The 144179-nt window shown below is 38.1% G+C and overlaps 2 protein-coding genes across 7 annotated transcripts; both read left to right on the top strand.

Annotated features, from left to right (window-relative positions):
* Nucleotides 1-18292: 18292 nt before the first annotated feature.
* On the top strand, nt 18293-24729 carry NDUFAF4 (NADH:ubiquinone oxidoreductase complex assembly factor 4). Of its 2 annotated transcripts, none has more exons than XM_019743421.2 (3): nt 18293-18787; nt 19314-19408; nt 22675-24729. In XM_019743421.2, exons 1-3 carry the CDS (start codon nt 18652-18654, stop codon nt 22957-22959), a joined length of 516 nt encoding a protein of 171 aa, XP_019598980.2. In that variant the 5' UTR covers nt 18293-18651; the 3' UTR covers nt 22960-24729. The 2 variants fall into 2 exon arrangements, with proteins under 2 accessions (XP_019598980.2, XP_019598981.1); XM_019743422.2 differs by having other exon boundaries at nt 18773-19039.
* A 40895-nt stretch (nt 24730-65624) lies between these two features.
* Nucleotides 65625-128553, top strand: GPR63 (G protein-coupled receptor 63). Of its 5 annotated transcripts, none has more exons than XR_012496686.1 (5): nt 65625-65868; nt 106557-107932; nt 112935-113008; nt 115521-115679; nt 127746-128553. XR_012496686.1 is itself a non-coding variant. In XM_074333318.1 (4 exons), exons 2-4 carry the CDS (start codon nt 106707-106709, stop codon nt 115543-115545), a joined length of 516 nt encoding a protein of 171 aa, XP_074189419.1. In that variant the 5' UTR covers nt 65625-65868; nt 106557-106706; the 3' UTR covers nt 115546-117405. The 5 variants fall into 5 exon arrangements, 3 of the variants coding, with proteins under 3 accessions (XP_074189419.1, XP_019598982.1, XP_019598984.1); XR_012496687.1 differs by lacking the exon at nt 127746-128553 and adding an exon at nt 120798-123550; XM_074333318.1 differs by lacking the exon at nt 127746-128553 and having other exon boundaries at nt 106557-107123; nt 115521-117405.
* The last annotated feature ends 15626 nt before the right edge of the window (nt 128554-144179 follow it).

The following is a 144179-nucleotide window of genomic DNA, read 5'->3' as shown; positions in this document are numbered from 1 at the left end:
TTAGGTGATGGGTGGATAGATGAATGGATGGATCTGAGTTAAGAAGCAGTGAAATGCAAAACAGCATTAGGTACCATTGTGATGGAATTATACGCTTCAGTAGAGGAATACTGAGAAATACCTTCAGTAAAGCAGATTGGGCAAAATTATGGGAAGCTAGGGATGCCAAGCTTTTGTACTTTAGTCAGGAGACACAGGTGACATTCATTGTTTCTCTTTAGAGGTGTTGATCTTCCTAAAGGTGTGGAGGAAGGGTTACTGTAATTGTCTAGGATTTAGGTGCTAGGAACATGGCACACAGAGGGGGCTGCGGAAACGGAAAGGAGAGGACTAGTGTGAGGGCTGTGACTAGTTCAATCTGCTTCTCCCTCATGAGGGGTATGATGCAGGGTGATTGGGTTGGGACCCTGCCAAATGGGCACTGGTGCAGGGAGTTAGCCAAATCAGTCTATTTGGGAAAGCCAGGTTCCAAATGCCAGCAAAACCAAGTACCACCCAGACCAAAGGGCCACAGGTAGAATGACAGGCAGTAAAGGTTGCAGAGCCAAGGATGTGGAGACCACTGGATAAGGAGCCAAAGGTAAGCAGGCCCTTAGCAAGTGAAGAGAGAGACCTTGGTAGTGCTTACTAGTGATACCCCCTTGCATTAGTTTCCTATTGCTGCATAACACATGAGCACAAATATAGAGGCTTGAAGCCACACAGATGTATTTATTCTCTTACAGGGCTGTAGTTTGGAGGTCCAGCACTGGTCTCACTGGGCTAATCTAAAGCTGTCACAGGGCTGAGTTCCCTTCTGGAGGCACTAGGAAAGAATCTGTGTCCTTGCTCTCCACCAGTTTCTAGCTGCAATCCACATTCCTCTGCTCGTGGGCCCTTCCACCCTCCTCAAATCTAGGAACCTCCATCTAAATCCTTTTCATGCTGCCCTCTCTCTGGTTCACTCTTATCTCTCTCTTCTACTTTTAAAAGCCCCGGTGATTACATGCAGCCCCCTGGATAATCCAGCATACTCTCCCTGTTTTGAAGTCAGCTGATCAGCACCCTTAATTCCATCTGCACCCTTTACTCCCCTTTGTCATGTAAGGTAACATCGATTATGGGGATTAGGACATGCACACCTTTGGGGGCCACAATTCTGCCTACTACACCCTTTCCCCTGGGGACAGTGTCAGACAGACCTGGCCTGCAGGATAAGAGCCCTAGATGCTGCAGTGCACAGAAGCCACGGGAAAGCCTGCAGGTCCTCTGAGGCAGGCCATGCCCAAAATCACCATTTTCTCTCAGAATTTGTTTCCAGTCATCAGCAGTTAACTCTTACGTCCTTAAGAGGAATAGTTACTCATGAAAATAAAGTTCACACAAGTCCCTGTACCTACCCATCCAGAATGTGCTGTGTGGGAACCAGATTGTACCACTTGCAAAAAGTTATTGTTACATTTGCAGGAAGTTGACAACATCAGGTTGACATCAGCCAAGGTAGGACTATTTACACCATGGAAATGAAAAAACACTTCAAATAGGAGCCTTTCCCCTTGGGACAGCTTGGTTTTATACATTTGCTATGCTACAGGGTGTACATAAATTTAAAAGTGCGTGCCAGCCACAGTCGGGCTGAGACCCACATTACACTTCAAAGATAGTGGCTAGCCATTGCAATTAGTCTGAGTCTCCCAGACAAATGCTGAGACCAAATAGATCACAATTTTGTTTAAATAGCCTCTGCCCTGAAGTAGAACATGCAGGATTCGGTTTATTAGTTGCTGGGGTATTGCCAAAGCTAATCAGAATTATGATGAACCTAAACGGGGCAGGCACGTCGGGAAGGCCACACTTCATTAATAACACTTGCTAATCCTAGCAAGATAAGAGTTAGCCACAGATCAGTGCTTGATGAGGGCTCCAGCACTTCAGAGCTGGTCCAGGAAGTGGAGAATTAGCAGAAGCAGATAGCAGTAACATGCTGGGCTAATGTTACATCCATATTCTTGCAGTCAATAAAAAATTTTGAGCTTCTACAAGGAATACAGAATGCTACTGTATAATACAGTATGGTTCCTGCTCTCACAGGGCTCACAAACTATCTTGGTGGAAGTAAGTGTGTGTGTGTGAGTGTGTGTGCGTGCACATGTGTGTGTGTGCACACTTGTGTGTGTGCGCGCACACGTGTGTGTGTGTGTGTGTGTGTGTGTGTGTGTGCGCGCGTGCGTGCAGGTGGTGGGGAAAACACAAAACAGACAAATGAACAAGCAATTACAATGCAGGGTGACTGGTTCATGGAGATACTTAGGAGGACACCTTACTGAGATTTCCCACATCCAGAAAGGTGTCCTGAATGAAGTGACATATACACTGAGTCCGACAAATAACACTAATAATAGCTAATGTGTATTGAGTACCTTCCACATTTCAACCTAAGTCCTAAGCACTTAAACACACTTTGTTTTATTTAGTTCTTCTGACATCCAGGAGTTAGGTGTTATTATTGTCCCCATTGTACCGTGAGGAAACTGAAGTACAGCTAAGTTAAATAAACTTGCCCAGGGCCTCACAGTGAGAAGTAGAGCTGGGAGGGTAGGAGGTAGCCTTTTTAAGAGATAATAGACAGAAGAGTGTTCCAGGAAAGGGAAGAGCGTATGAAAAATCAGAGTGGGTTCCAGGAAATAAGGACGATTCTTTGACTAAAGATGCAAGTGGAGGGTGACGGAATATGGATGCTGTGGAGAAAAGCGCAGACTGGATTGTGAGGGATCTGGTAAGCAGCATTGATTTGTTTGGTTGTTAATCAGGGTCATGAGCAAGGTAGCTTATTTATTTATGTTTTATTTTTAAAGAAAACTTTTATTATAGAAAAATTTCAAACATTATATTTATTAATGATGGGATGTGCTACTATGTGCCATAATACTCATCAACCTTTGCTCAAGTTTGTTTCAAATATACTCTCCTGTGCAAGCCCTTTCGGGAGTGTGTGGAACAAATTCTAAATATACATCATTAACCGTCACCCTGTAAATATTTTGGATTTGGATCTCTCTCAGTGATGGGGGTTCTTTTTCTTTCTTTCTTTCTTTTTGAAAGCCTAACTACAGTACCATTATCACATCTGAGCAAAATTAACAGAGTTGCTGCATCATTGGTATGGAAGCAGAGGGAGGAAAGCCAGCGAGGAGGGTGTGATCTGGGAAGGACAGAAGAGGGACCCAGCATGGCCGAGGCACAGGGGGTAAGATTAGGGCGCTGCCCAGGTTTCTGCCTTGGAGTTCTGGGAAGATGGTGGTGTCCATCGCTTAGATGGGGGAACACAGGAGGAAGAGCAGGTTTGTGGGGAAGATAGAGTTCAGGTTCAGACTATTACATCTGAATGGCTTGTAGGACAGCTGGGAGGCGGTGTCTAGGAAGCAGGTGGCTCTCTGGGTTTGGTGCTAAGGAGGCTGGAGTGACAGATTTAAGAATCATCATAACAAGGATGAAAATCGAAGATAGCAAATGGGATGAGATTACCCCGGGCGAGGGTATAGAATGACCAGAGCAAAGAGCTTCGGGCAAAGCACTGAGGAAATCTATATTTAAGGGGGAGATGGAGGAGCGGGCACCACAAGGAAATGAAGGAAAGAAAAGAGCATCCTCACAAGGAGGGCATGGCCAACAGTGTCAAATGCTGCAGGAGTCAAGTAAGACAAGGAGAGAAAAGGTTTTGGTAGGGTTAGTAGTTTGGGGCTCTGTGGTGTGCTTGGCAGTAGTTTCATTGAAGTGGTAGAAATGGGAGCCTGATGGCCAGGGGTGAGGCATAAATAAGAGGCATGGTAGTGGAAAGAGGAAATGCAAACAACTCTTTTAAGAAATTTGACTTTGACCAGAGAAGAGATACAGGGCAGAAAGTGGGGGACACAGTGTTGAGATTGTTTATTTGTTTGTTTTCAAATTGGAGAAGTCTTGCCCACATTTAAATGCTGGTGGAAAAGAGATTGGAGTAAGAGAGCTTAAAGAGTAGACAACGGATGGAGAATCGTTACAAGCAAGGAGAGTTAAGGCTAGTGAGAAGAGAACCAGGGGGGAGGTCGAAAGCACTTGAGAGGCTTGAGGACTCTGAGGAAGTGGGGAGGGTCAGGCTGCAGGACTGGTGGGCGGGATACCTCAAGAACATTTTTTCTTCACAAAAGACACTAAGATCTTCTATCAGGAAGGTGGATGACATAAGAAACCGCACTGCAGTTCAGAGGGTATAAGCTTGTGAAGACATAGTGCCTCTAGCTTGAAAGACAAGTGTCTCAGCCTGGCAGGGATGGAGGCTTCATGAACCCTGTCTGTATCTAGAAGCTGTCCTCATGGCATGAGCCCTGCATCCTTGCCAGAACCACCTTCATCTGGGAGGGACAACTGATGGAGCCAGAAACACCATAAAGGCAGAGGTTTTCAATCAGGGGGCTCAGAACTTAGATGCTGTCATTTCAAAATGAACATCGGGTTTTACAAACATCACATACATTCCCTCTTTCTCCCTCTTTATCCCCCAGAACATCATTAGAAATAAACACGAAGCTGATAGGAATCTATTTTCAGACACAAACACTCTCCTTACAAAGATCCCTTTTTTTGAAGTCAGAGGGAAGGTGATAGAACCAGATTTTGTATCACAACACTGCAAAAACCTTCAGCATAAAAGAAAAGCTGGTGCCAGCCATTGCTACGCTATAGTCTTCACTAATGTTGGTACAATATTGTTGGAAGGTGTTGGAAACATTTGGTCTCATCTCTCAGCATATGGAAGCAACAGTGGTGTGGAAAAGGCTTTGACTAATGCTCATCTGTGAGTGCAGTGTTGGCGGTGTCACCCGGCCCTCTGCAAGCTGTGAGTAAGGGAAGCCGGACACTGTCATTCTCTAGGGTGCAGGCACAGCTTCTCCATCACCCATTTGTTCCTTCCTGGTGGCAAAGGACCCAGTATAGAAGCCCCCAGCAGAGGTGCCACATCCCTCTGACCTGCCGTAAAGAGGAGGAGGACTGACCGGGCAGCTGAGGCTTTCTAAGTAAGTTAGAGGCTGTCCCAAGCTGCACAGTGTGTCAAAAGCAGAGGAATGTTCAGAGCTAAGCACTAAGTGGGACTCTAAAGTCAGTGACTCACAGAAAGGTCCCCATAGAAACACAAATCCAGAGGAGAAGCAGTCATCAAAAGCCAGCAATGGATGTCAGGATCTGAAAGATAGCTGATGAGAGCAGGAAGCAATGGCCCCAGTAAGTGGAGGACAGCTGGCTGAATACTGGAGAGAAGCTACTCTTGGGGGAGAATGGTTCTACTTGTTTCCACCAGTGAGGTGTGGAGGAAGATGCCAACAGACTTGATATATCACTGAGTTGTTTATATCAGAGGCACATATACAAGATAAACAAGAACCACAGGGAAACAACATACCAGCTTTTCTAACATTTGATCAAGTGCCCTAGGAACCTCAATGCAGGGGCAAAAATGCATTTGAGCACAGGCTCAGTCTTAAGGCTAAACTGAGGCATCCTATGTCTCCTCCCCTGAATCTGACTCTTTGACTCCCAAGCCCCAAGCATAAGACCTCACCATTAGCTGAAAGAAAGCCCACGCATCTGGGCCAGGGGGCCTTACTGTCAGCAGAGACCCTGGTAAAAACCAACCATTCCCTTCTCTCCAGTGCACTGTGACTGGTAAGCATGAAGCTCAGGCCCAGAAGCAGCAGTGCCTGCAAGGAGCTTTTGACTCCATCACTAAAACTGAAATACGAATGAATGCATGATGAAAGGGAATCAGCCAGCTGCCTCTTGGCCAGGCCCGCCCGCTCCAGAAAGAAGACCAGGGCCTTTGGGACGTATGTTTTCAGGATGGCAGTTAGAAGTACAAGGGAAAGAAGATGGTCCAGGCCTGGAGTCTGCCTTTAGGGCCTCATAACCTCACCCACAAGGATGTGGCCTAAAGAATGTTTACCAGATTACATTAGTCATTCATCCTGCTTTGGGAGAGACTATACATGGGGTGGAAAGAAAGGTTCACCTTCTCTGCCATAGGTAAGGAGGAGAATCAGCCCCACTTCCCCAAAAGGAAAAATGAATTGGGATTTGATTTGAAGAAATAAATCATTTAGTTAGACATAAAGAAAAATGTGTGATGGGTTGAACAGTGTCCCCCCAAAATGCATATGTTGAATTCCTAGCTCCCAGTACCTCAGAATGTGACCGTATTTGGAAATAGGGTCATTGTAGATGTAGCTGGTTAAGGTAAGGTCATACCAGTACAGAGTAGACTCCTAATCTAACATGACTGGTGTTCTTAGCAAAAGGGGAAATTTGGACCTAGGCACATAGGGAGAAAGCCATGTGAAGATGAAGGAGAGATGGGGCACTTCTACTGCCAAGGAACCAAAGATTGTCAGCGACCCACCAGAAACCAGGCGAGAGCCCTGGGACATATTCTCTCCCACAGTCTCAGAAAGAAGCAACCCTGCCAACACCTTGACCTTAGATTTCTAATCTCCAGAACTGTAAGACAGTAAGTTTCTGTTGTGTAAGCCAGTATGTGACTCTTCATTACGGCAGCCCAAGCAAACTCATCTGGAATGCCAAAGCACTATCTGTAGGGTTTTAAAAAGATATTTAAAATACAGTTGTGTCTTATTGTACTATTTATGTAATTTACCGTATTCATTTTATAATACATATTCACGTAGAACTAGCCATATATAATGTGTAAATAACTAAAATTTTCATAAATACTAGTATTTTAAATAAAATAAGCAATTATTTATCCAGGACAACATCTGCCTGAGAATCAAAGCTCGAGTCTCTTCTAACTTTATGTCTCTCTAATTTTATGAAGAAACTGTGTGCCAAATCTAATTCCTTCATGGTAATCCAGATTAAAATCCTATTTCTATTAATACTGAGGATTTACCTAAAAGGCTTAAGGGATTACATGTGAAAATGCAGCAAAGATTGAGAAATAAATCAATAACTTCCATTAAGATACAACTGATTTTTAAAGTAAAAATTGTAAACTTACATTTTATTATCAGCAACAAACATTTATTATGCATGTACTGTTTGCAAATCACCATATAAAGTGCTGTGGATATACGGAGGGGAGTGATAAAGATACTGCCCCAGGGCCCCATAAAAATAGTTGAGAAAGGCAGTACAACAGTCAAAACGATAAACAACATGTCCCCACGAAAGACTGTAGGTCCTGTTTACATTTTCTCTCATAAATAACGATAGCCAATCTTCACTGTAGCATATAAACACCTCCTTGGATATTCTCCTTTGAGAATTCTCTCTTAGCCATAAAAGAGGAAAATCTTGTTTATTTTTTGTGTTATCTTCTCTTGGAATGTTTCTCTTCTCCATGGACCAGGGTTATTAAAAACAGGGAGGTCCTAGGTGTGGGACTCCTCAGGTGCCACTCTGGTTTCAAAGGAGGGACTCTATGGAAGGGGCGTTTTGTGGGTAGCGGAGAAGTCTGTTGTGGATACAGAAACCTGTGTAGCTCTTCAGCCCCAAAGTGGGAGGCTTTTGTCATTGGGTCTAGAAAAAGTGCCATCTCATAACAGCGAGGCAGGAAACGGTAACCTGGCTGTGTGTGCTCATCTCTGAACTCCTGGCATGAACCTCCAGGCCTCCCACTGCCACTTCTCCCTTCCCACCATCACAGATATGGAAAAGCGCAAAGTCCTCTAAACCTTTCATTTCAGAACTACCGTCCATCTTCTTAATACTTACACAATCCCAGCAGTGACTATTTTCCTTTTCTGGTTAGCTCTCAAACCCCGGACTGAAAATAATTCCATGCAGCACGAAAGGACACTGGGTGGGAAATCAGTATACTTGGAAGCTAGTTATGAACCTGCCCATACCCATCTGTAGGATCTCGAGTTAGTCACCATCTCTCCTGATTTGGTTTCTTCTCAGCTTTTCCATTATGGAGCTAAGAGATGGGACTGTCCTAGCCAAAGAGGGACCCAGAACAAGGGTGAGCAGGGTAGCAGTGGATCTGCCTTTTTTAAAAATGTGGGATAAGCTAGTTTGCAAAGCATAGGCCAGAACCCAAAGCAAGACAAGGATGTATGATTTTTCTACAAAGCACTTATTGCTATATATCAATTTTATACATATTTGTGCATTGGAAGAGTGAAGTATAGATCTTCTGTTCCTTAAAACAGGAATAAAAGGCATGGGATCTAGTGCAGCTATACCTCAACTTGGCCGTGTTATCTTGGGCAGGGCAGTAAAGACCGCTTGCATTAGTTTCCTATGGTCGTTGTACCAAAGTACAACACAGTTGGTGGCTTAAAATCACACATATCTATTTTTCACAGTTCTGAAGGTCAGAAGTCTGAAATCAGTTTAACTGAGCCAAAATTGCGGAGTCTTCAGGGCCACGTTCTCTCTGGAATCTCTAAGGGAGAAGCTGTTTCCTTGACTTTTCCAGCATCCCTTGACTCAATGGCCTCTTCCTCCATCTTCAAAGCCAGCACAGTAACACCTTGCTTCAGTAATCACATCACTTATTTCTGTGTCAAATCTTCCTCTGCCTCCCTCATAAGGACCCTTGTGACTGCATTTAGGGTCCACCAGGATAATCTCCTCATCTCAAGAGCCTTAACTTATTCACACCTGCAAAGTCTCTTTTGCCATAGAAGGTACTTTCACAGACCTGGATGTATTTGGGGCCATTATTCAGCCCACCACATCTCTAGATCTCAATTGTCCTGTGCGTTAAGTTTAGGAATTTTGCTGCATGATCTACCATTCTTGAGTATTTAAATCTTCTGTCTGTTCTATTGGAGTCGGAGTTGGAAGATGAAAAATTAACCACTCGCATGCAAAGTACAGGTATTAGTTGTTCATCTGGGGCACTAACCAGAACCCTGATTTGCAGGGTGGAGATGGGGACTGGTAAGGGAGCAGGGATGGGCTGTTGTTTACATGAATCATAGTTCATTTGTCATCTGGCTCAATCAACCAGGTAAAAACAAAAACGGCCTTGTCGTAGGAATTGGTACAGAAATGAGCTGGGTGAGTTCAGTGTGAGCATCTTTAGATTACAGAGTCACTTTTCTGATGAACAGTAAACACTCCAGTATTTTAGAGGGAGGTAAGCCAGTGAAATGGAAGCCTGTGGGCAGTGAAGTATGCAGAGAGGGTGAGACACCATTTCAAGAGCTTCTTGTGCATGAAATGTTTAACAGCCATATTATGACTTTATTGCTCAAGTTCACTGAAAACAAATAATAATAAATTACCAAATATAAACCTATCCAAAAGTCTCTACCTTTTCTCATCACCACTCTTTTAAAAAGACTACGATTATTTTATGGTTATGCTTTAAAAGAGTAGCCCTGGAAGATGCCTTTAGAATGATAAGACATATAGGATTTGCTTCAAAGTAACTGCGGGGAGGGAGGAAAATGGGAAGATAAAGGATATAGAAAAAATTAGATTGGCCATGAATTGGTGATTATTGATACTGGGTGAAGGGTACATGGTGAGTCATTACACTAAACTCTGTACATTTAAATATGTTTGAAATTTTCATAATCAAATATTATTTTAAAAAGGGCTACCACGAGTTTTCTAACAAAGCTACACTGTTAGTAACAAGATGCTCGCTTACTGGTATAAACATTTACAATTTCATACAGAAAACGTATTTAAACTCCTTATCAAAGAGTAGCTAGCTAGGTACATGCATTATTTATTTATTTATTTTTTTACGAAAACAGAAACCTCATATACTAGTTTTCTAAATCACATTGCTTAGATCTGTAGACAGAAGTGATATTTTTAGCTTTCTCTGGAAGTATAAGCACTACTGAGCCTGTGGCCATGGCTTAGGAACCTTCCAGTCCACAGGATTGCACCAGAACATTCTGAGCTTCTGTTCAACCCAAGGCCCTGAAAAAGACAAACTACACCACGAGTGGCATGAGAATATTAAAACAGATAACTTCATGCTCCAGCCTCTGAATTTCAAATCCCACTGTCTAGGTTGCTGTTTATTCATCTAGCTTAAATGGAAAATATGTCTAAAAAAGATCTCTTATTAAATAGATATTCATAAGAAAACTGGACAAAAAAGCTTACCTCCCACATGGACAATAGTTACAGCATCTTACCTGGTTTTTCTCTTCCAAACCATCCTTTATGTAGATGTCAATCATTTTTCTAAAATAGCTCTATGACTCTCACCTTCACACCTAGAGATTAATGAACTCTATATTTCATCATTTAAAGACCGCTACCAGCTGACTTCAACAATAGCTTTATCCCATTCTTCTGTCTGTCTTCTCTCTCTCTCTCTCCCCCCTAAATTCCTGATGGCATGTTTTTTTTATTCTTTTAACTGTTTGTAAATCTCTAGTTCCCTCATTTAGAGTTAAACAAAACTACTGACATGTTTTTATATTTGTATGAGTCATGATATTCCCCTTCTACTGGCTAGCTCTTTGTGTATCTTCATGGATGATTACCCCTACCCTCTTGTGTTTTTGTTCCTAGTACGTTCTTTCTGTTAATAGTCCCATGTGATAACACTGCCTTACAATATTGTCTCTCCTGGATACAAGGATTTGATTTTGTTTTTGTCCCTAGTGCTTCATTCAGTGCTTTGGCATGTTGTTAGGCACTTGATATGCTGCATGAGATGTGAGGGGAGGGTGCAATCCTTGAGCTCTCCTGGGTTTGTAGGTTCAAGGGTCAGGGGCACATCTTACTCTGGCTTTATGATTCCCAGGGTCCCCTGCCACCCGCTTCATAACCAACCTTACTCTCAGACTACCTGCTATATACTTTTTTTAAATTAAAATTTATGGGGGTGATGATGGTTAGTAAAATTACATAAGTTTCAAGTGTACAATTCTGTAATACATCATCTATACATCACATTGTGTGTTCACCACCTTTTTGTATTGCTTCATAACTAGTCACCACAAGCTTAGAGGCTTAAAACAGTATCCATTTGTTATCTCATTGTTATGTAGGTCAGAAGTCCAGGCAGGCTTGTCTGGGTTATCTGCTTAGGGAAGCTAGGGGTCATAGAATTCTGCCTCTCTGTCTTGGCAAACAGTATCACATCCAACAGAGATGAGACTCAGTAGGGGTTGTGTGTACTAAAGTTTAGGGAGGTGTGCAATTCCTAGCGACAGAGGAAGGGAGAAGCTAGCAAAAGGGGAGACTATTGGAAGAGCTGGCCTGCAAAGGCATGGACTGACAGGAAGAAACTTCTTCCAAAAGTCAATAGACAAGGGCATTTCATATACTTTCTAGGGTATCCACTATTGTAAAAACAACATCAGGCATCTAAATGCTTCTTCTGAAATATCTATAATATGAATAAAATACTAGAGCATTGCAATAATATATTAATGAAATAATGGATCTGAAAATACTAATTTCTAAACTCTGCAGTGCTAACCAACTTGGTTATTACTATTAAGATATTTCATATTATATTAATAGTTTGTTATATAAAAGAATAACTAACACCTTGAATGTTTACTGTATGCCAAGTCCTATGCCTTCGCATGCATTATATTTCATAACAACCCTATCAGGTAAGTAGTATTGGTATTTCCATTGTACAGATGAGGAAACTGAGTACCAGAAAATTTCAGGGATTTACCCCAAAATCATACAGTCAGGAAAATAGAACTAAGATTCAGTGCAGGTCTGTTTGGTGCTAAGCCTATTTGTAATCACTATTTTGTACTAAGGCTGTTGAGGAAAGAGTCAGAGAGACAGTTACAATCAAACAGGACCAGACCTGAAGACAGACAGACAGAGAGAACAAACAGAGATCCTAGCTCTGGAGTTATTGAAATGGGTTTACTAGCAAATATAAATTGTTCTAGTTATAATTTGCTTTTCAGAGCTATTCTGGAGTCCTTCTGGAATTCTCTGTTTCATATTCCCTGTTTCCCTAAGTCTTGTCTTGAAATGAAAATTGGTTCTTGAATATTTGCTTGTTCTTTATAAATTTTCACATTTTTTTTCCTTGCCAAACTACGGGGTACCTTCTATAGCTGGTGCCAAGATGGAGAATTATTGTACTGATTAAATTGCTATGAACAGAACAAAATTACGTCATTGGAATCAAACCAAAACAAAGCCATAATGAAATGTTCCTTACTTCTATAAAAAGCAAGAATGTGGGGATGTGGAGGGACAAATAAATTACGAAAGCTTATGTGATGCAGGGAAAACTGGAGAGAAGAAAGGAGATGAGGAACCAAGTGACAAATTGGAAAGGAGAGCAAGGGTAAATGGCAGATGGGTCAATAAATGTGGTTGAAAATTTGGCTCTCTGTTCGAGGTTGGGAGGAGTTAGATTCTTATATCATCATAGGGTGATTTTAAATGTCACTCTACACGTAATTAGATCTGTCTTATCACTGTCATATTTACTGATATATTTACCTATTACTGGATCAATATTACACTGTAAAGTTTTAAATTGCATTCTAATATCTTACAGGGCAAGTACTTCCTCATGGTTGTTTCAAAAATTAGTTACCTACTTTTTCATTTTCTCTTCCAGATGAACTTTAGTATCCATTGTCATTTTTCACTTTACAATTTCAATTGAAAGCATCTCAAATTTATGGATTAATTTGTGAAAGAATTGACATTTTTGCATTCTTGACTCTTTGCATCAAGGAACCTGGTAGATCTAGCCATGTGTTTCTTTTTCTATTTTCCTAGATTTTGTGGTTTATTTGATTTGGGTTTTGCAAATTTTTGCAAGTTTATTTCTAGGATCGTGGCCATAATCAATGGAATTGTTTTGGGGCCATTATGCTTTCTAACCGATGTGTAGGACAGCTGTCTCATTGAATTGTTTTATAAGTTCTAATAGTAATAGTTCTTTGAATGATTTTCTCAAATTTTCTAGGAATACAGAGGTACTGATTTTGCAAAAGAATGAATCATTCTTACTTCCTCTTCTTGTTCTTTTAGCTAGGACCTTTAGCAAAAGGTTGAATAAGGTCAATAGTGGACAGCACTGACTTTTTCCTAGGCCTGAATCTAACATTTCACCATTTAATATGGTATTTGCTATAATTTGTTGATATGTACTCTTTATCAAGTAAAGACATTTTCCTTCTATTCTTAGCGGGTTAAGTCTATTATTAGTAATGGGTGTTGAATTTAAGCAACTATATTTTGTGAATCAATTGAAATGATTATACAGTATTGATGGGGCTATATTACTTGCTAGAGTTCGGAGTCCTTTTCCAGGCTCATGTGGCTGTTGGCAAAATTCAGTTCCTTGTGGTTGTGGGATCGAGATACCCATTTCCTTCTAGCTGTCACCTGGGGGCTGCTCTCATGTCCTAAATGCCCCTGAAGTTCCATGCCACGTGGCCTCTTTGCAGGCTCTCTGAAAGACCTGGTAACAACATGGCAGCTTGCTTCATCAAGACCAGTAGGAGACTCTGTCGTGTCTCCTAAGATGGAGTCTTATCTGACATAAGATAATCATGAGGGTGACCACATTCTATTCTATGTTGTATTCTGTCCTATATCTATGCTCTATTCTATTCTATTCTATTCTATTCTATTCTATTCTATTCTATTCTATTCTATTCTATTCACACTTGCTATATTCTATTGGTTAGAAACAAGTCACTCAAGGAGGGGAGATATATATTAAAGTTGTATATAAACTTGTATATATCATTTTCTTTCAATTAAAAAAAGACTCTCTGAATTTGTGATCATGTTCTTTCCAAAAATATTCGAAGGGGTTTTACTTGTGCCTTGTTTTTTACTTGGATCTGTCAGATTTTATATTTCCAAAGAACTATGGTAATGGGGTTTTTTCTATGTAATTAATTTCTGATTTATCTTCAATCCTTTAAACATTTTTTTTTTCGGATTTCTTTTGATACACTTTTTCTCGTGTTTTGACATGAATGCCTAATTCAAATTCATTTACCTTTAATCGTTCCAGTATTCTAACAAATGTATTTAACAGAAAGACACATATATTTTCTTCCAATAGTGCTTTGACTGTATTCCACAGGTTTTGATAATTATTTCTTTCAATGATGTTCATTTTTAAATAGTTTGTACAAGGAGAATGTCAACAGAAGAAGCTGTAGGGAGAGGAGCTGGGTAAGGAGCCTCCTTAGCTATAGATGCCCTTTTCTGCCTCTGACTCTATTCTCTTGTTCCTTTTTTCCTATCTCTCTCATCTCCCATTTTTCCCCAATAGCTTCTACTTTCCCCCTCTCTCTTCCCCTTTTCAGGCAGCCATCTTCTTCCAGTCCATGAGTTCAGAAAACTGATAAACTCTTCCACAAATGGCTTGCTTTCCCCAGGAGTACTTTCCTTTTAAAGGTGGATACAGTCAGAGAAGAGGAAAACAATCTTAACACAAAGATATGAATGGGTGGGTGATTGTAAAATTCTAAGCCAAGAGGAAAATAATGGAGAGGGAAGAAGAGTAAGAAAAGTGGTAGGCTTCTGGTATGTCTAAGATGCCGTAATTAGGGAAACTAGTCATGCTGCTCTATACACAAGGGAGATTCACACTCTTGCTCACTGAGGCTTCTCAGATACAGGTGCTCCAGGAGGATGAGAGGTTGGGGATATAGGAAGAATTGCCTCCCTGTGCAGTAGCAACAATTTACTAGTGAGCTACTATGGCTCTTAGGCAAAGCCTGAAACACTATTGCCCAAGCAAGACGGTTTTATTCTTTGAACAATTAGGTAGTTTCATTGGAAGATAAGCTCCATGGGGCTGAATGAAGAATAGTAGGCATTCTCTCCATCACCCTTTCTTTGAATTTTACTACATATCATCGCTACACTGATAGATATGAGTTTCTCAAGATGATGACTGTGGTGGGCAGAATAATGCCCCTCTAAAAACATTTCCCTCTTAATCCCCAAAACCTGCAAAAAGTATTTTGTAGATGTGATTAAGGTAAGGATCTTGAGATGGGGAGATTATCCTGGATTTATGTTAGGTCCAATGTAATCACAAGAGTATTATAAGGGAAACAGGGAGACAGAAGAGTCATAGTCAGAAAAGAAGACATGACAGTGAAGCTATACAATTACTGGCTGCCAAGATGTGTTGTAGACCTCTAGAAGCCAAAAAACAAAACAGAACTAACAGAAAAAAACAAAGCAAAACCCAAGGAATTTTCTCCTTGGGATTCTAGGAGGAAGACAATTCTGCAGACATTTTGATTTTAGCCTCCTAAGACCCATTTTGGACTTTTGACATCCAGAAATATAAGGTAATAATTTTGTTCTGTTTTGAGGCACTATTTCGCAGTAATTTGTTAGCATTAATGGGAAACTCATACAATGACAAAAGTCATGAGTGCAATAGCCACAAAGCAGGCATGTGGGTATAAATTGCTGACTGATAATTCTTATCTATGAGACCCGGTGTCTTTCAATATGAATACTGGATCTGCCCAAAGCCTAGTCTGTTTTGGTTTGGGATTTTGGGTTTTTGTCCCCCAAATATTCCACAAACCTATAACTCTGACCACTATGGAACTAACTGGTCAAGCTTGGGAACTTTGTAAATGACCTCAGTTGAACTTTCACTCATTCCTGGTTCCTGAGCTTGAGTCCAGGCCCTCGCTCTCTCTGCCAGGATGAGTCATTCCTCCCCGATCTGCTCCTCTGCCCACTAGTAGCTGGGGTTTGGTCAGTGAAATCTCTAGGGGCTGTCCTGGGCTCCTTGAGTCACCAGTCACCTGGGTTTAGTGATTGCAATTCTTTGGAGAATACAGAATGCTGTTGAATTATGTTCAAGGGAAGGAGTGTGCAAAGGTCACAGTGTAAGCACAGAGAGAAAGATTGAGGAGGGAGGGAAGCGCGGAGGGGACTGGCTAGGGACTATTTCTGCTGCCAATGCCAGATAAGAGCAGGTGGCATTTTGTGCCCCTGAGCTAATAATTCCCACCCAAATTCTGACCTTCATGAGCCCAGCAATGCACCATGTGCAGAGCACACAAATTAGTATATAAAAATCAAATTTGGGATACTTATTTTTAAATTAAATTCTTAAAGAACATGGGTCTTACTTTACTTTCAGATATTTAAGTATTTTATCCCTTTCATTCAGCTATAGACCAGGGTGTCACAATATATTTGGTTCTTTTTCAAACTTCTCTCTGCTCCTCTGGAAAATAGAAACCAATACAAATACGGAATATCATATTGAGGTAGGCACTGTAGTAGACACTTTATCTTTTAAATGGTGTGAAACCCATTACGTAATTAAAACTAACATCCCAATTTTAAGATGAGGAAAGTATGTTCAACGGTGACAGTCACAAGGATTCACTTCTGGTGGAGGGGCTGGTATTCAGCGTCTGGACTCCAGCTCAGAGGCCGGGCTGGTCTTCGGGTTTATCTGACTTACTTGACATTTGTTTAGTTCCTATTGGGTACCAACCACTGTTCAATGTGATGGAGACAGCAGTGAACAAAGCAAATTTTCCTTTTCTCATAGAATTTAGATTCTAGTGTGTTGGCAAGACCCTGGGTTTATTTGTACCCTAAGATATTCAGCAATCTGTACCCATCATAACACTCTGCTCAGAGAGACGCTTGATTTTGAGCAGCATTCTAGTTATACGTTCCGTGGGGACCTGACTTCAACCCTTAACATAAGCGCAGGAGGAGTTCTGAATTCAGACTTCCTGTTAATTCACATGCTTTGACAAGAAGAGCTAGAATTATGCATTTGTGGTTCAGGGTTTAGTTCCATGATGATTCCCAAGGGGTGACAGCCAATTGTGTATTTCTGGTGGAGTATGTTGCCTTCTGTTCTGTTCTTTGCAGGCTTGAGCAGCACCAGGCAGGACCAGGCAAAGCAGCTGGCACGGGTTGGATGTTCCATGAATATGGAATCCAAACTCTACCTAAATGTGGGAATCTATGGAATTCTTTCATGCAGTAATCCCCACAGCAACCTACATTTCCTGTAACTTCTATCTAACATTATTTTTTCATGCTGCCAGAAGTGTGGTGGAATTTCTATGAAAATGAGTTTTTCAGTTTCAAAGTATTTTAATAGGCAGTGAGTGGAATTATTACCATAATTTTTGAAGCTCACGGACATAATGAGGCAGATAAAAATTTCTTGGCACCTGTGGAAACCTAAGCTAAAAAAGCACCAAGTTAGGAGCATGTCTGTCTGAGATGGAAATCTTGGAGTAGCCTGCCACCTTCAGGATAACTTCCCGACTAACTACCAGAGAACACTGGTTTTAGCCTCTGTAAAATCCAAACACCTAGCCCAATAAAAACGTTTCAGATGATCAACGGGGGAAGCAATTCTCCTTGTAATACTTTTGCTGTGATTAAATATGTTTACTGATTGTATTAGTTTTCTTTAAATAAAACTGCCCTTTCTTTACTTTGGTTCTTTTAAAAAATATGTTACTTTGATTATCTTTACATGGACTCTTTTCTTGCTTTTAAGTAATTAAAAACAAACAACCAACTTCATTTTGCTAAGCAGATCTAGGAACACTAAAAACCAATTTGCAGCCACAATCTGTGAAAAATATTGTAACTTTGGAAACCCCGCTACTTCCTGGTATTATGGATTAATGACAATATTTCTAAACAATCTTAAATAAAATCAGAAACACAGTAATCCATTCAGAATTTTTTTTTTTTGGGGGGGGGGGACAATAAGAGAAAAAACGAGAGAACAACTCGGTATTTTTGGTTTGTTTTTTTAATGTCATACTGGCTATTCCTTTCATTAAGTTATACGGAGGTCTCCCTGGCCTAAAAGGAATGAGGAAGGCAGGAAAGATGGGAATGACGCGGTGATTTAGTACTTACTAGTGTGAAGAAATAACACAAATTAGTACCAAAAACAAAGGGAAAGGAAAGGGCAGCATAACTAAAATCGATAAAATTAGGTCAAATGAGTTATGACCGCGGGATGTAAAAGATCTAGGAAAAAAGGAACACCGTGGCTCAGAAATGAAGCAGGAGAGGGGACAAGAAAATAAGGGGCATTTAAATAACAGAGTGACAGAGAACAAATACTCATCGAAAATGAATACATTTCATTGCGTTCCTTTCACAAGAGCAGGAAAGAGCAATTTTCGAACCTTCATGTATCCTGATGCAATTCCATTTTTGCTGGCTTCCTCTTTGGCTGCATGGACCCGTGAAAGGACTTCAAGGTCAGTTTCCTTTACGACTTTCCCTACTCAGCCTGCAACTTTGGAATCACGTGGGAAGCCTGAACCAATGCAGGGCCTCACGCCAGAAGCATTAAATCAGAAAGTCCGCATGGCAGGTAACTGTTTTAAAGCCCCCCCTGCTGACTCAATGAGTCTCCAGAGGTGACAGCATCCGTGGATTTGAGCCCTGAGCCACCCTCCAGCCTCCGTCAGTAACCGCACGCGAGAACTCGTCGCTGGACCCGGAGGCAGGACGCCCTCGGATCCAGTCTGGGCGGCGATGCGGCGTGTGCCCTCCCGACCGCTAGGGGGCAAACGGCGCGCATGTAGCGCCTGTTTCCGGCGCGCGACCCGCTCGACCCCAGGCGTGCGCATGCTCGGTTCGTGACGGAGGGCGCCCACACGGCTGTTTTCCCACGTGCGTTGTTAACTGAGGGCATCATGTTGTGAGGAGATGGGGGCGTCGGTGGCTCGCGCAATTAGGAACTTCAACCTAGAGAACCGGGCGGAACGGGAAATCAGCAAGATGAAGCCCTCTCCCGCTCCCAGGCACCCCTCCACCAAGAGCCTCCTGCGAGAGCAAATGAAGTGTGAGTGGTGCGAGGGCGCGTCGGCGCCGGGCGAGCGGGGTCTCTGTGCCGGCGGGGCGGTTCCCCGCGGGTGGCCGTCGGTGCAGAGGTCGGGGTGACCCGGGACGGCCGCTGGGCCTCGGTCAGCCGAGCGCGGGAAGGTGGAGCCACCAGGCCGGTGACATTGAGCCAGCCCCCTAGCGCTCGCCATGGAGTCGGCGGCTCTGCTTTCCTGGTCGTCCCGGAGATGCAGCCCTGTGCCCCTGCTGTCCGGTGCAGGCCTGCTTTTTGCCTTTAACGCTTAGCTACTTGACACTGGGAATCAAAATTAGAAGGGATCATGTGCAGCGGAAATTTTCTTTAGGTGCCTTCACAGAACGATGGAGGCCGAGGCAGAATTAGTATTTTGATTTATTGTGAAATGTCTTTTCCATACTGCCCAAACGATAGTTTGTTTAAAAAGTAAAAGTGTCGTGTATTAAGTGTTTAGGATCTTAGAAGAATTTTCGTTGGTTTTAATACTGTGACATTCTTTTTCTTTCCTTAGCTCATCCAGATATTAAGGGAGACATTGTTAGAAAAGATGACAAACTGCTGTCATTACTAAAAGACGTATATGTTGATTCCAAAGATCCTGTGCAGGTAATGTGTACTTTAATTAAGAAAATAAGTAATTTAACTTTTGGGGGCTCCAGGAAAATGGTCAAGAAAAGTGTGGCAAATAGTAAAAGAGCGAGATGCCCTGCAAGTGTAAACATGTCAGTGTAGTTGTAACCAGAACAGTGATGTAAGCAGGACACACATGCCTTGGTTCATTGGTTATGTACTGAAATTCTAACAGACTTGTTTAAGTATTGATTGAATGCAACTGTGTGAAGTATTTGATGTTATTTAAGAATTTGTAGGACTTGGTAAGGTACTTCTAGTGGTTGCCATTTAAATGACGAAAGGAGAGCTTTAATACTATTTTCTACCCCCACATTGTATTGAGGTATGTTCTAATCTCAGGGGTTCCTTTAGTGTTGTATTTGGGTTTTTTCATTTTTGGTTTTTAAGGATATGTTCAGATATATGTAAAAGGAGCACGATCACAGAATACTTTGTGAATGGGAACTTATATTTAAATCCATATATAAATGCCTGGCAGAAGTGTTTTATGTGTAGTGCTAATCAAAACAGACCTAGTCCTTGCGGTCACACTGCTTATAGTATTGTGAGGGACAGGCATTGAATAGATGAGCAATCATAAGTACATGATTACTCATAGGTCTGTGGAGGAGAAGTATAGGCACGTGAGTATATCTGGGGGACCTGTTTGAGATTTGGAGGATCAGGGATGGTTTCTGATTATGGATTTATTGGTTCTGTTTATTTATCATTCTATTTCTACACTAGAATCACACTATATTAATTAATAGAACTTTATAATGTGTGTTGATATCTGTTACCGCCTCCTCTGTTTCTTTTCAAAAGTTTCTTGGCTCTTGTGACACATTTTTTTTTTTTTTTTTCCCAGATGAACTTGAGGCAAATTGTCAGGTTCTTTAATAATGTCCTGTTTGGATTTTGAGTGTAGCTGAATTAGAATTTATAGATTAATTTGAGGAGAATTAACTTCTTTGTATTATTGAATCTTTGGAAGATAGAGGGAAGGTTGTTACTATGGGATCTCTTTCACCCTGAGTTTTTAAAGTGTTTATTGCTAATATGTCAGAAAGTGGGTGACTTTTGTATTGTAGCTACTCACGTTGCTAGGTTATTTATTAGTTTTTCAGTTCATTCTCTCATTTTTCTAAAGATATTCTCATATCATTGGCATAGAATTACATTGTTTTCTTGCTTTCTAGTATTTATACCTAATTCTTATTGTGTTGTCTATAGTATTAGCATAGCAATGAAAGTTGATATTCTATCCTGTAATTTCTTTACATAGGATGCTTCTGATGTTTCAGCATTAATTATAATAAAATGATATTGTTGCTGATTAAAAATACTTTTATCACATTTGGGATATTTTCTTCAATTTTCAATTTGCTAAGAGTTTGTTTGTTTGTTTTAATCAAGAGAGAATGTTGAATTAATCAGAAGGGAAATCTTAATAAAAGTGCCTATGGAGTGGAAGGAGGATCTACCTGGGAATAGGAAGATAAGAGGAGCTTTGTGTTTTGGAAAGTGAAGAAGTTGGGAAAGTGTTTCAGGCCAAAGTTACAATACAAAGGTAGGAGAATATGTTACACCTTTGGAGAATGGTTAGAGTTCAGCAACAGTTAGGGGAAAGTGTAAGGGACGAGTTTGGGAGAAATGAGGTCAGATGGGGGTGATCGTGAAGGTCTTTACTTGTCTTGCTAAGGAATTTGGGTTTTATCCTTATGATAATGGGAAATTACTGAGTTTCATGTGGGAAAGTGATGTTAGATTTTTTTTATTTTTTTTTTATTAAAGTGATGTTAGATTTGTTTCATAATAGGGAATTGATTTAGTGACTGGGAGAGAAGTAAATGGCTTTTAGAGGGACTTTGGAGGCAGTATCGATAGGATTTGGTTATTAGTTGGATGTAATGAGTGAGGGGGCGAGGGAGATGTCAGGTATAACATGACGTCAGAGAAGCTTTGAGTTTTGGAATGGGTTATGGGAGGTGGGTGGTGCTAGTTACTGAGAGAATATGGGGATAGAATTGCGTTTTCAGAGGAAAGGGATCAGTTGAGTTTTTGACATGTTGATTTTGAGGTGCTTATAAATTACCCAAGCAGAGATGCCTATTTGGCATTTGGGAATTTGGGTCTAGAAGTCAGGAGAAAGGTCTAGGTTTGAGATGAGGTTTGAAAGTAATTAAGATGTAGGTAGTAATGGAAGTTTGGGTGATACGTGGGATTACTTAGGAAATTTATAGAGTGAAAAGAGGGCCTGGGCCAGAACTTGGGGCACATTAATACTTAAGAGGCAACTGAAGGGAAAGAGCCCACAAAGGAAACAGAAGAAATCACTGGAGAGACAGGGAAAACTAGGAGAGGGATGGCATGGAAACCAAAGGGAAAGATAATTAAAGGTATGTTGGAGTGGCCCTCAGCGTCAGATGCTGTAGTGAGTTCAGATAAAACCTGAAAAATGCCCTCTGGGTTGAGATATAATCCTCTGGATGAGATATCACAAAGATCATTTTCTTTTAAATCTTAACTGAAAAGAAGGAAACTAGTCATAACGGAAGTGTTGGTTTTGGGTTTGGTGGGTGTTTTTTAAAGGTAGTGACTACAGTATTTTTGTATTTTGACCAAGCAGCAGCAGTAGGCAGGGTGTAGTTGAAAGGAAAAGGGAATGAATGATTGGCATAACTAGGTAATAGGAATGAAATACAGAGCACAAATGCTAGGATTCAGCTTGGGTGAGACAGATGGAAAGATGGGTGCGCATCGATTGTTTTATTTGTATTTGTTGAAGTATTAGAAACATTAGTTTATTTTCTCTGAAGAGGCAAGATCGCTTGCAATATGTAAATTCATTCAGAGTGTTTGGAGGCATTGAACTTGAAAAACAAAACTGGGAAACAATAGAGATTATCAAGTAAACTGTTAAGGCAGCATTAGAGTCCTGCCCTTTTAAAAACATTTTTTAATGAATTCATTGTTGTTCTTTTAATATACATAGAATAATGTGATGAGTGGATGGTATACATTCGAGTATTATTTTCTAGAACTACCTGAATTGCTTCATGATGATTGAGCCACAGTTATGAAATGGTGATGTGGCAAAAGTGCCGTGGAACCACGGCTCATTGTAATGAGAAAGTGTAGTTTGAAGAAGCACGTGTAGTATTTGAAGAAGAATAGGGGAGATTTGAGAAGTGTGAATGTAGTTGTCAGATCTTTTCATCTTAAAAGGCTTTTTGTTTGTTTTTGTCTTTTGATCCTAGGTAAAAGATGTTGGACCGCCTCCGGAGCCAAAGGAGTACAGATTGCCGAAGGGCAATCACTTTGACATGAATATTGAGAACATTCCCAAAGGCAAAATTTCCGTTGTAGAGGCATTAACACTTCTCAATAATCATAAACTTTATCCGGAAACATGGACTGCTGAGAAAATAGCAAAAGAATACCATCTAGAACAGAAAGATGTAAATTCCCTTCTTAAATATTTTGTAACCTTTGAAGTCAAAATCTTCCCCCCTGAAGATAAGAAAGCAATACAATCAAAATGAAGGAAATCTTGAAGTTACCTTTTCCATATGTACTCCCTGTTCCCATGCCGTTTGTCATCTCATTTTTAACAAATTATATAGATTACTGAATGTTTAAAGTTCCCTTCTTGTGAAGGCATACTATTTATTAAGCTCTGCTAAATTTTCAAGACTGACTATAGAATACATTTTGTTTTCTTTTAAACTTTAATTGGGTTTAGGCATGTGTTCATATGTAGTATCAGCATGACCAAATAGCACATGTATCAATTTATTACAAATAAAAAGGTTAGTGTGTTATTTTAGGCACATCATATCATTGGCTTTTAAATTGGTCATATGGCCTCTTGGAAAATGTCCCGAATTCCTCATTTAACATTGAAAGCTTCACTTTCCAAGTTAGGTGGATAGTTTATTCTTCTTATGGAATAGTGAAAGTAAGAGCTTTGCTGACTCTTAAGACTGACATTTTCTTGCTAGGGAAACGGAGGCTTGACCGTGAGGTAGAATAACAGTATTTTGCAATGAAAGGCAGACAGGAGACAACACAAAAATCAACAGAAAAGGCATTTTTACTACTAAGAGGAATAAGAATGAGGACTTTGTTTTTGTTTTGAACTGGTTTTACATATGAAATAACTTATCAAAACTATAAAAAGGAATTGGTGTTTGTAAAATTTTAGCAATCTCTGCCTTGACAAACAGATAAGTTCAAAGCTTTCAAAGAGGCAGGTAGTAGTGGGAACTATCTGAAAAAAATAACTGTTCTCTGGACTTAATATAGAAATATAAGAAAATGTTAAAGAATGGTTAAATCAAAGAACCGTGATAAATGAAACTGGGTGACCAAATATATTTGCTAATGAAATGCTGGTTGAAAGAAGAGAGAACAAACAGCTAGTAGATGTATAAAATGTGATCACTGGAAGGGACCTGGGAAATTGCTGCTTCATTCATTTAACAAACTTAGGAGCACAATGTATACCAGTCCTAAGGTCTTGAGCAAGATTGTGTAAGTTTAGCTCTGTCGTATAACTACCTGTGAGATCTTGGGTGGATTGTGTCACTTCTTTGAGATTGAATTTCCTCTGTAAATGATTATAATGCTGCCTTATTTAAACCTAAGGGTTACTGTGAAGATAAGATAATAAAGGACTGAACAAATACGACTTACTTTTTGCCGTTGAGAACAGAGGCCTGGGGAAGTTTCATGACCTATTTAAGCTTACCTGTACTTTATGACATAGCCAGGCCCAGAGTTTAGGTTTCCAGAATCCTAGTGTTTTGTTTTTTTCTGCTGTGCCAATAAGAAGCATATCTCAAAAGAGCAGAAGGTATGAGTTGTAGGAATATTGGGGAATGGTAAGAAAAATTCCAAGTTATCAGTGTCTCTGAGGAAAGATAGAGATTCACTACCCAGGGAGTCCCCTGGAAATGGGATGGAAGAGGCTGAGGAAGTCAGCGTGAACATGAAATGAGGCATGTGTAATACAAAGAAGAAAAATACTGACTGAGATGGAAATTTTTAGCTGATTTTCAAATTTAGTTTCATTATGTGAATATACCAAGTTTAGTTTAAAACAGTTCTTTCGAAGACAACAACTCAATAAAAAATGACATTGTAAAACTCGGGTAAATCATCAAAACTTTAACAGATAAATACCAATACTTGAGTCAATAATACTGCTGTTTCTGAGCCATGTTCCCTATTCATATCTATACTGTGGTGAGGCAACTGTAAATAGGGCTGTTTTGTCGTGTCACATAATAAAGCACTTTCCGTGTCATTCATTGGCCTGTTATTGTTTATTATATATAGGAGAGCACTTCGGTGGTAGAGTTGTGACAGAAAACGTGGTATTAGAAAACCTGGGTATAGATCACATCACTACTAGCCATGTGACCTTGAATGTCCTCAGCTGTGAAACAGGTAATAATTACTAACATCTTAAAAGCAAGTACTAGGCACTGATCTAGCTGCTTTACGTGTATTAGTTTGCTTACTATTTACTACAGGTAGGAAATATTTACTGCAGGTAGGAAACTTAACTATATTTTACAGGAAAATGGAAGCATGGAGAGCTAAAGTGGCTACAAAGATTACCTCGTAAGTGTTGGAACCTGGATTTAAACCCTAGTAGGGTTACCAGGGTCAGGAGAGGAGGGAGGGAGGTTGATCATAGAGTGGGAAGAACTGGGATCCAGGGAGCTGATACTAAAAAAATCTGCCTATGTGGGTGGATTTGGCAAAGTTCTACCATACATAGGGTCACCATATAATTTATTGCCCAAACTGGGACACTTGAGAGTGAAAAGGGCACCAATTAGGATAATAGGGACAGTAGGAAAAGTGGAATGTGTTGGACGAACTAGGAGGTCTGGTCATCCTAACCACAAAAGGGACTACTGGAGGTCTTGAAGGCCACCTGGAATCTGGACACAACCCTCTTAGCTCCATTTTATCAACACTTAGCATCTTACTAACTACTTGGGACTGACCACTCTGCCAGAGGGCTTTGATTGGCCCCAACTAATGCATGTGCATGGACATCGCCTCCACACCCTCACAGACCAAGGAAAAGAGGGTAGGGCCCTGGACAGTTGGTGAGGCAGTTTCTGGACCCATACCTGGAGGGGTTGAACTGAAGAGACTCAAAACACCTTGAACTGGGGCTGTGCTTAAAGACAGCCTGTTGGGTACAAATTGAAAATACATAAGAAATGAACACGTACATAGGATTAAAATGGTTTTATGCATCTTAAATAGCCATCACTTACTGCTTGATAGTTACTTGTCCTGACAGACCCACCATTAAGTACGCGTAGTTTGAGAGAAGGAATGTGTATCCATTTGTTTATCTGGATACTCCATTTCTTCTGCTTTAGGAATACTTGTTAGGAGAAATGATGAAATATCAGAAGCATTTATATCTAAACCCCTATATAGAAACCAAAGTTTTACATTCAGTGCATTTGGGTCACTAGTTTTCATGGCCTTTTTTTGCCATTGTCACTGCTCCAACAATATAAGAACTGTTGGGAGCACATGTAAGTAGAACTGAAGACAGGCTCGTGAGTTAGAAGAACAGGAACCAGAACAGAGATGAAGTTCTGAAATTTTTAGTGAATTAATGTGAAGTATATAGTAGGTAATACCAAAATTGATTCCTGTGAGTAAAAAGGCAACAGGTAAGTCATTATAAAGACGAATAATTTGGGGACAAAAATTTAGTCAAAATGGGATAAGCCAGTACCTGGGAGTTGAGAAGTAATCCCTGAGATCACAGTCTTGATGAGTGGGAAAATTTCTTGGTTGCATGAGAGAATATAATCTTTGGAAAGGTGGTCTAATTTTGAAAAAGAAAAGCCACAGAATGCCTCCTGACTGATGATGAACTCTACTTATGGCTCCAAAGCAAATAAAATAAAAAGATTTATGTGTAGGATTGCTGACATCTACCTCTGGAAATAGAGGGGGCCACTGAGGGAAAAGAAAAGAAAACCAAAAAAACAATATTACTAAAATAAGCCTTAGGCCTTTTTATTCCAGAAGGATAATTATTCATTAAATTTAATATATATGTTTAGTAGTAACAATTCTATTTAGAGAATTATTTTAAGCAATTCTGCTGTTTTAGTATACCTTGTAACACTATGTATGGGAAATGTCATAGCCAAATTTTTTTTAAATGTCTTCCTGCATTTCAAGGTATGCATAAGACAAATCACCCAGTAATTTGAACTATATAATGAGGATTATTACTTTTATTTTAGAATTATCTATAATTTCATTTTTCAGTGATGCTTATTACATAAAAATATGTTTTTGTGTAGCATTTAAATTTTATGTTTCTTTTAGTTTACTTTTTAAAAATACATGGCATTATGATTTTACATATCTTCGTTTGGGTTGGTGAGTACTTAAATGGATGCTGCTTTTTAATTATCCACATAAGAAGCAATACAAATGGGCTCCTATTTATTATTTAGATTATTATTAGTGTACGGAAACCCTTGCATAGAATACGCTACTCTATTAAAATACTCTATAGCTCCTTAGGCCATTATCCATTCATTATCTAATAATTTCTATATCTGCCTTTCTGTTCCTGGTGCTGGTCCACAAATGATACCATTGGTTCAGATAAGGAACTTGGAAATGGAAAAACCACTTAAAATTTGTCTTGTAGAAGGAAAGAAGGAGAGAGAGGAAGACAGAGAAAGAGAAAGGGGGAGAGAGGGAGAGGGAGAGAGAATGGAAGGAAGGAGGAAAGGAAAGTATTTTTTGTTTTCCAAACATCTCAGGAATACAATATCACCAAATCAAGTGAGTACCTTTTCTCCTTTTAGGTTATTCTTTTGTTACCTTTGTTGCTGGCCCTGGTGCTTGTGGAGGAATAGCAAAAGGTAAGATAAAATATTTTAAAAGGACCGGATGTAAGAGATTCTAAAGCCCCGCAATGACATCCTTAACAAGGCCTTTAAATATTTAGGTTGCCACATTCTATTTTTTCAGAGACCCACTTTTAGGTAGGTCAAATGTGTGACCCACTTCTGATTGTAGATACAAAATTAATAGCATGATTTTTTAAAACTTTCTGTGCTTGCTCAAGTAATTTAAGCAAAAAGAAGGCAAACATTTAAACTTTGCTTAATAGTTTTTAAAAGAAGTGGCTTTCCAGTCATTTCCTCAAATCAATAATACTGCTATTCATTCATTCATTCATTCATTCATTCATTCACAAATATTTATTGATCTATCAGGCACTATTCTAGAAGCTGGGGATACAGCAGGAAAAATAACAGTCTCACGGAGCTTACAGTTGTACCATGTTAGCTGCTGTTGCAGTTATCTTTTGCTCCATAACAAACCATCTCAAAACCCAGCAACTTAAAACAACTATTCATTATTATCTCTCATGGTTTTGCAGATTGTTGGAAATCTCAGCAAGGCAGGTTTGCCTTGGGCTCTCTCATGTAGTTGTGACTGGGGTTGGTGTCATTTGAAGGCTAAACTGGGCTGGACATCCAAGTTGGCCCATTCCTATAGCAGGTAGTCAAGTGCTGGTCGTTGGCTGAGAGTTCAGCTGAGACTGGATCAGAGTATCTGTAGGTAAGCTTTCCATGTGACCTGGGCTCTACCTAGCATGGTGACTGGCTGAGTTCCAAAAGTAAATGTTTCAGGTTAAATAAAGTAGAACTGTCAGAAATTGTCAGAGCATCACTTCCTTTTTCTGTTTGTCAGATCAGTCACAGAGCCTGCCTTGATTCAAGGGTCGGGGACACAGGCCGCACTTCCCTATGTGAAAAGTGTCAAAGATTTTGTTTTCATCTTCGCCCTTTGCAATGCATCATATCAGGAAACGCATGATGTCAGTTTTTCTCATTTTGATGATGTTAACACTCATGGCTTGGTTAAGATGGCATCCCATATTTTCTCTGTAAAATAACTATTTTTGCCTTGTAATTAATATGTTATTGATTAGGAAGGGGCATGAGAGGTACTGGAAGTGTTCTCTGTCTTGAGCAGGGTAGACGTCGCATTAGTATACACATATGCTCAAATACATCAAGCTGTTTTCATTTTAAAGTAAAGCACTTTACATACTTTATTATGCTTAATACCTCAGTGAATTTTTTTTTTTAATTCAAGTTGCCATCATCACTTTCATACCTTGCCTGGATGTTCGTTGGTCGGTTGGTTTGACAGTGATATCACTAGTCTCCCAGTTACAAAGACTGCAAAGTTCAGACATCTCTGATCGCACTCTAACTCATCCATCCCACCCTCAGCTTCCTGCCACAATCTTGGCTGTAATTCATTTCTCAACTGGCATCCAGATTAATTTTTCCTAGGGGAAAAAAAAAAGGAAACATGAAACTGTTGCTCCTCTGTTTAAATTCACCTCATCACCCCCACGATAATATCCAAGTTCCATGCCTGCTTAATTTCTCCAAACTTAATTTCTCATGAGTTTCTCAATATGAACTCTGGCCTTCCTAACTGAGGTATGTACTTCTGACCAAAAATTCAAACTAACACTTCAGTGATTTATTGAATGGCAATTTAATTCAATTCTGTTTAGTGAATATTACTGAGTATTAATTGAGTGCCAATCTCTGAGCTAGGTCCAGAGGTGAGAGTTATGATAAGGAATAAATATAATCCTTGCTTCCTGTTGGGATAAGAGAAATGTACAAATTACCCCACTATAGGGCAGAATTTAAGTGTCCTAAAAGTATAAACACTTTGCAATGGGAACTCAAAGGATGAAGAGATTAGAGCCCTCCTGAGAAGGGTTTATTTGTCGTAATTAATGCTATTGTCCCAAGTCTAATGAAGCTGCCATTTAAGGGGGGAAATCATGTAAATGTAATTAGTTTATCAAAGAGGTAAGGTCTCAAGAGCCACTCCCTCTATATGGCTGGTGTATTTGGTGAGTGTGCATGCGGAAGTTCTTCCACTCCCTGTGAACACACTTTCCCAGAGGCTATTGAAAGTACTTGCCTTTTGTGTGGTTTTGATTTTCTTATGCTGGTAGATACTGTTTCCATTTCTCTTTTCTCTTTGCAGAGCGCTGCTGTGCTGGTGCAGTTACAGGCTGAGACTGGCACTGTGACATTGTGAGGCTTTTGTGCGGAGGGTACTATCCTGAGAGAGATCTGTTTGATGTTTATGGAGAAGGTGTGACCTCTGGCAGAGTTTCAGATATTCATGTTTTATCAGCCCCCTAATGTCCCTTTTACACCTAGTATTTATATACATTAGAAGCATTTGATTATATAGCTGCTATGGAAAAGCCAGCAGTATTAGTTTGCTAAGGCTGCCGTAACCCTGTACCACAGACTTGGTGGTTTAAACAACAGAAATTTATTTTCTCACAGTTCTGCAGTTTAGAAGTCTGAGATCAAGGTGTCAGCAGCGCGATTTCTTCTGAGGTCTCTCTCCTTGGCTTGAAGATAGCTGTCTTCTCCCCGTGTCTTCACATGGTCTTCCCTCTGTGTGTATGTATGTCCTAATCTCTTCTTATAGGGACATCAGTCATATTGGATTAGGGCTCCACCCTAATGACCTCACTTAACCTTAACTTACCTTTTTTCAAGGCCCTATCTCCAAATAGTCACAATCTGAGGTATTGGGGTTAGGACTTCAACATATGATTTTTGAGGGAACACAATTCAATCCATAACACCGACCAGTGTCAGATTTTAGCTGCATGTAATTATTTTTTAAGGACGTAGTTTGATCTCGGTGCTTTTTGCATTTACATCAGTTCAAGTTGGTTAATGCTGCAGTTTAGAACTACTAATTTCTACTAATGACAATTGGGACTTCTGCACACTGAAGCATCCTACAGCATTGGATAGTACCTTAGGCAGGATCAAACTTCTTCATTTTGCAGGTTCAGTACGAAGTCTAAAGTCAAATAATTAAAAGCAGAGTCTAGAACTCAGGGTCCTGATTTCCAATTCACCATGCGATGTTACTCCTGCCTTGTAATACCACTTAATTTGCTAGAGATGACCTGGAAGTACTGCAAGATTTTAGTCTCTCTTTATCAGAAATAAAGTTAGTAGTAGGTCTAGTTTTAGGTTTAAGGCTTCTAGTGGTATTCTAGTGCTTTGAACATATTTGCAATCCATATGTTACACCTGTGATAATTTTTCCTAAGTGAATTAGAAGTTATACAGCCTATTAGCAAGGCACACCTGCATTCAAGTATCAGCTTCCCCCAGCTCCTGGGAAGTTACTTAAACATTCTCAATTCCATTCCCCTACGAGGGAAGTTTCCCCACTATTTATTTGGCTGTGAGAGTCTATCAAGATAACAAGCAATAAATGATCTTTGCAATCTTTAGAATAAAGCAAAAACCACATCAAAGCAATGTACCATTTTTTAGTACATCTGCCTAATCTAACTGTGATAGTGATTTGAAAAAATTGGTTTCTGGGTCTATGGAAATTCTTATTTTATGCTATTTTCTTTGTAGCTTTGTAAATTTAAACCCTCTCTACTGCAGGTTTGCCCCCAGATTTATAAACTTTTATTACAATTTTGAATTTTTTTCAGAATTTATGGTAGTGTATGAGTATAAAATAGAGTGGTATCACTAAGAGTTTAATCAGTTAAGAGGAAAGAAAATTCTATAAAAGGGTATTAATTTAAGAGGAGTCTCAAACTTGATTTGTGATAACTTTTGAGAGATAGTATGAGATATAAAACATTGGAGAGAAGATTAATTCTTAATTATTTAACTTGATATGTAGTATAATACAGTCAGACTCCATCACTTGGGATTTTATAATTTGATAGTACTAGACAGAAGCAGACCATTTGAATAAAAGTAATCTAGTAATCTCTAAGAAAAAAGTACTAGTTTGCGAAGCAAACTATTCGTTTTAGACAAGTATTGGGAACACATTTAATTGTTCTGGGGAATAAATTCCTTTTAAAGCCTGTAATTACTTTAAAGACATAGTGTATTGCTCTGTATTTGAGGAGATTATGCTAATTACAAATGCATGATTATTTATTTTTTCCCCAACTGGACTTCCGTTTAGAAAGATGTGTATGTTTACATATCTTTGTCTGTCCTGTGAAATTACCAAGGATAAGACTACACTCCTTTAAAAATAATGTCATTAATGCAGTTTCCACTTTTGTTCGCTTGATTTGGGAGAGATTTCCATCTAACTCCAATGATGGTAAATTTTTATGAAATGAATAATCTGTGGGCAAGCTCAAAGTAAAACCTTTTATGCCTTTGTAGAGTACTAGGAACCACTGAGTTTATGATGATAATGGTGATAATAATGATGTTGTCATGACATATACTTACAGTGTTTATTATTATTTACTAGGTAAGTTCTTTGCATTCCTTATTTCATTTTATCCTTACAATTGCTTATGGGGTGACTTCTTTTATTATCCCGAATTTACAGGTGAGAAAGCTGAATATTAAAGTGCTAAGTACTCATTTTACCTGTCACGTTGCAAGTCAGTGCGGGAGGGCCCCTCCCAGATGCATTTCCTCTCCAATGTCCAGGTCTGACCACAGTGGCAGTGTAGGCTACTTCACCATCGCCACCCCCGTCGTCTACTCGCAAGGCTCAGTGCCTAGCAAGACTCTTTGAGGCTAGAAACAAATATGACCACTGCCTACAGCAAAGATTCCCAGAAAAATAAATCGCAAAGGGCAGTGATATACCACAATGAATCTTACGGGGGAAGTGGTTACCGGGCTGGACATAAAAGGAGAGATAAGAGTGTACCATGGATGCATGCTTGGTATACCAAGAGTGAGCAAGGATGTTAAGGCTTAGAGGTGAGATCGAGAATGTGGAAATGGTCAATTGTTTTACTCAGATCTGGGTTAACAGTTTGCCTTGCAGTCTTTTACCCCACATGCCTCTGCTGCCACTACGGATTATGCCTTTGGTTTCTCTACTTTTACAACTTAAGGGACCTAGACTATCTTGTATTGCCAGACCCTGTCTTACATCACTTTCTGTCTATCTAGAGACTCTATGCAGTCTTTCCTGCTGTTTGCTTCATCTTTGGTGAGTCAGTGCTGACCTTTGAGGTGCACACATATGGTTCTACCTAGTATCCTTGGTGACGGAATGCTGACAGAGGCTTTCAAATGCTGAGGAATTAGACCTTCATACCTAAAGCATCTCAAGGGCTCAGAGAAGAAAGCTCTCTCTTCTTTTGACAACATCTCATTGTGTTTATTATGGCCTGTTGGGTAGTTGTCCTGGTGATCCTGAGGGAGAGGAGGCTGAGCAAGGTAGGGATGGTGAAAGGTTTTGCCTGAGGGAAGGGAAGTTGGCTGCAGTTCACTTTCATTAAATGGGCTTGGTAATCATGTCCCCTGTATCTGTGATACTGGTGTATTTTCCATATGTAACAAATACATCTAAGAATCCTCAAAACATAAGAAAAGGACTGGGATTTGTGCTTGTTTTCTTCTATTTGACTAACCTTCCCCAACACTTAATCCTCTTGACTTATATTTATAGTCATGTCCTGAAAGCAATATTGGTACATTATTCCTATGCTAGTCTTTGTTAACAGCATTGGAAGTTTTCAAGGTTATTTCTCTACTTCTATCATTTATGTATGTGATTTAACAATTATAATTAAAACAGCATCCAGTAAATATATTACCTTTGCCATTCTTCAAGGCTCAGCTAATGACTTCTACTTGAGGCAGAATTAAGCAATCATATTGGTTAAGTCTTATACAGACACCGAAGATTCCGGCAAATGTGCCCCTCCATCCCCATATCTAACAGTTTTGACTGAGAGGGCTTTGAGGGGCCAGGCATCATCGTGGGCATTTCCTGGACTTCTCTCCTTCCCAGCTGATTGTGATAGAATGTTTTTTTAAACAGACACACTGTCTGCCAGCCCTTGGAGGCTGTATAGTGCCATCCAAACAGTTACGGGTGTGAAAGATGAAGAATAGCCTCCCTCCACACTGTCTGTTATGTTAGCTTAGGATTTGGGAGGCGGGGGTTGCCCTAGATTTTGTGCTGGCCTACTTGAAACATCAAAAAATGAGACAAAGCCATTGGACACCACAGTACGTATTAGAAAACTTTTCTTTCAAAGGTGAAGGTGGAGCAGCAAGCTCATTTTTCCTTTATCTCTAGAAGATGTTCCTTCCCCATTGTCAATTAGGAGAGAGGACGTCAGGTCTCTTTTTGGAAAGGAAAACAAGGAAAGTTGACAAGAATTTGAAGATGGCGGTTTCAGTAGTGTTTTCCCCTGAATTTTCAAAACTAGTATTTGCATATATAAATAGTTTTACTTATTCTAAAAGTGAAAGAGGGAAATGATAATTTTTGAGGAAATTGCCCAGCAAACTAGAGCTGAGAATACAGCTATGAAGTGTCTACAATAATGTAAATATCTGCGGCACTCTTGATTTACTTCCATTGTTATGGCAGAGGTCATAGAGGAAAGAGATTAAGCTATTTTCCTCCTCTAGGACTCAAACTCCTTTCTTTACCAGAAGTCTATTTCTTTTCTGTCTTTCTTTTTTGCAAAATCCCAAATCCATGTTTATTTTTTCAAACATAGTGTACAATTTAACGTATCATTTATCTTCATTCATCATTTCGTATTCTTAGGGCTTCATAAACATCTTGTTCTCAGAAAGATTCCAGAAGAAACTGAAGTCACCCAGGCTTATTCCCCACTTTACCTCAGAACAACACAATATTATCTAGGTATTTCTATTTTTACCCTATAATGAGGACACTCAGTCTAAAATTGCACATAGCCCTGAGCTGTTACATATCTGGCTCACTTTAACCTGAATTAGGGCTTTAGATTTTCCTTAAATCAGATGCATGCAATGTCTTTTTCAAGGCAGTACATTGCTTCTTCCAGTCAGAATTCAATGTTTATTTCTCATTATAATGAAAAAGGCCCTCTGCTGTCCAACCAGCTATAATTTTTCACCAGTTCTGAATAAACATTTCAACCCATAATGAGCCATTGTTTGAATTTGATGAAGAGTATGGAATTAGAAACTGAGAAATTTACATCTGTGCTGGACACTCAAAATTTTTCAACAAATGTGGGGGAGGCAAAAAGATGGCAGGCAAAAAGATGGCTGTGGTTTCCACAACGGGGAGAAACAGTGGAAAAAGAATGATGTTACCGTAATGTACTGTTCTGCGAAAGAAACAAGAAAAATTGTTGTCCTTGCTCGTGTGACTGACTGGTGTGCTGACCTGCTTTGTGGCAAGAAAACCTCCCGTGGAGATGAAGTTGGATCCCCAAGAGCAGGGCCTTAAATTTCTACCCTAGAAGGAGGGCAATCTGGGAGAGATGTTTCCCGTGTCAAAGGGGACTGAGTCAGCCTCCTCTAACCTGTGAGATTCTCCTTGAGGTCCTGGAATTGGTGCCCTCCTGGGCGAGTCAGACCATTTGGGGCAGAAACTCCTTGGAGAGCACTGGTAAAATCAGAACTCTCCCAGGTGACTTAAAGATTTCTTCTCAGTATGTGACCTCTACTGCCTGGAAAATTGCTCGGGGATAACCTGCGTGAGTTTCCCACAGTTCCCTTTTACTTCCTTACACCACCAGCTGCATTTCTCTCAAATAATGAAACGAACATTCAGCATGTTAGCCAAAATGAATCAAATTGTATAACTTGAGCTTCTGAGCTTTCCATGCTTTCAAAGCTCTGGCCTTGGTGCCAGAAAATGTTCTTCTTAGGATGAAATTGTGTATTTGACTTTTAGTGGAATTTTGGGAAAAATAAAGGTGCCTTAGAATGGTCAATAATGGCATAGATAAGTGGGTTACCACAAGAAGGGAGGAAAGAAAGCTTAAGAATCCAGTTAGTAAGCACAGGCTGAACACTGCAAAAGCTTCTCAGCATTACTCCTTGCAGCAAGGGACCACACATCTTCTGAGTTATCAGTTTCCCTGCAGCCCCCCATGCCCTCTCAGGGAAGAGACAATTATGCTTAATTTCATATTAACTGTTTGAACTTCTTTAAATCACTTTAAATATCAGAGCTGCATTCTTTCCATAAACAGAAATGTTGTTCTGAACTGATTATTTAAATGAGTTTGTCACTTTCACAGACTGGAAATCTTTCAGAGGATTTTGTTTCCAAAAGAACTTTAGAAAATACTAGCAAAGATCCTTTATTAAAGTGAGACAAGTGGTAAAGAACTGAATCTTTCTAAAATTACAGATTATGAATCACCAGAAAAACTGATGGCTTATGCATACCAAATCTGTGCTTGAAAACATCGTATTGCCAGAAGTCTGTGACTGGAATGTAGGGTAGAAAAAAGATGCAGCGTGTCTCTGGTGAATGCGTAAAAATGATCAGCCTGATCATTTCTGACAGAACAGTAAACTTGGTAACTGTATTTTTGCTTTTCTAGTAGACAATTTTGCCCACCTTACATGCTGATTTAAAAGACCCCAGTGTGATGGTTCCTAGCGAAAGAAAAATCAGATTACAGTGTTTTAAAAGACACTGATATTTTCATAAGATGCTGTTTTTGCTTCCAATGGCCATGTCTTGTTTTTAAATAATGATGTTGGGATCTTGAAAATGGTTTGATTCTTGTGTCTGAGGGCATGCTGGTTGTAAAATCTGAGCTAAGGAGAGAAGGAAAAGTCTATCCTCAAAGGCCATAGGGCCGAGATCAACAGATTGATCCTTTCATGTTTTTGCCTTTTTTCCCCCCAAAACATTTTATAAAGCAAGTATATGCCCTCCAGCACACACTTAACATGTCCTCTTTGGGAAATTATGGCTGCACCAAGAACCTCTATTAAGGATGTTAGTTGTGTTACCCCTGTAGGGGAGAAAGATTTTACGACGTTAAACAACAAAAAAGAAACACTGTGTACATGAGCTTTACATGTTGGTCTTTCCTTCTTTGAAGGTAGGGTGGTCTTCTTTTTTTATTAAAATGTATTGGGGCGACAGTGGTCAATAAAACTACATAGGTTTCAAGTGTACAATTCTGTATTACATCATCTGTATATTGAATTATGTGTTTGCCACCCAGAGTCAGTTCTCCTTCCATCACCATATATTTGACCCCCTTACCTTCTTCTACCATCTCCCTACCCCCTTATCATCTGGTAGCCACTAAACTGTTGTCTGTGTCTATGAGTTTTTGTTTCTTTATTTGCTTGTCTTGTTCCTTTGTTGCCTTCAGTTTTATATCTCACATATGAATGAAGTCATATGGTTTTTGACTTTTTCTGACTTATTTCGCTTAGCATGATAATCTCAAGATCCATCCATCCATGTTGTTGCAAATGGCACTATTTCATCTGTTCTTATGGCAGTGTAGTATTCCATTATGTATATATGCCACATCTTCTTTATCCAGTCATTTATTGAAGAACATTTTGGTTGCCAAGACATGAAACAACCATAGAGTGGTCTTTCATATTTCTGCATTTCCTCTAATATTGAGTGGAGAAAAGGATCAGTAAATGATTTTTGAAGGATGGGAGGAAGACCTTCAGACTAGAACAGATTTCCATATAGACAGATTCCAGCATGTATCATACCTGGAACTGATATTACACATTTTTTTAAAAAAATCAGCTCAAATTTCTCCTTTCAATAAAAAAAGGTTTTGAAGGAAATACAAGCTAAGAGTTGTTTGTCTCTCATGTGTCTTCATAGTACCACCGCCACTTAGTACACATTACCCTTTCTGGAATAATGAGAGAACCACATTGCAGAGGGCATTATAAGCCATGCTGAAGAGTTCACACTTGATATATTAGCCCTGGGAAGCCAATGAAGGATTAAGAACATCAAAGGAACTTAATAAGAACAGTTGTACAATGACCGTTGAAGCTGGGAAGCAGGGACACTAGGCAGGATTCAGCTGTGACTTGTCCATATTTTCCAGGAAAGAGAACTGCTCTTAGATGGTGTCAATAGAAATGGAATAGAGATGAATATGAGAGGTGTTTTGAAAAATTATAAATGCTTTGAAAGTCAGAATTTTGTTTCACTTATCTCTGTGCCTTCTCCATCACCCCAATATAAAGGATACTAAGGACCCAATAGATACATGTTAGAGTAATTTCAATTATGTGACAGGATATAGCAAATGAAATACAAAGCAATAATGCCTACAATGCCTAGGGTAGGTTGTTTGGGATGAATATTCAGTTATACGTTTTTAAAAATGATTCTAATATACCAATAAATAGGAACATGGTAATATCCTTGAGCAAGGCTTCCCTGGGGTAAGGGTCGTTATCAAGCACCAATTCCATATGTCCTTGTGGTACCTTTGAGCCTTTCCCAGAAAGAATTCCTTGGTTCCTACTCTAAGCTCCATGGACCTTCTGCTCATTAAGTATATTGTTGCTCTTATCACATTGTATTATTATTAATTCTCTCCTATTATAACTTCTTGAAGGTAAAGACCTAAAAATTAACCTCACGTTATTTTTTTTTTAATTGCGGTATAATTGTCACTTGCTAAGAGGCATGCACCATAAGTGTACAGCTCAGTTACTTTCTATTTATGTATATACCGGTGTAGCCACTACCTAGATCAAGATGTAGAATATTTCAGTCTTCTCGGGAAGTTCTCTTCTGCTCCTTCTCAGTCAATAGTCAGTAAACGGCTCTGCTTCTGTCCCAGGTAACCACTATTCCGACTTCTATTGTATAGATTAGTTTTGCCTGTTCTTGAACTCTATATAAATGGAATCATTCAGTGTGTACTCTTTTCCACTAAATGTAATGTTTTTGAGGTTCATTTGTGTCACTGTGTGTATCAGTTGGTTGTTCTTATTGTTATTGAGTATTGCATTGTATGAATATGTTATTTTCCTGTTGATAAATATTTGAATTGTTTCCAGTATTGAGCTATTATGAATAAAGCTGATTCTTCTGCATGTCTTTCTGGGGATACATGTGCTCATTTCTCTTGGGTATGTACCTAGGGGTGGAACTGCTGGGTCATAGAGTAGGCACATATTACACTTTATTCCAAACTGCCTAATAGTTTTCCAAAGTGGTTTAGCATTTTCCTCTCTCCCCCTTAATGAGTCTTGCCGTTGCTGCACACTCTCACCAATAGATGGTATGGCCAGCTGTCGAAATTTAGTTATGTGGGTGGATACATTATATAGTTTTAATCTGTATTTCTCTGAGGAGTAATGATGTTGAACACCTATTCGTTTGCTTACTGGCTATTTGGATATTTTTTGCAAAGTGTCTTTTCAAGTGTTTTGCACATTTAAAAAATCATATTATGTGTCTTTTCTTATTCATCATGTTCCTTTTTGAATTCCCAATATTCAGCATAGGGGCTGATAATTAACAAATACTTTAAAAGGTTTGTTGAATGAGACAATAACAGTAAATAAAACTGGAATTAGTTGCAAATTTTTCTCTGTTACTGGCCACAGGAAATGAGTTTTGAAGGTAATTAACTTCTATGGTACATTAAAATTTGTTAGTTTTTTAAAGTATCAAGACAACATTCTAAACACAGCTGGTTGTATTTGTGATAGAATCACTTGTAATTTTACGTTATATTTTGGTTGATTCATGCATTTAAAGCACTGGAAGTCTAGACAGATTTAGACTAGAATACAAATTGTAAGATTACTTGCTGGTCTTCTTTCATCATATTAATAGGATAGATTAGACATGATGTCCAAAATGCAGGATTTATTTCACTGGTTATATTTTTTATTTGATTTCTAGACTAGAAATGTACTTTTACATTTCTTGAAGATAAATGATCTTGATAAAATAAGAAAAAGTATTTAAAGCCCAGATTTAAGTATATTTTATATTTTAATAACTATTTTTCTAATTCTAAGTAAAACCCACTCAATTTTGAATATTTAGAAAATACGGAAATGTAAAGAGAAAAACAATTTTAATTTGACCAAATCCAGAGTCCCAACTCTGAACATCTGGCCTTCTTACTGTGCTTTGTACACATGCCTCTGTGTGTGTGTGTGTGTGTGTGTGTGTGTGTGTGTGTGTGTGTGTATACCTACATATATGTGTAAATACATGTAAGCCATGTAGCTGTATGTTTATTTTCACAGTTCCACTCAACTTTCTTCTGTGGGAGGATGAAGAACTGTGTGTGTGTATAAAATGTATATTTGTATAAAAAGAAAGTTGGTTGTTTTATATCTCTGGTATCTTTTGTATAGCTTTTTGCTTCATGTAACAAACTGAAAATAGGTATTTTAATCCTTTCGCATGATCTATGCTTCTTCAGGGTGGGAACTGTACCCATCTTTCCTACTCTCTAGTACCTCACATTATGCTTTGCATATGTAGCAGTTGCTCATCAAGTTTTAATTTATTAACAGGGCTTTAGAGAGCTGCTGGCTGTAAGAGAGGTGTCCCCATAGTGAGGAGGACGCCCAATTTCTTGTAAGAATAGGCTGCTCTATGTGACCCCAAGCAGAAATGAGAAATCCATAGCTTGCTTCTACTCCTGCCTTTTTACAGATGCAAGAGCTCAAAAGAATCCTTCACAACCCTCTCATTCAATTCCATGCATCTGGGCAAATGAATTGCTGAACTGTAGGACAGGCGTGAATTCTCTTGAAGCTTTTGAACGATGGAGACCACTGAAATATTTTATCAAATGTATTCTCCAAACATTATTCATGGGTAGATTTCACCAGTAACTTAGTTATGTTTGAAATAGCGCAATTTCAACTTCAACTTTTCTAACTTCAAGACAGGTAGTCATATTCCACACTTAAGTGATTAAAAAGGAAATGATAGCAGAAAGCAGTATGCTGAATTTGTAAAGAGGTTTATTCTATAAATCTTGAATAGACAAAGTGTAGCCCTGCAAGTTAATATGACATAGAGCTTTAAAATATGAAAATTAAATGTGATTTTATAAAATCTCATTTACAGAGAAATAAGTCCTAAGGAAATAGATAATTATAGTATAAACAGTAACCTCTGACTAGAGTAAGTTTTCCCTTAGACATTTTGTATTACTAAATGCTTTGTGTATAATGTACTTTCAAACATTACTTACTTTCTTTCAGAATAGAATCAAGTTTATGTGGATCACTCATGAAAACTTTACATGAATTTACAATGTCTGTTTTTTAAAAAGTTCTAAAGGTTTAATTAATGCAAACAAAAATGCACCCTGACACCAAACTTTCTTCTCAGGCAGAGGATGACGCCAGGGGTGCGGAAGGATGTCTCCTCCGATATCATTGCCTCCCCAGAATTTTCTATTAAGGTGGGGGGTGTGGAGGGAGGCGCATCTACTCAAATCCTTTGACAGGCCAAGATGGCCCTGGAAAATGGGTGTATAACCAGTCCATGAATTTTCTAGGTGTTAAGATGTTCAGAAGATGGAATTTTTTTCGCAGCAATACCACTGAGCAGCCAAACACAGACACACTGTGGGTTAAGGAATGTAACGCCTATGCATCCTATTGACCCCTTGTAGGGTAAAGGGATTCTACTTTTCCTTGCTCTGCCCCCATCCCTTCCATAAGGGTTTCACTCCTTAGTAGGAAGAATTGAACTTCTGAGTATGATCATAGTGCATCACTTTTATTTTTTTTGGTAATTGATTATTGGTAATAAGTAGGAAAATATTTAGTCATACTCAAAGTGGTGCTGAAATCCTGCTATAAAAGAAGCTGCTTGTAAATCTAGTTCTTACATCTGAAATGTCAGTTTGAATCTAAGAAAAACCCCAAATTGGATAAGGTTAATGAATTTAAGTTCCTTGAGCAGTTCCATATCAAAGCACTTAGTGGGGTTAAAATAATTTCATACAACGTGTATTGCAACTTATTTCATACTAAGAATAGGGCGTTAAAACATTGTTTGTGCTTTTTCTTTATGTGGTTTAGTCTTTTAAATGCATCCCTTAAAAATATAGTAAAATAGACACATTCTACTATTAATCCCCATTATTCTCTTTCCCGTTAGACATCAGATTTGTTGATCACTACTCATGAGACCTTTTAGGCCCCAAGTGTCTTTAAAATTGCCAATTAGCAGCCCTGCCCAGAGGCAGCTTGTTACCAGCCACAAAGAAGGGATATTCTTTAAAAACAGGCAACTCGGTTCTCCTGTGATTGGGCTAAAAACACGCAAGCAGGGCTACATGAAACAATGGATGACTTCGAGGTTGTTTAAATGGTTCTCTAAACCTGAGAACCATTGCTGCAGATTTTACCATATGCTTCAGTACCTCTCTTTAGAGTGTAAACACCCCAGAGACTGGAGGCGTTGTTTTGTTTCACTCAGTGCAACCTGCTTTGAGATTCTCTGACATCATTAAGTCAAATTTTAGCCCAGACGTTTTTTGTTCAGACCTAAATTCTGAATGACACCTGCTCCGTTGATTAAGAGGGAAATACAGTATCTGGGAACTGCTCACAATGTGATCCAAGGCCAAAGCATTAAACCTAGGACGATATACTCGTCTGTTGCATAAGGAATAAGAAGCAGCTTTGTATTTAATACATTTCTGGTTTCCCTTAACTTTCGTTTTCTTTTTTAATTTAAAAAATATTTTAAAAAGTTTCCTGTGGGAAGAAATAAACAAGTGCACCATTTAGTATGGACCCACTCCCTTGGCGCCTGACCCCTCAACACACTTGGCCCAAATTCTAGTTGTGTTTCAGGTGTTGTGTGCGTGTCCATTCCACTGCCATTTCTTTGCTTGGTGGAGCTGCCCATACTCTGGGGCCCCCTCCTACCCCCCTAACACCCCTGTCTCCCTACACTGTGAGTAACCCAGACTGAACCGCAGCCCCTCCAATCTCTCTCACAACCTGCTTTTGCCCTTCCAAACAAAGAGTTATTTCTGCGATTTTCCCCCCAGTTAATTTTTTAAGAGATCAGGCTGGTTTGTTAGTGTGATGGATTGCACAGGCAGACTCTGTGTTGTTCTTCAATCTGGACCCGTCTGCACTGCATCCGATTGATATCTCTTGAAATTTCTGGTATTTCAATGGCTCATTTCCAGTGCTGATGTGTGCTTTGTCCCTATTTTTACATTTCCTTAATTGTTTTGGTCTGGATCGGAAAGGGAAGCGCTGTCTGTCTCTACTCACATTTCCATCTTTACCTGGAACTCACAGAGCCACATAGCAGTGAAACCAGACCCAGGAAGGTGTATCAGGCAGAGGGAGTAGCCCATGCAAAGGCACAGAGATCAGAGAGAACAGGGTACATTGAAGAAACTGCAGGTTATTAGGCATGGTTTGAAGATGTTGCAGGAATGTAAAAAATGTGTCCTTAAGCCCTAATCACACCTCCATCTACCACACACACAGCCACCTGTGCCTGTGCAGATATCGCTGATTGAAATTATGGAGGTGACCTGATAATCCCTCTCAACAGACTCCTCCAGCAACCATCCTCTGTGAGTACTGGTACATGAGCGGAAACTCATTTTCCATCTCCATTGTAAAGCCCTCCTTGTGGCCCCAAGTCACATATCTTTGTATGTGACCCTATCTATGGCAGTTGTGACAATACCATGCTGACATTACTCATTGGGTGACATTCGTTCTAATTCATTCTAATCTAATACTTTCACTAATCTTCCTAGTCATGCTGGGCAGGCAAATTGCTGTCAGATCGCTTTAGACTTTGGGAAGAACATCACTATGTGGTTAAGAAAGAAGTTCAGGACTGAAAGGTTCATTTCAATTTAAGAGGGAGAGAAAGAGCCACTTTGCTGATGTGTAATTTATTTCTTCAACGTTTCTTACATTTTCCATTGGATTATCATTTCTTAAGTCTTAATGTATTTAATGTTCATCATTTACTTGCTTACAAGATCAGCTTTAACCAATGACATGGAAATTTAGGGCATATAAAATAGATGCTTCAGTGTTAATAGTTGGGAGCCAAAGGTGTTTGTTTTGTAAAGTTATTTTTATTTCTGAAGCAATTCAGATGCACTTCTGCGTTTGATAGTCCACTTTTCTTGTGAGTGAATAGACTCTTGGAGGTACTTACAGACTAAAAAGCTGCTGAAATTATGGATTGAATTTAAATCTTAAGGCAGGAATTTTTTAATCCTTCAGGACCATTTCAAATTCTCAGTTCTGTTTTTAATTAGAAAGACTTTTAATGATTATCATTAAAATATTTACAGTTATATTTAATTCTTTGTAATGAAATGCCTTAAACAGCATTCAAATTCATAAAGAGAAAATGATATTCTCGTATAATGTTTATATTTTTAAAATTTATCATCTAAACCAGATAAAATTTAAAAAAAGGGAAAAAATCCTCTCACAATCTAATCCTTCAACATCTCCATCTGTTTTCATTTCTTTCTGTTCTTTTTCAGTTCTTAACTATGTAAAACAGAAATTTAAAAATTGTGCTATTAACATAGAAAAACAATGTTTATTTTTATTATAATATGAATTACGTTTTATATTTCATAACTAATCTGCAAATCTTTGTAAATATCAGTGTCTTTTCTGGTGTCATGTTTTCCGTACCAAGATTTCCTCTGTTCTCTCCAGAGAACAAGATAGAACAGAAGAAATTTTGTGTGTTCTCTCACTGAGTTTACCTGTCACATGGCCTCATTGTACGGGTGAAATTGGGGAATCAATAACACAGTTAGATTTAGCTTGTTTGCAGTTTGACTCTTCACCAGCTCCCAATCTAGCCAGTTGTAATGAGACTTAGTTTGCAGTATTTAGATGCACCCTGATATTCAGTTGTTTTCTTTGTTTCTCCCCTCCCTGATTGACTTAAATATTCCTGTTTTGTTTCCTTTCTCAAGGCTACACATACCTTGTTAATCCATTTAATCAACAAAATCCTAACCTGGAAAGGGCAATTTCTTAATACTCAGGTGCTCAGACACGGGAATCCAATTTGCAATCCCCTTGCAGTTTTCACTGGTGATCCATGAAGTCCCAGGCCGCAGTGGCCGAATCCCAGTCCAGAGTCCTGAGATAACTTATCTTAAAACAGACCAGACCCCAGGAAGTGATATCAGCCCTCGGACCTGCCTGACGACTCCCGCTTTCCTTTGTGCTTCATCGTATGTCCCTATAAAACCTTCTGCTCATTCTAGGAACAGAGAGCTGGCCTTTGGACAGGAGTTCGCCATCCTCCCAGAATGCCTGCATTCTGAACAAACCTGCTTTTCTTTCCAGCAACCACGGCTCTCGATTTTTAACTTTTTCAAGCAGGAGGTAGCGTGGTATCGTCATCACTTATGAAATTACTTCCTCGTTCATCTCATAAAGTAGAAGGCAAGAGAGCGCTCCCGTTTTGAATTGTTCAGCTTTCTGGGTAACCAAGGCTTGTTGGAACTTCCTTTTCTTCAATACTGTAACTTGATTTTTACTGAATTTCTGTTTTTCAAACGTTATTTATACTCTGATAAGCCTGAAGTATTTGATACCGGATGCTATTTAAATTGTGTAGGCGACCAGCACAGCAGATCTAAGTTAAGAAAAAGAGGGAAAAAGTAAGTTTGTGCCCAGTAGGTGGTTGGGCTGTAGATCTGGGCTAATAGGCCAGTGACCTAGGATGACCTGGTGAAAAGGATGCTTCTTCCCATCTTTCCTGCCTACAAGAAACTGGGGGCATGGGAAGGCCTAAAACCAAGAAGTTCATTTCTCTAAACTACGGTGACTTTGAAAGCAGGGCAAGGGTTACTGTTTTGTTTACAATGGTCCTGAATGTAATTCAAATACTAATTTTTAACCAGATTCATGCCACAGAGCAATTCGTGAAAGGCTAGTTTCAGTTTTAAAATGAAGATTTACAATTTTTTTCTGTATGAGGTAGACTTTAAATGTTCCTCATGTATGTCTAAATCCCACGGATTATTATAAGTCATAAGTCAGCAATATCTAAGATCACCCAAGGTTTATAATTTGCTAGGCACTTGTCTAAAGATTTTTGTTTAATTCCTTTGATCCTCCTGTGAATTAGGCATTGTTACTGTGTTAGTGCCCTCACTTTTACAATGATATGACTATTGCACAGAAAGTGTAGGTACCATTTCCTGCTTAAGTGGAGGAGCCAGGAGGATGCATCAGGTGGTTTGGTTGCAGAGCCTACAAACCTAACCACCAGCTGTAGCAGCCTGACAACACGCAACAAGACAGAGTGAGAGGCGTGTCTGCCGGTGGAGAAGTCTGTAAATACTTGTATGGAAACCATGCTTGAATAGGAAATGGGTGTTGATAGAAACATGTCATCTGCATTAATTTTGAATGTTTCAGAGAAAGTATTTGATTTTCAGATTATTTGTGAAACACAGCAAAGCCATCCCTATTTTTAGCCTGACATGGGTTGCAGAGGAGCTGCTTGGATGTGACACTTCCGCCAAAAAGGGAATACCTTCCAATGTTTGAATGGAAGCCCTTTCAGACTGCATTTTTTCCTCAAGTTCCAGATCATGTCCTTGGTTTCTTCATGCAATAACACCATCACCCAGACTCTCTTACCCTCATTCTCTTTCAACATAAAGCATCTTACCTTGTATTCTCCTCCAATTAATGATCATGAGACAATGCATATTTTTATTATCATGCCAAGCATCCACACTTATACTTCAACAGGCTGGCTAGAGCTTAGTCCAGGAAAGAGCTCATTAGGATATTTAGGGTAAATTTAAAATCCAGGCCCCTGAGCAAATTTCAGATTTGGAAGTGATTGTGTCAAACAAACAAAGAGTGGCTGGAAACACAGTAGTTGGATGTGAAGAAAAAACAATAATCTTTTCTAAGATTTGCCCAGAGCCCCCCAGGCTACTCCCTCCTGCTCCATCTTCCTCCTCCCCCTCACTTGGCCACAGCTGGGAAGAAGGAGGCTTGTTTTTAATGGAGACTTGGTGTTCCTGTGATTCAGCTGTTTGGATTCCTTGAACTAAATCAGAAGTGCCAATCAAAGCTACACTCCATCCTATGTAGCTCGGAGCATTTTATTTCTTTAAGCCCTTTAATAATGGTGGAATAAGTCATCTCAATTTAAGTGCTGTGGACTTGACCTGAGCAATCCATATTGTTTGCTTAAAACTCAGTATAGGTGGAAGAAACAAATCCAAACCTGTTCTTGCTGCATTTGAGGGTGAGTTTTTTAGGTTTTTGTTTTGTTGTGTTTTTTTTTTAATCTTAGATGAAAAATGGAACAAATTATTTAAGATCCCAAATTTGGTTCTACTTGGTTTAGTAAGCTAAATGCTTCTGAATAATGTGGAAATTAAGCAAGAATCTTTGCAAACAACTAATTAGATTCTGCTAAGGAAAGCAATAACAACAGCAAAACCAGGAAACTCCTCTTTCCTGTAAATGAGGACTTCTCTGTGAATGGAAAAGTAAGACACCCAGGCTGTACCAAGAGGGAAGAAGTCAGCAGTCGCACTGACCAAGCCGAGAAGAGAAAGACAGATTCATTCATGAGTGCTTGCTGATTCTTGGCTTCTGTCCTGCCCTTGACTGGGTTTCTATCACCTACAGCTCAAATTGTCTTCACTAATATCATAAATGTTATGAAAAGCTAGCAAGTCTTAAAAATGGAATTCATGATGTACCTTTTTCAGAAACGAGTATGTTAGAAATACTCAAATGCTGAGATTTGTTTGTCTTTCAGGGTTGAACAGTGAGTGTCCTTATAGGGATGGAAGAGCTGCTACTATAGCATTTCTCAGGCCCGACCTCCATGTCCAGAGGGCAAGGAAAGTAATGTAAGGTAGGAGGCGGTCACAGAGTTACTAGCGGAAGGCACAATTCTGTCAGGGTAAGAGACAGTGCGTACGGCTGTTTGTCCGTTGTTGCCTTTGACTCAGGGAGTTGATCCCTTGTGTGCAAAACAATCATGGTGCATTTCAGGAAGGGCCGTGAGACAAGATACTGTCATGGAGATGTCACCCCTACTAGATCTCTTATCCTGACAGCACTTCCTAATTCCTAAGATGTTCAAAAGAAACCAGAAGTAGAGAATGGAAGGAGAGAAAAATCAAGAATTTAGCATAACTTTAAAAGAAATAATGTCAGATCTACATGGGTAAAATATAAAAGAATATCTCTTCTCGAAGTTGCTTCAACTGGTAAACAGAGATGAGATATAAAGGTGTGTGTACTTCAGGCATCTGAAAATGGTTTGGAAGGGAAAAAACACAAGAGGATGAGAATAGTGCAGAACTAGTGTAGTGTGACTGTGAGACACATAAAAGTATATGACTTGAGAAAATAAACATGGAGAAGGCAGGATGTGATTGTCATTTGTCATATATATATATATATATATATATATATATATATATATATATATATATATATAGTTTTCCCTTTGATGCCCTAAAAATATAAATTGAAATATTTCCTCACCATCTAGGAGAGTTTGAAGAGTCAACTATTCCTGCCTTCAAAAAAAAAGAAACTAGTTTTAAGATTTAGGCTCTGGGTATAATGGGCCTTCTCAGCTCATTGTGAAAGAACAAGAGGGAATAGTAGGGTTTGCAGAAAGACACAGAGTGGCACTGAGACAAGAAGGGACTTCCTCAGCCTGGAATGAAATTCCCCTGGGAGTTGGGAGTAGAAGGGACTCAGAACATTGACTGAGTTTCTCACCAAGTTTAACAAATCTCAAAGGTGCTGGGGTAAGAAGAAGACCTTATTCAGGTAACAGTTTGTAAACTGGGGAAACACAGCCCTGGGCAGAAACCAAAAGTGTGCTCTGATGAGACAAAGGGGAGGCCACCTTTCAAATGGAAAGCTCCAGGCCAAGTTCCCAATTATATCCATTTTATGTAAATGAGGTATCTGAATTCCTATGGTTCTGATTGGCCCAAACCATGCAGTCCTGATTGGTCATCATTATGCATCCTGGTTGCTTGTTATGGAGCAGTTCTGATTGGTGGGTTAGATGCAAATGAAGATATAATTGTGTAGTTCTGATTGGACAGTGCATGTCTTAGTCCATTGGTTGAAAGATGAAATCAGGAACTCAGTTAAAATAGTTTGCTCAAATGGAATAAACGGTCAGGGCTTGGTGCATGAAGCCAAGTGTTCAGTCCAAGGTTATTCCTGGTATACAGAGCACGCAAGAAGGTCCTATCAGCAGATAGCTGCTAAACTCATTATTTATAAAATTTGGGCCCTGGGTATACCATGGGGAGTCAATCTCGGCAGATAAATTCCTTCTTAGAATTCACATCAAATGAATCTCTCTCTTCTCGGCCCGCACCAGTTATGTAGTTTTACCCAATATTGGCCTCTGTCCAAATACTAGCAATGCATCTGCTTTTGTTCTCTACGCAGGTGACTCAAGTGCATCCTTCTCTATGAAGGTGCATTTCCTTCCTTTTGTAATCTACTATTGTGTTTTCTTATGAAATCTAACAGAAATACTGAGAATGAATAAAATTACCTTGGATTTACAGGATTCCCCAAATATTTGGAAGGGCTCCCTACCTATCATTTTTAAAAATCTGGTTTTAAAAAAAGTAGGAGTTAATATACATGATGAGGGTTTATTTGATAGGGTCAAGCTTCAGAGTATTTGGGCACAAATTTCAGCTATTTCTTCTTCCAAGTAGACTGGATATAGGAAACTCAGATTTATACAAATAACTGATCTGTTTTGTGTCATTGGAAGGCTGAAATTTAAAGAGAAAAGTTTTTGGCTGAGGTAATTCCTGGTTATAAAGTGATATCAAAGCTCCATAGTCTCTTTTTGTGTGTGTATTAGTTCTCAGTTAAAGGTCTAGGGTGTGGAGTAAAGTCTTGACTCTCTTGTGATATAACTCAGGGATCTTGCCTTGAGAGAAATTTCTGTTAAGTAGAGCAGCAGAGGACAGTTTTGGATTTGATTTGGGCAAGTGCTACAAAGTACTGAAAGCTTTGCAAAGGAAACACAAATTTCAAGGTGAAGACCAGCACTGTCAGAGGTATGTGGTCTGTTAAATTTGTTGGATCAATTGTGAAAAGTGGAAAGACTGAAAGATGCCAAGTTTTTCTGAAGAATTATCTTTTACTAATGACTGAAGTATTATTACGTGCTCAAGTGAGGGAAATGTGGAAAATAAAATATAGAGAAGAAAAGAAATTTAGTTTCCTCCAGAACTATTGTAAATATTTTGGTGCATTTCTATACAGTGTGTGTGTGTGTGTGTGTGTGTGTGTGTGTGTGTGTGTGTGTGTGTATGTGTTTTCCAAGATATATCCTGCGAATATACTGTAGATATTGTTTATATCCTCTTTTATTCACTCAATAGTGAATCATTAGCCTTTTCCCATGTCTTTAAAAATTCTTCCCAAACATCAATTTGAATGATTGATATATTCCCTCAGAAATCTATAGCATGACTTACTTAGCATTCTGCTTTTTAAAGAATGTAGTTATAATGAATATCATTGCAAATGAACCTTAGACATTCCTTGATTATTTCCCCATGACAGATTTCTAGATGTGGAATCACTTGAGGGGACAGAAAATATGAACTTTTCTGTGGTTCTTAATTTCTTAATTTATTATCAAATTATTTTCTAGAAAGGTTGTAGCAGTTTATGCAAGAATGCCCATTTTATTATACCTTGAAGATCCTGAATAATATCGTCTAAAACTCTTTGTAATTTGAAATGCTTAAAAGAATTGCAATTCTTATTTGAATTTCTTTGATTACGAATGTATTAGATATATACAATTTTCTCTTTTGTAACTATGTCTTTTCCTTGCTTTTCCATTTAGTGTTTTTCTTAACACATATATTGCCATATATTGGCGATAGTTATCCTTTGTTATGTTTGTGATATACATTATGAATTATAGGGTATACATGTGCTTCTATGATAAGACTCTGTCTTTGTTGAAATCTAGTTTTATCTCATATACTCCTCTGAAGTTTTTATCGATTCTTCAAGGACCAAGTCAAATAGTATTTCCTTCTAAAAGCCTTCTAAGATCCCTGAGGTGAAATGAAGCTTCTCCCCGTCCACATTACCACCATATTTGGTTTTATTAGTGTATAGCACTTGTTTCCATCTGCTTTAGAGGAAAGTTTTCCTCTTCGGAATGCAGCCATTCTGTTTTACTCATTTTGATATCCCTGACAGTACTCACACAATCCTTTGCACAAAACAATTGTGCAATACATGCTTGTTCTGTTAAATGAAGTGAGATCAAAACCATTATAGCTTAACTTTCAAAGACAGGCGATCCTTATCATCTTGCAATTGCATAAGCAGTACACTTGACAAAATCAGCTATAATCTGCATGCATTGAAAACAAACAAACAAAAACGCACCACGAATTTTTTTCCTCACAACCCAAGCAAAGGTTGCTGGGATTTATGACTGCATAGTAGTTGGATTGAAGTTAGTCACTCATATGTGCTTTCTGAAAACTATAACCTTGAGCCCATATAATTAAATTTCACGGAGAAAAATATATCAGAAAAACCATTCTAAGTGACACAGTTATAAAAAAGAGAAATAGAAGCTAGACAGGCACATTTAATCACAACTTCTAATGGGATTAGAAATATGAAAACAACAACCAAAACAACAAAACATCCAGGAGTACTGCGTTAAAATTGCCAGGAGTGATTCTGAATGGAATAAGTGTGTTTTATTGGTACCCAGGGCCTTTAAGGAAACAGAAGAGAGTGATGAACATCACCAGTAAATAGGACAGAACATGGTGTAGTGGCAGACTATTTTTCAGGAATACGGATGCGAAAGCCTACTCAATTTCAAAACTCAAACCCTCAATTTTCTTTGACAAATAAGAATTGTCTAGTTTTTTAGGAAAACTAGTATGAATAGAAGTCCAAAAGATGGGCCACAAGTGGAGCCTGAGAACAATGCAAAAATGGCCAGTAGCAGCAGGGTTACTTGTGCCCAGCGCCTCTGGCTCAGCGAGGAGGAGGATTTTCCTGGCACTGGGTGTGCTCACTCCTCCCGGCTCATGCAGCCTAACCCTTGAGGCTGCTACCACGACTGCTGTGGAGGAAATGATTTCAGAGTAAGCACACCTTCTAGAACCTGGAAGCCAAAGAAGAAGGGAACCCCTCATGCTATAGGATATGTCATTTTTTTAAGCTTTGACGTTCAAAGTGTACAGTCTGTGTGTGAGGCAGAAGAGGACTGGAACAGGCACCTACACTGCTCTTCCTACAAAAATAAATGAGTTCTAATATTGCATTACAGAGATTGAAGAGAAGTAGACTTACGTGCAGCTCTGGGCCTACCAGTCCTCCCTCCTTCCTGCTTTCACTCTCTCTCCCAGGAACAATCTTTTTTTTTGGACGGGTATAGCATGGAACATGAAGGGAGGGGTACCCCATTACTTTTGCGAGATCTCAATGTAAAGAGAACGTTTTCTCAGCAAATGTTTCCAGGGTCACCAGGCATGAAAAGCCTAACAGAGACGGTGGCAAAGTGATACTGAGCCCATGTGACTGCTCACTAAGAGGTAATACTACTATGATCAACAGTTAAATGACGCACTGAACTAATAGCAGAAAAATGGAATTTTAGAATGGGAATGCACTTTAATGATGACTTATGCAAAGTCTTGTATGTTATAGATGAGGTGGTCTCACCTGAAAGCGTAATCATGTACAGCCTGTTGGTGGCAGAGTGCAGATTAGCCCCGAAGCCGTCCATCGCCCAGATGCTTCTGCTGTCCAGGACCCCGACTCCCCATCCTCCCAGGGTTTCTAAACTCTTATCCCAAGCATTTCTTTTATAGCTCTGCATTTTATAATTTTTACATAATTAAAGTATTTTATGAAGGTACATATATAAACAAAATTATTTTAAAAAAGAAAAACCAAACCATACCAAGCAAAACCCACAGAAAGACTGGGAAGAAAAGTAACAAGCTCTGGTTCTACGTTTCTTCTATCCCAAGGTACATATGCAACTATGTTCATTCTTTTTACTGTTTGTCTGGTACTCCTTTTGGTGTTTTTCCAAAATGAGGAGCTGATGTTTATTACTTAATTTACCAATTTCAGATTTTGCCTGTGGGCTTGAGAAAAGAGAATTTAGTTCATTACACCCACCCTCCGATTTTTCTTCCATGTTCCAACACAATCCATCACCATCTATTGCCACTACCTACCTTTCTGTGCAGAGAGCACTGTGTATGTTATGTTGTCTTTATCGTAGATCTTTATCTTTATCGTAGAGCATTGTTATATGCCTTTTTCCTTTATTGTTTTTAAAAATATATTATTCCATATTTAATTATATACCTCTGAATACAGTTTTGACACATATGTGTTGATGCTTAAAAATACATTGTTCAGTTCTGCTTTTTCTTGATTCAATTCTGCAGTCTTCCTGGACTCCACTTTCTTCACTCAACATTATGTTTCCAAGAGTAATCAATTATGTGGCATTTTGTGAGTTCAGTTTAACATCTTTATGATATTCTATTATGTGAATACACCACAATGTATCCATCCATTCTCCTGCTGTTTCTATGAGCATTTGTTTTCTTTTTCCTTTTTTCTTTTTTTCCTCCTGTTATGTACGTGGAGGTGAAGAGCATTCTCGTGTCTCCTGGTGTGCATATCTTGGTACATTGTTAAGAGTGAGGCTGCTGGGTCACAGGCTCCAACACTGTTCAACTTTTAGGGATAATGCCAAAGCAGTTTCCCCTCTTGCCAGCAATGCTTCCATGGACCCAATCGCTCTCCACAACCATGAAATGGTATGCTAATGAAGTTAAACTTCTTGTGTGTTTTCTTCTTTTATGAAAGGCCTACTTATATCTTTTGTTGATTTTTCCATTAGATTGATTGTCTTTTTTGTATTGATTTGTCGGGGTCATTCATGTATTACGAATACTGATCTTATGTTTGTTGTATGGTATAACCAGTCAGGGTTCTCTCAGGAAAAGAAACCACACCAGTTATTTGAACAGGGAAAATGTAATATAAAGAATTGTTAACTAGTAAAACATAGTTATCTACTAATAGGGTGAAATATGAACCTAAGAGGTCTAGAGTAGCAGGTGCAAAGCCCCTCACCTTCCCCCTGCCAAGGCTGGGATTCTGACCTTTTTGAAGAGGGAAAGTCCTCTTCCAAAGCATGCCAGGGGTGCAGCAGAGGTTCTGTTAGAAGCAGCCAGCCAGTGCAAAGGATGTGGTCTCCAGAAGGGGCTCACCATTGCTGGAGGGTGTAGGAGGGTGAGAGCTGGTCTGCAGAAGCAATCTACCATTGCAGATGATATGAGTGACTGGGTCTTAAGGATTGAATAGATTTAGATTAAACATTGTTGGCAAGAGACTACTTCATAGGTGATACTGTATATTTCTTATTTGACCACACCAGGAAGCAACTACTGATAAGTTGCATCACTTGGTTAAGGTGGTATGTCCTAGAAATCTCCGTGACAAGCCCACATTTCCCGCTTGCTGTTAGATGACCCGTGGGATGAAATTTTTGCACTCTAAGAACATACTGTTCTTCAACAGTATTTTATCTAATGGTTTTCAAATTTTCACTCAGAACAAACAGTACATTGGCATTGAAGAATGGTGATTATTCCAGTTCTACAGTGCCATTTGCATTTATTAGCCTGTATTCTTCTGTAAAGTACTTTCTTTTGATCATTCCCTTTTTTCTTGTGACAGAAAGTAGGCAAACACCCAAAGACTAATGGATAATGTCAAAAAGATGCAAAAGTCAACCAGAGGAAGGTCCTATGGGTCAAATTTGGGACAATTTGAACACCAAAAAGAATGATGATATAATTATTTATAATGTATTCCATAAAATAAAAAACATAAATCTATAACCACACAAAGAGCACATAGAGAAAGATCTTTTAACTATTGAGTTTAATCCATTTACATTTTTGGTTATGATTCCTGAGATATTTGGACTAATTTTTACACTTTTACTTTTCAACATCTATTTTTGTTGCACTTTTTCTGTGCTCCTAGTTTTGTATTTATTTGTTTTGGAGAAATTGAGTTTAGTTGTTATTCATTGTTTTTGCTTTTTCCTTATTTCATTTTTCCCTTCCATATAGCCTGAATTTATACACTCTATTTTCTTTTTTTACATATTCTATTTTTATTCATTTAATGTTTGTCTTTGAAAAATTACCATTTATAATTAGCTTTACAAGTCTAATGATGAACAAATCTGTGCCTCCCTCCTGGGCATGCAAAGAGCACTAACTTCAAAAACCACACTCACCCCTTACCTGGTATAGTATTATATAGTCCAGCATTTTCATTCTGTTCTATTAAAAATTTTATTTTAAAGCGTTTTAAATTAGAAACTACCAGCATTATTACTTTATATAGAAGCCTTTTGTTTGGATTTATATTTACCATTTTATTAATTTAGCATTCTTTGCAGAATCTTAGACCATCTTTCTGGGATCATTTTCCTTCTTCCTAAATTCCATCTTCCCATAGCTCCTTTAGTGATAATCTCTGGGTAGAAGATTCTTAGATTTTGCTTATTTGCAAATGTCTTTATTTCGCTTGCTTGCTTAAAAAAATTTTTTGCAAACTAATCAGCAGCAGTTTTGGAGACATAGAGGAAAAACTGAGGGTTGCTAGATGGGAGGGGAGGTGGGAATAAGGGGCAAGGTGAGGGGATTAGAAAACAGTCAGTAACCACAAGATTGCCACGGGGTTTTGAAAATTAATTTGGGGAATGTAATCAATAATGTTGTAAAGATTTTGTAGGGTATCCGATGGACACTTGTCCCATTTGGGAGACCACCTCAGGGATGATGTAGATGCCTGATCACTGCACGGTACAACTGAAGCTGAAGCTGAACAATAATGAATGCCAACTATAATTTTATATACTTACAAGAAGCGGAGTACAGCATTAGGAATAGAGACAGTGGAAATGTAATGGCTGTGTGTGATGTCAGAGGGATAGTGGATGGGGGGGGTTCACACAATGTGAGGGATATAAATGATAAATGTCTAAGTATTACTTTGTCTTGTGCACCTGAAACTAATAATAAAAAAAGATACGCATAAAAAAGTAAATAAAAAAAAATTATAAAAATAATTTTGCTAGGTACCCATTTCTAGGTTGATAATTATTTTCTCTAAACACTGTGGCAATATTTATTATCCCACTGTCTTCAGAATCCATTGCTGCTATTGGGAAGACTGTTTCATTCTAATTGCTTTTCCTTTGTGAGTGAACAGTCTTTTATTTCTGCCTGTTTTTAAGATCTTCTTTTTGTTTTTGGTGTCCTGAAGTTCTACTACCATGTGGCTAGGTGTGAGTTTCTTTTGTTCATAATACTTGAATCCCATAAATCTGTTTTAAAAACCCTTCTGAGATTCATTTATATGCCAAAATTTGAGACCCAGTGTTATAGAGTTCTGAAAGCACACCATGTAAGGAGTCCACCATTCTGAGGGTACCATACTGAAAGGGCTATGTAGAGAGACTTCACAGAATAGAGAATGATGCCCAAGGAACCCTAGCTGATCCAGCCCCTGGCTGTTTGATGTTCACGTCTAATGTTTTTAATGCATCTTTGAATAGATATGGCTTTGAGAAGTATGTAGTGTTGTTTGTATGTATGTGTTTTTAGTTGGCTAAGTAATATTGTCTTGTACTGTTTCTTACATTTTTGCTTAACAGTATGTTTTCATGTATTTCTCACCATGGCATGGCATTTCACTGTGTGTATACAGTACACTCAGCATTTATTTTCCAAATGATAGGCATCTAGGTTGCCATCAACTCCCTGCTACCACAAACTATGATCAACATCCTCCTACGTGCCATGCCCACTTCATGAACCTAAAAGTTTCCATGAAGGATATACTGGTGGATGAAAACCTAAATTTCCATTTTTATTTAGAAATAATTTTATTAGAGGACAAGTCTTTTTATCAGAAATTTTAAAAGACTGGTTGGAAGGTAGTCAACACAAAGAGCTTTGATATATATATCTATATATCTATATCTATATATCTATATATATGTATATATATAGATATATATATACACACATATATATATATATATGAAAGCATCAAAGCTCTTTGTATATATATGTACATATATATGATGCTTCCATATATATGAATATATATATATATATATATATATATACACACATATATATATAATTGTATATATATAATCACACACAAACACCTATGTTTCCATATTCTTGGTTTTTGGGTTGAAACACAAAAAGTCACACAGTGACACATTAATAGCTACGATATTTTCTACTGAACTCTATACTAATTGATGCTCTCCTTATACACTGTGTACACGTGAAGCCAGCTGAAGAGTGCAGTTCCCTGTGGGAATGTGAATTCCCTAGATGGTTGGCAATAGCATAGTCTTAGTAAATATATAACCAGTTGTCAGTGAAGGAACCATGGGTTAGCACCACGTGCTTTAAGAATATTCATGGGGTTAACTGCTATCTTAATAACAGGTCATTCTTCAGACCTTCTGTTGGTATCTGTTATTTTGTGAATTTCTTAAATATTCAGCAACAAATGTTGTTGTAATGTCCTTTGAAGTGAAAACAGTGTATATACTCCATAGGCCTCTTGAAAGCACTTCCAGTGTGTTATATATTATTTAAACTGTGGATATCTTGTACACATGTGTTAACTCTCTATTACCCGTGCTTAAAGGAAAAGAATGAGGAGTAACTATTGTTGTGAAGTTTCCCCAAATTCCACCACTCCCCCCTCTTCTCCTCTGGGGTTCCCTTGCTGATAGAGTGGTATAAACAGGGGCTAAGACAAGGAACAATGATTAAGCTCATTGATTAATAACCAGAAGTCTATGTAATAGCTCAGGTAAAGATTGTGGTAAAAACAGAATTGGCTAAGCCAGAGAGGTACCTGCGAAATACTTGAATTGAATATATCCAGGTGTTGGACCTCCTGACTTACCCAGAGGAGGACAGAGGAGGATGTCCAGGACTGATGTGGAAACTGCATGGCAGGTTCACCACAGGAAGCTGAGGACTGACCCACTGCATACAGGACAGGACCAAAGGAAATGATTGGTTTGTTTTTTCCCTTTAAGGCACAATAACCTTGTACATTAGACAACTGTAGTCTAATGAGGGTTGATCTAGTCAATAAGTATTTACTGAGAATGTATTTAACCAGATACAAAGAAGAACACACTTTATCGTTAAAAAAAAAATTATTGGGGAATATTGGGGAACAGTGTGTTTCTTCAGGGCCCATCAGCTCCAAATTGTTGTCCTTCAACCTAGTTGTGGAGGGTGCAGCTCAGCTCCAAGTCCAGTTGCCATTTTCAATCTTAGTTGCAGGGGGCACCATCCCATGCGGGAGTTGAATCAGCAACCTTGTTGTTCAGAGCTCACACTAACCAACTGAGCCATCCGGTCGCCCAAACACACTTTATTTTTAAGAGTTCACAAAATAGAACACTCTTTCTCAAAATGTGTATTCCAAAAATCAGGTGCTCAATGCAGAGGATATCTGTGCTTAGGAAAGTTTGAGGAATGCTGGGTTGTTTCGGTCTGCTCAGGCTACTATAACAAAAATGCCAGAGATTGGGGGACTTAAACAATAAACATTTATTTCTCCAGTTCTGGAAGCTGGTAAATCTAAGATTAAGGAGCTGGCAGATTTGTGTCTGGTGAGGGTCTGCTTCCTGGTACAGAGCCTGCCATCTTCTCACTGTGTCCTCACATGGCAGAAAGAGAGTGAGAGAGCCCTGTGAGGTCCCTTAGAAGGGCACTAATCCCATTCATGGGGACTCTACCCTCATGACCTAATTACCTCTCAAAGGATTTGCCACCTGATACCATCACATGGGGTGTTAGGATTTCAACATATGAATTTTGGAGGGACACAAACATTCAGTCCATTGCCTGGGTTATAAATGTGAAGCAGGTTGCTTTCGGAAGGACTTTTTAGAGCATTTAATATTCAGATGACATTGTGATTCTACAAGGGGGACAGAGACTGTAGTATTTCCCAAACTGACTGAAGTATTAATATTCCATGGAACGCATTTTAGTAAATATGGACCTCATCCACTCTTCTCCCCGTTTCTCCAGCCACAATGGTCTCCTGGCTGTTCTTTGAGTATTCCAAGCTCTCAGCCTGGAAGCTTTGCTTTGCTGTTACCCCTGCCTGGGGTGCTTTCCCCCCAATAGGCACTGCCCTGACCGCTCTGTGGGGATTTTATTAATTGCTCCTCCAATCTTCTTCACCTCCCTTCCTCTTCTTCAGTGAAGTCATTTTTTATATTGAAGGTCTTGCAAATCTCCTCAGGAGTTAGCTCCTTGATCATATGATATGGTAACTGTCTGGCATGTAACATCAAGCAAACCTTTGAGGTCTAATTAGTTTGCAGCTAGAATAAGTTCAAAAAGTATTCCTCACTCAGCCTTCAGGAATTCTTGGTCCCAAACAGGAATATCATCTGTTCACTTTTCTTTGTTCTCAGCATCTTCAGGGGGAGGAGGGTCGTCCATGTAGTGGGTGTGCCACCGAATGACTTTTTTAAATATCGAAAACATTCATGCTAAAAAAAGAGTTCTCACAGTTTGTAATACTGATATAGGATACTGTTAATTATATTTCTTAATGAAAAAATGTGAAATCAGCTGTCTAGTATTCCACAACTTTCTAAAAGTGAATGAGGTAAAACAATATCCAGAAAAATACAAACCCAATGTCATTAGTGATGACTGTGACACACATTGACATTCATTTTATATCTGGCACTATGTTAAGTGTTTTAGATGAATATTTTATTTAATCTTCATAACACTTCATTCTTATTCCCAATTTACAGAAGAAGAAACTGAGGGTTGAAGAGGTTAAGTAATTGCCTAAATTCCCACTTCCGTGTTGGAGCTAGAAGTAGAACTTGTAATTATGAAATGCCAAAGGATTTACTTATCTACTATGTTATCCTGCATTTCTAGTTAAGGAATCTGCTGAACTGGGCTAGTAGTGTGTGAACTATGAAGTCTCTTTCTGCTTCTAAAGGCAGAATTTCAAAACTTTTAGCCTTATATGAAACACCTTTGTGAATTTTGTCATATTCTCAAAATATCTGCACTTTTATTCACTTAATATTTTTTTAATTGATGCAGTTAAAAAAATCTTAGCCTCATCATAGGAAGGAATATCCATGAGATTGATCTGCCAGTTATATTTTCTAATTCATAGTAAATTAAATAGCCATATTACAGGTTACTCTCTCCTAAAATTCAATGGTGCCAATAAGTGGTCCAGATACCAGTGTTGGAGAAACATCAGACTATGACATGGACTAAGCAGGCTGAATTGCTGCTCTCCATCTCTTTTTTTTTTACTGGTCTTGGCCTTTTGGATTTACCACTGCAGTGTTTATTTAGTGTGTGCATATGTGTGTACATGTGTATGTGTGTGTGTGCTTGTGTGCATGTGCCAGTATTTGCTTACATGGGGTGTAGTGGGGTAAGGTTGGGGAAGGAAAAGGCCAAGATATCATGTCTGCACTAAGGTTTACAAAAAGAACAGAAGCAACCAGCCAGTCATTGACATTGTATGGGGAAGGCATCCAAAGTTCATCATTGGAGACCATCACTAGGGCACAGAGATACTTGGAAAATGGGCACCTGCAAGACAGAGAACCAGGTATGGGGCAGTTGTGTGCTCTTCCCTCAGAGAACTTCACTGATGACTCTTTTGGTCCAATCTTATGCCACTGAGAGGTTCCGCAGAAAAAGCGTTGGCATTAGAGCTTTGTCCTCAGCATCCAGTGAATTGAAAGATGCCTTGAATGTGACCAGTAAATATTGACCAAAAATATTATAGTAAAAGACTTCTAAGCCTGAAAGCTTGTTTCTAAAGCTACTTGAGATGTAACCAGGCCCAAACTCACATGTATTTATCACTGTCGTATCAGCAAAACCAAGAGAAAGATTTTGATAAAACATTAACTAAATATGAAATAGAAAGTTTTTTTTTAAAAAAACTAACCCTACTATGGACCTTTCCAAGCATACATAAAAAGAGTGAGTATAGGATGGTAAACCTCTGTGTATCCATCTACCTTTAAAAATGATCAATTTTTAAAAATTTATTCCTACTTCCATTTTTTGCAGGATTATAAAATTCATCAGTATGTACCTCTGAAGATATTTTGGTTTAATATATAACTGTCATGCCACTATCACATCTAACAAAATTAACAATAATTCATTTATAGTATCTAATATTAGCCCATAATCTGATTTTCCTGATTGCCTCAAGGGTTCCTTTCACAGGGGGTTTGCTCAAAACAGGACAAAGTCTACACATTGCATTTTATGATGATGATTCTTAATTCTCTTTTATTCTTTTACAATCTGCCCCCTGTTTTTTTCATGCCATTGATTTGGTAGAGGAACCAGGTCATTTTTCTCATTGAATGTTTGACATTCTGGATTTGACTGATTGCTTCCTTGGGGAAGTTTCAAAATTTGACCCTCTGTCCCTGTGTTTCCTATTAGGTCTGGAGGCTTGATTAGATTTTGATTCAGTTTCTTAGGCAAGAAGACCTCATATTGGTTGTGGGTACTTCTGATTTTGTCAAATCATGACGGACATATGTCTGGCTGTTAGATGTTTAGGTTTTAGTTTTTTTCTTTCTTATCTTAGTTGCTCTGTTGCTTTGGTGAGATTCAGAATTGTGCTACATTGATTATCTTTGCCCAACCAAATTAAAAACAAAAGTCAAGATTTATACAATCAAAATGATTAGGCAGAATAGCAGTGGTTCTGAGTCTCTTAGACAATTTATATTTGCAGAAGCTTTTCCGGCTTCACACACAAGGGGACTGACGATATAGGGGAAAACTATATATGAACACTTAGAGATTACTGAATGTAAGATTACAAAAAGCACATCACTAATTACTATATTTCAATGCTACACTATTAAAATTCAGGATGAAAACAGCTGAAATTTAATGAGTTATTTGCTAATTAGCTCATGGATGTCCAATGCCATTTGCTTCTAGCCCTTTTTCTCTTCCTTAGGGAATTTTTGGTGGTGTTTTATTGCTTTTTAACACCTTCAGAAACTACTGTATGCTGATAACTGATCATAAATTGTACATGTGAAGAGATTATGACTCAGGATCCATGCTGTGTTACTGACTGAGATAAACCATGAGCAGTTTGCACCACAATTGAAGATTTTCAGAGCAGAAAGTACTTAGAATTCTGCTGACTACCTAGCCTGGTATCTATTGCGTGGTAAAGAAATAGAAACATAAATCATGAAGGTCAATGTGCCCACTAAAGAAAGAGACAGCATATCACCATGCTGCTCAGGTACTAGATGTGTTCTGCTATGGGTCCAGCAGAGGGGTTTGCATCCATGACTGCACCTGGAGAGCTTTTAAACTCACTGATGCCCAGCCTCCACCTGAGAAATGAGTCTGGGTCTCTGAGGGTGGGACCCAAGCATTGGTATTTTGAAAAATCTCTTCAGATGATTCTCATATGCAATCAGGGCTAAAAATCTCCAATCTAGCCAGTAAATAAAAGTCACCATTTATAGGTCTTACTGTGTGCAAAGGATTGTGCTGGAAATCTTTTTCACATAAGGAAATTGATGCTTGGAAGTTGATGTCTTGCTACAAAATTATTTCATACCCAGTCTGTATGGCTTCAGAACCAGGGTCTTTTGAATGTTTTTTGAACATGACCCAACAAAGTAAGACATGAAATTTACATCATAACTTGGAACGCATAACAATGAAACACAAGTTTAACAAGTGATACTTAATCTTATTAAATATGATGCTCTCTGATATTTTATTTTATTTAATTAAAAAGAAACAAAACAAAAATCCCTGGTTAAAACCCACGAAAAATGATTTCATGACTTGCAGTTTGAAACACTCTTCTAAATCATGACAGTATAGATTTCATTTCTGTTCGAAACACATGGCGAGATCTTTTCCCCATCAATGCCTTGTCCCTTTGTTTGTTTTCTCATCTGGAAAGCCCGTGCTTTCCTTCTCATTTTTGTAAAGGTCATCAAGATGGTTCCTGGCTAAAAAGCATTTTCTAGACGACTCCATTTCATAGTATCTCTTATTTCAGTGCCTATAGTTAATGCACAGGGTTCATCACACTTTTTTTTTAAATACTAAATTATATGATATATTGTGATGCTCTGTAATTAATTATCTTATGTCCTACATGGTTATGTCTCCTTGACTAAATTTAACCTCTTTGAGGATACTGACCGTGTTGTAAGCTTTTGCTTCTGTACTTTTCAAAATGTCTAGTACAGAGCTGAGTACATCACAGATGCTAAGAACAGCTGCGTGATCTTAGACAAGTCAATCATTAAGCATTCGTTTCTTTTTTTTTAAATTTCATTAAATTTCTTGGGGTAACACTGGCTAATAACATTATATAAGTTTCAGGTATACTACTTTATAACACAGCATCTGTGTACTTCATTGTATACTCACCACCCAACGTCTAGTCTTCTTCTGTCACCATATATTTGACCCCCTTATCCTCTTTGTCCTCCCTGCACCCCGAGCTTTCATTTCCTTATGCCTGAAATGAAGGGGGATTTTAAGTTAATTATTAGTCTCTTTCATGTTTTGAAGTCCCTTTTTCTATGAGATCTAAGAACTTCTATAAAATACAGAAATGAAGGAAGAAAATAGGAAACGTTTTTATGAGCAACTATAAGAAAACTTCTTGTGTGGGAAGGAAAAAACGCTGAAATGGTTGGCATTTTTGGTATGCAATGTATAAATTCTGTGCTATTTCTGAAAAGATTAAGAACAACTTATTGGAGTTTGAAAATGAAGCTGGGCCCTGTGTCACTTGGATACTGAAATGTGATTATTCATCGGCCACATTTCAAGTTGACTGAATATATATTCAACAAGTAATTTCCACAGACTCTTATCAAGTTGAATTGATTATATGACAACACAAGGTTTAACAATGAATGTGGGGTTGGCGACATGTGGGGCAGAAGTATGATTTAGAACAAAAAATTATTGAATACAATTATTGTTTGTTTGCAAGTGGTTTGTTAAACACTACTGAGGACCTTCCCAGTGGCTTCTGAAACCAAAGGATGTGGCTGGCTGCTTCAGTTACTTGAAATCCCACGACCATCAGCATTCTTCTGATCATGAGGCTGCTGGCAGAGGAGATGGAGAGGTAGTCTATCCCTTTGGTGGTGTGCGTGTGTACGTGTGTGATGGGGAGTGAGGGGCTGTGGGGAATGGGTCATCTCTGGTCTTTACCTACTCAACACTCATTTCCTTTTTGTTAACAACACTGATTTTCCTTTGGGTAATCTTCGCTCTCCCACTTGGTCTGTGTGGTTTGGGTGTATATGGGGGTGGGGGGGGCACTATAGCTGCCTCCTTTGTCCTTTTTCAGAAATACGCAAATAACGCCAACCTGGTTGTGCGTATTCCAACCCATGGTTATAATGGTTATAAGCATGGTTGTAGATGGGCACAGAACCCAAGTGAATCCAATGAAACTCATTCTTTGGCCTGCTCTCTTGCTAATGGGATCAATTGCTAAGGAGGTTGGAGGAAGAGATAAGCCTGGGCCTGTGGGTCTAGGCCCAGATTAGAGAAAATAGGTGCAACGAAAGCACAGCCATGGTATGAAGAGAAACTGAGTCATGACACTGAGTATCTGGTGAAAAAAAAAAAGTTTTAAAACACTTTTTTTTTTTTTTTTTTTTTTGCCAGCTCTATTCTTGGGATTTATAAGCATATGAGGCAATACATTCCAATTTCCTCCACTGTAGGTTTTCTTGTCAATTTGAATTGGGTGCCTGTTATATCCAACTCTCCTGACTAAACAGGGGTTCATCATAAAACCAGGATATCTTCACTCTTACTCATTGCTAACCTCCTCTCTCATCTTAACATTTGGTCTAGGCAGGACGATGCCTCCTGCTTTTTCAGAGCACAAGGTTTATTTACTCTCCATCTTGTAACAGAAGTTGCTCCAACCTTTTACATATTGTGTCCCTGCCCTCTTCCTCCACAAGTCCACATATGCTTATTTCACAGCTGTAGGTGGTGGGAGAGAAAGATCTGAGGTCCAATCTCCAGCTAGTAATGCAAGTTAAGTGCCTTTGTACAAATTAGAAAATACCCCTTTCTCTGAGCCTCACTCCACCCCTTTGGAACCCAGGCTGGAACTTCACCTCAATTGCCTGCCTACCTCCACCTCCACCAGAGGACAGTGTGCAGGGTACAAATGACACAGAAGCAAGAGCTGCAGCCAAGAGGAGGACAAACAAGCCCTCTGATGCCACACCCACTGTTACTGTGGTCTGTTCCTAAGGTGATGAGAACTGTTGATGCTATGTGTACCTCCCCACACTGGGCATACCTCACTGGGGCCTCAGTAGGTATCATAAATATTGATGATAGCTGGAAAAACAATATCACTTGTCACTTGAAAACAGCATTTCCCTGTATCATTTATATCTTAAGTTGGTATGGTTTCTGGAGGCCCTTCCTGAGTTCAGTTTGGAGATCTTTGTTGTCCCATCTTTGTTGATGAAAGTCAGTGGTTCAAGAAATCCAAGTTGGAGGCCACCTGGCCATTGGTCCTTGGAAGAGAACAGAACACTGGGTAAAGCAGGGCATTTGGCAAGTCTCCCATGCCACATACCAGTGACACCTTCAAGGATCAGTCTAGGGGCCCCAGCTGGGTTTTAGCTATTCAGTCTCCTGCGCTCCTGGGGGGAGACCCTCATCACTGTGTTGGAAATAGAGGAACAAGAGAGGAAACGCAATTCCACTGGGCAGTCGCCCCAGCAAGTCCTGGTTTTGGGAGCGCGGGCCAAGGCTGCGTCGTGGGGGTAGGGGTGTCGAAGCTAAGACCCTGTAAAGGAGAGGGCGGTTAGGAGAAGGCGAGGTTTGAAGGACCCTCATGGAGCGCAAGCCATCCGCGAGGGCGGCCCCCAGTTCAGGGGTCCAAGCACTTGCCCTACCTTTGCCCAGGGTGAGGGACAACCAGACCTGGCGGGGATCTGGGCAGTGGCCCCCCCGGAATCACTCCATCTCGGCTCCCCTCGCTCTTAAATTGCCTCCTCCCTCTCTTTCTCTCTCCCCACCCCCTCACCTCCCGTCCTAAAACGCGGCGGGCGCCTTTAAGAGGGAGCTTTGGTTACCCTGGAGGCGGGAACCCCCGGCAGATCGGGAGGCGGCGGCGCTCGGCCGCGATGCTCCTCACTTTCTGCTCCAGCTCCCGCCACCGCCGCCACCGCCGCCACCGCCTGGAAAGCCACCACCTCCTCTCTTTCCTCCTCCTCCTCTGCCTAGAAGCGTTGTTTTCTGCAGCGGGGGAGAGAAGTGCTATGTCAGGAAAGTTCCGGGAGGGACTGGATGGGGCCACGCTCGCTGGGCTCTGCAGGCGCCCGCGCGCAGCCCTTTGTATAAGGTGAGACTTGGGGTCCTAGGACCCCCGGGGCAGGTGGCGGCGGGCAGGGAGTCCTTTGATCCGCCGCGTTGGGAAGGGTGTGTGTGGCGAGGAAGAAGGCTGGTTAGACCGAAGTTGTGCGGAGGAGCTCGGGTTTTCGGGAACATTTTTGCAGCTGGCTGGAGTGATTTCAGCAGCCAGCGCCACACGGTGGGGACCCAGCGGCGGGACTCGGTTTCCCTGGGCGCCGCTGTCGCCTGGCCTCCCGACGCCCCTGCCCCATCCCCTGCCCGCCAGAGCAGTTAGGCCTTCTAGGAAAGCGGGCGGCTGCAGGTTGGCTCCCACTGCCGGATTTCTCACCGCCAGACATGCTCCTCGAGAAGCTAAGTGCTGGGAGTGAGAATCCTCTTGAACTTTTACATTGTGGTCTCGTCCCTCTTTAAGGGTGAAACCCACCTCGATTGCTCAAGTGGGAAGGCTCCTTGCGAGCTCCAGCAGTTGTGAGAGGTTGCTTCTTACATGTAGGTAAGCTTGAGGCTCCGTGTGTCTTTCAGCCCTGGTGGGTTTTCAGCGTCGCCCTGATTGTCGCCTCCCCCTCCCGCCTTTAGCTTTTGGGAAAAAAAATATATTTTTTTAATATCCTGGAGGCTCAGGATGCTAAAAACAAACAAACAACCCCAAAAGCAATACAAAAACTACCCAATAATATATCTTTATGAAATCTGTCTCCTGCCTCCGCCCCAGGGCTGACTCAAATTTTCAAAGTGATCATTTAGTCCCTGATTAAATATTTAGACTTGGTCTTACGCTAAGAAAATACAGGCATCCCTGTAATAGGTATGCCACTTTTTTTCAGTGAGGTAAGATGATGTTTTAACCACATATTTTAAAAATAGGATTTTCTCTTTATTTGATTTTCATTACGTCTTAGATTAAAAACCTCCAACAAATTTTAGGAGTAGTATTTCTATGGATCATGAATAAACCCTGATGTTTCTTGCATAATCTGACATTGCTTCTGACAGTTTTACCCTTGGATGAGGTAGGTAATACATGTAATTGTTTGGTGAAACCTAATATAGAAGTACATTTTTACATAAATGGGTGAGTTTTCTTTTTTCATGTGTCCTGTGGGTGAATGAAGCCCATTTTCTAACACCCCATGTGTCTACCACACGTCAATTTCTGTTTCTGTCTTTTCCACTTATATTTTATGTCTGATGTCAGCTACAAATCAAAAGTGCTGATGAAAAGTCCCTATATTTTGGAAGTGTTGTATTAGCCAAAATTTTAATGATAGAATTGATTACATCATCCAGGTTATTTAGAAAAATAAAAATAGAATGTGGGAGCTTGTTAAAGAAAAGAGTATCATGAAGTATTTAATCAGGCATATACTGTACATACACTTTTGTGTGTGAAAAATATACTACCAAAATAGGGAATATTGTAGGAAACATCTTATTTGCAGTGGGGAAGTTTTGAAAGAAAACTATTTCAGATTAACCATTAATATTATAACATTTTGTTCGGGATATAGAGTTTCATCTCTGAGTAGTTTTGTCACTCTGCTGTCAAATATACCAGAATTGAAACTTTACAAAAACAATTCACAATCTCAAGCATTTTCTGAACATTTGCAGCAAACTGAACATTTTGCGGAAAAAAAAATTGCTTAGAAAAGTTCACATACTTGAAACTCTAGCTACAGTTCCATTTTACCTTAAGTTTGCTGGACTCCAGGCAAGTAGTACTGCATTAAATAAAAATTTGGGGTCCTAAGGTAGATGTATCTTAGTTCCTAGAATTGTATTGATTAATATGAGTTAATCAATTGAGATTGAGATTTTGTGTATGGTTCATTTGATTTGAGATGATTGCTTCGTAAATTATTCTTTTTGCAACTAAATATATGTATCACAATATATATCATAAATCCATATCAATCAATAGCTAATATATATATATATATATATATATATCAGGGAAATAATACATAAATATATTACATATAACATGTAATAATATATATAATAAATTGTATATATACATATGTGTGTGTGTGTATGTACACAGCCTAAAATATTTAGGGAATTGATAATACATATAGTCTAAAAGATACAAAGATAAAAACAGTTACCATTAGAGCTTGTCATCTCTTCAGCATTTTTGTCAATATCAGAAGTTAAAAATACTGTGTTATCCAAACATGTTCTTGTTCTTGCACAAGGCTTGGACCAGGGAGCATTATGCCAAGAATCCTAACCACATATTTATTGAAGTGGACTAAATTATCCCACCGATGATTGAATCAGACCTTTCTTAAGCTTCAGTAATTTATCTTCAGTAGAGAAATCCCTAGGTAAAATTTAGTCAGTCAGTGTATTCTCCTTTTAACATTTCAAAAATGACTTTCAGGGCACTCCCCATTAGTCTGGGTTTAGAGAGTTCTACACCTCAAAGGCATGGGGACACGAACCTTGGGAAAGTTTTGGTATTCGAATTTGTGAAATGATGTCCTAAGAATTTGATTTGAGAGACGTACCCATTAATGTCCAGGAAAGTAATACCTATAATACAGTGCTCCAATCACTACAAGCAAAGCTTTGAAATATTTCTTATCACATTGCACAGCCGAAGCTGCTACATTTCAGCATGTGTATGAAAATTAGAAATGACATAATTTTTTAGATTGATTTTTGCTTTAATTTGCTAGGCATTTATCAGAAATGTGTTTATATTTGCTGCAAATACCCCTTACTTTATTGCATGTAGCTTTTTTTTGGCCACTATGACATGTGCATATTTAGGGTGAGTTCTTAGTGTTTACTTGAAACAGACAATAATATGTTTCCTAGAGTTTATGTTGTGTCTCTTGGGTTCTCAAAAAATACCATTTGAAATGTTTGACTATGAGCCTGGGATCACAGATTTCAGAACTGATGGGATTTTGGTCAATTTACAGTTTCAAGTTTCCTGGGAATTTTCTGTTTAAGGTCAGATGTGGCCCCAAATTGAACTGGATAATCCACGGAATAGGTACTTTTGCAACCACAAAACATGGAGAACATTCTAAATAATTTGCAGTGTGGGCAGCCCAACATGATTTAGTGTTTAGTTGGCTTGAGGCAGTGTGCAATGCTTGTAAAAAATGGTTTCTGAAGCATACAGACAGCAAGCTGTTTCAGTCTTTGAGTTTGACACATAGGATAAAGTGCCTTTTAGTTTCCATGCCAGTAAATATGGATGGATTTGTAAATGTAATTTATTTCCATTTTCTGTCCGTATGACAGAAGATTCAGAAAACTCAAGCATGAAACTCCTGCTTAATATACTGAAAAGCTCACTCCTGTTCATTACAAATGTAGTAAAGAGTTGGAAGATTGGATTTTAACATAGTTTTCAGGTCTTGTGCAAGAGTGCGTGTACATTCACAGTTAGGAGAGTAATGTAGTGGTTACCTATTGAAATTAATAATAACATGATTATTATCAGTATTTCTTTATAGGGATAATGCTAAAGAAATTATATCATCCCAGGCCCAATTTAGATGAACAAAAACATCCCCAGCCAGATACTATGCCAATCACCTGGCATAGAGGTTAATCAATTCTTAGACATTTTTCAGTTGAAACCATTATGTGTCTTATAGTTGTAAGCTTTACATACCTTTTGAGGTTTTTGACCAAAGCTTCTTAGTTAACTTCTTTTCTCTCAATTGACTTAAGCCAAATCTATATCACTAAAGCATTTGAAAATATTTTAGGCCAATTTTTTATGTGAAAACTTATAAGGCTCTGTCTTGGAGAGGTGGATATGATTATTTTAGCTGTCACCTTCCAAAGGGAGGTGTTGTCACCTCTTCTGATTTTTTTTTTTAAACAAAAATGAATGCATAGGTAATTTTAGAGAATGAACATTTGCAGACATTTAAAGATGCCTGAAGTTTGGATCAGAATAAGTATTTCAATTAAAAGTTACATATGAAACAGTTAACATCTATGCCCGGTATCAGTAGAGTATATCGCTTGAAGGGTGTCTGCTGCAGGGTTTTTTATCTAACTTGGTCCTGGAAGGACGTAGTTGGAGTGGAAAGGGGCTATTCCAGGTATAGCATCCATTGCTTTCCAGAGGGACAAATGTTTGCCTAAGTGTGTACTTACAATAAAATTTATTCTTTTCATCATTTGAGCTTATTTGTTTTCACTTCCTCCAGGATGTGTATGAAATAGGCCATCTTCCTGCTCTGTTTTGATTAACCTTGCCCAAACTGTGATGCCTTCTAAAGTTCCACACTGTCCAGCACTAGCAGAAAATCTGTTCTTTAATTCTTTCAGCTCATTCCTACCTAATACTTCTTCAAACATTTTTCTTTCTTTTGAATTATTGAATTCTTTAATGATATGAGTTTTGAATTTGTTTCCCTCATTTTCCATAATAGGATTTGGATATATTGACTCCTGCTTATAGGTGTAATGATATCAAAAACTTCTCTTTTTTGTTTCCATATTTCATGTATATTTGCTGTTGTAAAGTTTTAAATCTTTGCTCTTTATTCTTATTCTATAATAGATATTTTTTTCTTATTTAGGAAGTAACACATGTTCATTATAGAAAATTTTGAAGATCCACACACGCAAAAAAACCCAAACCAAAAAGACAGCAATGACAAAAGGAAAAAGAAAAGAAAGAAAAGGAGAATTATGCCCAGAGATAATTACTGTTAATATTTTGGCGTATATTTAAAACACTATAATATTTTAATTTCTAAAAATGACATTTTACTAGATGTGTTTCTTTCTAATTCTCATACAAAGATGAACCAAATTCCATATCATAGAATGATCTTTTGTAACACATTTTGAATACTGAATATTATTTTATTCCATAGGTATATCATAATTTATTGGGGATAGCCACCATAATATTAAACAGATTTTCCTTTTTTTTTTTCACTGTTATACAGCAGTAAATATCTTACAGCTCAGTTTTTGTATACCTCTATTGTTATTTCCTTTGAGTAAAGCTCTAGCAGTAGAATTTTGGGGTAGAGATAAAGGGCGTTGATATTTTTCATTGAACTCAGAGCACTTTATTATTCCCAATATAAAATCTATAGAGTTAATCATAGTTTTCCTTGATTACTGTCTACAGTGATTTTTTTTTTTTTTGGTCTGTGTAATATAAAAGATTAAAGTCAGTAGGATTTGAACCCAGACCTGACTGACTAGAGCTTTATGCAAATGAAATAACCCTAGATATTTACAAAGACTCAGCTATAAGTTCCCGCCTTAATACCAGTCATAGCTGTAAATGCTGTTTCCACCTAAGCAGGTACGACAGTTGATAGTGAGCACTGAGAACGTTCTCCCTTTTTCATTTTCATCTCCTTCCTATATTACCATCTGACCTCCTGCCCACATATCCTGATGTGTACATAATTGCTGTATGGTTGAGTGAATAAATACTGTTTCCTGTGTAGTCATCTCTAAGATTTAAAAATATTCTGTTTTCTGCCCTTTGCTGCCAACTCCTGGACTCTTAACATTTAGAAAAATATTGGAAAATTTTAATTTATAGGATTCAGCTTAGAGCCTTATCTGTTTGTATATGTCTAATATCTACATAGCTGTATTTTATCTATGTGTTTATATTTTTCTCCTTTTCTGTCAAAAATACAAAACTTCATTTTAGCCCCAAATTAGTTTTTGAAACCAGGTAAGTATCCTTCTGGCTACCACAAAAACATGATCACTTCTGGGAACAAACTACATGTATAAAACAGGCAAAAACCAGGAAAAGGATATATGTGAAAACTGAAGGACTGATCGTTAAATGTAGAGAGAAATTCTCCCCTTCATTTTATAACTCAAGTTATCTTTAGCCATCAAACATGACCCTAATGAATGCAAGGTCACATTTGTTTTTTCATGTACAGTTTTCTTTTTAGAATTTGGTGCTGGCTGTAAAAGGAAAGAGAAAGTAAACACATTCACACTGAACCATATTTTCTGGGCCGGTGTTCTTTCTTCAGACATTGTCTTCTCCACTGGGAAAGTCTTCTTTCTTCCTTGCTCTAAGTCAGACTGAGGCTGCATGTTTTCTTAGGACCTGATGCTGACCTCTGTTTTAGCATGTGCTATTTGACTTAGTGTCTTTTTCCTTTGATATTTTTACAGCAATATAGGGTTCTCTATAAATTAAGATCTGTTGGGCATACCTTTCTCTACTCTGACTTTCAAGTTGGATCTATGTTCTTATGGTTTTAAATGTGTCTCATAGCTAGCATATAGCTGGATGTTTGCTTTCAACAGGAGAGTTTAGTCTCATCTTTAGAATGAAGATTGATATATTTGGATTAATTCAGTATCATACTATTATGTATTTTTCTACTTCTTCTGTGTCTTTTTATTCTCCTTTCTTGGATAGATTGATTTTCCGCTTTTACTATTTTTGTTTTGGGTCATATGACTGGCTACAAGCTTTACATCTATTTTTTCGTGGATACCTGATACCTAGGCAATTTTGCTACGCATACTCAGCTTAATCTAGTGTAAATTTAGTCAGTATGTTTGACTTCTGTTGTGAACTGAATTGGGTCTATCCCAAAAATGCATATGTTGAAGCCCTACCTCCTATGTGACTGTATTTGGAGAGAAGGTCTGGAGGTAATTAGGTTAAATGAAGTCCTAAGAATGAGGCCCTAATCCAATAAGATTGCTGTCCTTATAAGAAGAGGAAGAGATCCCAGAGATCTCCCTCTCCCTGTCTGTGTAGTATATACAGAGGGAAGGCCATGTGAGGACACAGTGAATATTTTTGTTCTAGCCCGATTTTACTCTTAATAAGTTAGATATTCCTTTCATTGTGGTATACAGTGCCTATTATATATAACCATGTATTTATCAATATCTTTTCTAATCATTCCTTTTTGTATATCAGACCTTCTAACTGTGGTCATTTTTTTAATGCCTGAAGTACATCCTTTCCTTTTCCGTGTGTGTGTGTGTGTGTGTGTGTGTGTGTGTGTGTGTGTGAGAGAGAGAGAGAGAAAGAGAGAAACAGATTGTGTGACAATCACTTTCTTTTCTTTATATTAGATATTTATTTTTTTCTTTACCTTGATAAGCTCTAAAGCAATGGCAGTAAAGTCTTTAAAATGCTTTGGTCATTTTTTATTCTTTTTATTTTTTAAAATTACATTTCAATATTGTTTAAAAAGTTAAATAGGTATAGAAGGCTTATTCCTGCTCCCTCTTTTGGTTCCTCTGCTCCACACCACTGTTTAATTTTTATATACCCCTAAATCTCTGAATAACATTCTTAAATTAACACTGTGGATTTTTCAGTTGTAGGTGGTTCCCAATATGAAGGATGGGAGTTAGGTCTCTTTCATCCCAACTGCACTTCCCAGTACCCTTACCCCCACTCCCCAAACACACATAATCTACATCGCTTCCTATCCTCTTAATATGGCTAATTTTTTTATTTACCTTTCCCCCCCTTTTTTAATTACAGTTGACATTCAATATTAATTCATATTAATTTCAGGTGTATAGCATGGTGGTTAGACATTTATATAATTTAAGAAGCGATCCCCTGACTAGTCTGGTACCCACCTGGCACAATACCTAGTTATTTCCATATAATTGACTATATTCCCTTTGCTTTATTTTACATCCCATGACTATTTTGTAACTACCAATTTGTAGTTCTTAATCCCTTCACCTTTTTCACCCAAACCCCCAACCCCCCTCCTATGTGGCAACCATCAAAATGTTTTCTGTGTCTCTGAGTTTGTTTCTGTTTTGGTTGTTAATTTTGTTAATTAGATTCCACATATAAGCTAAATAACATTGCATCTGTCCTTCTCTGTCTGACATACTCCACTTCTGCACAATACCCTCCAGGTCCATCCTTGCTGCTGCAGATGGCAAGAACCCATTCCCTTCCATGGCCGAGCAATATTCCATTGTATACGTGAACCACCTCCGCTTTATCCATTCTTCCATCGACAGACACCCAGGCTGCCTCCACATCTTGGCCATTGTAAACAGTGGTGCAATGAACATATGGATGCACACATCCCCTTGAAGCAGCAATTTGGGCTCCTTCGGATAAATACCCTGGAGTGGTATGACTGGGTCCTTCATTGTCTCTTCTTGTAGCCTTTGTTTTAAAGTCTGTTTTTTCTGGTATAGGTATTGCTACCTGTCTTTTTTGTTGTTGTTTGTTTCCATTTTTGTGAAATATCTTTTTCTATCCCTTTACTTTCTCTCTCTGTGTGTCTTTTGATCTGAAATGAGTCTCTTGTAGGCAGCATAAGTAAGAGTTTTGTTTTCTTATCCATTCAGCCCTCCTATGTCTTTTGATTGGACCATTTAATCCATTTACATTGAAGGTAATTGTTGATAGATATGTAGCTATTGCCATTTTATTAATCATAATTTTGTGTTTTTTTTGCCCGTCTTAAAGAAGTCCCTTTAACATTTCTTATAATACTGGTTTGGTGATTAACTCTGTTAGCTTTTTCTTGTCTGGGAAGCTCTTTTTCTCTCTTTCAATTTTAAATGATAGTTTTGCTGGGTAGAGTAGTCTTAGTGATAGGTCCTTGCTTTTCATCACATTGAATATCTCATGCCAATCCCTTCTGGCCTGCAAAGTTTCTATTGAGAAATCAGCTGACAGTCTTGTGGGAGCTCCCTTTTAAGTTTATGGTTGCCTTTCTCTCGCTGCTATTAGGGTTCTTTCTTTGTCTTTAATCTTTGCCATTTTAATTATAATGTGTCTTGGTGTAGGCCTGTTTGAGTTAATCATGTTTGGGACTCTGCACTTCCTGGGCTTGTATGTCTATTTCCTTCACCATGTTAGGAAAGTTTTCAGTCATTATTTCTTCAAATAGGTTCTCAATCCTTTGTTTTCTCTCTTCTCCTTCTGGTACCCCTATGATGCAAATGTTGTTACTCTTGATGTTGTCCCAGAGGTTTCTTAAACTGTCCTAATTTTTCTTGAATTTTTTCCTTTTTTCTGTTCTGTTTGGGTGTTTTTTGCTACCTTGTCTTCCAAATCGCTGATTTGATCCTCAGCTTCATCTAGTCTGCTACTGATTCCTTCTAGTGCATTCTTCACTTCAGTTATTGTATTATTCACTTAGACTGGTTTCTTTGTATGGTTTTATGTCCTTTTTTATATTATCTCTTTGTTGAAGTTCTCACTAAGTTCTTTGAGCATCCTTATAACCAGTGTTTTGAACTCTGTCTCTGGTAGGTTCCTTGCCTACATTTCATTTAGTTCCGTTTCTGGAGTTTTCTCCTGTGCTTTCATTTAGGATGCATTTCTTTATTTCATTATTTTGGTGGCCTCTCTGTGTTTGTTTCTATGTATTAGGTAGATTTGTTATATCTCCCAGTCTTAACCCAGTGACCTTATGTAGTAGGTGCCCTGTGGGGCCCTGGAATAATCTCCCTGGTCACCTGCTCTGGGTGCTCCAGGAGTGTCCCTTATGTAGGTTGTGTGTGCCTTCCTGATATAGTTGAGCCTTAATTGCTATTGGCACATCAGTGGGTGAGATTGATCCTCAGGCTGACTGGCTGTGGGATTTGGCTATATCCACAGCTTATGGACTACTATGTGGAGGGCTTACCCCACTGAGTGGGATTTACTCCAGCAAGCTCTGGTGCCTGTTGAGATCACTCTTTGTGTGTGCTGCTTGTGGGGCTAATTGGGTGGTGCTCGGCTGTGATCTGAAGCATCCTCCATGTATGTTGGTTCTGGGGCCTCTTGGGAGGGGCTCCAGTAGAGGCTCAGGTCTGTGACTGGCCAGCGGCTACCTGATAAGAGCTATAAAATGATCCACAGTTGTTTGCTGCCTGTAGTAAACCTAGAGGCATGTGGGAGAGGCTACTCTGTGAACTGAGAATGTCTGCCACCATAAAGGGCCTGGGTAGCTCTGGAAAAATCCAGGACATCCCAAGGCCTGTTGCCACCTGCCAGCTTCCTTAAAGTTCAGCCGGTGATAGAGACTTTTAACTCCAATTTTATAATTTATCAATTTCTTCTGCTGATAAATTTGAAATTTTTGTGTAGGATATTGATATCAGCACTTTCTCATCCTAAGCTCTAAACCTCATCTTATTTATGTTCATTTAGCGTTTAGTTTTGTATTTTGTTCTTTAGGAAATTAGTGTGGCCATCTTATTTTCAATTATTCGGTTACTCCTCTTTACATCTTCCAGCTTGAAAGACACTGCTGATTACAGTTAGTTTTCTGTTTCTTCAAATTTCTGGGCTTTGCCTTTTAAATGATAGTAGGAAATGTGGAAAAGCTACCCATGGTCTGCACTGCACTTATTTATACTCTCAAAAGCAAGTTAAAGATGACAAACTGCAGGCTTCTTCTGGGTAGGTTCACTTTTGTAAAAGAGTAATTCTGTGCTTTTTTCCACATGGTTACATCTTGGTTAACATTTTAAGAAATGTTTAGTTTTTTTCTTTTGTGATTGTAACATATACAACTTTTTTCCCTTTAACCCTACATCATATAGATACGTGGTACAGCCTTGTTTGTGATGAACAGCTACAGTAGAAACAGTTTAAGAACCTCAGCTTTTATATCTCTCAATGCTCAGTTGCTGTTGATGAGTTATAAAAACTTAGACACAATGGTGAATGAAGCAAAATAGAAAAAAGAAGATGAATTTACTTAATTACTTCTGGATAATTATTCCATGTATCATGATAATTATCCATGGCATAAATTAATCTTTTACTATTTTCTGTGTTCTTTTTATGAAATAATTTTTTTTTTTGCATTCTGAGCTTTAAAGTCTGTCTTTTTGTACTATTTCTCCACATCTTGCATAAAGATGTATTAGAATAGAAATGATCTCTGAAGCTCACATACTAGAATCTCATTCTCAAAAGGTCTTTGTTCGTATTTACATTCAAGGTTAGAATAAAGCTCCAGGACAAGATCCTTCAGGTAATTCTTTTTTTTTTTTTTTTTTAAGAGGATAGACAGGGAACACTCATATGAAAAGCCACATTACATAAAAAAAGCATCCATTTAGTTTGTGGCCCTTGTTTAAAAGGGATTTTTTAATTTATTTATCTAATATAAACTTGAGACTTGGAGTGATCATTCCCTGAATGCTGCCCCTCCCAGAATCTGTGTTAAATTCAGCTTCTTCTACTCAATTCCAGCATAATAAATATTCTGCATATAAGAAGAATTTTCACATTTGTTTTATCAACGATTAGACAACTCTATATTTGGGCCGTTCAAGTGCAATGATTCTTGCCATTGAATGTATATTGAGTACACACACACACATGCATGCACGTGTACACACCACTTTCTGGTATCACTTTTTCATAGGCCATTTCTGCTAGGAGAAATCAAGTGAGAAGTAGTCATACGTGAAGTATGATAAAACTGAAAAAATTCCACATAAGTATAAGCAGTGGTGTTTATATAGTAATATTTAGTACCCTTCTTCCCCTCCCCCCCATATTTTTGTGTGAGAGAAAATCCAGGAATAGCAATTCTGACTATTGTGTGTACAGTTGACATTGGGCCAGTGAATTCCCTGTGGGTCCTTGGTCTTACCAGCTGTATGTCAGTTGCATCAGCACCTTGTGAACTTGCAAAGCTTTTCCTGATGCTTCGATCTTTGAGCAGAGGACTAGCAGCAGGCACCTGACTGAATGGCAGCATCATGGAGACACTATCAATAGGGAACCCAGTTAGGAACAAGCAGCACGACCTCACCCCAAATTCTTTGTCCCTTTTGATTTTGTGATGCAAGGTAAGACATTGTTTGGTGTTTAGAATACATTTTTTTCTCATTTCTAAAGTTTCAAAGTGAATATTGTAAATTTTCTTTAAAACATTTATTTACTAAGGCATGATTTTTGGGCGGTGGGGAGCAGGGTGCCTATTGGGAGATGGTATGTGTAACACTTTCAGTGACAATTATGTTACCCTCTTTACTAGATCAATTCTTCCCCATTGTTGAATGCACTGCCCACTTGATTGAAAATTAAAATTTAGAAATAGTAGAAGTGGAAGTAAGGTTGGGTTACAGGACATGATCATTTTGATGCATGAACTCTGCTTTATGGCAGTATTTAGTAAAGAGTCCTTAGTTAGCAAGCTTTCAAGAAATGTTTTCTTGAATTTAAAATTATTTGTCAACAATTTGATTTTAGAAAACTTTTTAGGAACACATACATTTTGTAAAATTTTATTTATTCTTTCAATGGAAGATTGTTGCTTTTAGTCTTATTTCTTTTATTTCACCTCTTACTCCCTATGACCTACTTTCTCCCACCCTTTCCCTACCAAAAAAAAAAAAGTAAAATAAACTACAACTTCAAAACCAAATATAGCAGTCTTCAGCATAATACTTTAGGGTTCATCTTAGTGGATAATATCATATTGTCATAGAGCATGAGAATTAGAGAACGTTGCAAGAGAATGTGTGTGTGTGTGTGTGTGTGTGTGTGTGTGTGTGTATATATATATATATATATATATATATATATATATATATGGAATTATGCTTTCTCTGTTTTCTACTTTTGGAGTATCTTGAGTTTTTCTTTCCAGCACACATAGCATGATGTAACCCAAAAGTTATTTTTTGTTTGTATGTATGTTCATGCATGTTTAATATGAGTCGGGATTTGCTAGAGAAACAGAACCAATAGAAGATATATACGAGTGTTTATAAGGAATTGTCTCATGTGATTATGAAGGCTGAGCAGTCCCATGATTTGCCATCTGCAAGCTTGAAGACCCAGGAAAGCTGATGGTATAGTTCTGAGAATTGGAGGGCTGATGGAGTAAGTACCAGTTGAGGGTAGCTGGATTTGTACCAGCTCAAACAGTCAGGCAGTGTGTAAATTCCCCTTTCCTTTACCTTTTTGTTTTATTCAAGCCTTCAGCGGATTAGATGATGCCCACACTGTGGGGGGACGAGGTCTGCTTTATTCAGTCTACTGATTCAAATGCTAGTCTCATCCAGAAACACCATCACAGACACACCCTGAAATAATGTTTAATCCAGGCACCCTGTGTTCCACTCAAATGAACACATAAAATTAACCATGACAATGAGTCTCTCCATTAGATTGGTGAGTTATGTAAGATCAGGAGATAGATCCATTTTGTTCTTCATTGTATGCCATGTTTAGTCAGAAGCTGGTTTCGAGCAAGTTCTTAATAACTATTAAAGGAAGGAAGGAAATAAATTTAAATAAGTGTTACAAGGCAAGTTGAAAAGTATATGTCAAAAATTTATGTAACATACATGGATAGTGTGGTTGAATAGTGAGTATTACGGCAAGATGTGCAAGTGCCATCAGTTGGCACGTGATGACTCTTAAAATTTCCTTTGTCTTTATCTGGTGGCCGTTTTGAAAACTAAAACTAAAGTCTTACTTCTTAGATTTTTGGACTCTTAAGTATTTTAAGTATGGCCTTTGGATTTTTCAGAATCTTCTGAAGTTAACTAGAATTATTTTGATCATGTCAGTGAATCAAGGTCAAAACAGATTTGCATTATTTCTAAAGATGAGTCAACACTGCTCTTCAGCAATCCTATTTTGAAATGGTATATTAAGAGCAGAACAATCTTTAAGTCTGTGCTCTTTCTCTTATATTACGTTCTAGCTTCCCACTCGTGAAAATATTTAGTACAATAGTTCCCCTTACAGCAGGGGATATGTTCCAAGACCCCTAATGGATGCCTGAAACCACAGACAGTTATGAATCCTATATATACTATGTTTCTCTCTGTGCATACATACCTATGATAACATTTAATTAATAAATTAGGCACAGTAAGAGATTAACAACAATAATTAATAATAATATAAAACAATTACAACAATTACTGTAATAAAAGTTACATGAATGTGGTCTCTCCTCATAATATCTTACTATACTGAACTCACCTTTTCACTTAGAGGAAGCACTTTATGGCTTCTCTTTGGCAGGTCTGAATTGCCAGTGTCACTACTCTTGTGCTTTGTGGCCATTACTAAGTAAAATAAGGGTTACTTGAACACGAGTACCGAGATACCACAACACTCACTCTGATAATTGAATGACTACTAAGTGAGTAATGGGCAGGTAGCAAATACAGCGTGGATACGCTGGACAAAGGGATGATTCGTGTCCTGTGCAAAATGGAGATGGATGGTGCAAGATTTCGTCACGGTACTTGAAACAGCGTACAATTTAAAACTTATGAATTGTTTATTTTGGGGAATATCCATTTAATATTTTTGGATCATAGTTGACTATGGGTAACTGAAACTAGAAAACGAAACTTCTGTAATTTCATATATCTCTTAGGTTTACTGGAATTTGCTATGGTAAGGAATTACATCTACAAGCACAGGACCAAGGGACCAAGGATTTTAGCTTATATATGTATATAAGACGATTGTATACACAACCAGGAGGTTATTTGAGGCTATGGTGATCTTATTAAGGTCTTTCAATTCCACATTCTGTGCAATTTCTATTATACTATAGGAGAAGATGTATCCGGCTCATGCAGGCGAGGTGAGGTGGTAAAGTGGTAGGGTAGGGAGTCTTATACACTCCCTGTTAATGCCAAGAGGGGATGCTTGAACCATCTTAGGCAGTGATGTTACCCAGATGTGTAGGAAGAAAGAGGCAACCATGGTGTAAACATATCTATTCCCCTCTTGTTTTTAGTAGACAGATAACATGCCGTATGAATCTCCAGCAGCTAGCACAGTACCTGGCACATGGTTGATATCCTAGCCATTTTTGTTGAATTGACTTGGCGAGAGCTCTTAGAGGGCAGTTACAGACAACAGCAAAAGGTGTGACTATGAAAAACAACTCAGCTGTACTACAGTTGCATCTGGAGACATAAGAATACACTGCACATGATTGTAGTGGACTCTTCCTAGAAGGTCTATAAAGGAATATATAGACTTCCACCATGTTTGAAGCAATGAAAGACCAAGAGAAGCTGCATCTTTTTTGTTCTGAAAGTAACTTTTCTAAAATACAAGGGCAGCAGCTGGAGTGGAGAAGGTCAGAGGAAGAGAAGCAAAGGTATGTCAAAATCACAGTGTGGAATCTTGCAGTGAGAAACAGGTTTAAATTCAGTTTGGGGAGAGATATGGAAAATAGTCATTTGCAAGGGTGACAAGAGTAGAATCCTAAGTGTCAGTGAAGTGCTGGTATAGAGGACATGGTTATCTTTTCCGGCTGTGCAGAACTACTGGCTCATACTTACTCAGACCTGAGTATATGTCAGCACTTTGCATTTGCTGTCTCATTTAACCCTTACAACAGCTTCATGAACTAACGCACACTGTGGTCATTTCCATTTTTCTGACCAGGAACCTGAGGAATCGAGTGATTAAGTACCCTGCCCAATGACGCACAGCTTGTAAATGGCAACCAGATCCTCTGACCAATGTTAGGGTGAACACAGTGGGGGTCTGGAGGAGGAGCATGAAAGTGCTCAATAGAAAGTTTATTGTGGCCTTGACGACTTTATTCCCTGCCAAGGACATGCCAAAATCATTAGTAAGAGGCCATAGAGAAGAGAGCACCGGCATTTTTAGAAGAAATACCAGTATGATGGGAGAAATCTTTAGCTTTTATTAGATAAACTTATTTTAAGGCCCTGGAAGCTTTCATTGTGCTGACTTTATGACTATTAAAGAAAAATTAAATGTCTACTTCACATGGAGGTAGGTGTGTGGGATCAGATGGGTCATAGAGTTGCTAAAGGGAACAGGTTTGAAAAATGGAGTGGAAAGCTGAGCTGTACTCAGAAATTCAGATGACTCTGAATTTTAAAAAAAAACACAAACTTGCAGAATAGAAAAAGATATGCAGGTTTTTGGTTTTTTTTTTCTTTTTAAAAATTTGTATTGATTCCCATGGGGTGTTTGTGGGAAACAGAAAGGTGATCTAGAGATTAATATGAATAGGAAGGCACGGTTTTTTTTTGTTTTTTTTTGTTTTTTTTTTAGATTAGTACATAAATAATTGGAACATGGAGTACTTTTAGAAGTAGTGACTACATAAATTATGGTATTTAAATTTTGTGCTTTTGGGGGTAACAAAATTATATTTTACTCATAAGTCTGTTATGCCCTTTACTGATGAGAGTACATTTCCTGCATAATAATACCAGTAATACTTGCCTAAAGGATAAGATACATTTGAATAATTCCTCATGTCATTAGTTTCCAAATTTTAAAATATTGTATTATGTTCTACCCATGAACGAGAGGCATGATGAGATAGTCAGGAAAATCCTTATTTTGCTTCCTTAATGTATTTTTCTAAGGAGTAGAGTTTTTTTAAAGAAGGAATATATATCTTATAATCATTGAAAAAAAATATTAATGTATATATGAAAATGTTCTCCAAACAGAATTTTTGTTGAATATAAGGAAACTACTCAATTTACAAGACTTGGAAAATACAGAAAAGTAAGAAAAAATGTATCATCAATAATCCTACTAGACAGAAACATCTGTTAATATTTTGATGTGTTTCCTTCCATTCCCTTTTAAGAATGAAAAAAAAAAATAGCAAGGACATACTGTACATACAGCTTCGTAGTCTGTTTTCTTCACTCAACATGCTCACATAGTATTTTCTTGTGTCAATAAATACTCTTCAAAAACACCTTTAATGGGTATACAACATCCCATTATATATGAGTTAGATAATTAATTCAATCTGTTTCCTTAATGTGAAACTTTAGGTTGGTTCCATTTTCTTGCTATCATGTACATGGACATGTTTAACAGATTTATTGAAATATAGTTAATCCCCCTTCCATCTCTACTCCCAGAAAACCACTAGTCTACTTTCTGTCTCTATACAATTGCCTTTTCTGAACATTTCCTCCAAGTGGAATTATGTAATATGTGGTTTCTTGTGACTGATCTCTTTTGCGAACTATAATATTTCTGAGGTTCATCTATCGCATAGCATGTATCTGTACTTTATTCCTCTTTATTGCTGAACAGTATTCCATTGTAGAAATATAATACATTTTGTGTATCCATTCACCAGTCAATGGACATTTGGGTTGTCTCCATGTTTTTGCTATTAAGAATAATGCTGCTATGAACATGTTCATGTCTTTGTGTGGACATACATTTTCATTTCTCTTGGGTAAATACCTAGGAATAGAATTGCTGAGTTGTCTGGGAGTTTCATGTTTAACTATTTGAGAAACTGCCAAACTTTTCCAAAGTGTTTCCACCATTTACATTCCTACCAGCAATATACTCGTATGAGGGTTCCTATTTCTCCATATTCTCGCCAACATTTGTTATTGTCTATCTTATTTATTATAGCCATTCTAATGGGTATGAAGTATCTCACTGTGACTTTAATATGCATTTCCCCAATGACATTGATGTTGAACACCTTTTCATGTGCTTATTAGGCATTCATATATCTTCTTAGTTGAAATGTCTATTCATATCTTTTGTCCGTTTTTTGTTGGGTTTAAATATTAAGTAGTAAGTGTTCTTTGCAAATTCTGGATACAGGTCTTTTATTTGATACATGTTTTGCAAATACTTTCAATCTGTTTCTTGGCTTTTAAATTTTTAATTAAGTCATCTGAAGTGCAAAAATTTTGAATTTTGATGAGGTCCAGTTTGTCAACATTTTCTTCTTTGGACTGTTCTTTTGGTATCACGTCTATGAATTCTTTGCCTAACCCAAATCTGGAAGATTTTATCTACAGCAGTTTGATTACTTGAACTTTTAAAGGATATTTAAGAATATTTCTTAAGGATGGATCCTGAAAAGTAAAAGTTGTAGAATTTATAATAAATTCATTTTTAGTAAAGTTTTTTGAAGTATTACATCAAACAGGAAGATGTACAAATTATAAGAGCAAAGCTCAGTGAAATTTGGGAAAATGAATGCATGTGTATAACTACCGCACAGATTGAGAGAATGATACCAGCATCTCAAGAAACCCTCAGAACCTCCCAGAAGCACCTTTCCCAGTCATTACTCCTACTTTTCTCCAAAGGTAACCAGTCATTACTAACCCCATAGATTAATTTTGCCTGTTTTTGAATTTTATATAAATGAAATAATATTATGTATACATTTTATCTGTATCTTTTGCTCATCATTACATTTGTGAGATTCACCCATATGGTGTGCTGCAGGAGTTTGTTCATTTTCATGGATGTATAATGTTTCACATTTATTAATCAATTCTATTGATGGACATTTTTGCCTTTCCAATATTTGGCTATTTTTAATGTTGCTGCTAGGAATATACTTGTACTTGACTTTTGGTGCACAAATGCGAACATTTCTATCCAGTGTATACTTAAGAATGGGATTACTGGTTCATCGAGCAGGCATAAGTACAAATTTACTATAAATGGCAAACTTTTATCCACAGTTACCATATTCCACTCTCAATGGAAATGTATGAGAGTTCCATTTGCACTACATCCCGAACAACACTTGCTGTTTTCTTTCTTTTTAATTTTTAGCCCTTCTGTTGGATTTGTGTCTTATTGTGGTTTTTATTTGCATTTCCTTGATGAGTAGTGAGAAAGAGCACCTTGAGGGTATGAGTTGGTTGTCAGTTATGAAATTGTAAGTGCCTTCATGTGTCATTTGGCTTGCTGTTTCATTCTCATGATAATGCCTTTTGGTCAACTTATAAATCTTTCCTTTATAGTTCGTATGTTTGATGTCTTATTTGTGTCTTGAAAATAAACTTGATTTGGAAAATTAAGATTAGGGAACTCAAACAAGCTAATTAGAGGCTGGTGTTCGGTTGTCATGACAGCTCTTCAATTTCCTGTCCATGTTTATTCCAAAAGGGAAGTTCTTCAGAAGTTGTTTCCCCCACCCTCCCATGAACCCGAACACCAGCTTCCAGCCCAGCTCCTTGAGCCGTACAGACTCTGCTCTGCTCAGCTTCTCAGCCTCCCAGCTGCCTCTCTTAGTCAACTTTAAGCTTCTCAGCTGCTTTTAAACCTTTCAGCTGCCACTTTTCAGACTCTCAGCTTCTCAGCTGCCTTGAGAAAACTTCCAGAGCTGGCAGTTTAGAATTGGCTCATGCTTCCAGGGGAGAAGTATCATCAAATGCAGAGCTACTTCACTGTTCCACATTTCCATCTTTCTGAGATCTTGGCCTCTTAGATTCTCACTGCTTTGGTAGCTCTTAAATGCTTTCAAAAAGTTTTAAAAAAAGTTATCCACCGTTTTTGGTTGTTCCTGGTGGGGGCATTGGTCTGCCACAAGCTCTTCTTTCTTTGCCTGGAAAGGAAGTCCCTAGGAATGTCTTTTTAAGGCTGTTGACAAAGTTTGTTGAATTACTTACTATAAGGTTGCATTTCCATTGGTGGAGTATTAGTTTACTAGAATTATTTTCATCTTTTTTAAACCTTTGAAAATTTGCAAGGCAAAAAATAACATTGTAATTTTCTTTTAATTTTTGTTTTTATTCTAGTGAGACTGAGCACTGTTTCGAATGATGGTTGGTCTTTGGTATCTTCTCTTTCTGATGTACCTGTTCATCTCCATTATTTTCCATTGATTTTTGAGAACAGTGTAATATTGCCTGTATTAATAAATAAGAATTTATGCATCTGAAGAAAAAGGATTATTACCTTAATGAACTTAAAAATAATTGTTTTTTTCCATTGATCTTTATAATGCGTGGAGTCTTTTGAAGGCAAAGGTTGTATCTCATATCCTTTTGTATTCTTTCTTGGTTATCTACTGCATGGCATAGTCCATGTGAACGTGAAGCGGATTGCATTAAAAATAAAGCCAAGATAGGAGCAATAAGCTCTTGAAGATTGTTTCCCATGTCATGCTACATTCAGTGATTAATCACTGTGAAAAATTTCTTTAGTTATTGATTTATATTATTTCATTTAGGAACATGGCCTCAAGTCTGAGGTCATGAGGCATCCCATTTTTGACTCATTACCTTCTTTCTCACATCTATCCAAATCACGAATGTAGGATCAAATTGCTCTTTCTGATGTACCACACTCATTGGGGATAAGTATCTGATTCATAAATCTTCATGTAAAAGGGTAATTCTGTGTTTTACCTCTTCACATGAGGTTAAATTGTCATTCCCAGAAGCATCATATACATGCTGAATAGCAATCTTATCAGTTGCCTTTTGAAGGAGTTTAAGGATAAGACAGTTTTAGACTGACTTCAGAATTCTAAAACACACATAAAAATTTTAAAAATATAAAGCATTCTCCATCCACAGAGTTTATCCACCATTAACCAAGTGTTTGGATTTCAAGAAATTATCTAGACAGTTTAATTTTTAGTGAACCTTGTGAAAATAATGTCTGAGGATGAAGGATAGTGGAATTTTCCTTATCATGTTAGGCGTACTTTGACTCTTTTAATTGTGGAAATATAATTTTACTCCCAGAAATATCCTTGCTTCAGTCATTGCCCTACCTTTTTGTTGGTCATTTTATCACCTCTTCATAAAACTTAATATCTTCTCTCATGCTGCCTCTGGCCCTCAGGGAATGGATTTTTTGAAGAAAAATTGAACCCTTTGGGGAAGTCTAGTCTAAAAATAAAATCCTGAAGGTGTTAGACCAGAGGTGTGTGCCAGATCTAGGGACAGCATGTTTCACATTGCAGATTGCTAGTGAAGTGGAATAAAAGTCCCTTTCTCTTTCCTTAGTTGATGAGGGAGGCAACAAAGTATTTTGGAAAAAGCAGGGACTTTGGCATGAGTTTTCAATTCCAGCTCCCCCACCAGCTGTGTGACTGGGCATACATGCTCTGAGCCTCCATTTACTTATCTCCAAAATGGGAGAAAATAACTTCTATTTTTGGGGTGGTTTGTCAGGATTAGCAATAATATATGTGAAGGTCTGGTACATGGTGGGTGTTTAAAAAATGGTAGCTGTAACTGTACATCTTAATTTTTTTCATTCTGGAGTGAGACTTTTTTTTCTTCTTAATGTGATGATGATTCGCAAACTAGAGCCAGGTTATCTAGATGCTAATCCTAGCTCTGCTATTTATTAGCTGTATGACCTTGAGCAAGTTACCTCGGTTCTTTGTAGCTCAGCTGCCTCATCCTTAAATGAGGATAGCTATGATGCCCATTGTCTAAAGTTGTTACAAATATTAGTGTTTGTAAAGTACCAGAATAGTGTCTGGCTGATATGTAAGCATTAGGTTAGTATTTGCTATATAAAAGTAAACATTCAAAGCCAATATTAATTGGTTATTGTCATTAATAAAGATAATAGGATTAGAGATGGGGCTAGAGATAGTATCGTCACATAATAAATGATGGCCCAGAGGTAAGAGAAACAGGCACAAAGATGACATTTAGTGAGATAAAAATCCGTAACTTTGAAGCTAGCACAAATTCAAATGGCTGCTGTTGATCAGTAGGAATACCAGAGTGGTGGAGATATTTACTTTTAGCTCACTCTTACGAGAGTCTATAGAGAAATGTTCTCAAAAGAATGTTTTCTGCTGTGTTCTTCACTGTCAGGAAAGAGACCAAAAGGAAATGTAATGTGACTTGGGCAGAAAATACTTCCATGCCACATTCAGCTGGCACTGTCACTCAATAATACCATTCATTTTCTCCTTTGGCTGATAAATATGTATATATGGTATGTTTCAGATATACATTTGGAGGTTGGACAAGTCTATGGATTATTTTCTGAGTACCATTCAATGTCATTGTGCATAAAATATTTTATTTTGGTTTTTCATTTGCTTTGAATTAGCATAAATAATACCAGAATTGTCTTCTTTTGTGTTGAAGTTTTATAGTAATTTTCTTTTATATCCTACATTTCAGGTAGTGCCAACCTTCACATAAGGCTTTGTTTTAATATAAATTGAGTATCTGGTAGATTCATGCAGATGTTCATATGTTGCCATCCTTAATGGCTCACGCTTAGGTTAAAAAAACATAGCTACCGTTCAGAGATAAATCACAGAACAGAAGGCATCTTAAAGGTAAAACAGACTGGCAGGGGAGACTCAAGAATGGGTAAACATCTATAAAATGAGAATTGAAATGCTTTTTATGGCAGTGATTTTTTTTTCTCCATCTCAAATATTACAGAAATTTTTAAAAGAGAAAGAATAAAAACAGATGAGTTCAGTAATTTCTTAGGGTGAACAATGAGAATCTTTTTACCATTGAGGGTTTTTGAATTGTTCACCACACCTTGTTTTCTGGACACATCCATTGACCATAATAGGTATTTTAAGTCAAAAGAAAGATTCACAATACTCTGTAAGTGCCATGAATGGAGGAAGTAGAATGAAAAGTAAAGGTACAGCCCATATTACACAGTTTTTCTTCTACCTGGAACCCTGTAGAATAGAGCAGCCTAGCAATCCACCCTTAAGTTGAAAACTAGAGACTTCTTTTCTCAAGAAATGAAAGTAACTCCCTGGGGGAGAATTGAAGCTGATAAGGAGAGTGCATATGCCTCAAGAAAGCCCTTGTCTTCTTGGTATTTGAAGACCTACCCCTGCTCACTCTAAAATACAGACTGTCTTTTGACAAATCCAACATCTCCACACAGAGAAGTCCCTGCCAGCTGCCTTATTATAGGAGAAACTCTCAGAAAAACGGAGGAAACCAACATCAACCATAGAGGAAAAAGCCACCCTGTCCTTTATTCAGAAATAGCCACAAGATATATGACAAGATACAAGCAGTATCACAAAAAAGTGATAAAACAAACAGAATAAATATGTCTGGAAGAAACAGATTAATTAAGGAATAGAAGAGGATATAAAAGAAAACTTTAGGGGAGTTTCAGAAAGATGCTATCTGGAAAATAACAGGATATAGTAAAATAGGAACAATAAGCACAAGAAAGTACTCTGGAAAATTAGACATTTATTTGCTGACATTAAAATAATTCAATGGAAAATTTGAAAGATGACTGTAGGGAAATCTCTTAGAACACAGTGCAAAAAGGGAGGCAGAAAACTTGAAAGAAGGGCAAAGAGACAGGCTCAGTCAAGTTGGTCTGATATCTAAATACTTGGAATTCCAGAAGATACAACAGAGTAAATGAAGAATTGAAAATATCAAATAAATAATAGAAGTTCCTCTTCTGTTCTGGGAAATAATCCAAATCTTCAGACTGATGAGTTCTGAGAGCCCAGCAAAATGGATGAAGGCAACTTTAAATTCAGACTAATTCTTGTGAAATTTTAAAGTACTCAGTGTAAAGAAAAGTTCTTAAAAGCTTCTAGAGACGAAAGTGAGGTTGTCAAGTTCCCACTGGTCTTTGGACACTTCTTTGCTTTCTGGTACAATAAGGTACTTCAGACTCATCTCATACTTTTCTTATCCTAGATCTGGAGTCAGCCATTTTGCTAAAGAACTTTTGTTTCTTTTAGTGGTGTTTAGATAACAAAACCTGGGTACTCACTGTAGCTGGAGTTTTGTGGTTTCTACACCCTTTCAGTGGATAGAGCTGGGTGGGGAGGGGACATAAATGTTTATATGCTTTATCATATGACACATACAAAATATTTTACCAAATATCAATATCACTACTAATAACAAATATGTTAAGTTCAGAATTTCTTCACAAGCTTTTTGCTTGTTTTTTGTTTTTGTCTTTAAAATATAGGGCTTTCTAAGGGCATGCAATCAGAGTACTGTGTCAGATGATGAATTCGTCAGTGTGGTTATCAATTTGATATATAGATTTAGGATTCATTAATTTTTGTACATATTACATCTTGAAAATTTACTGATTTATCCCTTTAATATAATTTTTTGAATATGTAAAATATTTAAATGGTTCAAAATCTAAACCATATAAAAATACTCAGAGAGCCTTACTAATGCCTATCTTTTCCATGTTAATACTCCCCCACTCCCCATTTTCAGTCTATCCTTTTCGTAAAAATAAGCAAATACATGCGTATACTTATATTTGTCTTTATTTCACGAAGCTAGCTTATTATATATACTCTTTTGCCCTTTGCTTTAATCACTTTACAATATATCTGGAAATCACTATCAGTTTTCTGAAATCATTAATGTTTTTGGCAGTTCCATAGTGTTCTATTGGTGGATGTGTAAAATTTATTCATCCAGTCTTCTAGATGAGCAGCTACATTGTTTTCAGTATTTTGCTATTGCAATCAATATTGCAATGAGTAACCTTGTGCATATGTTGTTTTGTATTTGTGGAGGTATTTCTTTAGGGTAAATTCTTGGTACTGTGATTACAGGGTCAAAGGGCAACTGCATATAAGGTTTTGTTGGAATTGCCAAATTCCCCTTCAAACGGGTTGTGTCATTTTGTACTCACTACAGTAATATATAGAGTTGACTAATAGATTTACCAATATCGGGTGTTTAAAATTTTTTTCCAAATCTTACGGGTGAGTAATAGTGTCTTTGAGGTTTTATAATTTGCCTTTCTCTTATTGAGAGTGAAGTTGAGCATCTCATCATGTTTGAGGGCCATTTGTGTTTTTTCTTGTGAACTGCCCATGTCTTTTGCCCATTTTTCTTCCTTTTTTTCTTTTGCTTATGTAGATACTCCTTTTATAAGCTTTCTTATTGTTGCCCAACATGCTCATACAATAAAGTACACAAATATTAAGTGTCAATAATTTTTTAAGTTGTACTCAGGTAACCACAAACAAATAAAGATAGAGAAAATGACCAGTTCCCAGGGTCTTTCCGTGAGCCTTCTCTCATTCTTACCTACTCCCACAACAAAGGGATCCACTATTCTGACCTTTATTAACATAGATTAGTTTTCCTGCTTTGGAACTTCATATAAAGTGGAACCACATAGCATGTCTGGTTACTTCTGCTGTTAAGCATAATATTTTTTCTTGTCATATGTAGTAGTAGTTATTATTTTTATTGGTGTATATATTTTGTAGTATGAATATACCAAACTTGTTTAATGTTCTGTTGTTAATAGACATTTGTGTTGTTTTTGTTCTTTGGATCTCGGAATATCTTGTATATATGATTTGGGGTATGTGCGTGTGTGAGTGTGTTTGTGTGTGTATTCAAAGTTATGTGTATGTTCAGCTTTAGTAGTACAACCAAACTGAAGTGCTTGTACCAAGCTATACTCCCACTAGCACTCAGTGAGGGTTCCAGCTGCTCCCAATCCTCAGCAGCACTCGGATTATCATTTTCTTATTAATTTTAGCAGTTTTAATGGGTGGGTAGTGTTTTATTGTACTTTTAACTTGCATTTCCTTAATGACTAATGATATTGATCACTTTTCATATGCAAATTGTACATTTGTATATCCTATTTTGTTAAAAAACTATGAAATATTATGCTCATTTAAAAAATAACCTAATGTGTCTGTCCTTTATTTACTGATTTGTAAGTTGTCTGAATTCTAGTCCTCTGTAATTATCTTCTCCCTGTCTGTGGCTTGCTTTTTTCCTCTCAATGATGATTTTTCATGATCAGGGGATGTTAATTTTAATGAGATGTTATTTAACCATTTTTTCTTTGAGGGTATTACTTTTTGTGTCTAGATAATACATTTTTGCTCATTATTCTGATATTGTTCTCCAACATTATCTTCTAGTAGGCCTCTGATAGTTAGGCTAAGGTTCCATCTGAAATTGATTTTTGCATATGGTGTGAGTGAAGAGTCAAGGTTTGGATAGCTAACCGATTCAGCACCATTTATTGAAACACTCTTCCTTTTCTCATTGAATTGTAGTGATACCTTTGTTGTAAATCAGGTGATATTATATTTATGGATCTGTTTCTGGACTGTTATCTTCAGTTACTCTTTTTAATGGCCGACACAATGGAAAGTTTCAGGGGCCTTTTAAATTTATGCAATAAAATGTGATGTTTGACAAGTAGTAAATAATAGAATCAAAGTGCATTCTTCTTTGAGCAAAACCCTTGTTTCATTATTCTGGTTCTCCCTTGTGTTCTGGGAATATGGAGTTCATTTCCAAAGAGAGCCTAGGGCATTTCAAAAATTTGTTACGTCAGGAGAATCGGTAAATAAATGAGCAAATATCCATTGATCACTCACTGCTCCATGTGCCTGTCCCTCTGCTGGGGCATGGGGAAACAGGGTTGAATGATACAGTCTCTGTTTGGGTTTGTTTTTGCTTCTAATTATCCCTTTGTGGTCATTAAATGACCACAAGGTAGTGTTTTATAAATAGTGGAAGGTGTCTGGAAGTTCATTTTTGCGTATTTCTGTGATTATTTTTCTTTCTTTTCCTTGCACCACAAATAACATGAAAAATACACATTGAAACGTCTACTTCCATCAAGAGGAAATTGCTCCATTCTTCACAAGTCGTCCTCGGACATAACACAACAAACAAGAATAAGACATCTCAGAAAAGTGGAAAGAAGGCCAGCTGCCTAGGACCCTCAGGACTTGCGGAATAATACAGCAATGAGTTTCCTGGGTGTCCTTATTGCCTTTGATAATATCAGAGTGCTGCAACTTGGGCAAAGGAAAAAAAAAGCCAAAAAAACAAAATCTGGCTTCCCCTAGCCAAAGGATGGGGAAAAGGGTAGCAGTACAACTGGAATTTTTTTTTTTTTTTGTCAAAAACCTCCCTACTCCTGTGTTTTTGTAGAGATAGTCAAGCTTATTCTAACGTCTCGATGGAAAAGCACAGGCCCTAAATTAGTTAAAACAATCTTGAATAAGAAATGGGAGGAATCATTCTACCCAATGCTGTATTGCTGCATTATCAAGGTAGTGTGATATTTGTGGAAGAATGAACATGTAAAACAGTGGGACAGAATAGAACCCAGAAATATATTCACAAAATAGGCTCTACTAATTTTTGACAAAGAGGCAAAAGCAATTCAATAGAGGAAAGACAGGCTTTTCAACAAATGGTGCTAAAGCAGTTGAACATACATAGGTAAAAAAATGAACCTCAACCTAAACCTCATATGTTACATAAAAATTAAATGAACCATGGACTCAATGGTTCAGTATAAAATAATAAACCTAAAGGGGGGAAAATAGAAGGAAATCTTCAGGATCTAAGGATAGAAAAATATTTCTTAAACTGGACACGAAAAACACCATCCATAAAAGAAAAAACTGATAAATTGGACCACATCAAAATTAGAAATTTCTGCTTTGCGTAAGACTCAGTTCTGATGATGAGAAGACAAGCTATAGACTATGAGAAAACAATTGCAAATCATGTATCCAACAAGACAGTATGTAGATATATAAAGAACTCTCAAAACAGTAAAAAAACAGAACAATTCAATTAGAAAATGGGCAAGACATAAAGAGACATTTCACTGAAGATAATATACAGATTGTAAATAAGCCCATGAAAAGATGTCAAGCTCATTAGCCATTAGGTGAATGCCACCTAAAACTACAAGGAGATATTACTATACATTTACTAGAAAGGCTAAAAAAAAGAAAATAGTGACAACGATAAATGCCTGTTCAGATGCAGAGAAACTGGATGACTTATACATTGATGGTGGGACTACATAATGGTACAGCCAGTCTAGAAAACTGGCAGTTTCTTATAAAATTTAACATGAAACTACTCCATGACCCAATAATTGTACTCTTGAGCATTTAGGATAGAGAAATAAAAATTTATTTTCACACAATAACCTGTATACACGTGTTCCTAGTAGTTTTATAGTTTCTGTTAAAAAACGGGAACCCACCCACATATCCCTCAGTGGGTGAGTAGTTAAACAAACTGTTGTAGATAGATGGAATACTACTCAGCAAGAAATAGGAGCGAACTACAGATACATGAAACAACTTGGAGGAATCTCTAGAGACTTATGCTGAGTGAAAAGAAAGGCCCTAAAGATGACATACTGTATGATCCCATTCATATAACATCATGAAATAACAAAAGTAGAGACACGGAGAATAGATTAATGGTTGCCTGGGGTCAGGGACGACTGTGGGCATGTGGGAGGGCGGGGCAACAAGACGGATCCTTGTGGTGATGGAAGTATTCTGTGTGCCTACTGTCATTTTCAGTGTCTCGTACGGGATAGGTACTATCGTTTTGCAAGAAACTCAAGGAAACTGGATAAATAGGATCTCTGTGTCATTTCTTACAATTGCATGTAAATCTACAGTTATCTCAAAGTCAAAAGTAATTAAAAACTACATGTTACTTGACTTGGTGTCTGGTTGAGATTCTAACATAAATATAGATGTTGTTCTTAATGCTGGAGAGGATATACTTAAATTGGAGCAAAATTCCATAATTGATTTAGAATTTGTTTAATATGTCCACTTCTAAGTGTTTTGTTTATTTTTAAATTCATATAAAAAACATGAATTAGAGGCTGTTGCATTTCCTCTGTGTTTACCTCACCTACAAACCAGTGAGGCCAAGAACATATCAATGAGAAAGTATTTTATTTTCTGACTGTTTCCCCTAAATTTCTCCAATTTCTGAACCTTTATATATTTAAACAATCCAGAATTATAGGCTAGAACAGTGCAGAATTTAGATTTTATTATAAAACATGAGAAAGCAGCTAGCATTTTAGGAATTGCTATTATTTTATGTTTCAACAATTCCAGGCCAGTGCAGAGTTTAGCTGATTTCACCTCTCGAAACCTCAGGAGCCCTGGGAGAAAGAAAGCCCTGTTCCCAGAGTGCTGGTTTGGTCAGTCTGCACAACCTCACAGCTCCATCCCTGCTGCTAGACTATGAGGAATGAGCATGCTTCCTGATTTACTGGTAAGGTGAAGGGCAGGCATAGTCTCTCTACTTTTCCTCAGGATAGAACAGCATTACATGTGTAAGTAGAACTACAGAGGTTTGGAAACTGAAAACAACCTCGCCAGAGACCCCCTCAATCAGTGCTTCTCTTTAATGAGCCTGGGAATCACCTCAGGATCTTTTTAAAATGCAGGTTCTGATTCAGTAGATCTGAAGCCCATATGCATTTCTAACAAGCTCCCAGGTGATGTAGATACTCCTAGTCCATGGACTCCTCTTTGAGTAGCAAGTTCCTATATAACATTGCAGGTTTGCGACTTTTTCACGTGACATTCCAAAGACAAGGAACAAGAGAACAACTGGCTTCATATTAAAGACTTATCCTTTCATTCAAATCAGAGAGAATCGGTGACAGGAGAGGAGATAGACAAAGACACAGGAGATGAAACAGGAAAGAGGATCAGCCAGCCAGTGCCATGGAGATGTCCTTCCGGGAGCATCAGCAGCCTGCGCTGCAGGAAGTAGAAGCACTGGTGAGGGAGGAGGCTGGAGACACTTAAAGCAAGAGGAGCAATGAAAGCCGATGCTGGGAAGTGCAGCTGGGGCAGAACAGCTGCTGCCCTTCTCTGCTTTAGCCAAAAGCACAGGCATGGAGAACCTCCTGTAAATGGGTTTCCCAGCGTGGGCTTCACATACAGTCCAGTAACCCCCAGGGACCACCGTGTATCCCACCAAGAAAAACACACCATTCAGAATCTACCTGTGCCGTCTTTAGGGAGCTCTCAGATGTCCAGTAACAGACCAGTTATGAGGCTGAGTCCTTCAGCTCTGTGTAAAAATATGTCTGTCACAAAGGTGGTGAAGTTCATTCACTTAGCTCAGTGTTAGATGGGTTATACTATATTAGAATTTTAATGAGGCGTGGCTTTATGCTTTCTTTCAAATACATTGAAAATACTTTTTAGGATTTAAGTTAATCTTTTAAATTTTTCTCATAAAAATAATAAAAGCACTTTAAAATGTAGAAAGTAAAGAAAAAGTCCATATTTCTATGACCATTAACATGTCACTTTCAGCATTGGGGTGATTATTCCGCTGAGCCTGTGTGTATGTAAAATACTTATAATTATACTTTATATGTTATATTCTATTCCTTCTTTTAAGACTTTACATTATACGTATTTCTCCATGTTTTTACAGTCTTCATAAATATCACTTCAAGTGGCTGAATCATGTCTTACTGAGATAACTAGGCCCTAACTATTGGTCATTTGAAAGATCAGTTGAAAGATGGTTAAAGAGCAGTCAGCATTTGGAATATACGTGGGGAAATAGGCAGTAGAAGTAGATGATTAGGAGAAGGAAATGTTCTTTCTTTTTGGTAGCTTTCCTTTCGTCTAAGTTTAAAATTATCTCTAAATCTTAACGTGTGAGACAGTTCTGTTTCTTTATTAAAGGGATTCACAGAGATGGGTATTTTGTTTGGTGGGTAGAATGTATTTAATCCAAAGGAATCCAGATTACTTTTTAAAATCAGTCTTCCTTCACCACCTGGCCTTAATTAAAGACCTAATAAAACTTAACAGGTGCAGTGCTCCTGGGGAGATAATGTATCTAGAGCCCAGGGCTAACTTGGCCGTGTGCATGGAGCATACTTGGAGCACAGAGAGAAGATGCTTAGTCCAGTCTGCAGCCTGGAGAAGACTTCCTGGAGAGAGTGATCTCTTAAAGGAAGGGTAAGAGTGACCTGACGTAGAAATGTGAAGGCCCCGTCGTTAGAGGGAGCAGTGGGTACCATGGGCCAATCCCCAGAACGGTCACTGCGTGGAGATGGAGTACTTGGCAGTCACATATCTACCGCCATGGCCCAGGGACCTGTTCTTACCATATGATGGGAGAAGGGACACTAATCAGGAAAAACAAAAAACAAACAAAGAAAAAAACAACAAATAGGTGGATAGATTATAACCTAGGAGAGCAGAGAGGAGAGAAGCTTCTCACAACTATACATGCTTACTTTAAAAATTCTTATACCTCTATTTTTGGTGACCATTCTTCAATATCCCCTTGGCCCCTGAATTCTTATCAGTTATGAGGGTGTTGGATCCCTTAAGTTTGAGGAGAAAAAAAATCATCATTTTTGTAGTTGATGGAAATCTGTCAAGTGTTTATATAATTAGGATTGTGATTAAAAACAAAATATTCATCTGGCTACAGTTTGGTGGGTGGATTTAAAAGAGGAGGGCAAGACTGAGGAAGAGAGACTATTTAGGAGTTTCACAGCTGGCCTAGAGACATGGTTAAAGGGGTGGGGAGGAGGGGAAACAGTTAAAGAACTTCTTAGGAGGTACAACTGGCAGGCTAGAGTGCCTGGTTTGGTGTGCTGGTAGAGAGATGAGAAGAAATGCTGTTTGACTCCCAGGTTTTCGTTTAGAGGAAATAGATAGTGAGGTCATTAACTGCAATTAGGATACAGAAGAAAAGTGTAACAGGAGTAATTTAAATTAGTATTTTAGCAGGAGTATTTTAGATTAGTATCTCTTTTTCAGTGCTTTTATATTTCTTAGCTGAGGTTTCCTAGAAACCATAGCCTGAGGCAAACCTAGTGTAATATTGGAAGGTTGCCTTGGGAAGTGTGATCCCAGGGCAGCAGGAGTACGGGGAAAAGGGAAGTGAGGCAGGGAGGAAGGAATAGTGAATGCAAGGTGGTGTGTTACTGATTCGGCCACAACTTTGTCAAGTGAATTGTCTTCTAGACAGACTTTCAAGAACTCTCCATCGGCCTGGTTATCAGTCAGGGATGTAAGGGAGAGTCATCCTTTTTTTTCCCTATGTCTCCCAGGTCAAAAGTCACCCCAAGGAGTGTTGTTCCACTTTCATTCTTAGACTGGGTTAAAGAGCCACTCTGGGCAGCCAGTGGAAAGCAGATCTCATGCCTCACAGTGTGCCTATAATATGCGTTGTGAAGTGTTTGGATGAGCTGGAACCTCGGTGGGTTGTGGGGGGTTGGATTTGGACAAGCAGGTGAGGTCCAGGGAACTTACGGAGGCCCAGGTGGCAGGTGGGGCTGAGTGACTATACAGTGGCATTTAAACAGGGTCCAAAGCACTTTCCCAACTTCTCTCAACCCTGTTCTCATTTCCTAGTTTCCTATTTATACTCTGTAAGATTTTTATAATGCTCTGAATTTTATTGAGGTGTTTTATTTTTATTACTGCTCAGATTTTAACCTTAGACTCATATTCCCCTAGTTTCTCTGCACTTGATGCCTCCGTTCACATAATTTCTAGACTCTGGGTTTAATATAATTGTGTTCCTCTATTTATTCTTGCCTTAGTCTGTTTAGGCTGCTAAAACAAAATACCACAGACTTGTTGCTACTGGCTTATAAATAACAGAAATTTATTTCTCACAGTTCTGGAGGCTGAAAGTCTGAGGTCAGGGTACCAGCATGGTCAAGTGGGAGCCTTCTTTCAGGTTGCAGATTGTTGACTTCTCACCGTATTCTCTCGTGGCAGAAGGGGAGAAGGAGCTTCCTCATGCCTCTTTTATAAGGGCTCTAATCCCATTCATGAATGTTCTGCTCTCATTGACCTAAACATTTCCTGAAGGCCCCACCTTGTAATACTGTCACAGGGGGCCATTAGGTTTTCAGCATATGAATTTTGACCTGACACAAACATGCAGACTATAGCAACTCTCTGACTCATTAGTCAGAAGACAGAAAACTACCCTGAGGGTCATGATTTCCATTAGGTACATGATTTCATCTAAACCCTGTGTATTACTATGCTAATCTCTGCAGCTTGCTTGCCAAATAGACAAGATATCCTAAATGTCCCAATAAAGAAGTAAAACACAATGCTGTCAAAATCTTTTTTAAGGGTTTCATAAACAGGAGTTTCATAAAAAGAAGGAGGCATTATGTTATGAAAATGATGACAGAATTTTTCAAGTTAACGACTCTGTAGCTTTTTATTGAGTGTATGTGTACTGTATTCCAGGCTCTTAACTGGATTTCAGGATACAGTGCTGAGCAAAAAAAATATTACATCTCGACTTTTTCTATGTGATTTTTTCACTTAGCATAATAATCTCAAGACCCATCCATGTTGTCGCAAATGGCACTATTTCATCTTTCCTTATGGCAGAGTAGTATGATTCACTGATATGTGGGATATAAAACTGAAAGCAACAAAGGTACAAGACAAACAAATAAAGAAACAAAAACTCAGAGACACAGGCAATAGTTACTGGTTACCAGAAGGTAAGGGGGGAGAGGGGGTGGTAGAAACAGGTAAAGGGGACCACATACATGGTGATGGAAGGAGAACTGACTCTGGGTGGGGAGCACACAATGTGATATATAGATGATGTATTACAGAATTGTCCACCTGAAACCTATAACCATTGTCACCCCAATAAATTTTAACTAAAATAAAATCACATCTCTGCTTTCCTGGAGTTTGCTCTCTAGTAGGGGCAGGAGGATAGTGGGGTGGGCACAAGCACAAGCATGAATCAAGCGATGCCAAGGATAACTGTAACATGACTGCTGACCAAGTGTTATCACAGAGAAGTGCATGTTGAAATGAGACAACAGAATAGGGGTGGGGATTGGCTTGGTTGGGGGACCACAGAAGGTTCCCATAGTAATGGAAGAGTAAGAAGTCACAAAATGAATGGGGAATAGGATGGGTGAAGAGTTAGCGGGAGGCTGTTTATTTATTTAACAAATGTTTTCTGGACATCAACTGTGTGGCAGGCACAGTTGTAGGTATTGGGAATCCTGTTGTAAATAACCTAGGCAAAAAATCCTGTCTTATGAGACTTGTTGGTAGTTTGGACAGGATAATGTGGATGGGTTGGAGGGAAGTGGCCCTATAGGAACAATATTTAGGAGTTAAAATGTACAGTTCTTGGAGGACAGAATGAATTATAGCTGAGGGAGGAAGAGGACTCTTAGGTTTCTGGCTTTTCAAACTAGGTGAGTGGTGATCCAGTCACTGATCATGGGAACACTGGTGTGGGGTAGCTTAGAGGAGGAGGGCCCACCCCCCTAAGTTTAATTTGGACATGCAGAATTTGAGGGGCCTTTGAGATATCCTACTGGAGATGTTAAATGAATAGTTGGGTGTATGAGGCTGGAACTCAGAAGTGAGGTTTGGGCCATTAAAACATACTTGTCAGGTATTTACATGCAGGTAATTGAAGGAGTGGGCGGGTGGAGATTGCTTATGGCATGAGAAGAAAAGGACAAAGTTTTAAACCTTTTATTTTCTTTTTTATGTGTATTTCTAAAATCAGACTAAATTATATTGCTTTTAACTTGCATGCAGATTTCAGTCTGAGTGCCCATGTACTCCCTTAGGTGTGAAAAACAAAACAAAACTTGTCACTCTTGCCCTATGCAATAGTTGAGAGGCAATAAAAGGAGATATTCAAGTTTTAACAGAGCAGTTATAGATCTAGGCAGGATAATGATTTTTTTTAAGAATCTAGGTTCGTTATCTAAGACTTGGTATTTCTTTCCAAATGTTGAATTTATACCGTGTTTCCCTGAAAATAAGACCTACCCGGACAATCAGCTCTAATGCGTCTTTTGGAGCAAAAATTAATATAAGACCCGGTATTATATTATTATATTATATTATATTATTATATTATATTATACCCGGTGTTATGTTATGTTATGTTAATTACATAAGACCCGGACTTATTTTACTATAAGACCGGGTCTTACATTAATTTTTCTCCAAAAGACACATTAGAGCTGATTGTCTGGCTAGGTCTTATTTTTGGGGAAACACAGTAGTTAAATACCATTGTGAAAAATATCCGTGGCAGGTAAATAATGTGTCTGAACTATTCAGAAAAGCTGATGGAATTAAATTGGACTATTGTCCCAAATAATAGTTTCAAGGCAAGTAAAGATTCTCAGTAGAACAGTGAGCTAATGAATGTGAGCCCAATAATAAGAACTAGAAATAGGAGAGAAAAGGAATATGAATAGAACCAATCACCCATAGGCTCATCATTTCTCTTGCTTTTTGCATTTCTAGAAAGGTTCCAGAAGGTTAAGCTTCTATTAGCCACTTAAAATACATTTTCCTAGTTTTTTATTATAATTAATGTACTTTCCTATTAAATGCTGATCTTTCTTGCCACTTGAGTTTCAGTTTTGTCATCAGAAGTCACTTAGAATATTCTCTAAAACAGAAGATGTGCTGACGTTTATTTAGTTTAGTTTCTTCTTAGTATTTGTGGGGAAAAGTAACATGAATGGAAATAAATCCTCATGCTTAATAATCTAATTTTTAAAATGTCCATGGAAGAACTAAATATTCTTTTGAACATTCATGAGAAAAATTCATTTTTTGTGGTGAGTATTCTGGTTGGAATTAGAAATACGTTAGAAATGGACTAGAGGTAGAAAAAGAACACTGCTTATGGTTCATACTTAAAGTGTGCACACAGAATTTTTCCCTCTAGTTTCGTTGCATATAGGTTTTAAAAAGTAGATATACCTTGAAAATAAGTGAAATTTTAGTGCAATGATGATTTTTTTCTTTATAAAAATAACTTAAAATAAGCCTTTCCCTACCCTACCCACCCACTCCCCTTGATTGTTACATATTCTCTTTCGGTTAGTTTATCCAAAGTGCCCTTTTACACTACCTATAGATAAATGAAACATAATTTAGCCAAAAAAGTAGACATTGATATAGTGGTATAAATTTATGTTTAGACTATTCTTTTTTAATTTTAAAGCAGATTGTCCAATGAAAGTGATTGCTTTTTTGTTTTGTTTTGTTTTGAATGAAATAAAGTTGAAATTTTGTCTACTTCTGAGGTGAAATGCCTGGTTCTTTACTTCTGGTTCCACCTACCTCATAAGAGAATTCAGGATTATACTCAGAGTATACTTGCCTTGATCCTGGTGTGTTCTTTGTCTGATATGCCCCTTTTCTAATTAGAGTCTCTAGACAATGTAGTGAGGGCTTGTCATAAGCAAAGAATATGGACTTGTGTGTGCTACATGGTCTCTTTCCTCTCTTAGTTTCAATTTCTTTCTTTCCCGAATGAGAGGAAAGATAAGGGTGAAAGAAGGAAGGCTTTAGGATGGACTGAAATTCTTCTTGGCAGATAGTTTGGCAAATACCAGAAGAGGACAGTTGTGGGACACTTTTTCTCCTGTAGCACAGCCTCTGGTCCAGAATGGGAGAGAGATGCTCAGGAAGCCAAGAAAAGAGGTGTCCTTTCTCTTAGGCATTTTCCTTTATTTTGGGCTTTTGCTGTTTTCCAGACAAAAGCAGACAGTTTAAGTAAGGCCAATATTTCAAATTCTCACCTGTTTTTATTCTGCTATGTCAGTTATGAGTTTGCTAGAGCACTTGGGTTATTCCATCAGTCCTCTGCTGATCTTTACTGGCAGCCGATTGTGTGTTTATTTTTCTCCTTAATGGATAGAAGAATTCCAGAACAGCAGTTGTTTCACAGTGATGCTGCTCAACCCTTTCCAGAAACCTAAGCTCTATGGATTTAAGGCCAACTTTTAGAGCGTGTACAGAGAGCTGGGAGATCTCTGCTGGGAGCCTGAGAAGCTTGAATCAAGGGCCTTTGCTTGAATCAAGGGCCTTTGCTTGAATCAAGGGCCCAGTAGTCGAGAGGATCCACAAACTGAATGGTTTGCTTCTCTTCTCCATGGTTAAAGGGTGTGATAAGTGGTTATTGCATTTTAAGCATTACTAGAGTGCACAGCTTTGTATTAGGCCTGATAGGTTACAGAGAAGATGGGCTGCAGCCTGCATCCTCAAGGACTTTTATACAGGAAACAGGTGAAGAAAATGTGACAGAAGAGTAAAGATCGGTATTGGTTTGATGTGAAAAAAATTCTACAAAACCAAAAGTAAATGATGAAAATAAATTTTGCACCCTTACTTTCACATCAGAGAGGATATCTTTTTTGTCAGTTTGGTGTATATTCTTCTATTTGTCTAATACATATACATATACCTATGCATGTACATGTACATACACATAAATACATCTACATACATACACAACAAAAAAAATGGGGCTATGTTGTATGTCATTCTGCAAGTTGATTTTTTTTCTCACTCAGTGTGTGATGAATATTCTTTGGTGTCACTTATAGATTAATTTATTGTCTATGATAGCTGCATGGTATTTTCTAGTATGTGTGTACTATAATTCATTTAACTATTATCTTATTGATAAGCATTTAAAAGGGGTCTGGATTTTCACTCTTCAATAATGATGCAATAAATATCCTTATTTGCATGTTTCTACTATTATTTCTATAATACAGAATTACAGACAATATTTAAATTGCTTATTGTTAACACGTTGCATACGGCGGGGTTTAAATCCCTCGTGAAGATTCTCGTGATCCGTACGCAACGTGTTAATATTGAAAAATACTTCTTGGGTATCTTTTTTAAAAGTTGTACCAGTTTATACTCCCACTAATGTTGTACAATAAAAATATTGATTGCATAAAGTAGTTGAAGTGCTATAGGAAGATCATACTTATAATATGTTGTATTTTGATGGCACTTCATGTTTTATCACATCCACATTCAACTTGCCTATTTGGCCTTACAGAAAACAGATGGATTTTGTAAAGTTCAGATGTTGTACCAGATGTAATTTCATTGCTGAACTAAATCAACGTATTCCCTGGAATCCAGTATATACGAGTAGCTATTAATCTGACAAATTATTGTTTTTTCTTTATATGAGCATGTGTTGCAAAGAACACCTGAGCAGTTTGCCCCCAGCTGACACCCTACTGTTCTACCTCAGGCTCTATCAGTTCTCTACCACACTGCCATAATCTAATCCACAGGGATTTGATTGCCTCTCCATTCCATAAAAATGTCACGTTTCCCATTCTATGCTGACTGAGCAATAAGTAGTGACTACCTTACACACCTTGGTAAGACACATGTATGACAGAGGGTGGGGAAGAATTCCTACAAAAATTCAAAGGCCTGCCATCTCTGTAAATTTTCTAGGGGTCTTGTAGTGTGTCAAGGTACTTCTTCCAATAGCTGGCTCTTTCTACCATTAAAAAATAGGCACAGCATTTAGTAGACTTTTTTAGATTTTGAAGGCATCATGTACCTTATGTGGGTATGTTATTCTGACCCATTTATCAAGTAGCTTGACAAGTTGCCAGGTTTGCATAGGACATTTACTGAGAGAAGGCCCAGCAACAGGTCCATACTGCCATAGCAGCTGCTCTGCCTCGGGCTATATCACACAACAAGTTCACTGGTGTTTTAAGTCCCTGTGGAAGACAGGAATTTTGTATGGCATTTTGCAAGCCCACTAGAAGTGAATCACAACACAGACCTTTAGGATTATTGAACAAAGCTCTGCAACAGGAGCAGTCCACATGAGCTTAGTGCTATGGAACCTTCCAGCGTAAGTTGTATGTGTACAGAGCACATCAACCTTAAGTAGAAGTATATGTATGAAATCAGGCCTGGTGGGTCCTAAGGGCCTGGTTAGGTAACATGAGCAAGTGGCTCAGATTCCCATAGCTCCTATTCTTGCTACACTGATCCTCTCTTCAAACTTCACCTGTGATCTCCTTATGACCAGTTAACTAAAGTAGAGAAATTCAGGCCTAATGTAGAGATGGCTCTATATGACATGTTGGTGCCCCCATAAGAGCAAGAAGTTGTAATATGACAGCCTCACTCAGGAGCCCTGAAAGACATAGCAAACGGAAGCCCTCCTGGTAGTGAAAACTTTGAACAGTACCTCGTGGTTCATTTTAAAGGAGACATGCCAGAGGTACAGATCTACACACATTCATGGACAGTAGCTAATGGTTTGGCTGGCTGGTCATGTAAATACTCACTAAACAGCAACCTCAAAGAGAAGGAGCTAAATAATCAGGTAGACAAGATGATCCATTCTGCAGAGGTCAATCAACATTTTCCCTCATTCTTGTTCTTTCTCAAAGGGTTCACGAACAAAGTGGCCACTGCAGCAGGAACTAAGATTGTACATGGGCTCAGCAATATGGATTTCCACTCACCACAACCAATGTGACCACAGCCACTGAATAATCAACCTGACAACATAGGGCACAAAACTCGCCTTAAAACATTTAGAAATTTGTTTTTAAGTACTCAGAAGCATAAAGGAATAAACATAGCAAGATAACTAGTCCGTACTCAAAGAGAACATCTGTGTAACTTCAGAGTGGATATGTGTTTGTTTACTTGGTCAAGCACAATTATGCTGTTATATTAGGCTTAGGATATACATTTGCCTACTTACAATTTTTCTATAGAGATAGACTTGTATTGAGGCTGATTTATGTAGCAAGCACAGTCTTTTTCTTCTTTGTATGTATATTTAGGTAGTTCTAAAGAGACTTATGGTGATTATGGTATACAGGTTTCCAACTACCACTGCCCCCTAACCATTGGCCCATTGTGCTAAATAAAGTTTGAGAGAGTGGCATCTTATCCAGATATGTTTTGCATTTCTAAGTGAATATGTGAAGATGGATAAAGTCTAGTAGGGAAAAAGAAATTAAACTATAAACGTGAGAGTAAATAGTAAAATTAGTGTTAGTATTCTTATTCATAAAGGTAGCTCTGACAACAAAGGGTATTGGAGAGAGACAAGTATGGTTGAGAGCCCATGATTTGGATACAGTGCTGGATCTTGGGTCTCTCAAATTTGGTGCCTCCAACCTACATATCCCAAGAAATTAGTAAATCAATGACTAATTCTCAGTCCAAATAAAGAGCAAATTACAGTGTTGTTTTAAACTTACTGTGCATTTATGTTTTCCTGATCTTTTGGGATTTATTAAAGGAATCTACCCAGAAATCCAGAGAATTCTAATTAATGGAGGTTACCTCTGCAGTAAGGAAGGAGGACCCAACACCACAAAAATGCATTAGTAAGATAGTAGTTTAATAAAGTCCCTTACAGAAAACTCTAGTGTTGCAGAAGTTGGGCTAAGGATAAGAGAAAGGCGATAAGAAACTTTTTGGAGTAAGATAACCAAATATCTGTAAGTTTTCTGGAATAGATTCTCCTGAATATTTTTCTGGTTACTTCCTTTAGAATTCCTTATTATTTGGTTGATGTCTCTATCAAGTTTCCAACAGACAATGAAGTCGGTTTTAGGGAGAAGAAATTGAGAAAATAGAAGTACCTGTATCAGAAAATAAAGAATGGAAATGGGAGGGCATGGGCAGAAAGAGTATATGAGAAGCAAAGAGAGTTTCTGAGAAAGAAAAGAAGTCTTGAAAATATGACCAAGACTTTTTATGTATAATTTTTCTTCTCCTCTTGAATAACTTTTCTAGTATGGTGATGGTGGGATTTCTGGGAAGAAACACAAAGAAATAGAAAGCCAGGAAACTCTTTTGGCCCTCCATAGAAAATAACCTATGTACGTAGTACCTACTTGTCAGGTTGTTATAACAAAAGTATTAAATAGGAAACTGAGTTCAGGGATTTTTGTCAATTAGTTTTGTGCTAATGTAGAAATGGAATTTGAACTGGTACCAAAGAGCTATTAAGAAAAATATTAGTACTCTCAGGAGAACCAGATAATAAAATGTGTATTAATAATTACTGTGGAAAAGCCATCCTGCTACTGGAAATTAAAAATAATAATAATAATAATAATAACAATAAAATTAGAACTTTTGACTTTTAATACATTTTTTCACTTTCACTTCATATATGAATGTCATGAAATTTCTGTTATGGTTGACTAAAAATAAAACAACAGAACACAATATTTTAATGCTGACTAGGCTAGAGTCTTAAATGTTTTTAAAGGGTTAAAGAAAACCCAAACTGATCCTTCATGATGAAAGGTAAAAAGTCAAATGTTGTTTACAAAGCTCATTTCTCATTTACTTTTTCATGTTTTGGGCTTGTTTTCAGGCAAAAGGACTCCTGTGGAAGATGGAACTCTATGTGTGTTTTCCAGAACGTGTTTCCAAGCCCATCAATGAAACATGATACTGCTGCTCTGTGTTGAAATGCTTGAAGAACATCCTGTTATCTGCTGGCCACTTCCATCCTACTGAAACCATGGTCTTCTCCGCGGTGTTGACTGCGTCCCAAACTGGGGCCACCAACACAACGTTCGTGGTCTATGAAAACACGTACATGAATATTACGGTCCCTCCACCATTCCAGCAAGCTGGCATCGGTCCACTGCTTAGATACAGTTTTGAAACCCTGGCTCCCACTGGGATGAGTTCCTTGACAGCGAATAGCACAGCTGTACCCCCAGCACCAGCAGTTTTTAAGAGCCTAAACTTGCCTCTCCAGATCATCCTTTCTGCTATAATGATATTTATTCTGTTCGTGTCTTTTCTTGGGAACTTGGTGGTTTGCCTCATGGTTTACCAAAAGGCTGCCATGCGATCTGCCATTAACATCCTCCTGGCCAGCCTGGCATTTGCTGACATGTCACTAGCAGTGTTGAACATGCCCTTTGCCTTGGTAACTATTCTTACTACCAGGTGGATTTTTGGGAAATTCTTCTGTAGGGTATCTGCTATGTTTTTCTGGTTGTTTGTGATAGAGGGAGTGACCATCCTGCTCATCATTAGCATTGATAGGTTCCTTATTATAGTCCAGAGGCAGGATAAGCTCAATCCATATAGGGCTAAGGTTCTGATTGCAGTTTCTTGGGCGACGTCCTTTTGTGTAGCTTTTCCTTTGGCTGTAGGAAACCCAGACCTACAGATACCTTCCCGAGCCCCCCAGTGTGTGTTTGGATACACAACTAATCCGGGTTACCAGGCTTACGTGGTGCTGATTTCTCTCATGTCTTTCTTTATACCCTTCCTGGTGATACTGTATTCATTTATGGGCATACTCAACACCCTTCGGCACAACGCCTTGAGGATCCATAGCTACCCTGAGGGTATATGCCTCCGCCAGGCCAGCAAACTGGGTCTCATGAGTCTCCAGAGACCCTTCCAGATGAGCATCGACATGGGCTTTAAAACGCGTGCCTTTACTACCATTCTGATTCTCTTCGTGGTCTTCATTGTGTGCTGGGCCCCGTTCACCACTTACAGCCTTGTGGCGACGTTCAGTAAGCACTTTTACTATCAGCACAACTTTTTTGAGATCAGCACCTGGTTACTTTGGCTCTGCTACCTCAAGTCTGCATTGAACCCACTGATTTACTACTGGAGGATTAAGAAATTCCATGACGCCTGCCTGGACATGATGCCTAAGTCCTTCAAATTTCTACCGCGGCTCCCTGGTCACACAAGGCGCCGGATACGCCCCAGTGCTGTGTACGTGTGTGGGGAACATCGGACGGTGGTGTGAATATTGGAACTGACTGACATTTTGGGTGATGGTTGTTCTTTATCTGACTTTGAATTTTCTTTTACATGGCTTCTCCACTTACACTTTATTGTATTTTTAATAGGTTTGTGTGTGTGTGTGTGTGTGTGTGTGTGTGTGCAGTGTAAAGAAAGAATTGTGACTAGTTATAATTTTGTTTCCCAGGATACACAATATGGAAAGAATCACAAATGTTACCTCCTGGGTTCAAGAGAAAGTCTAGATTTAGGGTGGGGAGATGGTTTTTTGTTGTTGTTGTTCTTTGATTGACTTTGTTTTTGAACTAGGAATCAGGATTGGGCTTTATTGAGCCTGCAGTTACACTGAATTGTAGGTGTTTTGTATGCTGCTAAGGTATGCTTAATTGACTTTATTAATTCTTTTTTGTTTGTTTGTTTTTCTGAAAGACACTGCTGCTTTTTGCCATCACATTGGAGCCGAAAACCACATACATTTCAGTAAATAAATATTTACTTTTATTAAAAACAAACAAACAAACCCAAGGGGGTTAGTGACATTTTAAAAGTCATTAATATTTTCTTTGGTGCACTTTAAGAAACAATGTACCAACTAATTCAGTCATGTTTTTCAGAATTGATTTTATAGGCGACATGTTATGCTTTAGGAATATTTATGCTTTAGGAATATTGCATTATCATTTGTAGGAAGATAGTTTTTTAAATGTTTTATCTGCATGTACAGTTTTAAAGGAGAGAACATAAACATGTAGAAAATTTTCGAAGCACAAAGCGATTCTTTAGAGCAATAGGGCGAAGTTGCGGAGACAGAGCACCCTTGCAAATTTAAATGGGATGCAGTGAGGGGGTGGCTAGTAGTGCAGCCTGTGGTGATTCCTTTTACTCAAGGATTCTCACTGAGTCCAGCGGGGAGAAGGGCCTACCATTTATTGGACACCAACCACGTGCCAGGCACTGTGTATCATTTTTTCCTCACAGCATCCTGTGAGGCAGGTATTATTTCTTCCTTTTTACAGATAAAGCAAGCAAGTCTCAGAGAGACTAAAACCCTGCCCAGGGTTAATGGTGGAGCTGGGAATCTGTCGGAGTCCTGAGACGGCTACTTCACTGGGACACACTGACATATCTGGCAGGTTTAGATATTTGTAGTTGAGAGGGAACTTTGTATGTCTTTTCATTTCGTGTTTTTTTTTTTAGACTAAAACCTTTTAAAAAGTTGCTTCATTTTTAATTAGCGAAAGAAATGTGAGACCATTACAGAAAGTCTGGAAAATATAAAAATGAAATCGTTTACAACCACACTTTTACACTGGAACTTTAAAATCTTAGGTAAATAAAGCTATAAGGAAAGGTGATTTTTTGGTTTGTTTGTTTTGTTTTTGTTTAAAAAACAAGTGACTGATGATTATGGAGAAGTTACATGCAGCTGCATGTAGGTTTGGCCTTGCAGGTTCGGAGGTTTCCAGTTTCCAGCTGTTTCTAAATGTTCTAAGGCAGAACAGCATTGTGGCCCAGTGCTCGCCCATAGCAGAGCTGGAGTTTGTGAATGTGCTCAGTTGGTGAGTGTCCTACAGAGAAGCAAAAATCAGCCCTGTTCCAAACATAGAGCAAGTTGTACTAGGGCAGGTCTGGGGTTTCAAATTATTTTTCTCTTGCTGATGATGTGTACTGCTCGGTGCATCCAGACCCTTTGGTTCCCTTCTCTCTGTAACCACTGATCCACTTTATAGAACGGCCGACAGGGATGGGGCTGCAGCCTAAGGCCATAGGGCTGAAAGTGTCGCCTCTTGGCTACATCATGGGCCTTATAAATAGGTATGTTAACCGTGAACACTTTCTGGATTTATAGCATCTTTTCAGAACTTTAGTGCTTTGTGAACCAGTGGGAAGAATGAGCCTCTGTTTCTTCAGTTGTCCTACTAGAGTTGGATTAGGTGAATCTGAGGTCTGTCCCAACTCTAATGGGCATTCCTCCACGTGAGAGTGGAGATTTTTGAAGAGCCCAGCTGACAGCAGCCTTACTCTGGTCTCCAGTATTAATTCTTTACGTTTTATTTCATTAGTGATTTCTTAACATTGAACATCTGAAAAGCATGTGGTACAGTGTCAGGAGTTAGGACTTCAGAAGATAGAGGACACCACAAAAGACCTGGGAAATGCTGCTCTTGAGGCAATTGCAATGGTGTTGGAACTCATTTTCCAGTTAAAGAAATCTTTGGGGACTCAAGCGTATCATTTAACATGTTGTTTTGGGATCATCTTCTGATGATAGTCACCTACCTCTTTGGTTTCTAGATTATATTATTCGCAGGTAAAATTACTGTGTCCCTATGGATCTTATAGAACATAAATACTCTAGTAACACACTGAAGTGTATCATGCTTTCCATTTTCAATGTAAACTGGATTTCAGCAGATATTAATAAGTATACTGAAATTAGACTTTCTCTAAGCAAAGTCAGCATGCTCTGTATTCATCTTACATATTGGCAGTGGGTCTTGAGACTCTTGATTGGAGTTGAAACTGAGCTTTATTTTCTTTGTCCTTTTTTTATGAGCAATCCTTCGGTACTTTTGTGCTGCTTGGTAGGCAGTGCCTCATTTAGTGAGAGCTGTGGAGTGCCTGCTGAGATGCTCCGTGTTTGTGAAAGAAAAAAGAAAGGGGCCTTTGTGAGAATTCAGCAACGCTGAACAGCAGTTCCCTTTACCCTGGATAATCTTTTTTTTTTTTTTTTTCAATCTAAGCCACACCTGTTTTTTTTTTTTTTTTTTTTTTTTTTTTTCCATTTATTTATTTTATTTTACTTTATTATTTTATTTTATATTTTCTTTTCTTTTCTTTGGGAGCAGTGTGTTTCTCCAGGGCCCATCAGCTCCAAGTTGTTGTGGAGGGTGCAGCTCAGCTCCAAGTCCAGTCGTCGTTTTCAATCTTAGTTGCAGGGGGCGCAGCCCACCATCCCATGTGGGAATTGAACTGGCAACCTTGTTGTACACAGCTCGCGCTCTAACCAACTGAGCCATCCGGCCGCCCTTACCCTGGATAATCTTGATCAGATGACAGTTTACAAATCATTTTGAACATTTCTATTATGTATATAATGTGAAAGCTTTAAAAAAAAGAAGTACTATGGGGTACCTTTGAAAAATTTAGGTGCAGACTCGTTTGTTGCCTATTCCCCTATATTTTCTTGAGGGGGAAAAAAATACCACTACTAATTATCACTGCTGACTGACATAATCAGAAAAGTTTTTATTTTCCTTCTGGCTAATAAGTAAGAAGCATGAAAGGGATAGTGAAATATTTGTAGTCAAAGAGTCAAAAGAAATCCCCAATGGTCTGGAGTAGTGATGTTCAAACTTTAATATGAATATGTGTCTAAGTATCCCCAGGGGGCTTGTTAACTATGCAGATGCTCCCAGAGGCTCCCAGGGCTCCCAGAGGGGCTGGGTTGGGCCCAGGAACGCGCACTTTTATTTTGTTGAGCGCTCTGTAGGTTTCTGCTGCAGGTGGTCTTGGGGACACACTTCAAGAAACACTCCAGTCAAAAAATATACCCATTTCAATATTGTCTGTTTTATACAAAGATGTTGGTTTTGTGTTGGAAGCCATTATCTCCTAGTGCATGGATAATCCACATCCAGAAGAAAAAATGTATGTATCATTGTGCCTAATTTGCTGCCATGTGTGTTAGTGCTGGATCTCGCCAGTGTTAGCTTTACCTTCTTTCAACTGGCCAAACTCAGATAAACCATCTCACTTAACAGTAGAGCAAAAAGACTGACTTACTATTTGAAAGTCATGGCTTCTGGATTCTTATTCCGCTAATACCTTCTTTTCTCTTAGGGAGATGTCTTTATCGTATGTAACCTTCTGAAGAGTATAAGGGGAATGTAAAGATTCGTTTAATTCCTACTGCTCTGCTTATGCCAGTCGTATTCAATGGAAGCATGAAAAAAATAAAATAACCTTTTTAATCTATGTATTTTGGTTACTAACAAAGACACTTAATTTTTTTCTTGATCTTTGCTTTTGTTTACATAAAATATTTATGCATATATCACAGAAAGTTTTTCATTCGCTTGACATTTTATTCTGCCATGGTTTTTAGTTTAAGTTTAAAGAACTGCTTATTTCAAATTTATTTTGTCAACCATAGTCCTGTTAAATTGCCTTCATTGAAAACTCAATTTTTATAATAAAAGTATCAAAGCACATGTTTGTTATTGCAGGTAAATGGTAATACATTTCTTAGATATATATTGGTACTAGTACTTTGTAATTAAAATTAATTTATTTTAAAACAGTACTCGACCTGTATTGGGGGAAAAAAAGCCACTTTGAATTTTGGGTTGTTAACATTTAGAAATCGGAAAGTATGGTTATTTGTGCATATTCTTATTACAACCAGGAAAAGTGCTCCCAATAAGAAAAATAAATGTTTAATATTTCTAAAAGTGGAGTTTTTTTTTTTTTTAAGGACTACTTCATCTTATCTTAGAGAAATTTGTCATGAATAATACTTTCTGTTAAATTAAAATCTGAGTTTAGTTTAATGTCCGGCTTCCTTTTGGGTTCTTATTTTCAAATTAGCTCTTAAAACCTGTGTGTGTAACTGTATTTTAGTTTTAGAAGTTCTCAGGGTAGTTAAGGATAAAATGAAACTTGGCACAAGATTGTTAGTATTAAGAAACAGTTTTAAGAAATTCTGTCTAGAAGAGTTATGAAAATTTTACTGTTGAATCATTTAAAATTACATTGTCACTTGGCAAAGCAATGGCAGTGCCTGTTCCTATTTTGACAAAGTGATTTCATACCCTGCTCCCATTTTTAAAGTCTAAGGCCTATCTAAAATCCACTTTTAAATCCATAGCAAATATTTATTTGTATATGAGTTTCAGTGTTTTGCCAATTAAACATGGGGTTTTATTTTCCACTCATATGAAATAGCTAAATATATTTCTTCTCTTTTAAGTTACAAAAGAAGGTTGATTTACAAAAGAAGGTTGTCATTGAATCTACATTGACAGTTCCTTCTGAAACGGAAAGGTAAGAAAGATATAGCCAAATTGAAGAACGTGTTAAACTAAAAGCATTTTCACAACTACCATGAAAATAACGAACCCTGCTCAATTCATTCACAACAAAGAGAATATTTAGGAGCAATTTCTACCTTAAATATCAAGGTGCAGTTAGATTTAATGCAAAAAGAAAACAGAAAAAATTCCTGGCTCTATCAGTCAGTGTTTAACCAGAGAAGAACTACTGTTTCCCTGAAAATAAGACCTAGCCAGACAATCAGCTCTAATGTGTCGTTTGGAGCAAAAATTAATATAAGACCTGATCTTATTTTACTATAAGACCAGGTATAATATAATATAATATAACATAACATAACATAACATAATGTAATACCTGGTCTTATATTAATTTTTGCTCCAAAAGACACATTAGAGCTGATTGTCTGGCTAGGTCTTATTTTCAGGGAAACATGGTATAGGAGAGATTTATTAAGAGATTTATTACAAGAATTGGCTTACATGATTGTAGGGTTGGCTAGGCAAATCTGAGCTGCAAAGAGCAGGCCATCAGGTAAAGCAGGCTGGGAATCACAGGCACAACTGAAGCTGCTGCACAGGTGGAATTTCTTCCTCAAAGAAGCCTTAGTTCTGCTTTTAAGGCCTTTCAACTGATTGAATCAGGCCCACCCAGATTATCTAAAATAATCTCTGTTAATATGGACTGATTATGGACTTTAGTCACATCTGCAGATTACCTTCACATCAACACCTAGGTCAGTGTTTGATGGAGTAGCTGCGGACTGTAGCTTAGCCAAGCTGACACATCCAAAGATCATCGCAATGATCACCCACATTTAAAACATAATAAAATTCTTCATGACGCTGTAGTGGTAGTCCAGAAAGCTCAATCATACAAATCTCAGGTTGGGGTTAATAAAACGACCAAGGTAAGCTTGTGGCAGAGGATGGGATACACATTCTGACCGCGTTCCATTCAGATTCATGTAATCACAAGGCACAATATTTATCCCTGGTTTTCACTGTATCTATTTTGAAAGTTCTCAAAAGGGAATAATAGTTGTTCAGATGATTATGTAGACCAACTTCCTTTCTATGTGAGCTTTCATTATTTGTGATACTTGTCAAGGATGATACCTTTTAAGGAATTTGAAAGCATTGATAGTTCTAACATTAACTCTCAGGATAAAAGTATGTAAATTGTAATAATGATGATGGGTGCCATTTTTTAGCCACTTATTGCAGTCAAAATACACTTAATCTCTTTTAATTCACAGTATTTTCTCCCGTTTCCAACTGAGGAAATTATGTTCCTAAGAGATTAAGTAACGTTTTGAGGCATAGCTTGCTTTCAAACCAATGCCTAATGTCATATTTTTCTAGGCCACCTTGATCCTATTATCCTCTGATAAGAGAACTGAGAGTCTAGTAAGAAGACCTTTCTAAGCATCATACTGAATGATTATACTCTCCATGCATTAAATAATAAATAATCATAGCAGCAAAACCTACACACAAAGTTGTAGATGTTAACACAAAGCCTAGGTTGGTTTGTTCTTGGTTTGAACTCATAGACGATACTTGGCTAAGTCAGGGAAGAGGCTGTCAGGCTGCGTGGGCCTCTGGGCGCCATGGGCACACCGTCTCTAAAGTCACAGAACTTTCATGGAACTTGCTGACTATGGCTGAAATTTTAGGGACACTCTAACTCCCAGACACTTACCTTAAATTGCATAGATCCCAGAACTCCTTTTGGAAAAGCTGTCACCTGGTGCATAATTTGGGTTCAATTATATACTGATTTGTCTGAAGTACTGGGGTTTATTCTTGTAGCCAAGACTACTTGAGAGAGGAAGTGGTGGTGATAAAGTCAGAAGCCCCAGGTCCTTGTGCCAGCTTTGACACTCCTGCTGTGTCACCAGAACTCTTTTAGCCTGACATAAAATGGCAGTGTTTTAAGATACCCATTAACTTGTGATTGGTAAAGGACTCAGAACTGCTTAATCAATTGAATCATTTGCATCAAACAAGACAAAACAAAACTGTACCAGAGAACCATTACTGTAGTTTATTATATATTTTTGAAAATGATGAAAAATATTTTTAATTGTGTGATTTTTCTTGCCATCTGTTCTATGACAGTTCCCCTATTAGAGGTTTTCAAATATATTATACCCTAATAAGCAGACGAAGAAACAGTTTTAGAGCAATTAAGTGACATGCCCAAATTCTCACAGCAATTAGGAGGTAGAGCTGGGATTCAAACACAGCTTGACAGCTCCCAACTTTAGATCTTTTCCCATTTCACTTCAAGTCAGTGAGGTTTTACTGTCAGAGAGAGAGAGAGGCTGGATAGTGAGGTTGCAAGGTTTGGAAAAACCATAATCAAGTAAACAGAGACCAGATAAATGATCCTGGAAAGTATTGTAATTTAATAGGTACATGTTTATTAGTAGAAAGAAGAATAATAGAATGTTTACATTTTTAAGAAAATATTTATTTTTATTATTGTTATTTTTTAGTTCATCACCCAGGCCCAACCACTAAAAACCAGCTGAGCTCACGGACAAAGGAATATGGCAGATCACTGTGACAAGGCCAGGAACTACTGCTTCCCAGTATGTGGCTCAGAATTTGTTCTCCTCAGTCTGGACTTAAACTTCTGAGGGGACCTAAGCGAGGTGAGTGTTGCTATCACTTTTGCCCCACCAGACTTACAATGGGAGAACTTTTCCTTTCTGGATTCTGGGGACTCCTCGGGAAACTGTCAGTAGCTGGGGCATTTCTTTCACCTCCTCGTCTAGGACTCACCTAATGAGCAAGGTAACTGCAAACGGCACAGGAGACACTTTTCTCCAACAGAAAGAAAGGTAGAGTTTTCTTGTCTGACTTCCCCAAAGGTATTTATAGTCTCTAAAGCTATGATTAGCTTAGATTGCAAGACATCACAATACCTTATGTTCATCCATGTGAGGGCTGCTATTACCAAGCAACAGGTCTATTTGATCTCTTTCAAGGGCAAAGGCTTCTTAGGAAAACAAATATAGAGTACAACAAGATGCACACTGAAGGGAAATACAGCAATGTAATCTGACAGAGATGTGAGATTACATCCCCAAAAACAATAACAACAACAACAACAACAACAACAAAACACCACATCAGCTAGGTCTTGATTTCTAGCCTCACCTTCCTCCCTTGAGTTCACATGTTTCTGTCTCACTAGAAACTACACTCCCTGATAGCAGGGACCTGTGCTTGTTTGTTTCCCCAGCACCTAGCATGATGGCTCACAGAGAGTAGTGATTTCCAAAAGTCTGGAAATGGACATTTTGATGATAGAATCTTGGTGGTAAAAATTATCACAGACTTATCCAAACCAAGTTTGTTCTAAGGGGCAAAATCTGAGACCAGCACGCAGGTCTTTAATCTCCAAGTGCAGTGACCTGCCTATTTGACTTAGTCAAATCAATCTGCTTCCTTGACTTAGGGGAGAAGGCAGTCTGGGGGTTCTCTGACACTGCATCTGCCAGTTTGGGGAATGAGTGTGTAGAGTAGCTAGGGCTGCTAAACTTTTCTTTGCTACACCTGGCAACCCTAAGAGGAGTGCACATATGTATATAATTTTTTGACTGTATGATGTGCAAATCACATCATGGAGGAAGTTCTTCTGTACGTCCTAATTGTAAGGCTGATATGTGACTACATTTTGTCTGTCTTGACTAAATGTTCAGGGGTTCAGGCTTCAAAGGGGAAAAGGAGGAGCTGACTCATTAGCTGAGGAGCATAAATACAGATGGACTGATAACGGCAAATAAAAGGCATATTTCTATAACTGTTTTGTGTAATCTCAGTTTGTTGATAAATAAATGACAACGGTGATATGGTGAAAATGTAAATCTCCATCAAGGAGAGTTAGATGGGAAAAGTCTTCTATTGCTGGAATTAGACATCCATATGTTGAATGTCATTTGAACACTTGCAATAGAAATTCAGAGTTGAAATCACTTTCACCATACTTTTGGCAGCACTGGGAACACATTTTTTTTTCAGCTGTTCTTCCTGATGGGAGCTATAAATAGCTTTGGGGAAGTATATAATTATCTCAAAGTAGAAGCTAAAGATAAAAAGCTGTTTGAGATTTTAAAAGAACATTTAATAGTTATTATTATGTAACATTTATTAAGTATGCTCCCTGTGCTCATTGTCTTTGCCATGAAGAAACTTGAAATAAAGAGTCAATCCAGATGTCACATACATAAATAGACCAAAAGGTATGTTAACATGGTGCCAGAATGAAGGGTTGATTCAATAAAAAAAGAAAATTTAGGAGAACAAAAGAGAAAATTTATGAGAACAAAAAAGAAAATTTAGGAGAACAACACTTACCTTGCTTCAGCCAAATCACTGTAGTATTGTGAGAACTTATATTTAGTAACAAATCTTTAAAATACTGGCTGTTTAAAATAAAGATGAATGGTCACATAAAAACAGGTATTAATAATATTATGGTGTATATATGGGGTGCTATGTTTTTTGGCAGCTAGCTCAGACTTTTTACAAATAAAAGTTTGCTTTGTTCAGTGAACAAATGCTAAGCTTTAAATACTAAATAAAGATTCATTGTTGGCTGAAGCAAGGTAAGTGTTGTCAATAATTATTTCAGTCATCAGCTCCTGGCTAAGACTGTTGGTGCTGTTTAAAGCCTATAGAACGGGTGTCCAAACTTTTTTCAACGTTTTTCACCAAGGGCCATATGCGGTAAAATACACAAACAGCCGGGCCACTCACTCGAGATGAAGTACGCATTGCCTCATCTGGTTTATTTAAGTAAACTAAATATATTTTTAGAATTTGCTGTGGGCCAATAAAAAATGGATCACGGGCCTCAGTTGGCCCACGGGATGCAGTTTGGACACCCCTGCTATAGAACATTCACAACCAAATAATCATATTAATGGCCATCATTATGATTGCATCCCATCATTTATTTGATGCCTGCTAGATGACGCAAGTATACTATAGCTATGTAAATATATACTCTCTGACTCTTATAACTCTAGAAGGTGGATATTATTTTGCAAATCCTCCAGTGCTCCAAGTGGTGAATTGAATTTTAAGAGGCCATGGGATGCATGAAGTCAACACTTCATGATACAAGAATTTAGACCAACATCTGAGCGGACACTGGAACTCCAGCTTTTTTTCACATTGTAGTATCATCTTACCTGTGCTTTCTTGTTTCCTTCACCTTGTTTTTTCCTCCATTCATGAAGGATTTTCCTTTAGAATCTGATTGTCCCATTCAACCTAACTTGTACTTGGTAATTCACCCTGTTGCCTCTGGACCTGCATTTAGCTTGTCCTCAACTCTTGTATGGACTCCTGCCCTAAGCTTTGGTCATCTGTCTACATTGTTCATTACATCTTCATCTTGGTATACTAGGCTCAGCATTCCTAAACACTTCTCAGCACAGGTAATTTGCATAGATGATATTGCACAAGATAAAACATGAATATCCTCATTATGGCCTGAAGTCATGTGTTTCTCATTTGCAAGCAGGAAACACAGGAAATGCACCAAATATCCTTATTAAGTATTATTGGTCCTTGTATCCTCAGAGCACTTCTGTATATAGGGCAGAAATCCTGCAGTCCGGGAGGGTACACAGCTCCCAGAGGCCAGGGCCAATAAGAGACTTTTAAGATCTAAATAGTGCAAATGATGGTAGTTTCTTTGTGTTGAGATTCTTCCTAGAAAGATGTACAGACATGATGACCACTAGAAAGACAGGCAAGATTTTGGTAGTGGAAAGAGACTCGGATTGGTGAAGTTTCCATTCAGACTTCTAACCAAAAGACGGATACCTCCTTCCTCAGGAATGTTAGCTTAGATTATGGAATGTTTAGAGGCTGTGGCTCTTCTTACAAAGTCCTCAAGTCTCAGAACCAGGGACTCCCGGGAATTTGCCCCCTTCTGCAGCCTGGGTGCTCACCTGGGTGCTTTAAATTTAATCCCCGCAGGGGCTGGTAAATAGTGGTATTGTGGAGTTTGACGGTTAGGAATAAGCTTAGAGCAAAAAATGGCAGTTCCTTTCTCTTCTGGAAAGGAGCCGTTTACCCACAGTAACATAACACAGCAATCACCAGCTTATGAGAAAAGTTCAAATCTAGGCTTGGATATGGCCAGGCATGGAAGGAGAGCATGAAAACCCTGTCTGACAGGTTCAGTCCAAGGTTAAATAAAAGAAAGTGGGAAATGAACAAACCCTGAGGAATGAGATTTGCAGGAATGAGGCCAGTGGGTAAAGGCTTCTGGAAGCTAATGAAGATGCAGAGCTGGCTATTAAAGGCGGGGGCTGATGCTTTCTGGATTTGCACGGTTCCTTAACATGTTTAGGCCCCTCTATCTTGGCACTGGAAGAAAATGGACCTTTGCTACATCATGTGCTGTGATTGTCTTCATGCTCTGCCATCCAACTTGCTCACTGGCCTTCTGGCTCTATTCTCATTACTTTCTTCAGAATGGCTTTCTCCATTCATCCTGACTTTTGGGATGCTTTTCTAGCAATTAGTTTTGCTTTCTTCTTACACTACAATTGAAATTCTCTAGCCATGCTTCCTCAGGTGACCTTGGGTGATTATCTCCTCTGGTCCAACAAATGTGACATGAACATCAATCTGTGTTTATTAAAGTAGCGCTAACTTTTGTGACAACATTCCCTCAAATGAGTGGCTTAACACAAGAATCATTCGTTTCTTTTTCATATAACAACCCTGTTCAGATAGATGTTCCCAGTTGGCTCCCAAGTAATCATTCAGGAATCCAGGATGATGGAAATTCTATCTTCAGCATGTGGGTTCTAGGATGCCAATATTCAGCCAGTCGACTGGATGCCTAGACACCTAGGAGATTTTTATGGTCCAAGCCTGGAGATGGATAGAATACATATTTCATTGGATAGAATCCAGCCACATGGATATACTTTCTTGCAATGGAGACTGAAAACTGGTCCATTTTTTGTCTCAGATGAAGAAGAAATGAGTTTGGTGAAAACATAGTGCTTTCTGCTACAGTAGGGCCAGCAGTGACCCCTTTGTTTCTGACCAGAGTGTCCCAAAGAAAGGAATCCACCTGAGATGGTGGGCTCCCCTTCCTGATAGTGGTCCAGGAGAATTACCCCATGTGCAGACCCGGCTTGGCTTTGAAAGACTTCCCCTGACACAGTCTAGTGCCTCAATTTTCTTATGTGACTGATGAGCTCTCCACCCTGAGCTGTAAATTTATGGGGAGGCAGAATGAGTGACGATCTTGATATCTTGGCAGAGAAGGGAGACAGATAAACGACCAATCACACACTCATTACCAGCCAGACTCCTCCTGGAGCACCATGCAAGATTTCTGGAAGTGACTCAGGCCATGCCAGGTCATCTAGCCTGGCAGCAACTACCTTCACCACCATCTGCCACCTCTACTGGGCAGATGTGTTCTTGTGTCTTGGCTTTCTGGTGGCTGGCACAGGTTTTATTTAGAAACAATGAGAACCTGAATGTCTGATACCTGGAAAGCTTTCTGGAAACTTACATAATTTATTAGTCTAGACCACAAAATCAGTTGTCTGCACATAGAAGTTCAGCTGGCAAGACAACTATGTTGTTCCATTGGCTGAGGACTAGATAAGCTCTGTGAGTAAAGGGTGCAAACACTGCCATACGAAAGTGCAGTCAGTTAGCACATTTATAGTTGTATCCCAGGGAAACCAGCTACTTTTCTAATTACTCCCCTCCGTCTATTCAAGGTCCCCTTCATCCAGTGGTGGGAAATGCGCGGCCTGGTCTAGTAAGTACAACTGCTGGATTTTTTCTTCTCTCTTCCTCTGGTTCTTTCTTCTCTTCTCTTCACTCTTGTATTTATTTCAGTAAGCCAGTGGACTCTAGACTGAGATGGGACTGAGATGGCGGGGCACAAACCTATAGGATAGTAGTTGTAGAAAATCCTGTTCTCTGGATTCTGGTGCATAGGCCCATCCGCTGAGCTGCCTCAAATGTGTTCAAATCTAAGTAATTACCAATGATTACCACTGATGGATGGACCCTGTGGGGAGGCTCATGACCTATGAACATCTGGTTGGAAGACATGGAATGACTGGTGCTGAAGGTCAACCAAGAGACACATAGGCATTCCATATAAAAGTGTATCTTAAACACTTTCATGTGGCTCATGGCCTTAGCATGTGTGATGACTCACTAATGAGACTCTCCTGCCTTCTGACCTCATTTCTTAATTCTTTCATTTATGAATTCACTTTTCTCCCAGGATCTGATGCCTAGCTGTACATTTCTATTGTATGTCCTTGATCATGATTCAAATTATGCCTCCTGAAATTGTGGCTGCAGACTTTCTTGGGAAAATATTTCACTTGGTCCAAGATTTCCCTGTTTCCTGTAGTTCACCTAGGCCTTAATGTGCAGTTCTCCTGGGGTTCTTGGGCCTCAGGAACCAGAGTTGGTCAGAAGAGACCATTTGAACAGATGGGACAAACCAGAAATGAAGGTCAATGTCTGAAGTTACCTGTGGATCAGATGATTTTATCCCTAAAATACTATATTCTGTGTGTGTGCCTGTGTGTGTAATAAGAATATTTGGTTTGTTAAAAGTACAGAGCCCCAACCAAAATCTACCAAATCAGAATGTTTAATAAACAGTTTGATCCGTATTCTGCTTTCTAGGAGTTTCTTTTTCTTTTTTTCTTTTTCTTTCTTTCTTTCATTCTTTTTTTTTTTTTAAACAGGTAATAACAGACAACTTTTTTTAATTACCAAAAAGGTTTTTGCACATTGTTGTGGCATAAGAAGTTCTTTCCTGTTCATTGCTTTTCATGGCTATAACTCAGATGTGTATCGGGGAGAATATATACTTGTATTATCTTGGAGCAGTAAAATTTCAGGGTCCTAAAAGTTGATTTAGAGCTCAAACAAATCAACTTCCTTAACAGCTTAGGAGGCTTTCCACCGCCCCATCTCCCATTTTCATTCCCTGGATTCCATGGGCTAGTAACCCAAATCTGATATCCTTTCAAGAACAGTTTTTGAATTCTGAAACTAGGCGTGGCAATTTCAATCTCTTGGTTGATAGCCTCGCCTTAGTCTCACACATCAGCTCACATACTTGGCTCTAAACTGAATGACTTCCATTTTGGTCTCTGCCTAGAGATAAAATTAAACAGTAAGTGTGGTAGGAGTCACCAGGAATTCACCACTTGCTCCTAGGCTCTGTCACAGCTTCTTTGTAAGCAAGTTAGTTGTTCCCCTGAGTGCATAACAATAGATAGTTAAGTTGAAAAATATTCCAATTTTGTCTCCTGCAATGGTTCCTCCCTGCCTTTCCTGGCATCAACCTTAACTAACAGCAAAACATTCCATTTTCCAACACCTGTTTTCATTTCATTGTGTTTTTAGCCATTTCAGATTGCAGGCCACAGGCAGAAATGGTCTCCACTAGAAAATTCATAATTTTCATCCCTTTCTGCTTTCAGATGGGACAATTTCAATCTAAGGTGATCTTTTCTTTGTAAGACCTTATAGAAAGCCACAATAAATAATATTCTCTGAACTCCTAACTCTTTTCCTCTCAAGTCGTTTAGTGGGGAAGCTGCAGGATGCATATGGTCTTGGTCCCAAGATATAAGTAGATTAAATATTTCACTACTCCTTATCAGGGATGGCCAACTTCCCTGCCCAGGTTGGAAAGCCCTTGTTACTTTCTACCCTACTTTTTGCCTATTCAATCTTTTTTATCCATTACTTATTCTATCCCACTTCCAGTTTCGTCTTTTTTTTTTTTTTTTTTTTCATTCAGTTAGATCTGTTTCCATAGTAAGTGACAGAAAACAACCAATCTAGTTTGGGCCAAAGGAACATGCTCCACCCTGGAGCCCAGAAGTATGTGGGCTAAAAGTGAGAGGAGTAGTGCATGGTTCTCTAGAGAGACGTTGGGATACAATGACTAAAATGATGGTCTGTGAATATTGGGTGGTCAAAAACCAACAAATTTCTATTGCATTTGGTTTCTCAACTGAGCCGCTGAATGCTGCTAGAGACAATTACACAAACATAAATATTGGTGACATTTCATGCTCATGTTCTCTAACTTTATTTTGACCTCAGCATTCTCTTGGAAACCAGTACAACAGAAGTTCTCATCCTGTTAGAAACATATTCAATAATGCAATAAAAATTTAGCTTACATGTATGTGGCTTTTGGGGTAGAAATAATGTGAAGTTGGATTTATCAGAATTCTGTGTTCGCAAGGTAGAAACCTTTAGCAGTATTACAAATGACAGGTGTCTATGTGGAAGCCTCATGTTTTATACATTCTGATCATTAATATTAAAAAATAAATTCTGAGCAATCACTGTGAAATAATGACTGAAGTATCTTCTTATTATCTCTATAGGAAATTATACAATATAATTTTTGTCATACAAAGAGATAATCAAAGAGTATACATCCAAAACATGTAGAAAAAAAGTATTATGGAGCTGTATCAGGTATAAATTAATAGACACATTTTTCTGGATTTTATGATGGTATTTACCAGATTTGAAAATGGATAATTTGTTGTAGTCTCTTTTCTCTTGATAAATACTCATTTTGTATCTTATTTTGAATTTTAATGTTATATAATTTTTTTTTAAAGGCTCCTCTCCCTCCCACTTATACAAACTTCAGGTCTCCATAAAACCTGATTCTTGGCTTCCCACAATGTATACATATATGCGTGTGTGTGTGTGTGTGTGTGTGTGTGTGTGTGTGTTTGATCTGTAATGATTATTCTTCCCCCTTCCCATCACAGACAAGTTTCTAGACAGACTAATTTAAACTTTTCATACATACTCTCACTCCTAAATCGTTTCTCAACTTACCTATATCCGGTTTCCACTGCAATCACCCCACTGAAACTTCCCAAACTAAAATTGCCAATTATTTCTTTTGTTACTAAATACAATGGACACTTTTCAGTCCTGTTTTAGCTTGAGCTATCTTCAGCATTTGGTATTGTTCACCACTTTTCCTTCTTGAAGTTTTGCTCTTTCCTTCCTTCCCTTCTGGGACACCACTTTCTCTTCAATTTCTAACAGCCTCCCTGACACTTCTCATCCTGTTTCTGGATGTCTCATCTTCAGTTCAGATCCTAAATCTTGATTACTCCAGTGTACTAGTTTTTTATTACTACTGTTTTATTACTGCCATTTACAACTAACTTAGAGGCTTTAAACAGCACAAATATGTTGGCTTACAATTCTGGAGGTCAGAACTCCAAAATGGGTCTCACTGGGCTAAAATAAAGGTGTCAGCAAAGCTGCATTTCTTCTGGAAGAGAATGTATTTCCTTTCCTTTTCCACATCTTGAGGCCACCTTGGCTTGAGGCTGTTTCCTCCATCTTCAAAGCTAGCAGTGTAGCATCTTCAAATCTTTCTGTGACTCTGACCCTCTGCCTCCCTCTTTCACCTTTAAAGATCCTTGTGATTACATTGGGCCCACCCACATAATCCAAGATGATCTCCCCAACTCAAATTCTTAGCTTAATCACAACTGCAATGCCGTTTGGCCATGTAAGGTAGCCCATTCACAGGTTCTGGGCATTCGGCCATGGATAGGTTTAACGGGGCCATTCTGCCTACTTTGCCTTGTGTCACTTCCTTTGTTCTTTTCTGCTATGATCTGAATGTTTGTGTTCCCCGCCAACCCCAAATTCCTATGTTGAAATCCTAACCTCTAAAGGTGATGGTATTAAGAATATGAGACCTTTGGGAAATGATTAGGTCACGAGGGTGGGCCCTCCTGAATGGAATTCGTGTTCTTAGAGAGAGAACCCACAGGGCTCTGAAGCCTTTTCCTCCATGTGAGGATACAAGGATAAGTCTGCAGCCTGGAAGACAGCCCTCACCCAACCATAATGGCACCCTAATCTTGGACTTCCAGCCTCCAGAACTGTGAGAAATAAATTTTTGTTGTTTATAAGCTATGCAGTCTGTGGTATTTTGTTATAGCAGCCTGAATGGACTAAGACATCGTCTTATACCTTCTTATTTTGTAATCTCATTAGGCCCTTAGTTTCAGCTCTCACTAGTATGCTTATAATGCCCTGATACATATACGAGTATATTTCTAGCCCAAATCTCAGTCCCGAGCACTGGAGCAATATGACTTACTTCACAGTATCTTCATTTGGATATCCCCAAACTACTTTTAAATAAAAAACAACAATAAAAAACCCCCAAAAACCTCATGCTTATTTCACATCCCACCCCAACTCTAACTCCAGCTCACACCTGCTTTTTTCCCGCGTTCCCCATTTTTTGGTATGGTGCTATCATTCATCCTTTTAATAGACTAAAAAACCTGTGTTTTATCCTTGACACTTTGTCATCATCTTCCCATTATCCAGTTGCTCCCCAAGCTCTGTCACTTCTATTTCCGTAAAATACCTTAAGCTCTTCCCCTTCTTTCCATTCCCACCTATGGTAGACTAGTCCCTCAGTCTTTTCTTCTCACTTTGATTTCTGTAACAGGCTTTAGCCTGGCCTCCTGTAATCCCACCTGTGCCCTAAATGATCAACCTTAAATGGAAATGTAATCTGACAAATAATATTACAACAGTAGTACATGTATATAAGTGTAATAATTAATACATGTTTATTGGCATGAAACTTTCTTGGGGGGAAGTATATGATCCATAATATTTGGATCCCCTTGATCTTTAGGAAGAAGTTCAAGCTCTTGAGCACAGCATGTGATCTGGCTCTTTTCTTCCTCTCTGGATCCATATCCCTTTACCACTTAACTTGCATTTCGTACTCCAGCTGCTGCACGAACACGTGCTTTGCTCAAGCTCTTTCCTCTGATGTGTACGTGTTCACTCCATATATTCACATGGTCAATTCTGATTCATCTGTTGAGATGAGAATGAGGTACCCATGGCTCCCACAAACTTCCCCTTCCCTTTCAATGCCATCGTGAGTTAGAGGCCCCTCACTGGGGTTTCCGTATCACCCTGACCACCTCTCTCATAACACTCTCTGGTTCTGGTTCTAGTCACCTGTTCGCTTCTTCCCATAGTCCTCATCTTGGATTGGGTGAACCAAGAAGGCATGCAACCTTTTTTTATATCCAATACCCTTAGGTAGTCACTTGGATGTGTTGTCCCTTAATAAATACTGAATTAATTACTGAATATGGAAATACAGCTACTGGACAATGTTAATAATATGGGCTGTTGATGTAAATAAGTGTCCAGTGGGAAGGCAGATTAGCGTAGAGGAAGGGACACGAGCTTTAGGACTGCACCAGTTCTGGGTTCATGTCTTGATTTGGCCAGTTGTTTGACGTCTGAGGCTTTGTTTTCTCGTATGAGAAGGAAGGGAAAGAAAACCTATCCTTCATTGTTCCTGAGAGATTTGGAAATATAATAATGTCTGTAAGGCATCTGATGTACAAAGCTCATTAATGGTAGTGAGAATTCATAATAATGAGGATAAACTTGTATTCCTCACAAGAGCTTGTCTGTCTGTCTTTTCAATAAGTGCTGCAATAGGACCAATTCTGTCTCAGTTCTGTCTCACTTCTCACCAACTGAATTATAAAGTAAGTATTTACTTCAGAAGAAAAGTTACAGGACACAGATATCTTACTCCTTTATTATATGACAGATAGTATCTACTTCCATCACCGTGATAATTTGAATTCACCATCTCCGAGCCCTCTCTCTATTAACAAGAAGCTGTGAATTAATATATGGAAAATAAGGGGAAGTAATAGTTTTGCCTTGCTCACTGTGTTAGGTGCCTCCAAGGAAAGTTTTACTTGGATTTTCTTTACAAAAATCTCTCCCTTTTTATTATAAAACAAAGACTTGTTTATTATAGAAAATCTGAAAGATGATTTAAAACAAAAAATTAAGAAATACACACTGACAACACATATATATTTTTTCAGTCTCTTTTGTACATGTACATTATTGCTATATGAAACAAATCATATTGTAATACCATTGTACTTTGTTTCGCATTTAATAACAGTCATTCACCATTACTTACAGTATACTTAAAAATGACTTTATAGTCTATCAAAGCAATATGCCAACATTTATTTAACCTGTATTGTTCATTGAACACTTAATTTGTTTTTTAACTTTTTTGTTTTTTTCATGTAATGCTGTGATGAATATCCCTAAACATGTTTACCCACTTTTGTATTTTTGTTTTAGATAAATTCTAGGAGTGAAATTACAAGGTTCAGAAGGCAGCTATCTTTAAAGTTGAGGGGGACTTATTGCCAAATTGCCTTCCAGAAAAGTTGTATGAATTTATATTCATTCTATCAACTATCCTTGTTCTAACTTAAGATTTGACTCTATAATTAATTTCAATTTTTTTTCATGAATGGAAAATGGAATGTATTTATTTCAAAATGTATTTCTTTGATTGTTAGTGCACCAAACAATATTTCATATCTTCATTTGCGTTTTCTGTTTCTCTCTCTGTGAACTACTTTGCCCATTTTTCTCTCTGGGCATTTGTCTTTGTCTTAATAATTTGTAAGTTTTTCTGATACACAGAAGACATAACCTTTGCCTCAGTTTCTCTAGGCTCTGGCCATCTGCACTGCTTTCAGTTATTTAAACCGATCACACTTGCTGACCTTCCTGTCATCACAAGTTCTGTTTCTCTCTCCTCTCTTCAGGTCATAAGCATTCCTGAGTGGTCTTCTGTAAACCTCCCCACTCCCACTTGTCAACAGATATCTTCTTTGCTAGTGTTCCCAGAGCATAGCACTGTATACTTCCTTTTCTGTGATGCTCTTCCCAAGCATAGCTGCTTGTCGAATGCTTACCTTCCGCAGCAGTGTCAGCTCCATTAGGGTAAGGATTGTGTCACTGGTGTTCACTGGTATTTGACCATAGTCACCGCATCCTCTTTCTCTTTGCCAAAGGAACCCTGTTCAGATATCTAACCTGGTCCCCTCCCCAACTTCGCCCATGTTTCTCAGGAGATTGTGCTCACATTCCACTCTAAGAGATGCCCTGATTGATCTAATACCCATTTCCTTTGCCAATGAAGTTTTCAAGATTGGGAATGTGATGCAATTTTGGCCAACGATGCACAAGGAAAAATACAATGGGAGCATTTACTTCATCTCCTGGGGATGCTTCCAAAAAGCAATTCTCTCTTCTCGACATGTGATAGTTGGAAATAAGTCTGATTCTTCTATCAGACTGAAGATGAAGTCAAAGCACAGAGGAGGGGAAAGCCAAGAGAATCTCAGTGAAATGGAGGTGGAGTCCACGGATTCTATCATTCCTGAAACCCATGTCACTGCTGGACTTCTGGTGTGTGTGCCAATAAATGTTCTTATTTAAGCCCGTTTGAGTGGGATTTCCTACTATTTGTAGCCAAATTCACCATATATAAGCTATATGTTCAGACCCTAGCACTCAACTAATACTTATTAAGTTGAACTGGAAAAAATAAAATCTGTCCTATATATATGATACATGTGTCTTTCTTGGTATATAGTTTGTCTTTATTTTCCCTTACATTTTTGTTTTGTTTAATTATAAGATAATAAGCATTCATTTTTATAGTCAAAGTTGTACAGAATTATGGAAGTAAACTTTAATCTCTTCTTTCTTTTTTCTAATTATACCTGCCCGAAGTAACCAATATTAACCGTTGGTTATGTGCACTTACACATTTTCCTGTATGCTTGTAGAAATTTATAACCTTTTATCATGTTTAGTTTTGTTTGATTATTTATTCATTTAAAAAATAGAGTTATTCTGTATACATTATTGTGCAATATATTTGTTCTTTTGATTAATAGATCATAGCTGTTTTCATAGGTCAGTCTACAGGGATATAATTCATTCTTTTCAGTAATTGCACACCACAACTGTATCTTGTTGCATTTTGATCTGTTTAAATGTTTCTCACAGAGTTTTATTCAAATTATTTTCTTTAACTATAAAGTGTGACCCTGGAACTGTTTCCTCTTTGACTCTAAGTATGTTTCCAAATTTGGATGCTCAGAAGAAAACGTGTTTGATGAAGTGCCTTAGTTAATGTGAAGATATGTAAACTTCAAAGCCTTACGTTGTCCAGTATGCCATTTTGAAATATGGTTTGTTTTTATTTCTTTTCTTTTCTTTTTTTTTTTTTTCTTAAGCAGGTCATCCTTTCTTTTGCTTATTGTAATAACTGTAATTTTTTTTCTCTGTGCCCTTTGCAAGAAACCACACCTGGGAAATAGCTCTAGCGAGACTTCTCAGCTGCAAATAATAAAGTAATGGTTTTATGAGGGAACCAGAAATTAGATGAAAACCAGGAAGATCTAAGATTTTAACCCTAACCCAACAAATAAGTACTGTCTTTGAAATGAAAATTTTAACTCTTAGGTATATTAATTTATTTGTCATCAGTGAAGGTATACATTTTATTTTTAATATAGCTATTAAATATTAATTATTGCTGGTTTAATATCTTGTTAGTAGATATGCTCTAGATGAATGTGAGTAGTAAATGATTTTATAATGATGAATTCTCCCCACCCCCCTTCAAAGATATGGAAGAAGAGAAAACTGATTTTAAACTGAGGGAAATCTAAAATTATGTAGCACACTTATGCTCAAGGTGACATACAATCAGGAGACTTTTCCTGGTTTCCCTAAGGAACAATTCATTCTTGACAATAACAAAACTAATTTCAGAGAGAGAAAGAGAGAGAGAGAGAGAGAGAGAGAGAGAGAGAGAGAGAGAGAGAGAGAATGATGGATGATATGAACCAAATCAAACAATATAATAAGGGCATGACACAGGTAGTCACAATAATATTTCCAAGCAGTTTTATCAACTATGTAACACCAAAGAGAACCAAACAGAACACGCTGTAGTAAATTAACCTATAAGTCAGATAGACAAAGGCAGCTATGGTTTCTGTGTAAGTTCAAAGCACAGATGAAAATTAGCTCCTCTGGGTATAGTCGTTTTAGACTGTAGGAACACTGGTAATTTTATGAGCTTAGAAATATTGCAAAAGTCTAAAGCATGATTTTTCCTGAGATAACTAGACTCAGCTTGTCTAAGTATACAATGATCCAAGGCTTGGGGAGAGTAAACCCTGAGTTGTTCATGAAGTCATTGAAAATGAAAATAGAAACAAACAAAAAAAGATACAAATGAATAAACAGACAAACAAAGCAATACAAAAGAAAACCCTTTACTTTTTCTTTGGATAGATATAAACATATTTATGGTTTCTTAGTTTTGATTTTTTTTAAAATCCCGATGAGCTAAGGTTTTATTGTTTGAAATAGAGTTGTTACTGATGGAATACGCTGGTAGCCTTCCATGGGTGGAGTGATACAGAGAGAAGTTTGAGAACAGAGGGAGAGTCTCAGTCGTACTAATAGTCCTGTATTTATAATTCTCTGAAGGTGAATGGAAATGAGCTGTTAAGTGTGTACTCTAGGTTACATTTGAATTCTTCTTGATATAATTATATATATTTTTTCTGTAACAAGTAATATTTTAAAAAGATGTCCTAGGTACTTTTAGTTTCCTCTTTGGATGACTTCATTGTAGTATATAGAGGCCTGTCTATTTCTAGGAAGATTATATTTTGAGCACCGATTTCTACTTTAATTTAAAGGTTTCATGTCTGTTAGCTTCAAAGCAGTTATGAACAGAAAACTCTTTTTTAGTAACATAAGCTTGATTTAATCATGTAGTGATTAGCGTGCCAGAAAATGACCATAATCTGGAAAGAATTATGATGTGCCTTGACCTTTCTCTTACCAGAGAAACAGATGATCAAAATTTCTGGTGAGGTTTTATAGGTCAAAATAAAGGTAGAAGAATGAGTGAAATTCTGGTACAGAAATTTTATAGGTCAGCACAAAGTGAGAAGAACGAGAAATCTTTCTTTACTTACTCATTTAATTTGGGTCACAATTTAGATTTAGTAGAATTCCAATCATGGTGTTTTAACAATGTTTAAAAAAATTAAAATGAGGATAAAGTACTTAGAGTGAATATATATTTACGCACTGTCTTATTTAAAATTAATGTAGGTGACAAAACAAAACACACAATGTGATAAGATCAATTAATTTAAGGAAGTACAAGGAAAATAAGGATAAATTAGCAAGATAGAGTTGTGAACAAAGTGATCATACAAATTGCATGTTTGTGCCACAGATTCTAATCTGAACTTCCTTATAGCCAATTCAAAGAGGGAAATGCGATCATTTATAAGAGTGTCAGGATCTACAAGGTAAGCAAAATTCAATCTCAGTAGGACTGAAACTATTCCTGTCACTGAGACCAGCAATCACTTTTAGTTTTCTATCAAAGAGAAGACACTGGGGGTCATGTGTAATGGCATCCTTAATATCACCTTGACAGAAAACACAGTTTTCTTGAATTTCTAGTCTTCTCACTATAGGTCGAGAGCATCATTTAAGATCAAAGTTCAGTGAGACCAGTTGCCCAGGAGGAAGTAGTATAAAGCAGGACAGGTACTTTGCTCTCTGTCAGTCCTGCTTCTTCTGGACTAGCTCTTACTGAGTGGAATTAGGGGGATCGATAGAGTACTCACCCTCCAGGAAGTCCTCCACAAGAGCACTCCTCTGCATAGAGCTCGTGAATATTGTGAGTTTAAGGTAATATTCCCTGACAAGAAACTGGAGGATGGCAATTTGTGTTTCATTAAATGCATAGCTAGGAGCCATGATTGTGTCGCTGGGTATAGTGACAGCATGTGGTGAAACTGCCTAGCTGCTTGCACACGGGGCTGATAGTTTGTCATTACCTCTAAATCAAATGAGACACAAGTTAATATTTTAAATAAATGGAGTGATAGCAACTGTACCTGTACACAGCTTTATTTTATTTTTTAAATATTTTTATTAAAAATATGGCTAACATGAAATATTATATTAGTTTCACTGGTGCACTATGGTTATTCAACATTTACATACCTAAAGAAGTAAGAGCAATGATAAGTCCAACAATCATCTGACACCGTACCATGCTATCGTATTATTGACTATACTCCCTCTGCTGTATATTACATCCCAGTGACTTACTTGTTTTATACTAGAAATTTGGACCTCTTATTTCCCTTTAACCTTTTACCACCTTTTAAAAATTCTCAATTACAGTTGACATTTAATATTATTTTATATTAATTTCAGGTCTACGACATGGTGGTTAGATATTTATATAATTTAAGAAGTGGCCCCCCTGACTAGGCTAATACCCACCTTGCATTATACATAGTTATTACCATATCATTGACTATATTCCCTATGCTTTACTTTACAACCCCATAACTAATTTGTAACAACCAATTTGTACTTCTTAATCCCTGCCCCTTTTTTCACCCACACCTCTAACCCCTCCCATCTGACAACCATAAAAATATTCTCTGTATCTGTGAGTTTGTTTCTGTTTTGGTTGTTGATTTTGTTCTTTAGTTTCCACATATAAACAAAATCACATTGCATCTGTTTTTCTGTCTGACAGTCCACAATACCTTCTAGATCCATCCATGCAACCACAGATAGCAACAACCCATTTCCTTCCATGGCCCAGCAATATGCTGTTGTATATGTGTACCACCTACTTTTTATCCATATTTTCATCGACAGACACCCAGGGTGCCCCCACATTTTAGCCATTGTGAACAAGGCAATGAAAATATGCATCTATACATTCACTCAAAGTAGTGTTTTGGGCTTCTTCAAATAAATACCCTGAAGTGGGATTACTGGGTCTTTCATTGTCTCTACTTGTAGCCTTTGTTTTAAAGTTTATTTTTTCTGGTATGGACATTGCTACCCCAGCTTTTTTTGTTTGTTTCAAGTTTCATGAAATATCTTTTTCCATCCCTTTATTTTCTGTGTGTATGTGCGTGTCTTTTGATCTAAAGTGAGTCTCTTGTAGGCAGCATATGTAAGGGTTTTGTTTTCTTATCCATTCAGCCTTCCTATGTCTTCTGATTGTAACATTTAATCCATTTACATTGAAAGTAATTGTTGATAGATATGTGGCTATTGCCATTTTATTATTCATAATTTTGATTTTTCCCCCCATCTTAAATAATTCCTTCTAACATTCCTTGTAATACTGGTTTGGTGGTAAGAACTCTTTTGGCTTTTTCTTGTCTGTCCACTCAGATAAAGAGGAAACTCTTTATCTGTCCTTCAATTTTAAATGATAGCTTTGCTGGGTAGGGTACCCTTGGTTGTAGGTCCTTGGTTTTCATCACATTGACTATTGTGTGCCAATTCCCTCTGGTGTGCAAAGTTTATGTTGAGAAATCAGCCGACAATCTTATGAGAGCTCCCTTATAAGATACTAGTTTCCTTTTTCTTGCCTCTTTTAGGATTTTCTCTTTGTCTCAACTTTTTCCATTTTCATTATGATGTGTCTTGGTGTGGGCTTGTTTGGGTTCATCCTGTTTAGTTAAAGTGATCACACAAATTGCATGTTGCTTTTTGGACTTGTATGTCTATTTCCTTTGTCAGGTTAGGAAAGTTTTCAGTCATTATTTCTTCAAATAGATTCTCAATGCCTTGCTTTCTGTCTTCTCCTTCTGGCACCCCTATGATGTGAATGTTGTTACGCTTGATGTCCCAGAAGTCGCTTAAACTAGCCTCACTTTTTCTTTGATTTTTGTTTGTTTGTTTGTTTTGCTGTTCCGATTGGTTGTTTCCTGTTACCTGGCCTTCCAAATCTCTGATTCGTTCCTCTGCTTCATCTAGTCTGCTGGTGATTCCTTCTAATGAATTCTTCATGTCAGTTATTATGTTCTTCACTTCTGACTTGTTTCTTTGTGTGGTTTCTATGTCCTTTTTTATGCTCACTAGCTCTCTGTTCAAATTCTCACTAAGGATGTTCAAGTTCTCTTGAACATCCTTATAACCATTGTTTTGAGCTCTGTATCTGGTAGATTGCTTGCCTCCATTTGGTTTAGTTCTTTTTCTGTAATTTCTCCTATTATTTCCCTTGGGAAGTATTTCTTTGTTTCCTCATTTTGGCTGCCTTTCTGTGTTTGTTTCTGTGTATTAGGTAGAGATCTTCTATGGTTCCCAGTCTTGACTGGGTGGACTTATGTAGTACATACCCTGTGGGTCCAGTGGCACAGTCTCCCTGGTCACCTTCTCTGGGTGCTCCAGGAGTGTCCTTTGTGTGGGTTGTGTGTACCCTCTTGTTTTAGTTGAAACTTGATTGCTATTGGCACATCAGTAGGTGGAATTAACCCTCAATCTGATTAGCTGTGGGGTTTGGCCATATCCACAGCTTGTGGGCTGCTGTGTGGCGGGCTTACCCCACGGTGTGGGATTTGCCCCAGAGGACTCTGGTCCTATTGAAACTGTCCTTTGTGTATGCCGCTGTGGGACTAATTGGATGGTGCTCTGCTGTGGTCTGAAGTCAACCTCCAAGTATTTTGGTTCTGGGGCCTCTTGGTAGGGGCTCAGGTGTAGGCCTAGATCACCCACTGCCTGTGATGAGCCAGAAGCTACTAGGTAGGAGCTACAAAGCTATCTGCAGTTGTTTGCTTCCTGTGCTACACGTGGAGGCTCATGGGAGAGGCCACACTGTGAATTAAGGATGTCTGCCACCAGTACCAGGCCTGGGGTAGCTCAGCAAAAAGCCAGGACACTCTGAGTCCTGCTGCCACCTGCCAGCTGCCTTAGGGTTCAGATGCTGATAAAGCCTATGTGGCATGGAAGTTGGGTGAGGCAGAGTCTCACGAGTCACTAGATTGGGAAGTGTTACAGTTACCAGGTTAATGTAAATTCTGGTTGATGCCACTGCTGAACCCGTAGTTACTCAGCAAAAGTCTCAGAGCACACTCAGGACAGTTGCTGCCCGCCTGGAGCCTGCAGACTTACATAGTTTTCCAAGAAAGAGTGTAACACAGGTGGGGTTGGCTGCTTGTAGAGAAAGTGCCTCAGGTGTTGGGGGAGTTAGGGCAGAATCCCAGCAAAGCTCACTAGGCCAATCAGATTTAGGTTTGGCTATGTGGTGGGAGGGCTCAGTATAAGAAAGATGACGTCTGCCTGCTGGCTGCATGGGAGGAGAACTTGACACAGGGAAAATGATGACTGTCCTCTAGCTCTCACCCTGAAGAGTGACCCATCTCAGACTGCACCCCCGTATGCCTCGGACGCCTCCTCCAAGTTCCCGTCCCTTCGCTGGAGCCCAAGGTGAGTGCCTGTGAGCAAGTGAGTCTATATGTGGACCGTTTAAGAGAATGTTTGGGTTTCCCGCAGCCTTCCATCCCACCCAGATGGTCGGAATCCCCACTGTTTTTCACAACCAGATGTTATGGGGACTCCTCTTCTCGGAGCCAGCATTCTGGGTCAGGAAGTGTGGTGTTAGGTTAGGGTCCCTCGCTCCTACTGGGTGAACCATCATGGTTGAGATATTCTTCCTGATTCTCAACCGCAAATAGAGGTTAGGGGCCTATTCCATGACTCTACTCCTCCTACCAGTCTCGACGTGGCTTCTTTAAATTATTAGTTATATCACTTCTGTTCAGCTGGATTCCAGATGATTCTCCAGGTTACTTGTTCTATAATTTTGTTGTAATTTTAATGTGTTTGCAGAAGGACACAAGTACAGTGTTTATCTACTCTGCCATCTTGGATCCTTCCCTCTCTATTTTATTTTTAAACTTACCTCTGTTATTGGAGCTGGTTGCTTTTCTGTCTCTACTGCTGGGCTCTGTAAGTTCCTTGAGGACAAGCAGTATAAAGCTTGGAGATGAAGCACTGCAGTTCTGAACTTGGACTGTAGGGGCTTGATCCTCATTGAAACAATGTTTCCTTTTGAAGTCTCAAATTCTCATCTGAAAATGAGGATAATAATAATATCAACTTCATAGAGTTGTTGTGAAATAAAAATATAGGTAAAGTGTTAGGTATAATTGCTTTTCTTATTTTTTTATCCTTGTGTTTATAGAGCCATGTGGTAAAACGGATATTACACTATCTTCAAAGTCAGATCTGTGGCCAGATTTGTGTGTTCTCGGACAATTTACTTAATATTCCTGTAACTCAGTGCCTTTTTCTCTAACATGGGGCTAATAGTGATCCCATCTAAGGCTGTGTGAGTTTAAAATTGACAATATGATCATAATTTCTGAATTGAAGAAAAAACTCTATAGGCAAAGCCAAAAGACAATTGACAGTGGAAAAAATATTTGCCACTTATACACAACACTGGTGTAACTCCCCTAATATATAAATAGCTCCTAAAATTCTGAAGACCGGCAACCCCACAAATAAAAGTGGTTAAAAGGCAGGAACAGATAGATTGCAGAAAAAAATAGAAATACCCGTAACTATATGAAAAGACACTCTACCCCACTGATGGAATGAGAAATAAAAATGAAATACGAGATCCCATTTCTCACCTATCAGGGTTGGCAGAAACCTAAAAGTTTGAGAACACTCTATCAGTAAGTCATACACTGCTGCTAGTGGCGAATGTAGCAAAATGCTACAACACCTGTGGAAAATTATCTAGCAAATAACTGCCAAAATTATAGATGCATTTTACTCCTTGCCCCAGAAATCTCACTTCTGAGAATCTATTCTGCAGTTATATGTTTACAATTACAAAATGGCATATGTGTAAACTTACTCATTTGGCATAGTCTCCAGTAGCAAAAGACTGGAAACATCACAAGTGCCCCCCAATGGGGACTTGGTTCACCACATGGTGAAGCACTATGCAGCTGTGAGGAGAATGAGGACATCCATAATATGCTGGTGTGAGAAGATTGCTGTGATATATTACTGTTAACTGAAAAAGCAAAGTGCAACACTGTCCATATACTAAGGTAGCTTTTATCTCATAAAGATGAAAAAATAAGAATATGTATCTTTATATTTGAACAAGGACATTTTGGCATGGTAAACAAGAAACGGATAAAAATGGCTACTTGAAATAGGTGAGGGGACAAGGTGGACAGGAATGGGATGGAACTATGATTTATCAATGTAGACTTTAAAAATTAAAATAGAATTTAATATACTTTATTTTTTGGAGCAGTTTCAGATTCACAGAAAAATGGAGCAGAAGGTACAGAGATTTCCCATATACCCGTGTCTGCACACATGCATAGCCTTCCTATTATTGACATCCCCCATAAGACTGGTACATTTGTTACAATTAATGAGCCTATATTGACATGTCATTATCACTCAAAGTCCATGATTTATGTTGTGGTTCACTCTTTGTATTGTACATCCTATGACTTTGGACAAATTTGTAATGACATGTGTCCACTATTTTCGGTTGCAGTTTTTTCACTGCCCTTAAAGTCCTCTGTGCTCTGCCTATTCATTTCTTTGTTACCCATAATCCCTGGCAACCACTGATCTTTTAACTGTTTCCATAATTGCACCTTTTCCAGGACGCCATATAATTGGAATTATACTGTATGTAGTATTTTAAGATTAGCTTCTTTAAGTTCATAATATGAACTTTAGTTTCTTCCATGTCTTTTCATGGCTTGATAGCTCGTTTCTTTTTAGTGCTAAATAATACTCATATTCTATTGTTTGGATGTTCCACAGTTTATTAAACCATTTACCTACTGAAGGATATCTTGGTTGCTTCAAGTTTGGTCAATTAGGAATAAAGCTACCATATACATCTGCTTGCAGGTTATTATGTGAACATAAGTTTTCAGCTCCTTTAGGTAAGGAGTGAAATTGCCAAATCCTATGGTTAAGAGTATGTTTAGTTTTGTAAGAAATCACCAAAATGTCTTCCAAAGCAGACGTGTCCGTTCACATTCCCACCAGCAATGAATGAGAGAGAGTTCCTGTTGCTCTATATCCTTGACAATATTTGATGTTGTCAGTGTTATGTATTTTGGCCCTTCTAATGGGCATGTAGTGGTATCTCCTTGTTTTAATTTGCATTTCTCTGATTAGCATCTTTTTATATGCTTATCTAACACCTGTATATCTTCTTTGGTGAGGTGTCTGTCAGGTCTTTGGCCCATTTTTAATTTGGCTGTTTGTTTTCCTATTGTTGAATTTTTAGAGTTCTTTGTATATTTTGGATAGCAGTTCTTCATCAGATATGTCTTGTGCAAATATTTTCTCCTAGTCTGTGGCTTGTCTTTTCATTATCTTGATAGACTGTTTCATAGAGCAGAATTTTTAATTTTAATGAAATCCATTGTATCTATTTTTTCTGTGATGCATTGTGTCTTTGATGTACCTAAAAAGTCATTGCCAAATGCAAGGTCGTCTAAATTCTCTCCTATGTTATCTTCTAGGAATTTTATAATTTTGTGTTTTCCATTAGGTATGTGATCCATTCTGAGTTAATTTTTTTGGGTGGTCTATGTCTAGAATTTTTTTTTTTTTTTGCATGTGGATGTTTAATTATTCCAGCACCATTTGTTGAAAAGACTTTCTTTTCTTCATTATGTTGCCTTTACTCTATCATCAAAGACTAGTTGACTACATTTATATGGGTCTATTTCTGGACTTTCTATTTTGTCCCATTGATCTATTTGTCTATTTTTTCCCTACTGCCACACTGTCTTGATTACTGTATCCTTATATGAAGTCTTAAAGTCAGGTAGTGTCAGTCTTCCAATTTTGTCCTTCTCCTTATTGTGTTGGCTATTCTGGGTCTTTTCCCTTTTCATAAAAACTTTAGAGTTTGTTGATACCCTCAAAATACCTTGCTGGGATTTTGATTGAGATGGCATTAAATCTGTAGATCAAGTTGGGAAGAACTGACATATTGACAATATTGAGTCTTCTTATGAATGAACGTGGGATAGTTCTCTTTGATTTTTTAAATCAGGGTTTTGTAGTTTTCCTCATATAGATATTTTACATATTCTGTTAGTTTTATACCTAAGTATTTAATTTTGGGGGTCATAATATAAATGGTATTCTGTTTTTAAATTTCAAATTTCACTTGTTCATAGCTAGTATATAGGAAAGTGATCAACTTTTGTATATTAACCTTCAAGGTTGTATTCTGCAACCTTGCTATATATACCTGGTTATTAATTTCATGAGATTTTTGTCAATTATTTTGGATTTTATGTAGGCAATCATGTCATCAGTGAATAAAGGCAGTTTTATGTTTTCCTCCCCAATCTGTATAACTTTAATTTTCTTTTCTTGTCTTATTTTATTAGTTATAGTTTCCAGTGTGATGTTGAAAAGCAGTGGTCAGAGGGGACATTCTAGTCTTGTTCCTGATTTAAGTGGGAAAGTTTCTAGTTTCTAACCATTGAATGTGATGTTAGCTCCAGGTTGTTTTGTGCATATTTTTTTTTATTAAGTTCAGCAAGTTTTTATCATGAATAGGTGTTGGATTTTGTTATTTTTTAAAAAATTATTTTGATTTTTGAACCTTATAAAATATTATCTCTTTATAAAAAATTATATATGAATATTACCTATAAAGTAGTAAGTCCTCTGTCATAGAAGTTCATGTCTCCTTCCCTAGGGCCCAAGAAAATTTGGCTTAAAATAAATAGTCTATAAATGTATGAAATGCCAAAAATCTTCCTTTCTGTAGATTTTACTTTATTTATAATCAATCTGAGTTTGGAATAATATATTAGAATTTATGTAAGTTAAATTTTAAAAAAATAAACGATTTTTAAAAAAAATAAAAGTACTGTTTTCATTCTAGGGGGTTGATGGGATCTTCGTAAACTGTTTGAAATCAAATATTATTCCTGAAATCTCAGATTTGAAGTCTTTCTCAGAACAACCTTTAGGTCGCTTGAATGATTCATGTGGCTCATATCATCAACAAAAAATTGATATTATTTCCTGAAAAGGAATAACCTTTGGTGTGCTTCCACTTGGACATTACTTGCCTTGAGTAACATTACAATTGATATTAATCGACTTAAAGAATATCCTGTCTAACGCTTACTAATTCCTAATTTGTTTTCCTAGGTAGAGAGTAGACGGTAGAGCGATCCGAGGGTGGTGTTGAGTGTTTGGGGATGGGAAGGCTCAGTGTTGGTCAGCCACAACATCAAATTCTAGAGATTTAGGTTGAAAAGTTTGGCATTTACTTTCCCAACTCCCTACATTCTATAACACTTTTCATCAAAACAAACAGGATAAAAAGAAGCAATTTGATATTGGGAGTTGCTGATTTCCTATAGAGAAAATGGATAAGTGTACCCTTTGTGAACTGTATCTAGGGAGTTTTTCCTTGCAGTTACAGGTTTAACATGTTCTTGGAATATCCTTTTCAGGAGTAGTAGCACTCAATAAAGATTAGTGATAATAATGGGAAAAGACAGGGAACTTATTTTAAATTAGCAACACAGAGGTACTGAAGGAAATTAAGTTTTTAAGACTTTAAAGCCTGCCCATGAACACTCCTCTTTCTCTTTTAACAGAGGCTACAGGTTTTGAAAGATACTGTTTTGTAATTAGGGTGGATGTCTGAAAATTTGTAGTCATATTCATTGTTCTTGAAACACTCTGTAAATCCAATGCAAAAATCCCTGCACAATAAGCCTTTTAAGGCTATCTCTCTTTAACAAGGATTTTCTAACCTAGGAATAATATGACCATCTATACTTCAAAGACCCTTGAATAAGTAGAAAGCTATACTAATTATCCAGACACTTGTTCAGAACCTTTTTTCATTTATTTTTTTATTACAAAAGAGCAGTAACTTGTTTAACACATTTGTGTTCTTATTGTGGCCCAGTGGCATTTAGTTATTGTCAAAATTGTGCTCGTTAGCAGTGCTTTTTAAAATTACTGAAGCATGACAGAAAGGATTAGCTTTCCTTGGAGAAATTATTTTTGAAAAAATGAATGCCATGATGACTTTAGTTTTTCAGTGAACCTTCTGCTGACTTAGTTAAAATATCTCATAATGGAGATGGATATCTTATTGTATATGTAGAACAACTTTTCTTAGTAGTCATCATTTAATTTTCATCATGTTAAGTCTAAAAGTAAAAAAAAAAATGGTAGTGCCTTTGTGGGTTTTTAAGAAACAGTTGTAAAAATGTGCATTTATATATTCCCAATGGCTTTTAAATAATAGCTGTGGCCTTAACAGGTAGAGCAAAGCAATACCTTTGGTGCTTTCTCACCCCAGAAATAGAAAGTATACTGTATTTTTATTCTAGGATCCATCTGTTTGGGAGAATAATACGTATAGTCATATTCTCGAGGAGGCCAAAAAGAGGGTATGAAGGCTTATGTGGATGGTTTGCTTGCTGATTTACCTACGGGTAGACAGTGGGCCACACACACACAAAAAATTAATGATAGTATATTTTTAAGGAAATGTACTGTGTACACACACACACACACACACACACACACACACTATAGATCTGATATAGTATGAGGAAGTCACAGGAAACTCTTCTTTTTACACTGTGGTCATTTCATCTAACATGAAATTTTATATACAATGGTATGTGGATGAGGGAAGCTGTAAGCTTTTGGGTCTGGGGTAGATTGGAAATAGGGCAAAGAATTAATTGGGCAAGTTGGATAGTAAGTTGCTAAAGGGAAGCATGCTGACCACCTTGCTCTCTGCAGTCTTCATAGACTTATATGTAGGCATCTTTCTCTCCATTAGAATTACTCATAACTTATGAGAAGTGTTTGGGTAGAGCAAATGGTCATGTTTGTTCTTGTGTTATTTTCCTTCTATTCCTAGTTTGTTGAATATTTTTAACATGAAAGAATATTGAATTTTGTCAAATGTTTTTCTGCATCAATTGAGATGATAATGTGTTTTTTTCCCTTCATTCTTTTAATATGGTGTATTACATTGATTGATTTTTATATGTGGAACCATCCTTACATTTCAGAAATAAATTCCACTTGGTCATGGTGTATAATCCTTTTAGTATGCTGTTGAATTCAGTTTGCTAGTATTTTGTTCAGAATTTTTCCATCAATAGTTCATAAGAGATATTGTTCTGTCATTTTCTTGTAGTGTTTTGGGGGCTTTGGTATCAGGGTAATGCTGACTTCGTGGACTGAGTTAGGAAGTGTTCCCTCTTAATTTTTTACTTTTTTTACTTTTTAAAGTTAAAGGAGAATTGCTATTAGTTTGCTAGAATTCACCAGTGAAGCATCACATTTTTGATTGCTGATTAAATCTCCTATCTAGTTATTTACTAGGTCTAGTTATTAGCTAGGTCTATTCACGTTTTCTCTCCTGGCCCAAAGTCTGGAAATAAAGTTGATTCCAAAAAGGTAGACACTGAAAAGGAACCCTTCCTGGTTGTCCAGCCACTGTCTGGCATCCAGGGATTAGATTGGAACTCAGGAAGGTTTGGTGAGTGTTGGGTGTGCTGTATTCAGCACACCACAAGGACTAGTCACCTGACAAATGTGCTTTGAGAAATATGTAGCATTGAGAGAGAGATTTCTCATTGGAAAATTTGCACTTTAACTCATCCAACACAAAGATACTTGTGGACAAGCGGACAAAGGGGCATTAGCCTTGGGCTAAGCAGCCAACTCCTACTCACATTTATGCAAGTTCCCCTCAGGACCAATGTTTGCTGGAGCCACTTTCTTCTTTCCTCTTAGGTTGAGCCCTCTGCTTTTCCTTTTGATAACTTTTTTCTTTCCATGGAGTCTTCTTCTTAGGCTAGCTCTTTGCAAATTTTTTAGCATCAGTTAGGCCATGTTTAATATGAAATTATAAGAGAGTTACAACTCTTTCAAGAGCATTCAGAATTGGGTTGGTGGATACAGGGAAGAAACCAGTGTTTGGTATTGGGAAGGCCTGGGAGAAAAAGGCTTCAAGAACTAAGAGTTGAAGTACAATAAGATGTAGCCAATGGTGACACTAGCTAGTGAGTCATATTTACCCACCAGGAAGGTCCTAATCCTCACTCACGTGAGCCTCTAGCAGCCTCATTCGGTATCCTCCTTTGCATTCTCTGAGGTCTGCTTATTGAGGTTCAAGGGGGCCAGGTGCTGGAGGCCTGGGGGGGGGGGGGCAGTATTGCTGCCAACAAAACACAGCTACTCATTGCTCAGCTAGGAGATCTGCTCTTTGCTCTTAACCACTTAGAATCTATCACTGCCAAATGTTATAACATCCTGGGAAGAAATTTGCAGGGAATTCAGGTGAGAGGCTACTTTGGCCAAAGTGAATTATGGTCATGCTGAGAGCCCCACATTACTGAGTGGTGATGATGGTCTTGAGACTCATGGCTTGTTTCAGGATTTGTGCACAGGCCCCCACCGTCATGAACCTGCTGGAAAAGGGGGCCACCTAAACAATTTTGAATGTAAAGAGCTGACATGACTTGTTGATGGATGAGATGTGGGCTTTGTGAGAAAGAAATCAAAGAGAACACTTAGATTTTGGGTCTCTTTCAGCTTTTTAAATGTTCTACTTTTATTCTCTAAAGTGAAGCATCTCTGTATTTGGTCAGACACATATTTGTGGTTAGTTATGCTTGGGGGTCTGGCAGAAGCAGGGGCTCATACACTTTTCCATTTGGACATTTCTAGGAACAGACTAATTCTTTATTTTCTTGTCTAGAAAACTCACTTTGTAAGCCTTTCAAAATTGGTACATAAGCTTACAAAATAAAATTCTGAGACTGATAGCCCTTTACCCACTACTGATTTCTCACTGCAGTACAAATGCCAAATGTGCCTTTTAATCTTTCCCAGTAAACTGAAATTGTATTTTGGAAACTCATGGAACAAGTTAATGAGATTTAGATTGGTATGATCTGTGTGTTGTAATTGAAGAGTGATTGAGGTCTTGTGGTTTTCCTGTTACATGAACATATAAAAGCAATGAGATATTAAAAAAAAACAACACCTAGGAAATTCGTCAGATGATGTGAAGTTTGGAATTTGTTGAAATTAAAATATGTAGGTGGCTAACACTATTCTATCTGTTCTCATGAGTCTAAAACTTTTTTTTAAGAAAAACTGCTGCTTATGGACATTTTCTCCAACTTCTTTGTGTGATCGTACCTCAAAGCAGGTGTTATAGGGCAGAGTTTTTGGAAAGTTTGGGTAAGTAAGGGACATTTCCAGAAATAAATAGGCTAGGGATTTGGCTGGAGCTGAAAAATCCATAGCCCAAA

Source organism: Rhinolophus sinicus, linkage group LG05 (assembly GCF_036562045.2).
Source record: "Rhinolophus sinicus isolate RSC01 linkage group LG05, ASM3656204v1, whole genome shotgun sequence".
Classification (NCBI taxonomy): Eukaryota; Metazoa; Chordata; class Mammalia; order Chiroptera; family Rhinolophidae; genus Rhinolophus; species Rhinolophus sinicus.
This window is presented reverse-complemented; position numbering and strand designations above follow the sequence as displayed.

Coding starts and splice junctions, on each gene's coding strand:
- NDUFAF4 (XM_019743421.2), top strand. CDS start 18,652: ATGGGGGCGTCGGTGGCTCGCGCAATTAGGAACTTCAACCTAGAGAAC. Junction 18,788..19,313: donor CCTGCGAGAGCAAATGAAGT/GTGAGTGGTGCG, acceptor TTCTTTCCTTAG/CTCATCCAGATATTAAGGGA. Junction 19,409..22,674: donor ATTCCAAAGATCCTGTGCAG/GTAATGTGTACT, acceptor TTTTGATCCTAG/GTAAAAGATGTTGGACCGCC.
- GPR63 (XM_019743423.2), top strand. CDS start 106,707: ATGGTCTTCTCCGCGGTGTTGACTGCGTCCCAAACTGGGGCCACCAAC. Junction 107,933..112,934: donor CGGATACGCCCCAGTGCTGT/GTACGTGTGTGG, acceptor TTCTCTTTTAAG/TTACAAAAGAAGGTTGATTT.